This window comes from Sylvia atricapilla, chromosome 27 (assembly GCF_009819655.1).
Source record: "Sylvia atricapilla isolate bSylAtr1 chromosome 27, bSylAtr1.pri, whole genome shotgun sequence".
NCBI classification, from domain to species: Eukaryota; Metazoa; Chordata; class Aves; order Passeriformes; family Sylviidae; genus Sylvia; species Sylvia atricapilla.
The window spans coordinates 2277155-2381993 of NC_089166.1; the positions used below are offsets into that span (position 1 = coordinate 2277155).

The 104839-nt window shown below is 47.2% G+C and overlaps 5 protein-coding genes and 1 pseudogene across 7 annotated transcripts; 3 read left to right on the top strand and 3 right to left on the bottom strand.

Annotated features, from left to right (window-relative positions):
• Positions 1-442: 442 nt before the first annotated feature.
• On the bottom strand, positions 443-11742 carry DUSP3 (dual specificity phosphatase 3). Of its 3 annotated transcripts, none has more exons than XM_066336805.1 (4): positions 11586-11650; positions 8546-8711; positions 6167-6393; positions 443-1685 (listed from the first exon to the last, which is right to left on the bottom strand). In XM_066336805.1, the coding sequence occupies exons 2-4, from the start codon at positions 8626-8628 to the stop codon at positions 1480-1482; spliced, it is 516 nt and encodes a 171-aa protein (XP_066192902.1). In that variant the 5' UTR covers positions 8629-8711; positions 11586-11650; the 3' UTR covers positions 443-1479. The 3 variants fall into 3 exon arrangements, with proteins under 3 accessions (XP_066192902.1, XP_066192901.1, XP_066192899.1); XM_066336804.1 differs by having other exon boundaries at positions 11557-11644; XM_066336802.1 differs by lacking the exon at positions 8546-8711 and having other exon boundaries at positions 11557-11742.
• Positions 11743-11842: 100 nt separating this feature from the next.
• On the top strand, positions 11843-15891 carry LOC136372279 (ras-related protein Rab-18-B-like; annotated as a pseudogene).
• A 1179-nt stretch (positions 15892-17070) lies between these two features.
• Positions 17071-37330, bottom strand: MPP3 (MAGUK p55 scaffold protein 3). The gene is given in 19 exon segments (XM_066336777.1): positions 17071-18614; positions 18617-18638; positions 19542-19664; positions 20494-20602; positions 21323-21416; positions 21945-22025; positions 22710-22874; positions 23316-23357; positions 25026-25046; positions 26177-26241; positions 27821-28017; positions 29127-29201; positions 30672-30757; positions 31556-31637; positions 32566-32703; positions 33206-33286; positions 35288-35365; positions 35852-35970; positions 37215-37330. Coding segments are annotated over 19 exon segments (1758 nt in total). The 5' UTR covers positions 37240-37330; the 3' UTR covers positions 17071-18459.
• An 8361-nt stretch (positions 37331-45691) lies between these two features.
• LOC136372251 (G protein-activated inward rectifier potassium channel 1-like) lies at positions 45692-57222 on the top strand. The gene is made up of 3 exons (XM_066336781.1): positions 45692-46342; positions 52588-52804; positions 55143-57222. The coding sequence occupies exons 1-3, from the start codon at positions 45692-45694 to the stop codon at positions 55712-55714; spliced, it is 1440 nt and encodes a 479-aa protein (XP_066192878.1). The 3' UTR covers positions 55715-57222.
• A 3751-nt stretch (positions 57223-60973) lies between these two features.
• LOC136372112 (acrosin-like) lies at positions 60974-64026 on the bottom strand. Its single transcript, XM_066336581.1, is given in 7 exon segments — positions 60974-61195; positions 61597-61741; positions 62473-62731; positions 62734-62741; positions 63593-63659; positions 63662-63804; positions 63956-64026. Coding segments are annotated over 7 exon segments (915 nt in total).
• Positions 64027-97033: 33007 nt separating this feature from the next.
• Positions 97034-99651, top strand: LOC136372113 (ubiquitin carboxyl-terminal hydrolase 42-like). The gene is given in 10 exon segments (XM_066336582.1): positions 97034-97115; positions 97118-97219; positions 97584-97656; positions 97745-97877; positions 98020-98089; positions 98249-98280; positions 98282-98320; positions 98875-98957; positions 99198-99309; positions 99631-99651. Coding segments are annotated over 10 exon segments (747 nt in total).
• The last annotated feature ends 5188 nt before the right edge of the window (positions 99652-104839 follow it).

Sequence of the window (104839 nt, forward strand, 5' to 3'; positions counted from 1 at the left end):
ACAGCATGCCTGCAGCTCAAGCAGAATAATCACCTCTGCAGTGTAACTTCAAGAACATTACCTTGCTCCAAAGAGCCTCCATGCCACTCCCACCTCTCCAAACCACACCACCCCAACAAGAGGAGAACAGAAATGTGTGCATGTCCTCTGGCATTTCTGATCCTGAGCAGACAAACTACATCTGGGAGCACGTGTTACTAATACAGTGTTTCTACTTAAAACAGTGTTATGATTTTTCATTCTAGAGCTACATTAAAGCACATGTGAGAATGGAACAGTCACCCTGGTTTCTGATGGTTTAACCAACAATTCCAGTTTGCAGTGGGAGCTCATTTGCATTAATACAGTGCTGTAACTCACAAGTATATTTACACACTAAGTCAGGCAGAGTGCAAACAAAGCTCCCTCTCCCAACACTGCAATGACTCATTTCATCTGTAGGAAACAGAATCAAGACATAATTTATTTGAATAGAACATAAATATTTCCTATACAGCGTGGTACATTACAATGCTCATTTCTATTTAATGATACCATGCAAACAATCCAAGAAGCCAAGAGTGTTCTTCTGCAAACTGCTTTGTAAGCACACCTGTACTGGAAGTAAATGTGCACATGTGGTCATTCCATTCTGTGCTACTGAACAGTGACAGTAAAGAAGAGATAAACACTGTAATTCCATACAAGCTTTGAAAGCCATTATATTAGGATACTTAGGACTAATTATACATCCACCACAAGCACTTCTAAATATTAATATTGTTTCTTCATTGTTCAAGATCTTCCCCCCAGCATTTGCTCTTGACATTTTTTTCTAGCATGATTTCGAAATAAAAATAAAAGAGCATTTGATAACAGACTATTTCATGTCCATTGTAACAGCAAGAGATAAAAAATATTCTTGGAAACACAGTGTGCATCAAGCATGGGCTCTGAATGGCTTAACTACCACACTGTGTATTGCATAAATCCACACAAAACACTGTGAGCACTTCACTTTCCAAGTGAATGCCTCTGTGCATTTGTATATATGCTTCCATTCCTTGAAGCTCCTACATTCAATCTTTAGGCACCTGTGTGCATGAAAAAGAAGCTCTAGAAATTACAGTGCTTCTATTATGAGTGAGCGAAGACATGTGTTGGGTTTTTTGGGAACTGGTGCTCTGGTGAGATTAAAGACAAAGCTTAAATGAATCACATTCAATGTCAATGCAAACCACGTATGCTATGGAGTCTGCAGGGGCTCTGAAATACGTGAGAAGACAGCTGTTATCACTGGAGTTATCCCCCGAAAAACATCTCTTTATAACGACACAATTTTGTACCACCCTGAAAGACAGTCCCAGAGCTCAAGAAGGATCCTTTCACTCCACAAGCAGCAATTCTGTTTCGCTTTTAGCCCGGTGGTTGCAACGTGAGTCTCTAAAGCATCCTCTGAAGGCCTGAGCACCTTCAAAGCAAAGACCGCAGCGCCGTGGCCTAGGGCTTGAGCTTGCCCTCCTTGAGCAGGCGCTCGTTGAGCTGGCAGAGCTGCCGCAGGAAGCCGTCGTTGGGGCCGATCTCGCGGTTCTGCCGCACGGCGCAGAGCGCGGCGCGCACGCCCATCTGCTGCCGCAGCATCAGGTACGCGATCACCAGCGTGGGCGAGCGGCTGTAGCCCTCCCGGCAGTGCACCAGCACCTGGCCTGCAGGGACACACGGCACAGCGCGGGTTACGGGGCTGGAAAGCAGGACCAAACAGCTTGGGCATTGTCTCGGGCTGCAGTGCAAGAGGGAACCAAAGTTTGTGTTCTATTGCCAGCTGCTGAAAGTGGTAGGGGAGGTGTTTTCTTTATCTCTTGTGTAACCCACTCCTCATAACTCCCAGGGTGAGGGGTGGCTGTCTTCTGTTAATGGGCCAGTTTTCCTTATCTCTTCCACAAACTATCCCTCAGAACTGGGGGGATATCTTCTGTTAAAACCAGCTGGGGCTGTGTTCTTTATCTCTTCTAGGACCTATCCCTCATAACTCTAGGGGGTATCTTCTGTTAAAACCAGCTGGGGCAGGGGTCTTTATCCCTTCCAGGACCTGTCCCTCATAACTCTGGGGGGAATATCTTCTGTTAAAACCAGCTGGGGCCATGTTCTTTATCTCTTCCACAACCATCCTCTCTCCAGGGGATATCTGCTGTTCATGGGCCATCCAGGCTCACTGCAGGGCTGATACAATTCCATCATCCCTGGGAGAGGCTCCACCCAGAGAGAGGAGCCCAGCATTGCTACCTGGATAAAACCTGAGATTCAGAACACCAGCACAGCCTGTTTGCACTGGATTCCTGGAAGATTGGATCCATCTCACCACCACTGGGCCTTCAGAGAAAGCTAGACCCTTCTACAGGATCATCTCTGCTCCAACAGAACCACATCTGTCACTCCAGGAGGACTTGATTGGACTGACACCAACACCCAGACCAACAGTGTCAGATTGTATTCTGACTCAGTTTTTTTTTTTGTTTGTTTGTTTGTTTGCTTTTTTGTACTACTACATTTTTATTTTCAATATTCCTAGTAAAGAACTGTTATTCCTATTCCCATATCTTTGCCTGAAATCCACTTAATTTCAGAATTATAACAACTCAGAGGGAGGAGGTTTACATTCTCCATTCCAAGGGAAGCTCTGGCTTTCCCTGGCAGACACCTGTCTTACCAAACCAGGACAAGCATGAAAGTGTATTAATATTGGTCCTTTCACAGCTGGAGAACTGTGAATTCCAAATGCTACGTGTTGGGAGTTGGAAGAAAGGTGCTGTTCACTCTGTGTAGCTACAAGTCTGTGACCAAGGATAATGCAAAAGAAAAAAAAAAACAGGTTGCATGTCAAACAATCTCACTAAAACGTATACTGTATCACAAGAGTCAAACTGTGTCTGTTTACTGCACTTCTCCAGCCTCTGGTGGTTTTGACAAGCTTTGCCCCTAAAGATGACCAGTACCAGAGAGCAAAGAAATAAAGTTTAAAATTCACTGAAAAAATATGCTGTTTGCCATGTACTGCATCTCTTCAAAGACATCCAGCCTTGCTGCATTGCTGCCAACTGCTACACTTAACTCCATGCTGCAGGAGATTTCCCAGGAGATTTCCCTGGCTATTTATGAAGCCACATTAACACTGAAGTAGATGAAGCTGCCTACTCTGCAGAGACAAAAGGCAGAAATATCCAACCATGCTGTTTGTCAGCACAATAAAATGCTTCCAGCTGATTGATTAGGGAACTCATTCTACATATTAGGTGGGTTGATTGAGTTTGCACGGCAACATTTTGGTGGTGGTGGGCAGAGGGGTCTGTGAGGGTTCTGTGAGAAGATGCCAGAGAATTCCCCTATGTCCAAAAGAGCCAGAGCCAGCTGGATCCAAGAAGCACTGCCAAAGCCAAACCCAGCAGTGACAGTGGCAGCACCTCTGGGTAGCATCTTTAGGAAGGGGAGAAAAAACTGCTGCACAACAGCAGGTGAATGATAGGAGTGAGAATATGTGAAAAAAACTCTGCAGACACCCAGGTCAGTGAAGACAGAGGAGGAGAAGGTATTCCAGGCACAGGAGAGAAGATTCCCCTGCAGCCTGTGGGGAAGACCATGGTGAGGCAGGATATTCCCCTGCAATCCATGCAGGTACACAGCAGAGCAGACACCCCCCTGCAGCTCAGGGGGAGCCCCATGCCAGTGCCAGAGCCAGGGACATGCCCAAAGGAGGCCATGACCCCATGGGAAGCCATGGAGCAGGGTCCTGGCAGGACCTGTGGCTCCATGGATAGAGGAACATGTGCTGGAACAGGTTTTCAGGCAGGATTTGTGAACTGTGGAAGAGCTGCACTAAAGCAAACTGCTCCTGGAGGACTGTGCCCCATGAAGAAGGGATCCATTCTGGAGCAGGTAATACAAAGCTGCAGTCTCTGAAGGCCTCACACTGGAGAAGCCCTTGGATGTCTCCTGTGGGTGAGACTGGAGCAGGGGAAGAGAATGAAGAGGAAGCAGCAAAAACTGTGATGAACTGACTGCAATCTCCATTCCCTGTCCCCTTGTGCTGCTTGGCATGAGGAGAAGAGAAAATAAATAGGGAATGAAGCTGAACATGGAAAGAAAGGAGGGTAAAGGGAAGGCCTTTTAAGTTTTGGTTTTGTTACTCATTCCCCTACTCTGATTTGACTGGTATTAAGTGAAATTAATTTCCCCAAGTGGAGTGTCTTTTACCTGTGATGGTAATTGCTGGGTGATCTCTCTGTCCTCATCTTGACCCAGGAGCATTTTGTTTTATTTTTCCCCTGTCCAGCCGAGGAGGGGATGTGCTGGCACCTGGTATCCAGCCAAGGTTAACCCACCACATGGGTAATCCTACAGTGAGGTATCTAAAAATAAAAAAGCAGGCTACTGCTCCCTTTGAGAAATCTAATCTGATTTTATTGTTTCCCAGCTTCTTTCCCTTTGACCTGCTTTTCCAGACACAGAAATTCTCTCCTTCCCAAATGTACTGACACATGTGGCCCCAGTATACTCTACAGAGTAAACTGTTTTTTGAGACAAGAAACCAGCTGACCCATACACACACAATCTTTCCATAACCACAACCTGCTTTGAATCACACCAACAGAAATCCTGTTACCACATTTGCCTTAAACAGCAAAAGCTTCTCAGCTCAAGGTAAATCACTAGCATAGTAAAAGACTAAAACAATTAGTTCTCAACATTTCTTGAGAGTCTGTAGTCGTAAACTAGCAAAATTTAGAGATTCTTGATCATATACATGGAAGAGAATCGACTTTCCAGCAAATGGTCAGAAGTAAAAAGGCTTCTTGCCTTTTTCTGTGGAAGGCAGTGTCTGAAGGGCTGCCTTCCAGGTCTGCAGGATACCAGACCTGCCTTCCAGAACTTCATGCAGTGCAACACTACAATGAAACTGAAGGAGAATACTATCATATTCCTCTTCTCTTCACTATCCTTAATCTACACTTCAATGTCAAAAAAACTAACAATTTGCAGTAGCCAGTTAATTTTAAAACTGGCTCAAACATCACCCAGTACCAAAGCTCTTTGTTTACCATGTTAAAAAAGCACTGGTGGGTGTAGTAGACAACTACTAAGACTGAAAGAATCAGCAAATGGAAATGCTGCAAATTCAGACTGACTCTGAATTTACTGACCCTGAAACTACTGAGATTAAACTGAGCAGATAGAGTCATGGCACAGCAAACCCTTCTCTCCTCCTGCAGCCTGTTTCAGTGGGTCATAATGCTAACTGCATTTAATTTGTAGAATTTTTCAACCTCCATCAAACTGGATGTAGAATTTATTTCCATCTGGCAAAACCCACAGCTCCAGTTCCCCTTTGTCCATTTCAGAGAAGGAACTTCTAGAATTGTGGGAGTTCTCATTCCTCCTATTCAATGCTCAGTCACGAAGCAAGAAAGAAATTAAGCATATAGAAATAACTGGAATGTTGAAATAGTCAGACAACACAAACACCATCTGGCTCACTGCACTGTGTGCTAGGATTTCTGCTCTGAGGAAAGACACTACAGAGAAATGTGGCAGTAAACAACATTGCAAATATAACCTTCAACTTTCCTCCAATCCTAGGAAATAAAGAGGCAACCAACACATAAAATAGAGTAATGACTTAATAAAAACTGTAAGGTGACAGTCTTTATTCTTACATTTGGAAACCCCCCATGTAACAGGTTATGTAACTACTCTTCACTGCTTGTATTACTTGTATCACTTCTGCCTTTAAGTTGTAATTTCTAATGCCCTTTAACAACTTCTAGACCCTTATTTTTTTAAAAAAATACTTTTAATGTGATTTAACATTTCTAAGGAAAAATAAAAACATTTCTTCCCAGAAAGAAACTATAAGATGCAGCAGCTGTTTCCCATTTCAAAGTTACTCCTACAGTGACAGACTTCCCCTTTGCCATGTATTGGAGATTTACATGTATAAGTATGTACATGTATAAACACAAGACTAAGCTGCTTTATCGTGTATTCTTGTGCCTTCAATTCAGGGCCTTTATGTGAATTTTTCCCTTGGTTGTTCTGTTGAGAATATGAGCAGAGAACCATTTCAAACAGCAAACCACCAAGAAACACGCAGTGCACAGAAAACATGGTAGAAAGGTATTTCAGTTTGCCTTACCATCCTTCTGGGAAAGGGCTTTGTCAATAAAATCAGCTGCCTCCTCAAAATAGCGGCTGAGGTTAAACTCCTGTGTATCGTTAGCTTTAATGCCATGGTATCTGATGCCTGTGCCTTCATAGAACTCTGCATTAGTGTTCACATGCATGAATGATTTCCCCTCTGCTGCATTCAGAACATGGGTTATCCCCAGACGCTGCAGCCTCATAATGTTCTTGGCTATGAACCTGCATGACAAAAAGTGTCAAGAAAACGATTAGAATTTCGTGAATCAGCTCAGTATTTAGGTATTGATAACCAAACCCTTTGATGTTTCTGTTAGTAGATGCCAAATATACTGTGCCCAAAAGTGAATTAGCCACAGGTTATAAATTCACAAAAATATTCAGAGCCATGGTCACTACTTGTGGATGAGAGAATGCTGCTTTCTTGGACTGAGAAAAGCACACATGAAAGTGAATCTGCATCTGTTAGACCCTAACATGGCCTAAAACTGTAACTTTGATAACATAAAATTCAGACCCAAGTAGTAAAAACAGTGGAGATGATAACACATTAACTTCTAAGATTAACTTGTTATCCAAATAAAATAATTCAAGAACTATTTATAAAAAGCCTCTGCTGTCAGGTCCCAGTGTTGCAGAACTTGATAAGCAATACTTGCTACTTTAACAGGCAGTCCAGACAAACTGACCTTTTAGGGGACAATTTTAAGCACTGTGAAACAGCCCTGACTTCTTTTCAGGCCACAGGATGAAAGTAACTGAGTAAATGTTCCTGCATCTTCAAAAGACTCATCTGAGGGCTACTGAGAGGTGCAGTTCTATGCCCTGTGCTATTCAACACCTTGGAAGTCATGGAAAGATCAGTCAAGGCTGTCCAGAGGCCAGCAACACAGAGGTATCATTCCGTCTTTGAGACTCAGTGTTTTCAGCACAAGTGTTACAATTTTCAGTCTTAGCTGAAATCAGTATCTGAATGTGAAAGAATCCAGGTGAGTGATGTTTAAGATGCTAAAGTGCTTAAGAAAGCATCCAGAACTGGTCAGTTAAGCCCTTTCCAACTCCTCAATTTTTCCAATAATTGTAGAAAAGCTTCCATCTTTAGGTGGCTGAAAGAGAGACCTACCCTATTAGTGAACTTGAGCTGGATGCTACATAATAATCATGTCTTTCAGGCTTGATGATGACAATTAATGAGATCCAGCAACAATGCCACAAGCTTTGATAAAGCTCCAGGATGTACCATGGCAAACAACTCATCTGCTCAGTAACAACTGACCATACACAAGTCTCTGCCTGTGCCCTGGAATGCAATCTACAGTAAGAGGAGAAATACCATTAAGTAATATCACGAAAGCATTGACTCCTTTTTGCCATAAACCCACTACTTTTCATTCTCTGATTATTTCCTTATTACAGTTACAATTGGCCTCACTTTCCTGGGAAGAAAAAAACCCCACACATATGTTTTATCACACTCTGTGGTCTCCCAGTAAAATCCAAGCCCCACTGGTCAACATGAGCAGAATGTGACAGAAAACCTTAGCTGAAGGATAACTCAGCTCCTGCACACTTTGTGAAAAGAGGTAGCCTAGACAGGTTGTTTTTAAAAGCAGTTTTCAGTATGTGTCTAACTGGATATGGAACAGAAATATTATTGAAAAACTTCCTACAGCTCAACCCATAAATAGCAAATACAAGAAGCCTTAATATTAAGCTGAACTCCAGATAAGCATTTGTGCAGTATCATTCTGGACAAGTTTTTGTGACATGGCAATGCATCCAGGGCTTTTGGCTGGACACTTAAATTAAACACACAGATTAGCTGGTTTACATCTATATGCGTCTCTGAGTCCATTCACTCATAATTTTAATGTAATTCAAGGTCATGAACATCTTGAGAATTCCTTTCTTCCTGATGACTGCACGCCCCTTAAATTCTCGTGTAAGCAGATGAAGACTTATGCATGACTGAAGCTTTTACATTTTCTGCTGTCTGTGCCAAGCAACTATGGCAATGAGCCAATATTTGTAAGACTTCATTACCCAAACAAATGCTGACAGATTTTCCATCTGGCAGGACATCATCTGTGCCAGGGAAGAAGTTTCAGTGTCTGGAGAATTCTGTTTTCAACACAAAAATCCTACAGAGCAAGGCCAAACCAAGAGGTGTTAATTCAGCAGTGAGTTCCTATGCTTAGTAGGGTGAGAATATGGTTGAATTAATATTATATAGATCAGCATATATCTGACTGTTCAGCATCATAGGAACTCCCATCCTGAAATCATGGTTGAATCTGGCAACAGACTGGCTTCCCTGGAGGCAAACTCATTCCCACTGAATGATTTCTGCAGATTTAACAGACGATTTTCTTACACAGCTAGAGGTGAAAAAGAGAGAATTTGTATGCCATTTGTTTCTCCCCTTTCCAAACAGTCCTTGGATCTCATCCTTAACATTTCATTCCAGCTGCACCATGTTGGATGTTGAAATGCTAGCTCCTTCAAATAGCAGAGATGCTAACATCAGCTTCATCTGGTTCCTGAAAAAAAACCACAGAATCTTGTCCATTCTCAGTATGGAAGATTTAGAGCTCCTCATCCTGTGAGTAACACCAGTAAGAAGTGTTTCTTTTGAAGTGAAATGTATTATTCTACCAGCCACAAAACACAGGTTTTGGAGAACCATTCATCAGCAATTAAGGATACATGAGGCTATGAAGTATTGGCATATGGGATTAGAAGCAAATAAACCAAGTTTTTAATAGCAAAAAATCCCAGTCTATTAACACATTTTAATTTCACTGTCCTGTCCATGCAAAATTGTTTCCTTATCAACACTTCCCTTAAAGTCACTTAAAGATAACATTAATTTTGGGAGAATGCACTCCATACTCCTTACAGCACACCTGCACTTCTGGCACATTAAGAACCCAAATTGCTTCATGGGGTTAGCCACACACATTAAAGCAGACAGAAAAAGTAAGACTGGGCATTAAAAACCAGAACATTTTTAACCAAATACAGTTCTGGAACATGGCCAGAATTGTTACAAGTTTCAGGCATCTGGGAAAAAACCCACAAATAAATTCCCTGGGTCAGCAGTTCAGAAATCCAAGCCCGCTAATTTTCAGGCAAAAACCTGATTTTCACATGGGTGCTCTGGATAGAAAGCCTCCTACCCTCCAGTGTGCTAACTGCTCCCTCTTGTCCCCATTTTTATGTCACCTGCAACCCTGATAAAAATGAATTCTGTCCAACCCTTCTGCTCATGATGTTACACTGAAACACATCTCCACTTATACAGAAACACAAAACGCACTTGCAGTGCATCGCAAATTGTTCATTTTGTGATTGAAAATATATACTGTGCTAGTTTATCACCTATATAATTCGTGTTTTAGGAGCATAACATTTTTACTTGTCTTCACAAATTCGTCTAGTCTTCTTGAGAGGTCAGAATTGCCTATGGTAATGTGGAAACCCATAATTTTCAAAATATTTTATCATTTTACCTCTGCATTTTCATTAATTTTGACTTTCATGTATTGCCTGGAAGATCGATTACTTTGGCTCTGCTGGCAACTGCAGTCACTTGATGGATAAACTGTTATTCTACACTATGACCCAATTTAATCTCATCAGCCTGAATGTTTCCATGTTGTCATTTTTATCTAAAGATGAGGTACTCTTAAGGCGAGACAGCGCACTGCTGTGCAAAATATTTTAAAAGGTAGCCAACAAGTTTCTGAATTTCACTCAGAGGTTTGAATTTTTTCCTGTGAGTTCATGTTCAAATTCTAATTTTTATATTATATACTGGCATTCTAATGCCCCTACTCTGGCTGCTCTGTGAATTTTATTGTAATAAAATCTCTGTTGCTTGTTATCCAAAACGTGACCCTATATTGCACACAGCAAGATTACAAAAGCAGGACATGAAACTTGAAATGATGTTTGAGATTCACACTGTTTCAGAATGATTTTTGATTTACAAAAATCCTCTTAAGAATTAATATTATTTCCAATTTGAGAACATCGAAGTTCACCATGCAGTGACTAAATCTTAATGGAAATCCATCTGTTCAACTGGACCTCAGCATTCCCTTAACTCCCTGTGGATGCTTCAAAGATATTATTGCCTCTTAAGTCTTGATAAATTAAGAAGATTATCTGTTCCAACTGTGAAATAGTTTTTTCAGCTACAAAGTTATTTCTTCTAGCTGCCCTCCAGATTTTTTCAGCATTCTTTTAAAAACACTGACATACAACTGCATGTTTTCTGTTTGTCCAACTAGCAGCTGAACTGTTCCTATGCTACAAACTGCACTGGTGCTTCAGATATTTTTTGTCACTTATTACATAAAAAGTCCTTCTCAACGGTCAAGATTTCCACTAGACAGAGATTTTTCACTGTGCAACTTAGACATTCATTATCTGTTCCTAGACACTCCTGCATCTGAACATACTGAAGTCCATACTCTATAAATAAAATAAATCCCTGAACAATGAAAACGACTCTGTAGTAGCTAACTACCTTCGAAGTTATTTTAAAATTATTTACTGCACAAATCGGCTTGCAAGCTATGCCTTCTTTTTTTTTCCAGGTAACTGCTAGAAATAAATCTGAAGGAGATGTGGCTGTGAGACACCAGACTGGCTCCTGAAGGATTTAATTCCCATCTCTAGACCCGCATGTCCTGCACCAAGTGGCAGTAACAAACATAATTTGGATTGGTTGACGAGTAAGTTAGTGACAACCTATGATCTTGGCTTGTATTACTTTAGGAGGTGCAAGCCTAAAATAGGAGCAGGGATCCAGTATACTACACATGTATATAGAAAAAAAAATCCCCAATTTCACTGGGAAAAAGTGTACAAAGATGGACAAAAAGGGAAAGAGAATCTGGAACAGATAACTGAAAAAACGATGTAGTGCAAAAAATATGTAGTGCCACAGGGCCCGCAGAGATCCAGCAGATCCCGTCCTGCAGCCTGGCCCGAAGCGCCGGGAGCTGCTCGGCGACCGCCCTGCGCCCCGCGGCCCGGCCCCTGAGGGCACCGCACACAACCCGGCCCCTGAGGGCACCGCTCCCGGCCCGGGCCTGCCCCTCTGCCCGCCGGACACGGCTCCCGGCCCGGCCCCTCAGGGCACCGCTCCCGGCCCCTCAGGACCAGCTCCTGGCCCGGCCTTTCCGCCCGCTGGGCACCGCACCCCCCGGCCCCTCAGGGCACCGCACCCAGCCCCGTCCGGCCCCTCAGGGCACCGCTCCCGGCCCCTCCGGACACCGCTCCCGGCCCCTGAGGGCACCGCTCCCGGCCCCTGAGGGCACCGCTCCCGGCCCGGGCCTGCCCCGAGCCCCCCCGGCCCCGCTCCGGCGCACTCACGCGTTCCCCACGTGGATGCGCGGCACCACCTCGTTGCTGTGCGCGCTGGGCAGGCTGTAGCAGCCGCTGCTGTCAGACAGGAGGTCGTTCAGCTCCTCCACCGAGATCTGGTAATCGCCCATGGCCGAGCCTCCGCCAGCCGGAGCCCCTCGGCGCTGCGGCTGCAGCCGGGCCCGCTGCCGCCCCGCCCGGCGCCTCAGAGGCGGGGCCGCGTCAGCCGCCGGGGCCGGGCCGCCCAGAGCCGCGGGCGGCTTCGGGGAGCGCCCACAGCGGCCGCGGAGCTGCTCGGACACCGCACGGCGCGGGATGGAGCCCGCCGGCCTCACCCTGAAGCTGCTGATGGTCGGAGACAGCGGCGTGGGCAAGTCCAGGTGCTGGCCGGGCCGTGCGGGGCTGGGGGCCGCAGCCCCGGCCTGAGCCCGCGGTCTCTCTCCCTACAGCCTCCTGCGGAGGTTCACCGACGGCGCGTTTGAGCCGCGCCTGAAGCCCACCGTCGGTGAGGCCGGATCCGCCCGGGCTGGGCTCCGGAGTCGTGCGGGGGCGGCAGGAGGCCGCTGCCGGGGCAGGCATTCGGCAGCTCCTGCTGACCAGCCTCCCCTTCTTCTGCCTTAGGTATTGATTTCAGAGTGAAGAGGATGGTGCTGCAGGGCCGTGCGGTACAGCTGGCCATATGGGTAGGTCTTGTTCCAGATAAGATGGGGCGTGTTGGTTTTTGAGAGATGTACGAGCTTCAAGAGCTCCTTTTTGTGGTTTCGTGCCATGCATTCCTGCCACTCCTTAAGCGTTTTCTGCTGCTGCTTCCTCATTCTCACATCTTAGTATTTCGTGTATCCTTGCTGCTCGGGAAAATTTTAAACTTGCTCATATTGTTTAGTTTAAAATACCTTTGTTGTCGTTGTTCTAAATGTATTTGATGTTGTGTATTTGGGGATTTCCCCCTCTCTCCGTAGGATACAGCAGACAGGAGCGTTTCCGAGCACTGATTCCCAGTTACTACCGAGGAGCTCAAGGATTGTTTTAGGTATGAAATAAGTGGAAGAAAAGCATGATTACAGAAAGAGTGGTCTTTATTTCTCCTAAATGTCCTTGCAAAAGGAGGCTGTCTGAGATAAACAGAGGAAAAATTACAGTTTTTACAGCATTACTGCTCATTAGCTCAAACACCGAGTATGCAAAACCACTGGCAGGAAATACTGCTACCTGAAAGTATTTTAAATTGAAAAGAGATGTCGTGCTGCAAGCTGTTGAGTGGATGAATTATGAGCTTTGTAGGTATTACTTGGGTAATTTTTCTGGTAATAGGCTAATCAGGGGTTGTGTTGTGTTCTTTTCCCCGTGATGTTTTTACTTCTTTTTTTCCCCAGAAAGTATTGCTGTGATTATTGTGGTAAGACTTCAGGTTTGTACACAGTGAATGGATGGCTAGGTCCTTTCTGTGTGATAGCAGCAATTAGAAAACAAAGGGATTCTTCCTTTCAGACTTTGTGAAGGCTAACCTTAACTTTGCTGTACAAATATTCTTTCTGATTTTTAAACCTTAGTGATTTATGTAAATGCAGTTACTGAGTTACCAGTGCCCATGAGTAGCCTTTAACTCAGTCCATGTTTTTAGCAGCGGTGTGTGCATTTACTCATACATAAAATTAGGTGACAAAATACCTATTTTAAAATATTCTGTGTGGCCCAGTTCAGCACTACCAACAGGTAGAATATTTCTGTGGGTAAATGTGATTTTCACTGACAGAGGTGCTTGTGTTCTGTAATCCTGACTTTGGGTGAGCACAGCCCAGTGTGTTCCAGCTCTGGGAGGAATGTGTGGTTGATGCCACTTTCTGTAGTTCCCTGGTACCATTTGTTATTTCCAGGCAGTATTCAGGAATTGGGAACTAAGTTCTGTCACAATGAAGGAAGTGCTGTCCAAGGCTCTCCAGCTGTTAAGCTCCTTTTCCTCTGTTCTCAGTGTATGATGTTACAAGAAAAGACACTTTCACAAGGAGTAGGAAAATGGCTGCATGAAGGTGGAAGTGCACACCACCAACAGCAGCACTGTGAAGATGCTGGTTGGCAATAAAACCGATAAGGTCAGTTTGGGAATGTATTTACATTCCTTAAATGTGTTTACTTTTTCATTCTTCCCTGGATGATTTCTTCATCACAGGGTGTAAATGTGAGGTAAGTGCTGTAAGTAACAGCTGTTGTATCAGGAGGTAATTCCTCTGCAACTGAGTTGGGAAGGCTCCACTTCTGTCATTTTAGAAGCAGATATTGTTAAAGATTTTAACAAGAGCTTCCCTGGTGAGGTCCAACTGATGATATTCCATTAAGATGGTGCAAGGGTGTGCCCAAAAACTGCTGTGTAACACTGAACTTACCTGCAGCACAGCTGCTTTCTTTCTGAGCAGACTGTTGGCCAGGTGCTGGGGAGGAGGAGCTCAGCTCTTTGGATGGCTGCAGAGTGTGCATCCCTGTCTGTGGTTGTGAGGTGCACTGCTGGCTGTTTCTGGGCTGCTCTGGCACTTTTTAGATGCCTTTTGCATAGTGAGGTGCTTTGCTCTTGCCTTGCAATGAGACACTTTCAGTGTGGCCCTCCTGAGCTGGGTTCCATCCTCTGCCCCTTCCCAGTGTGCCCAGTTTCAGAACCTTGGATGGGGTTTTGACTGCTGGGCCTTTCTGGTGGGGATCTCGCTTCTGGTTGATTCAGAACACAGGCAGCACGTTCATTTCCTGCTGATTTGGCACACAGTGTGGTTCTTGGGGCTGTGTTGGACTTGGATGATTCTGGTGAGGATCATCATCCATCTTCCAGCTCAGGAGATTCTGTGATTCTGTGGTTTTGATGTTGCTGCTGTTCAGTTTGAGGCCCCTAACAGCCACCTGGCAGTGAGCTACAGAGTGGGAAAATCCAGTTGATAATACATATTACAGTCATTTTTTCCTTTCAGCAAAACCTCATTTCTGCAGTGGGGCTTTTCTGGGTACTTTTTTTAAAGTGGGCAAGTGTAGCTTATTTCAGTCATGTTCTTCATTTATCTCTGCAGCCTGACCGTGAAGTAGAGAGAAAAGAAGGGCTGCAGCTTGCTAGGAACACTCACTGCTTTTTATAGGTATGGGACAAAAACTTCTGTTTCCAATGTTTATTTTGGTATTGCCAAACATGAATGTCCAATTGCATTTCAGGTTGATGGCTTGCTACCTTTTTTTTTTTTTTTTTAACACCTAATTAATATGGGTTCCTTTGCTGTAATTCATATTCAGAGATGTAGGTTTTAGCTTCTGCATTGACTGCAACTAGAAGCACTTTTCTCTGAAACAGATTTACTGTATAGACTGTACAGGCACGAATTCTATATTCTCTTGAAACCAGCAGGTTTTTTAATTCAGAGGCCCAGAAGACTGAAATTTTCCTCCTTACTGATGTCCACAAGGGCATTGGCTTGATCTTTCATTTCCAAGTTTCTGGTTGCAGCTACATAAAAGACCAATATTCTTGGAGCAATAATAAAATGCACAATATGAAGATACAAAGGTGGGAAACAAACTGAGTTCTAAAGAGAAAGCTTCTTGAAAAGATTCCTGGGAAACTGAAATACAGAGGGACAACATGCAATTCCCTCTGTATTCTTGTTTCTTAGCTTTGTTATGGAATAATTACCTTCTAGATTTACTGTCACAATCTGAAAAACCATTTCTTTTTCTCCATTATGGAGAAAATGGGGAACTGTGGATTTCTTTTTAGGTGGAAAAATGTGATACTTCAGACTGGGATGTACTTCTGTTTATCCTATTCAACTTAAATGTACCTGTTAAGAGAGAATGGAGAGGAGTTCACATCATTAAAAAACCTCCCATGTTCTCTCTGGTCCCCAAATAAATTTTATAAGTGAAATATACTCCCTGCAAGTAAGATAAAATAATTTTTTCCTCCAGAAGACCAGTGCCAAGACAGAGGATGGAGTGCAGCAGGCCTTGAGGAGCTGGTGATAAAAAATCCTGCAGACTCCATATGTTTGGGAGAAGAGCACATTCAGGAAGCTCCAGCTCATGACTCTTCAGCACAGCAGAATAAAGGGTTATGTAGTGGCCACTGTCTACTTATTTAAATGTACAGGTGGCTGTTCTGCCTGACTGGAGGGGCCTTGGAAAAAGAAAGGGGTGGGATTCCAAGCACCAATCTGTGCTATGTCTGATGTTCCATCAGTTGTGCAGATCCAAACACAACTCATTAGCAAAATACATTTTTATTCATTAACAAAATACAGTTTCTCCTTCCCTTTTGCACAACTGCTGTCTGCAGGTATTTTTCTGGTAGCTCTCAGATTTTTCACTATTAATCAAAGTGCTGTTTAGAGTATGTTCTCTTGCTGTATGAACATTCAACAGGGACTTTTGCTGGAATTCCTGCCTTAGCATAAATAAGGTGGCATTCATTCTGGAGTATTATTGAGAAACTTCTCTTCCCTGGGATGGCATGGGAGGCTTTTAGGCACCCAAGTTACCTTAATGTAGTTACTCATCAGGAGTGACCCTGAGCAGGTGGACAAAGGTTCCTGATTTTGGATGGTTTAAAAAGTCGAAATTGCTCCATGTCCCCAGACAGTAAGCTGGGTCACTAATTCATTTCAGGGTTGAAGAGGATGTATCCTTGAAGACCTGTCAGGACACTGGTGACCTGTGCTGTTCTCTTTGCACTGAGGATCAGGGAGGAAATGCACTCATCATTTTGGGCTGCCCCACCCCCTGACTGTGGTTTTGCAGTCACTGTGGTTCTTTGCAAACCCACAGCCTCTTCAGCAACCACAGCAATAAAACTCCAGTTCATAGGAAATGTGCTGCCTGTGGGGACCTTGCACTGGGGCGAGTCTGTCACAAATCCCACTATGAAGCTGCCTTTTTGTCTTTTATATTTTTAATGGCAATATTGTATTTTGATAATTTACATTAAAATAACTGTAAATTTAAGGTGTGCCTTGCTTTTTCTTGCATGTTTCTACTATTGGACTATGTTAGATCATAAAGCAAACATACAGCTTTATTTACTGCTAGTCATTCAAAATATTTTAAGATGATATGATAGCAACCTTGCTTTAAATAAATTCTGACCCTTAGCTTTTTAATTTAAATCTGAATCTTCTAAATGTGTTTATGTCTTGCAGACTATAAAAAATCTGTTTGTAACCTGAATACAGACTTAGGGTGAGATCAATCTGGCCATTTATTATTTTCATAAAATGACTTCGTTTGAAATGCTGTTACTGAAATAGTTTTTAAAATATTTCACTCAGTTTTTCCTAGGCTCAAGTTACATCTGTCACAGATTGCCTCTCCAAGAAGCCAAATCCCTTTTGGTGGCTGTGTTGGCACGTGAGTGCAGAGCTGACAGCCCTGCACGTGGAGTCATCCTTGTGCATTTGCTGAGGCCACCAGGCTGCAGCACTGACAATGCAGAGACCTGACTGGGAAAAGTTCTTGTTTTTGTAACAGTGCAACAGAACCTCAATGCCCATGGGCAGGACCACACATGAAAGTTGCCATTTGGAAGGATGGATGAGGATGACACTTCCACACAACCTTTTGGGCTTGACATAATGTAGATACAGTAACACTGGTATGTAAGAATGTGCTTTTAATATGCAACTTCTGCTAAATGTCATGGAACAAGAATAACATTATACTGTTATGATATAAGGAACAAGACTGGTACACCAAAAGGTCTTGTTTAAAGGGCACAATACACAGGAAATATTAAACCTCAGCAGGCAAGTGAGAACAGGAACTAGTTACAGCTACATGCACCTGTACAATGCTCTCCCCTGAAATCCCCCAAGTATAAAGCACAGCTACTTCCAGAATCATCTCTGCATCTTCCTAAGACCCACTCAAAAATACTGTATAGCCAAGTCTCCTCAAATATATACAAAGTCATCTAACAGATTTCTTCTTCGGCCTATCAGATGCTCCAGAAATTTTTACCAGATTCGAACAGAAGTAGTCACAAATGCTGGAAGGATAATGATTTTGACCTGTAGCTCCTCCTTTTAGTGCTCTTTTTGGAGCTGTTCCATTGGTGTCAAGGCTGTGTCCCACCAGGTAGCACAGGCAGAGATGTTTTGCAGAAACAAAGCTGCTTAGCTGTCCTATTTTAGAACCCTATGCACTTGTCATGTACACCATAAAAATCTGTTTCATGAGCAGTCATACAGGTGCACTCACAGGTGGTTTTACATTTGTGACTGGGAAAGTGCATAAGCTGTGGATGAGCAGAGTAATACCTGTGACCAGTGCATGACAACCTGGAGTACTGAGAAATGTGATGGATATACAAAACCCTTTCTAGAGCTGGCCTAGTTTTTACTGCCCAACAGGAAAGGTTTTGCAATTAATGCTTCTGTGTGAAGGGAAGCATGTTTTGCTGGCCAGCCAGCCAGCTGAACTTCTGAGTCACTGGCATGGTGTGACCACTCTCCAGAGAACACTTCCCACCCAGCTGAAGGAACTTGTTCCCAACTTCATTCTGAGGTTTTAACTCCAGCCACAAAATTTGTGGCTAGAATTGTGGCCAAACCTTCCATCTTCTCAGTGTCTCAGCACAAAATGCTTTGGAAGTTTGAGGCCCTCTGGGAAACATCACTGTAATAAATGCATTATTTCCAGTCTAAAGATCAATGAAAGACTGGACTGGCTTATTTAGTCTGAGTATTGACTTTAAATGACAGCTGTTATTCAAAATTTGGACTCAGAAAGGCAGTGTCAGCTTGTGACTTTTAGTCTTTACTCATACAGTCTTTATTTATTGCCTTCTAGGTAAGACCTGCAGTTCTGAAGCAAATTAACGTTGTTCCCTTTTCTAATTCACTTATTTACAAAACATTTTTATACAGTCTTTCCCTTAAACATGGTAACAAGCTATGACCTAACCCAGCTGACTGGCACCCAAAATGAATCCTTGTTTAGTTTGTCTAACACAGTTTTCAGCTCATTACAGGCACTCTGAAGATCTTCTTTCACCAGTACAGTGTCAATTAAATGGCCATATTGCTCTTCAATGAATGCTGCTGAATTAATAATTCCTGCTGTTCTTCATCCTGCAGATCAACACAAGATGTTGGTATGAAATTTACAGCATGTCCTTCTGGTTACCAGCATTTTAAAGTATATTAGCACAATGAGTCATTCCTGTGAGAACATGTAACAAAAGCTGCTACATGAAGATATTAAAACTGAGCTCAAGGAGAAGAATGCTGCTGGCAGCTGTTCCAAAAAATGCAAGGAGCCTCAGGGAAGGGGGAAAATATGTTACAGGAGGGGCACAAAATGGTGATACTTCATTTTGTGTAGTTGGAGTTGCTGCCTAACCCAAGACATGGGAACCACACCCCTCAAAACCTGAAAAGGAATGCTGCATACGTACAACACTGTCCCAAGGTTCAGTATTTTTTGAGGGCTCACACAAAAACTTACCATGTGAACTAAGTTCTGTGACCTAAATTTAAATTCAGGTTACCCAAATTAATGACATTATGTACTCTGTTCAGAGTTACAAATCACCAATCTGCAGCTCATCTAGGTTTGATCCTCATAAGACATCCACATACTGTGTTTTGTGTGTACACCATTAAAACACTGGCTGACACTGGTGTGGGTGTCACTTTGGGGGGATCAGAAATAGCTGGCTGCCATTACCATTTGATGGGGCTGCTCATCAGAAATGTAAAATGATTGTTGGTTTATCTGAGTTCAGCAGCAGCTTTGATGATGTACCCAGATCCATATGGAAGACTGGCACTTGGCTTTATGTTACTTTAAAACTTGACTTCGTAAGGATTTAAAAATTCCATTCTGAAGTGCCATCTGAAAGGCTACAGGACCTCCTTAGTGCCCCACTTTAACTCTTGTTATAGAAGAGGAGCTCTTTCATGTAATAGAAGTGCTAGCTCAAATACTTCTTTTGTGTCTAAAATGAAGAGGTTAGAAGCTGGAATACTTACAAGAGGGGATGAGATTTCTTCTGACATGTGAGATTTTAAGACATGTTTTTTCTTTTCTGAAATAAGAGGCTTCACAAAGATAACATAAGGCTTAAACTCAGGAGTCCTCAAGTGCTTTACTGCCTGTGAACAGATGATTTTTGTTATCAGACTTCTTTTTGCTACATCTCAATGGCAGACTCAGACTGGTTTCAGTAGTTCCACTGGTACAGCTGACACACTGTGATGTGAAGTCCTGTGTCCTACACATCAGACCACAGCAAACTTCTGCTCTACAAACAAAGGCTCATGCCAGTGTCCTGCCCAGCATACAGGAGTGCCTAGAGCACAGCCTGAGCAGCACTGTGATTCCAAGGGGCAAGCACATAGCAAAAAATCCTGAGGAAAGTATAAATAACCCCTGACTTCATGGGCAAGTTATGGTTTGCTTTGCCTAAGCAGCCAAACACTACAAGTTTTAAACCTGAAATTCATCTGAGGTAGTACCACAGGCCTTTTCCTAGCCCAGTTACAAAATCTGGATCAAATTTTCATGTATTAACTCAGAGCATGAAGGTATTAAGAGCAGGTCTACTAGCACTGCTTACAATGCTCCTGTCCTGGGGTGATCCATGGTGTTACTGTATTCTGTATCTGCACCCCAAAATTGGTACTGTATCTCAGATCCTACAAATGACAGCCTTGGGTGGGTGTGCTATGGTCAGGGGTGTTAAAATCAGAACCAGAATGAAAAAAACCAACTTTGTTCTAAGTATTCTCTCTAGGACCTGAGCAGGCTGGGACAGGGATGCACATTAGTCCTACAGCAAGGGAGAAGTCCCACAGTGAGGACTCCTAAAGAGACATCCAGTCTGTACTAGCTGGACATGCAGGATGCCTGCCCAAGAGCCCTATTCTCCTCAGACAGCAGTAAATCATATTTCCATTCTTAAAAATAAGCTGCAGAACTTACTTCAGGTACCACATCCACCAAACAAACCTTCTTTTTGGCCATCACAGACCGGATTGCCTCCAGGCTCGTACCGTACAAGTTTTCTTTGTATTCTCCATGTTCCACAAATCTAAAAAGTCAATACATTTTTAAATACCATCTACAAAAAATATTAAGAATATTGAACTTAGAACATTTGATAGCTTTTGAAGTCACAGCAGTCAAAAAGGAAGGAGAGAGGCAGAAAACTGGGGGTGGGTGGGGAGGGATTTAATTTTTTCCACTTTTTTTCCCTTCCTTGCTTAGTAGCAATTCTTCATATATCATGAGTAGCTAATCAACACCACTGACAAAAAGGGGAAGAAAAAAAGATATTTTTCACAGAAAACAGAACAAAGCTAGCAAGGAAATGGGCTGCAATTCTCCCATCTTTTGGGAGACTAGTAAAGATGTGAACTTTGAGGAAACACGCTCAGGCTTACAGAAAGTCTGGTACTACCACAGGTTCACTCCAGCACACACTTTCAAGGAGACTTGTGAATAAAACTTCTTACTCATCATATTAAACAGAGTGAGCAGGCCCAACTAAGTATCTGTTACTTTCACTAAATTCAATTTAAATTGTATCTCAGGATCTTCCTAATAATGTTGCTCCTAAATTGCTTCCAGCTAAATGTTTGAGTTCACTCTAAGAGTTGAGGCTCAATAAAGAGCTTTTTACTTGGAAAGCTGAATCCTTCTAATACACCTTGTCCAACTTGTGACCTGATTTTGGCACTCATGTGACGTAAAACTGAACAAACAATATACTTAAATAGTCAATTATACCAGTATTTTAAAATTAACTCACTTGTTTTGCTGCACATCTGTCTCAAATGATTGCTTAGAAACAAAATTGTATTCCACTCCCTCTCTCTCATGACTTTTCCTTGACCTTGTTGTATCTAGAAGAGAAGGGAAGCAAGACATGGGAGACATATCAGCCTTTGCAAATGTTTTCTATACCTAGTCCCAGTCACATTTTCACAACATTTATTTTTAACTGCACCTGTAATGCTGTTCTCAAGAAAAATCACCCTCTTTTAAACACACCATGTTTTGGCTGACTTTTAAGATACTAGTTTATCACACCAGCTCTCTTTGCTAGTCACATTCCATTTTTTCTTCCTGTATTAAGTTTTTCTTTTAAGAGACCCTGAGAAAATGCAATCTGCTCACTCAGGAAAACACAATTAAAAAAACCACTGAGCTGACAGAATTCTAAAATGCAGATGTGCCAAGTTACATAATGATTTATTCACCCATTAATGGCAAACATAGCATATTACAATGAAAATTTGAAGTACTTCAGAAATATGCACATCATCAATTTGTATTCTGACTATTATCATTAGTGCAGATGGCACAACATTCATCAGACAGCATTTATGGAATAAAGATGCAACAAACACAAGTCAGTAAATTTTACTCACGTGGAACTGCAACACCATACTCCTGGGGGTTCTCTGACACAACTTTCTGCTTGAGCTCACTTAACTTGGCCCCCAAACAACCTAATAAAATAAAATAAAACTGACTGATAGATTCTGTGTGAAATGAAATACTGCAGAAAATAAATACATCAGTTTCACACAAATAGTATGATTCAGGAGTGTGCTTGAAGAAAGCTCTTCATGGGAGAACTCATGACCTGTTCTGCCACATTCTGCTTTGAAGATCATCAGGAACAAATTTAATTCTTTCAACAACTGTTGGACAATCACCTGGCAGATACTAAATCAGAAAATCTGTGATCTCAGCAGTCAGTTCTGTGAGATACCTGTGAATTTTAGGGCATCCTGAGAAACTGGCTTAGCACAAGGCTGATAAGCTGAATAAAAATTGCATGCAGAATCTTGTTAGATAATTCTAACATCTGCCTTTTCATCAATAGTTCTGATGGCCTAAGTAAACACTGGAATAAAATCCAAACAAAAGTGATTCAGAAAAATGAGAAATAGTCCTACATCATTATTTTTAGAAGGACTTGATCAGTTTGATTCTTTGTTCTACTTTTTTTTTTTTAAATGTAATTTAAAAAGGAAGAATGAGTTCTGACAAAACCCACAAAAACATTTTAAAAAACCCACCAGAACCACAAAACCCCACAAACCAAACACCTAAAGAAAGCCTCTGGAAGTGCAGGATAAGGGAAGAGAGAGAAATGTGAAAAATATTTAACCAACTGGGTACCTTACCAATCAAAACCACCAGCCTTTGCTGTTCACCAGGTTGTTGCTGGTATTTAGTGACTTCTTCATATGTCAGGAACTCTTCTCCATCTGCCTGCTCTGCTTGTTTGCCTTCATTCCCATTGTTCTCCTTCTCTTTACGACTTAACCTAAAGCTCCTGCGTAACCCAGCTGTGCAGAAAACAAATTACATTGACAGGGCCCCTCCTCTCCAGATTTTCAAGCTTGTTCAGCTACAAGTTATTGTCTTCAAATGCGAGTTATTCCCACAAATTTTGTTTATAGTCAAATCAGTGTATTTATGCTCAGATTATGGAAGTGTTTGTATATGGGATAGAAAATCTAACACCCATTCTGTAATAAAAATCCCCCTCACCTAACTTGAGCTGCCAAGTATTGGTTAGGTCAAAGTCAGGTAAGGCCTCTTCACAGAGATAATCTAGTTTATGAATGTATGGGAAATTATTTAAATAGTCCAATTTAATAATTTTTAATGTGGAGGTGGGTTTTGGGGGGGGGTGGATTTTATTTGGTGGGGGTGTTTTGTTTTCATTTTGGTTCTGGGTTTTCTGAGGGTTGGGTGTGCTAAGGAAAAGGGTTTTGGTTACTCACCTATGTAGTGTCCATTGAAATATCCTTCACAGTCACAGTCTTCTGTAAATTAAAAACAAGGAAGTGGGAGGAGGTCACAGGAGAAAGGAGAGTGAGAGGGAGGAAGGAAATATCTTAGACAATGTGTGTGATACAAGTCTGGCTCACTGGCAAGGAAAGAGGTTTTATAGCCTGCATTGTTTGCATGTACATAGTCATTGCTCATACCAAAAACACACTTGCCTTGGCTAGTAGTTTATATTTGAAAATATCCTTGACTTTGATATTGAACTAAAGAATTTAATATCCTGGTATTTACAGTTCCCAGAGTTTATGCTTTTCAACATTCATGACATTTGATTTGTGCTGCTGGTAAAAGTATGATACTCAGGCTTAAGTAAAAAACAGAAGACTCCACAAACACAGAGCTCTTTTTTTAAATGAATAACTTTATAAATGACTATGATTATGTAAGAAAATTGCCTCTTCTGATATTTCATAACCATTTGGGATTGAAAAGAGGGGATCAAAAATTACAATGTTGAACCCTAACCCCCTACATTTTGACCAAGTTAAATTATTCATTGCTTATTATTCTTTATTAAAAAAAAATGATGCTTTGGTCATATGTATGTATGTAAAATAACATGTTAAAACCCCCCAACCTGTCCCTCCTCAAATTACAACCAGCCCCAAGGCCCCTAAAAGTGTGCATAATAAATTAATGATACTTAGCTGCCAAAAACCACACTGCAATCCTAAGCCAAATACTGAGTTCTCCCTCTTCCTGAAAAAGGAGTGCCTACTTTGTTAACCTTTAGGCACCTGTGCCCTTGCAGTATTTACACAACTCTACACATTTTGAGGTGGTGGTGTATGGGATAAAACCCAACCACAAGCAAAAATATTTAACAAGTTAAACCTTTAACCAAAGGTGCCAGTCAGGACAGGGCTCTGTTTTTTAATGAACAGTTGCATGCAGGGATGCAATCAAACAATGCCAATGTGTACTCCCAAAATATTCTCCCTACATTAAAATACAAACAGCAAAAACATCAGTCCACAGCTAAGATCAGAGCTGTTTGGTTTCTTTCTGCTCTTTTAGACTCCTGCTTTGACAGCTGCCCATGACTGCTCCACTCTCATTACAGAATATGATTAGTACTTGCATCAAAGTTGATGGAATGCTAATACTTGGAATATGAATATCGACAAGCAACTGTAATGTGGAAAAAAAAATCACAGCATATGGAATACAACAGGAAATACCTGGTGTTTGGAAAGGCAGCTGGTACATGACATATAAACTGCATAAGGCCAACAGAGTTGCTCATAATGAAAATAACACAGAAAAGAGTCCAAATGAACAATGAAGACAAATCACTTAGGATATGGGTGCCCTAAAATATTAAACCCCAATATTTCTTTATTTTTTTAAACATACCAGATACAAAGACTGCATTTAACTTGCAAGTCTTTGAACCTCACTCAGAAACCTACAGAACATGTAAACACATCTCAGAAGAAAAATCTTTTCTCTTAAATCAGAAGCAAACCTGGAAGTTACCAATAATTAAGTCATCAATCTGAATTAGATTATTTTAAATAATAATTCACAAAGATGTCCCAGGAACAATAAATCTACTGTTCCCTTTGGAATCATAGCAAGTATTTTAAAAAATACATTGGTTGTGTATATTCAGACAGAAAGTGAGTTAGGAGAGCACCTACCTTTGTCAGAAGACTGATCATCTATAGTTAGCATGAAAGGCAGAGTTGGGATTATATTAAAAGATGGACAAATAATTGAGAAAATGGAAAGGAAGATTATTCTGGTTTAATTTGCTTAACAGGCTTTTCTATCTTAAAAAAAGTACTGCAATACAATACCCTTATCAACTGATAAAAGAATTTTGGGCTGAAGTGTCGTTATTATAATCAGTTACCAGCTTAATTGTCTCAAAAACATCTGAGATAAAGCTTAAGCAGCACTCCTCATTACATGCCTCCACTCCTAATTTGAGTGTAATGGAAACTAATTTGGAAAAGCTTTATTTAAATCAGTAATGCTATTTTATAACTTGATTGAGCATCTTCCCTCCTTGTAGCACAAGAATACCTGTATTTCATCATGCACCAAGGGCAGAAATTCACTCCTATGACTCAGAAGGGACCATTTCCAGAATCCTTGTCTACACAAGGGTGGCAGTCCCAGCACAATCCTGCCTGCACAGTCACAGTGCCTGTGCTCAAGTACCCAAGAGCAACAGAAACACATTTTGGGATAATCATAACATCTTTTGCTTTCCAGCACTTCCTAGCAATTTCCTCACAAGCAGAGGTTGTGTGAATAATTCAGTGACAGAGAACTCAAGAGCTGTAAACAACAATCACTCTGAAGTCTACTTAAGACCACCCCTGTAACATTAAGCCTGAAATACAAATTGTATTTCTAGCTCCAGTGTTTTTATCCTCCTTAAAGCTACACTTTATTTTCACACAAGTTTAGTTTCATGCATTCATATAAGAATTTGAGAAGTATGCATAAGGTTATTTTTGCAGCTTTCAAGTTTCAAACCAGAGAAAAAGTGTGAACACTAGCAAAATTTAAAGCATCTAAGTATGTAAGGCCTCATGTTCCTGAGAGCAGGAAGAGAGGGACAGCTCTGATTTTTGAAAACCACAGGTAGTAGCAACACTGGATAAAACTCAAATCCTCCCCTGTGGCAGCTTGTGTCCATGCATATCAAGCAGTGGCAGATTGTATACAAAATACCAATCAGTGGTGAAACTCACCCAAACACATCATTATTGAAACAACAGAAAAATACTGAGAACTTAGTATCAATTAAAACATCACTGAAAGAACAGAACAGACTTACATAATGGTTTCTTCAGAGTTCTGGCATTCTGCAGAGTGCCCGTTGTTCTCCTGTAAGTCAGTCGTCTGAATAGAAAATAATTCTATTTTAGATATGTAAACTCAGAATTATAAAGAATTTGTAGCATGTTATACACATAGCATGGAAAATAAGGACTGAAACAGTGTTTCTTCTTAAAAAATTTAAAATGTCTCTGATTCAACTATTTAAAAGGCTTTATTTAAAACTGTGACAGTCTCAGATTGTTACTGGTAAGAAATGAAAAGAAGACTCTAAAACATTTTATGCTTTCATATGTCAGAGCATAGAAATCAATAGTTTATCAATATTTTTTTTTCTATTTCCCTTTTGCCCACATGATCTTTTTTTGCAACATTAAGAAAAGTAGATAACCTGTCCAAAGAGTCAGTGCAGCTATGCATATGTAGAAATTATCCACCTTTTCCCAGATCAATTTGAAGTTTTCTGTTATTTACTAGTAAACAAACCAAGTTACTCAGCTTGTGTGAAAATTTAAGAACAGAGTATCAAATAAAATTTTCCTAAGTGTTAAAATCACAAACCAGATCACAACTCCTATTTGCTCAACACCTCCTGCCAAAACCCCAACACCAAAAGCACAAAAATCCAACCCTCAGGAAACCCCTCGATGTTGGCAATCGAAGCCTCAATTTCTTCCCAAGTGGTTTTTTGCAATATTTGTACCAGACAAAAGATGCTGCTCAGGAATTTATACAGTCATTCAGGGCAAACAGACACTGAAACAATTTTTATATCCCTATGTACATCTTTTTACACGTTTACAATGTCTAAAAAATTGGAAAGACTGCAGTGCAGCAGTGCAGCAGTGCTTTTTGATATATATGCATGTCCAGGGAGAAGGAAACAGCTTTTGAGACAGAATTTGCCTAAGATTTCAAAGGAGCTTTCATGTAGTGGAGCCAAGACCTCAATCAGAAACCTGATGGAAATCATGTAGGCCAGCAAGAGTATCAGACCTGTTCAATTGTTAGACACCTCCCTCTGTAACACCTACAATCCAAAGCAGACATTTACAGTCATTTGCTGCAAGAATCACAAAGTGAGACCAGTGGCTTAAAACAGATTCCTTCTCAAACACAGGAGTTCTGTACTGTAAAGACAAGAACTGAGGGATATTTTTTGCTTTAGAGGGTACGTGTATCTTGCTGTGAAAACAGAGAAACTTCAAGCTCTAGAAGGTATCCCAGTCCAAGCAAAATACTCTCTTAGGAGCCAGAAGAAAGATCAGATATTATATGCATAAATTCAAAATAATTAAAATTATTTGGAAGTACAAGACCCTGAAATACAGTGTCTCCATAAAGCAAGATGGTTAAGAGACTGATATTCCACATTTCATTTCAAACATGTTTGTTTAGCAAGTGCTTTTGTCCTCATGCTACAAAGCATTAAGACAGAATACCCAAATCAAGCTAGGAAGTTTTTTGTATCATTGGAGAAGCTGGAGCTTTTTAGCACTTTCCCCTGAGGAGCTTTATTTACCCTGGCATGACCGTGCCCTTCATTTTCTGTGAGAAAACCCAGCATAAAATCAATATATCAATATAGTGACACAATACACATGTGAAAGAAAAATAAAATCCATAATCACTGCTGACAAACCTCTCTTGGAACTGTTTGGAGGGGATCAAGCCTGCTCTGAGGTTGGTGTCCCCAACACGTTTGGCTTGCCACCACGTGGGATCATCTTGGCTGACAACCTCCAGCACGTGGCGTCGTTTAAAGGGCAGCCCGGCCTCCTGGCAGGGAATGGCTCTGTCTTCCTTGGGGTTATAGCAGAAAAGTGCCCTCATGAACACCTTTAAAACAAAGTTAACATGTCATTTCTGCTTGTTCTAGCTGGAATTTCAAGTATCTGCCTTTAAAAGGCCTTCCCCAATGCTAACATTGCTGACTACATATACGTGTTTTCCCTCCTTCAAGCACTCAAAAATACAGACATCTAGCTGCTTATGCAGAAAAATAAATTAACTTTCCAGGTTTTTTAATATATATATCCACAAAATATATAATATAATATAGATACACAATATACAATATATATTAAATATATATATATATATGTGTGTTTAACATATATTTTATATATCTATATATCTTTCCAGCACATACTCAGTAATTATATATCAGAACTGTGGAACACGAGACTCAAAAGACCAAAGTTCCAAGAAACACAGATCACAATCTACATTAAGTACAAAATGCAATAAAGGAAGGGCTGAACAAAAAATAAAGGAAGAGAGAAACAATAAAAATGTTTAAAAGTGAAAAGGATTTATGGCAAAGTTGCCCAGTTGTAAAGATGGTCCTTAAAATGTTCCTTTAATGCATCAAAATCTTCTATTCAACCTTGGATTTGCTTGGATTTGTATCTTAACACTATTTAACACATAACAGCAGAACCACTTCAGAAAGTGATTTGTGGGCTTCAAGGAAACGCTCAGGAATCAAAAGCAGGGAAGCAGAGAGACAGAGAGGAATCTTATGAGGGACCAGTTGAGCATTAAATTATTGCAGATCAGGTAGGGCAGATGAAGTGGGCTGATGGGGTCACATGGGGAATACAGCTCTGTAGAGAGGTCCATTTTCACTCAAGTGAGTGGCAAAATGCCCAGAGATAATGGACAGATTGCAGCTGCCATGGTGAGAGGAGACAGCAGAACACTAGATTTAATTACATGAACCAAAAAGAAGAGGCAGGATTTCAGAAATGCTATAAAAGAACATGTGCCGAGGTGGAGAGGAGAAGAGTCATGCAAGTAATCCTATTGAACAGAAGGGGACTGCACAAGAAAGCACTCTCCTATCTTTGCAGCTCAATTATGTGTCTGTGGCACTTCCCACTGAACAGCAGGGATGGTGCATTTACAGAGAGGTAAAGATGTGCTCCAGCTCTGCAGCTGCATACCTTGCTGTCTTTGAGACGATCTTCTTCTTTGATGGCTGGAATTATCTTTAATGTTATCGACCCTCGAGACTGAGCCTGAGGAAAACAGAAATGGTTTTTTACTTTGAAAGGATACAATGCAGACTGTTCAAGCTCCAGTTAAGCAACTAGCAGCTGTCTCCTTCTCAGAACTCTAACACGCCAAGCTAATCCACTATTGAACTGCAGTACAAAGAATATCAGGATGTTCCAGGACTCCACAACAGTGTCTTGCTCATCCACAGTAACTACTTGGCTAAAATATATTAAGACCTGAATAAAAATTCCTTAGTTTGCTTTTAGCAATTGCATTAATTTCTGGGCTACAGTTCACAAGGCATTAAATACTTCCTTTAGTAAAGAAGCTTTTAGTAAAACACTTCAATTTTTGCAGACTAATAATTTTAAAGTGCTGCTTTGAAAAATACTGTTGTGTTTTCTCCATATAGTGGCTAACTTGTTAAGAGTGAAATGTAAGCATCTACAAAATAAACACCTACTTTCACTTGAGAAATCTTTTCTAGAAAATTACAATTATTAGTTACAGTAAACTAAAAAGCACTTCTAGATCCTTCAGAAATCGAGAATGAGTTTATCTTATCTCTTTTAGATGCCTTATTTTGCATGAATGAACTGTCGTAGAAAAGCCTGCAATTCTGCACAGATTAAAAAGCAAACACAGACAAACATTTGTAGCTTTTCTAGAAAAAAAATTTGAAGCTTTTCTACATGATTTTTACATCATGAAAAGGAAAGCATTATACTTCAGGCCTTAGCTCACATGGGACATATGTAATTAGAAATTACACAGGACAGATAAACAGCAACCCAAGATCCCCATAAACAAAACTTTACACACTACTTCAAAGTGGTTTTGACACCCCCTCGCCCCCCAAGTTAAAAGCAGTCATTGGCATTACTTGGGATTATTTGAGCTAAATTGAAAATAGGTGATGGAAGTGATCCCAGGCTCCTTACTGTGTCCTTAACTCCACTCCACACCAAGACAAGGGGGAACCAAGCCACAAGAGGGAAATCAGGGATAAACTTTCTACCAAGATCTGTGGGTATTCATGTTAGAGAAGCCTGAAGCAAGGAATTGCTCATGTCACCAGGAATCTGCTGGTAAAGAACAGGCTGACAGCTCTACAAGCTCTACTTGTCCTCTACACAAGGACAAGACTCTCTTCAGCTTCCTAACACACCAGATTATGAATCATCTTCTAGGAACGCATTTATAATTTGCAGTTTGCTTGTCATAAACAAAGCATTAAAGGGAAGTTCTTGACAGAGCAACATGTTAACTTTGTATTTGTATCTTACTTGGTACCAATCCAGTTCGCAGAAGTTTCTGAAGTCAAAAGGAGAAGACTAATCCACTGGGAGAAGAAAAACTCTTAATGCAAAGACAAGCAGGGATTGCATCTTTTAGCTCTATATTTTAAAATCATGGTTAAATGTCATCATCTACTGTTATTACTAGATCACCAAACAGAAAAAGATCTTGAAATGAAAATCAGTGCAGACCAAAATCTGACTTATTTCTTCTGGTCGTTTGTGAAGCACAGTAATACCATTGACTTCTCTTAGTTCATCTCCAACATGGACAAGACCTGAAAAGATGGTAAGGAGATTAAAATAGGTCTGGAGACTGGAAAGCACCACTCCTCTGATGTCCAGCCTAAGTCATTAGCACATACTTCCTCTCCTCCCTCATCCAGACTGATGGATTTAGTACCAAAGCCAAATGCCTTTGTTGGAAATGTGCCTCAGAGCCTCCTGTCTTTATTCCTTATGGCACGTTTTTTCCATGCAGCACAGACTCAAAAGAGAGCAGCACACAGGCAGGCAACTTGGGTCAAGGTTGGGAAAACACTATTTGGATGAGTATTGAGTATGCAAAACCAAAATAATTTCATGAGTGTAACCAAATCTTATGCAGACAGGAGACACTCTGCTGACTATAAAGGCAGGAATTTGGATGTCTGTTAACTGACATCAAAACTCCATACTCACAGAAAGAATGCTAAACTAAATTTTTTAACAAGCCATAAAGAGGCTCTACAAGATTCAGGTTTGTTTACCCAGTTCAATAAGAAACGTTTTACTTGTCATATATATAGCTACTGTTAACTGACATAAAAGAATTTCTCAGCAAAGCAAACAGAAAAATCACATGATATACTGAATAAATTGTGCCACTAAATTAAAGGTAAAGAACATTCTTTGCTTTCTTCTAAAGCTCAAACATACCTCTTCAATCTCTGTTTTCATTTTTTCCTAATAGCCATTTTAATGAAAAGCATGTGTAACTAGATTAGCAGATTACTGATGAAATACAGAAATGCTACGAGCATGCTCAGGAAACTTCAGAGGTTTACAAATGTAGAAATGTGCTACTGCAATCATACCACTGCGATCAGCTGCACCACCCCTCATGATCCTTGCCACAATCACAGCTCCTGTATGTTCATCTCTTCTGATGGTGGCTCCCTGAAATAAAACATACCCCCCACGCCAATAAAATGTAAGAAATTTGCCCTGAATTCAGCAACCAGTGAAATAACTTGTATGCTATTATGTCTTTTAAATTGGAATTAATTTGTTCTATGGATTTCTTCTTTCTCCTTGATGATTTCCACTATTATTCAAGTTTTGCCCATGCCAAGTGATGATGGGAAGGTACATCCACTTTCCTTTCTGCTGACTTTGTTAAGTGTTTACACTTCCTGCATTATTGTGATCATCAAGTCATTCAAGTGTGCAAAACAGCTTATTGTAACAAATTCTTCCTCTTCTGAATCTTTATACAATACAGTCAGCACTTTTATATGTAAAAACAACAAAAGCCAAGTAATTAGATTTTTTTCCCTCCTCCTACCTCTGCTGCCAAGACAAAGCTTTAATCAGGAATTCAGTCACTGCTCTCTTCTACTACTGTGATACACAAAAAGCAGATTTCTTTCCCAATACAGCTGTTTTTCCTTAGGAAATCAATTCTTCCGTTTATACTTGTATAAATTTAGCACTTTGACAATATAATGCTTACATACAAGCATCAAAAATACTCTTACCATACATCACTGACTTTCATGCAAGTGAATACATTAAGTCATTGAATGCTAGCTACAGTATGAAAATAATTAATACCTATCATCAGCATAATTGCTTGAGCATATACAGTTTCTTCACTGTGTTTCCTGTGCTAACTGGCATTATAAACTATGCCCATAAAGCATCTAAATGCAAAATTGTAAAGATGCATTTATGATTTACCCAATTGTTTTTTATGTTACTTTACAAGCTTCAGAATACTCCAAGTTTCTAAAGGCTATTTGATGGCATCTTCAAGTTACTCACAATAATAACACTCTTTGCACTATCAAGTTTTATGACTAGAGATGGGTGATCTAATATGTACCAAAGGTTCTTTATTTTTCACTAGCCGAACAATTTTCACTGATTCCTCATCAAAATCATCATCAAAATTATCAGGTAGAGGTGGAAGAGCTGGGTCAAAGTTCTTCTGTGCTACAGTGTCATGTACTACAAGCATTGCCTGCATAAAGGAAATAAAAAACAGTAATCAAAAGGAGTAATACTACAAATCCCATTCTCATGTTTCCAGTATTACAGCAAAATTAACCTTCCCCTTTCTACCCTCACCATAAAGTCTTCAAAAAAGATTTAGCAATTACCTTCCAAATACTATACACTGGTATATGTCAATATTTAAAATAAATCCAAGCAACAACAAAGCTCAGCCTAAAAAACCTTAAGTGGACTAGGAAAAGCGAGAAGGAATCCTTTTCTCCTTTTCTTTTTGGGTCCCTCAGAAAACAGGAAGGAAGGGAGGAATGGAAGACAACATGGTGCATTATGCTGTCTCCTTTCAATTTCCTTCACATCTTAAAGTCTGTGCAAGAAATCCCAGTGGAACAGAAGTTTGGAGGAGATTTTCCCTTTCTCCTAGGGAGGCTTCTATGTAACTTGTTTGTTACGAAATGTTCTATTACAATTCTGCAAAGGCATTTTGTTATGGTCCCCAATGTGGTTTTTACCCTGAGATGTGGTGTTGACAACAGCTGAAGCAGCTCCTTTTCTTCATTATTCACTGGTGCTGTCTGCAACTCTTCTATTACCTTTAAAATAAAAATTTACAACCTCAAAATTAAAGGAGTCTGCCAAACAAGATTATGTATTTACACTTCTGTGGAGTGTTTGCTAACACCTGCAGAGATCAAAACTGATCCCAGTCCATAGTGCATGAAACCTGAAAGAAACCAAAGTTTCTTCAGCTATTTTTATTAGATAGTGCAGAAGACAGCATTAGGAATCAGAATCATAATCCCTAAATATACATTTTAAGAGTTTTTCCATCAGTAAAATTTCAGGAGCGAGTTCTCAAATTGTGAACTCTATATGGAAGATGTAAAGGATACCCAAAACAACACTCTTGTGCTTGTACTACTGAATAAAAGACTTTAAACCTTTCTGCAATTATTTAGTATTACCTGTGTGAAAGATGCAACATAATTTCCCTTGTTCCCCTGCAAAACCTGGCCACCAAAGTTTGCCCTGGAGTCTTAGGCCTTTTAAACAAAAGATTAGAGAAGTAATAGAGGCACTCCTGCACTGGGCTGATTGGGTGGGAGGAGAGATAAAGCAAGGGAGGGAGGGAGGAGGAAGGGAAAATGGGTTGAGACAAAAGAGATTTCCTTACCCTCTTAAGGGTTCTAAACAGGGAAGCCATGTAGTTCTATAAAAAACTTCTCTGCTGTTCTTTAGATGGAGATTTTGTATGACTTGACAGGTAGCAAGGCTGAAACTTTTGTGGAGGTGGTACAGTGTGTGTGGGAACAGGGAGAGGGGGTGTGCTGCAGGTTAAGGTGGGGGATCTCCTACTTTGAAAAGGGAGATATTCCAGCTCCCAGACCTTCCACTACCCCTTCCTACACTGTGGTAGAGAACAGGTGCATATAAAGAGCCAGCAAATGCAAAGGAAATTTCACTTCACAGGCACATGGCATCGTGTCACACACAAACCTAAGGCACAGCTCTGCTCTGTGACCAGACTGGGGGATGAACTGATTGAGAGCAGCCCTTAGGAGCACGACCTGAGGATCCTGGTAGATGAAACATCAGCTACGTGATGGCAATGTGTGGGTTGCAATGAGAAAGACAACTGTGTCCCAAGCTGCCTGAAGAGCAGCAGGGGCAGCAGGGCAGGGGAGGTGATCCTCTGCCTCCTCCTGCTCTCCTGAGACCCCTCACCTAAAGCAGTGTCCAGCTCCAGAGTGCCCAGTGCAAGACCTGTCCTAGTGCACTCACAGCAGGACCACGAAAATGCTCAGAAGGGCTGGAACACCTCTCCTGTGAGGAAAGGGTAAGACAGATGGGATTCTTCAGCTTGGAGAGGAGAGGGTTTGGGGGAGGCTTTACTGCTGTCATTCAGCACATAAAGGAAGCTTGAAGAGAGAGAAAAGCTCTTTACCAAGGCTTGTAGTGACAGGACACAGGGCAGCAATTTTGAATTGAAAGAGAGCAGATTTAGATTGCATATAAGGAAGAATTTTTTTTATGATGAAGGTGGTGAAATGCTAGAACATCTGCATGGTGAGATGCTGGAAACAAGGCTGCCAAGAGAAGTTTGGGATGCCCAACCATTGGGAATGTTCAAAATCAGGATAAACAGGGCTGTGAGCAATCTGGTCCAGGGAAAGGTGAGCCTGCCCATGGTGGTTAGATGAGATCACCTTTCAAGGTCCCTCCAACCCAAACCATGCTGTGTCAACAGCAAAGCTGCCTGGGTTGTAATGGTTTTAAGTCTGAATATAAGACTGAATGCTCAGCTGGGATAGCCTTTTGTCATGACAGGACTGAATGCTTTTTGCAGCCCCTCCCTTATGAAGATCATTAATAATATCCTTTCCTTCTACCTGAAAGCATCCATCTTCATTAAACATTTAATGACTTGGTATTTTTGAGCTCTCATTTCCTTGATTAATCATGGCCAACAGATTACAGAGACAGTTGGGGAAGATGAGAAATGTGTTCACATGCAGTACAATTGCAAAGCTTTGATCTGTTAGAAAAGCAGGCATAAATAATAGAAAAATTATGAGACAAGAATTTTTACTCACATCTTCAACTAATCCTGCTGCACTATGTAAAACAGGAGTTGGACTCTGTCTTTCATAATGACGGAGCTTTTCATGAATCTGAAAAAAGATTATTCAGGGATATTTCTACAGAGAGATACAAAACTTTCTAAACATACCTACACTGGAATACTTTTATATTTAAGAAACATAATTCATCTGAGATGTGTCAGAAAAATAACCACTCTTAGGGTTATTTTTGTTGTGTTTAGGAATTTTTTAGTTTTCTTTTTGCTCATGGTAGTTTCAGGCAGTCAGAAAATCTGTAAAGAATTTAGGAGCATAAGGGAAAAATGGAAGCCATTTCCCACTACTTTATAGCTATGGGGCACTGTATCTTCTTTTTAGCAAGACGAGTAGAAAAATTTATTTCTGAGCAAGAGATGCTAATTGTCAAATATTATTAATGTTTGTTCTTAAACACACATGCTTTGGTCAATACAGAGTTCTTTAAAAAGTCTGGCAAAGTAAATGATTGATAAATCAAGGGAACAGAGAAAAAGTAAACTGTAAGGAAAATGTACATAAATAAATATAAACTTTTACCTTCATCAGGTAGCTGAGACTCCTTTCACTGAAGACATCCCTAAGGAAACCCATTTCCTCTTTATGATTTGAATCGGGTCTTAGCTGAGATGTCAAAAGGGCCAAAGTTTCATGCAAGCCTAAATTTAGATTCAGGACAGAATAAAAACATTGTACACAGCATTTCTCAAGGGACCTTCTACTGCAGACTTAACAGTCACTACATTTACTTGGGTACCACATTGCTGATCATCAAGTTTGCAGAGAGAACTCATGTTTATCTTGTGTTTATCCACCACTCATTTTGCAACACTCCATAAGTGGCAAACACAGCATCATATCAAGGCAAAAGCTAACAAAGCAATATATAGATTTTTGTAAAAATATCTTTCACGTTTCCCACTTCATGTTGATTACACTTTGTTTCCAGAATCCTTTGTTTCCTTCTCACAAACTCTGACGTTTTAGTGCCACAGCAGACTCTCAAAAAGACTGAATGCCCTCCTTTGTTGCAGCTCTACTTCCCCAGCAACTTTGCCTACAAGTGTTATCCTGCCCTTCCAGCTCTGAGGCACATGTAAGAAGCCAGGTCTGACAGAGGAAGAAAGGACAGGTGGAGATTTCCATTGTGTTGGAATCAAAGCCTGTGGCTTCAGTTTTCTAAGAAGTGTTTACATCACCAATATCCCAACTTTCCACTACACAGGGCCAGACAAATGCCAGATTTCTCCTGGTGAACCACATTGGGGAAGACAAGACCAAAACAAACCATGAAAATTAAAAAAGAATAAAAAAAGGGAGGGGGTTAAAATCTATTCCTGTGGCTAGTCTCTCCATGAACCTTAGAGAGGATCTGGATCCAGAAGACTCAAACTCACTCCTGTTTAACACTAAGCATCATTCAGAATGCATGAGTTGCCCCTGGGCAGCATAATGGAGAAGCCAGTAAAGTAGCCTTGAACAAAGTCACTTCTTTTAAGTTAAAAGGAAGAATATTAACAAAGTTTACCAACCCCTGTTCAGAAAATATTAAGAAGTGACAGGAAGCAGCAGATATATATGGGCTGACCTTTAATAAACACATGTAGAAGGCACTGTTACACTGAGAGGCCCAACTCTACCTACAGAAGCCTTTCAGAATATATTCAGGTCTATCAGAACGTATTCAGGTGCTCTAGGGTTCTCAGGAAACTGTTTCCTGACAAACTTCATTAACTTTCACTTTTTACACTCCACCTCCCTCCTTGTAGGTAATTGCTAAAAAACTCCAGTTGAATTATCCTAATTCTATTACATTCTACTCCAATTAGAATTAATTTTATGTGTGAAGCACCTATAACAAGATTTCAGTCATTGTTGTGCTGAAAGCATGCATTTGAGTTACCTGAATCTTCTGAAAGCACTGGCATGGCTCTTACTCTGGGAGACAAATGTTCAATTTAAACCAACAGGATTGGTTCTTCCTTCTGGACTGTGATTCAGAGGCAGGCCTGAAACGAGCAAACATAATACCTAAGCTCAAGTATGCAAGAAAAATGTCAGGCATGTAAAAATAGGAATTTTTCAAGTCTTCAGTTTAACCTGAATCAAGCAGAATTCTGCAGTTATTGTGCTATTCCAGTAACAAAATGAAAAAGACAAGGTTATGTAATAACCATACTGTATCTTGGTAAAGCTGAGGCTAACAAGAGCATCTGTCAAGATAGATAGTTTTAACAGTCTGAATAACTGTCTGAAGTAACAGAAGGGATGCTTAATAGCACTGGAAAATACCACATGCAGAAATGGAGCATGCAGGAAGATGCCACATCAGAAGATGTTCTGGGGCTTCCTAAAAGCACATCTGAAAGAAATGTCCATGTCCTGGGATCCTGAGGAATCCCAAGTACAGCTCCATGCAGCTCATTACAGCTGCCAGCACTGTCACTCTACCAACCTTGGCCACAGGTATTACGGATGTAATAAAAAATAAAGCTACTTCCACTACTCAGAAACTGCTTTAGGTATTTATCTTGCAGATTTCTCTTGTCACTGAGAGCAAATTACTCCAGAGAAATTTTTTTTTTAATTTTTAAAAAAGTAAAATTGAATCAATGCATACAACTGCCAGTCCAAGAAGAAACATTGTGTTTCAGGGCACTTACAACCTTGTTCATATTTATAAAATCCATTGGACTAATATTTGCATAAAAATAAACTTCCATAACACCACACATACTCCAACTCTTTGCTGAATACAAAAAAGGGATGCTCCTCGTGTTTCTCTTTGTAGATAAGTCTGATATTTTGATTGTATGAAACAAGTTTGATAGTCTTCCAATTCAAAATTTCTTGACTAGCTGCCTGAAAATACTATTGTACTGCATGGCAAATTAGCATTTACTTATTTAGAATTTTCTAGATTCCTGAGTTTCTCTACACAACACAGTGAAATACTAAGCTCAACGGTCACCTGTGTTGTACACCCTGTTTTTTATACCACTACAATTAATTAATCCATCTGGGCATCAAAACATAACTGGAGCTCTCTAACTAAATGAACTAAGTGTTGAAATTTCACCCTAATCCATGGGTTGTACTCCAGTGCATTATGTATACTACAACTTTATTTAAACACTCTTATTACCTATTAGAAAAAATAAACATTTACTCACAAACACATACTTCATGCCAAAAGAAATTTATGGGCAATTAATTCAACTGCTTTGATTCCTTGGCTATGGCATTTCATTTGACACATAGTTAAATCTTCTGGAATTATTAAGAAAGAGAACTTTAATTGCATTCTTCATCTTTGCAACCATGTATACTTCTTACTGCCAAACCTATTTAGCACCAAACCCCATGAAAAGCCAAGTTATCTTCCAGATTCTTAGTGAATAAACAGCCCACACAGGAATCTGGAAAACACACATTTCAGCATCTTAAAAACCTGACAGCAAACTCAGGGGCATCAGAATTAGTCGAGTTAGGCACAGCAATCAAAATGGAGGCTTCCCCTAGAGGCATCTTCCAAGCTCTGTAAAAATCCCGTTAAACAGAACTGCCTGGAATGAATACTCCAAAGAATGAAAAGCATTCCATACCCAGGGCTGGCTCCCAGGGATATTAAAATCAGCTCCAGTACGTGATATTTTGCAAGATGATTCTCAAAATCATGAATATGTCCTCTCGTCATCACAGTATCAATGGGCTCAAATATTCTTTTCCTCTTTAAGAATATCAACCTAAACCTTAGTTCATTAATTTTTCACATATATTCTTGCCCAGCTGCTCCCAAGACTGAATGCCTGAAGCACCCTTCTGACCTAGAAAAAGGGCTGTTAATATTTGGAAAGGGCTAAAAAAACTGAACTGGTACTCGGCGTGGGGTCAAAGCAGGAGATAAAACAGAAGCTAATAGGAATTGGCATATCCCCATTAACTTGCAGAATAAACCTATTGTGGTTCACAGTCTTAACACGACATAAATGTTCTGTAATCCAGATCTTATCATTCAAAGCTATAGCTGCTTTCAGAAAGCAACTGCAGTCTAACATTTTACATCGCCCTGGCGATTCGGTCAGAAGACACATCACTAATCGGGCCATAGGTGAGAGCTGATGGCCACACACGATTTCTCCTCCTGTCTAAACCTGAGCGAAGCCCTTCCGCGGGGTACCGAACCTACCCTAGCAGGGAGAAAGACACCGCTCTGGTGGCTGACCGAGGGAAGCACAGACAGAACCGCTCATCGTTCCCTGCTGGGCACCACGGGGCCGGACAGCTCCCGGCCGGGCTCAGACCCCGCACACACAGAGCCGGGCTCGGGCCCCGCACACACCGAGCCGGGCTCAGACCCCGCACACACAGAGCCGGGCTCGGGCCCCGCACACACAGAGCCGGGCTCGGGCCCCGCACACACAGAGCCGGGCTCAGACCCCGCACACACAGAGCCGGGCTCAGACCCCGCACACACAGAGCTCTGCTCAGACCCCGCACACACACCGAGCCGGGCTCAGACCCCGCACACACAGAGCCGGGCTCGGACCCTGCACACACAGAGCCGGGCTCGGACCCTGCACACACAGAGCCGGGCTCGGACCCCGCACACACAGAGCTCTGCTCAGACCCCGCACACACACAGCCGGGCTCAGACTCCGCACACACAGAGCTCTGCTCAGACCCCGCACACACCGAGCCGGGCTCGGGCCCCGCACACACAGAGCAGGGCTCAGACCCCGCACACACAGAGCCGGGCTCAGACCCCGCACACACCGAGCCAGGCTCGGGCCCCGCACACACAGAGCCGGGCTCAGAACCCGCACACACCGAGCCGGGCTCAGAACCCGCACACACCGAGCCGGGCTCAGAACCCGCACACACACAGAGCCGGGCTCAGAACCCGCACACACACAGAGCCGGGCTCGGGCCCCGCACACACAGAGCTCTGCTCAGACCCCGCACACACACAGAGCCGGGCTCAGACCCCGCACACACACAGAGCCGGGCTCGGGCCCCGCACACACAGAGCTCTGCTCAGACCCCGCACACACACAGAGCCGGGCTCGGGCCCCGCACACACACAGAGCCGGGCTCGGCCCCGCACACACACAGAGCCGGGCTCGGCCCCGCACACACACAGAGCCGGGCTGGGGCCCCGCACACACACAGAGCCGGGCTGGGGCCCCGCACACACACAGAGCCGGGCTCAGAACCCGCACACACAGAGCCGGGCTCGGACCCCGCACACACAGAGCCGGGCAACTCTCGTACTCATGTGGGGGCCCGCCTGACACCCCCCGGGCAGAGCACCGGCAAGCCCGGCAAGGGCTGTTCTGCCCCGGAGAGAGCTTTATGTGAGCTCCAGCAAGCCCGGCTGCCCGTGATTCTGCCCGAAGAACTCGCGGGCCCAGACCTCCTCAGAGCTCCAGCGCGTACAGAGCGAGGTTCCGTGCCGGACCCCCGGCCCGCCAGCCGGCACACAGCCCTGCCTGACCTGCTTCCCGAGCCGCGCTCGGCGAGCCCACTCACTGCGGGCCCACACCCACCAGGGCCGGCCTGGAGCCCGGAGCTCGCACCGAGCCCTCAGGCACACCCAGCGCACCCGCGGGCTCCCTCACGCCGGGCCGAAGGCAGCACGGGAGCCCGGCCCCGTGTGCCGCAAAATGGCGGCGCCGCCCGCAGCCCCGTCCCCATAGCCAAGGCGCTGCCCCGGGCCCGCGTTACCTGCGGCAGCGGCCCGCGCTCGGCTCCGCGGCGCTGGAGGCTGCCCCGCCGGCCGCGGAGCTCCCGCAGCCCGCTGCGCACCGCGCTCATGCGCCCTCGGAGCCGCTCTACGCACGCCGCCCTCACTCCCGCCCCCGAGCTGCCGCGGCCTGCGCAGCGGCCGGCCTCGCTGGGTCCGCTGCACAGCGGCTGGATCGTCCCGGAGAGAAAACCGGGCGGTCAGCGCACCGCCGAGGTTAGCGCTGCCGGCTCCGCTCCGCGGTTTCGCCCCACAGCTGGCGGCTCCGGGCGCGGCTCTCCCGGGGCGGCTCCGGGGCGGTGGCGGAGCTGGGCGCTGCCTTGGCCCGGCCTCCAGAGACCCCTCACTGAAGTCACTCCTGGGGACTGCCAGGAAAATCCAAACCGCCAGAGGCTTATGTCCGAAAAGGACTCCAAAGAGTACTTCTACTTTATTCGAATAAAAGGACAGAGTCCACCGAAGCACACGCCCGCGGGGTTTTCTCTCTCGGGGTTTCAGAGGGCTCAGCCTCCCTTTATCCCAAACTCCGGCCAGACGTTCTCTCCCTTTCCCCCTTGCTGAGGTACCAGGGGGGTGCAGCCTTCCCGACCCCATATCCCCCTTTGAACCTGGCATTTTACCCCAAAGTTCAGATCAGCCTTCTGCTGACCCTTGTCTATCTCAAAAGCCAAGCTGTCTGGACCTGGTAACAAATCTGCTGCCCAAAGCTGGCAGAGACATTTAAGACCCATTTCAAAGACGTTAACACCCATCCCTTCATCACCCATCAGATTATTTGTAAAGACATTAGCACACATCTTTCCTCTCAGGGCAGAGTGTCGTTCGCAGCCTCTGGTGCCCTGGCTGGCAGTTTCCAGCTGTGGCATTGCAAGAATCGGAGGACACTGCACAGAGCTTCCAATGTTTTTTTAGGAGGATTCATCCCAAGAGGGCGCAGCCTTGAAGCGTGCACAGAAATACCGTGGGGCACATGGCGCTGGTGGATGTTTGGTGCTCAGGAATCGAGGGAGCAGAAGCTCACAGGCTGACAGCACAGGACATGCTCAAGAAGACATCCAGACCTTAAAGGTGGAGACAAAAATCTGCACTCAATGAAAGGGCTAACCAATAGACAGACAGAAAGTGAGGGTCACTAAAAATCACAGTGTGGCAGAAGATCTGCTAGACTCTACAGAGGTAGGTTGGGGGTTTTTTCCCAAGAAAAGAAATGGTATTATTTAGGAAACAGGCTAGGAACAGATGAGTTTTAGATTTCAGAATACTCCAGCTGTTTAAACCTTAAAAGTCCTCAGCAGTAAAGGACAATTATTCACTTATCAGATGCAATACAAAGTAATAATTTAAAAGTACAGCTACGTTGGACAGTCAAGCTCTTAGAAGTAAGCCATCCTTTAAAAATATATATGTATATCAAGACTAGTCTGCAGCACAGAATATTACTCTGAAAAGAATAACCAAGCTATTTATCAAAGTGTTCACTAAACATGATGATTTTGTGCTTAACAGAGTTTAATGTATAAGTAAATAATATTTTCTCACAAGTTATTCATAAGTGATGCATCACTATGGTGATAAATGTCATTATTAAAGACAGAGTAGAAATGGTCCCCAGTATTCTAAGGTTTACTTGAACAAAGAATAATGTGAAAGAAAATAATATTTTCCATCTTCCAAGCTATAAACAGAGGTGCTTTCATCTTCATCAATCACTCCTGTTGACTGTAAAAGTATAGGAAAACTGCTAAATATGTCAAAATAGAGTGACAAAGACATACAGAGATGTATCAGGCACCTCGGATCATTGCTAAATAACTTTTCATTTAATTTGTAAAAATTCATATATGAATACAATTTCTTTTAGTCAAGTCACAGTTACACAAGTAACTGCTATTTCTTCTTGGAGTTGCCAGTTCTACTTCTTGACATTGAAGTTCTTCACTGCAAATGGTTTAAGGTTTTATCATAGGTGGTTTTTCAGGTACAGTAGCTACAATATTACTAAATGCATACAGGATCAGCTGTTTCCTTTCAAATAAAAGTTGAGCATTACAAGAACAGCCAGTAATACTTTTCCAGTCTGCTGCAGTTACCAGAAGAAAATCTAGCAAGCTCTTTCTTGTAATCTTTGACTTTTTAAAATTATGGCAGCTTTCATGTACCATTTTACAAGTTAACAAAAAAGAAACGATGAAAAGAAGGAAAATACCATGAAACATAAAACCTACAAATCAGTTTTCACTTCTGTGCACTTGAGAGATTTAAATTTACACTCCTGTGCTCTGATGGCATCACTGAATGCAGATGCAGTCCTGTCACACTGCAGACCATTTTCATTGCATTGCAGTTGGAGGGTTGTTTAAAGAACCACCCTGAAACTGGGGTACTGCCTTTGTGATTTGTCTGTCATGCAGAATAACCCTATTTTCTTACAAAAATGGAGAACATAAAATTCTGTAGGTGAATGTGTTACCCTTTCAGAGGCTGCACTTTCTCATAACAACTACCCTTGCAAGCAGAAAGTGCACAAGTATTTCCCAGGAAAAAGCATGTCTTTTGTCTGAAAGTGGAAACCAATCCAGTTTCTGAAAGAAAGCCTGTCTAAAATCTAGGAGATAAAAGTCTATGAACCTATGATTGTGTTTTCCAGCTCTACCATCAGGCTGAAAAAGATCCAAAATTCACAATCAGGCAGATGAGAAGAGAAGGGAAGTTAGTTTCCAGCTAAATCACAATGCTATCAAGTACAGACTGCAGTGAGAGCAAGGCAAAATGCAGGAGTTCAAAGATTCAAGTTTTAGCTTTGGTACCCATGGCCTTTTAGGAATATAACCCTTAATCTCTCAGTAAACTCCATCAAGTTTGTTCAGCTTGTCTGAAGGGAGCCTAGTTAAACTGAGATTTATGCCACTGACAGAAAATAAACCCCCAAATAATACAACCCTCTCCATATGTGCTTAAAAATGCTTGTTTATACTTTAGCATTTGGTGAAAATACTGAAATTAAACTTCAGGCAGATGAATATTTTGTTCAGTTCCCAGTCTAAGACTCGATCAAAACACAGTTGCCATCTACTGCAGACTCATCTTCTAAAATCTCAGTAACTGCAGGCTATGGTTTTGTAATGAGAGTGCTCTGCTGAAAATCAGGAATTCAAATCACTGACCTCAATGATAACTGTTCATCTACAGCTAAGAATTAAAACACTAATTATTTTCGAGAGACATTAAAAATAATAAATGTGCTAGAGGGGAAAATTAACAGCATAGGCCCATTTTGAGCTTGTAATGCCTTGAAAATTTAACACTGCTTTTAATATGTCCACCAAAACCAGGAGAGCTGCATTGTAGTCGCTTAAGCTTCTAGGGAAGGGTCTTTGGAGCAGCTTCTGCGTGTTAAGTAGGAATGCCTCCGCATAATTAACAGCCCAAATCTGATGGACCAAGCTTTACTATGGTAAAGGCTATGGTTTACTCAGAGGCTATGGTTTACGGAAAACTCCGTATTTTATGTGAAATACGGACTGAGGATTAGCTTCTTTGCATTTCTTTGTGTAAGAGATGACCTGCCTCACGATTTCCCTTTCAAGTTCCTCCTCTCAGCGGAGGACTCGGTGCCCCGCACTGTCACTGTCACTGTCACTGTCACTCTCACTGTCACCTCCGGCAGCCCAAGTGCGCTGCCGGGGTCGGAGTGACCCGACCTGTGCACGGCGACCCTTCGGCCCCGCCCGGAGGGTCCCTGAGGCGGGACGAGGCGTTGGTGGCACACGGCTGGCAGCAAAAAGCCGCCTGCGATCCACCCCCGGGCCCACGGCTGTGCCTCCTCCGGACCCCGCCGCCCCGACCGCCAGAACCCGCGGGGCTCGGACAGACACCCCGGCTCATCCTCCGCCCCAGCCCGGCTCATCCTCCGCCCCAGCCCGGCTCATCCTCCGCCCCCAGCCCGGCTCTCCAGCTCCAGCCCAGCCCGGCTCATCCCCGCCCCAGCCCGGCTCATCCCCCGCCCCAGCCCGGCTCATCCTCCGCCCCAGCCCGGCTCATCCCCCGCCCCCAGCCCGGCTCATCCTCCGCCCCCAGCCCGGCTCTCCAGCTCCAGCCCAGCCCGGCTCATCCTCCGCCCCAGCCCAGCCCAGCCCAGTCCAGCCCGGCTCTCCCCGCCCCAGACCCTCTCTCCCCGCCCAGCCCAGCCCCTCTCTCCCCGCCCAGCCCAGCCCCTTTCTCCAGCCCCAGCCCCTCTCTCTCCGCCCCAGCCCAGCCCCTTTCTCCAGCCCCAGCCCCTCTCTCCCCGCCCCAGCCCGGCCCTGCTCTCCCCAGCGCAGCCCAGCCCATCCCGCCCCAGCCCAGCCCGGCTCAGCCCAGCCCAGCCCCGCTCTCCCCGCCCCAGCCCAGCCCGGCTCTCCCCGCCGACTGCGCGGTCCCGCTGCCGTCTCCCCGTTCAGGCCGCGGCTGCTCCGACCCTTCCCCTGCCCTACTGGCAATCGAGCAGCGCTGGCAGCGCCGCTCCGGCGGCATCCCGGTGCTCCCCGAGCCCTGGGGGCTGGCGGCGCGTCCGGCGGCTGCCGCGCTCCGGCAGCGAGGTGCGCTCACCGTCCCGCCCCGCCGCGTCCCCGCGGCTCCCCCGGGCAGCCGGCGGCATGTCAGCCGTGCGCAGGAAGTTTGGGGACGAGTACCAGGCCGTGGGCCTCGCTCGCTGCAGCGCCCGCAGAGAGCGGCAGCGCTTCGTGGACAAGAACGGGCGCTGCAACGTGCAGCACGGCAACCTGGGCGGCGAGAGCAGCCGCTACCTCTCCGACTTCTTCACCACGCTGGTGGACCTCAAATGGCGCTGGAACCTGCTCATCTTCCTGCTGACCTACACGGTGGCCTGGCTGGTGATGGCCTCGATGTGGTGGGGCATCGCCTACCTGCGCGGTGACCTGCACCAGGCGCACGGTGACACCTACAGCCCGTGTGTGGCCAACGTGTACAACTTCCCCTCCGCCTTCCTCTTCTTCATCGAGACCGAGGCCACCATCGGCTACGGGCACCGCTACATCACGGAGCGCTGCCCCGAGGGCATCGTGCTCTTCCTCTTCCAGTCGCTGCTGGGCTCCGTTGTGGACGCGTTCCTCATCGGCTGCATGTTCATCAAGATGTCCCAGCCCAAGAAGCGAGCCGAGACCCTCATGTTCAGCCGCGCCGCGGTCATCTCGCAGCGCGATGCCAAACTCTGCCTCATGTTTCGTGTGGGCAACCTCCGCAACAGCCACATGGTGTCTGCCCAGATCCGCTGCAAGCTGATCAAGGTGAGGCCAGTGCCAAGGTGGGTGACACGGGCAGGGGTGGGCACAGAGGGCAGGTAGCGTGGGGCTTCCCCTGTTGCCTGCTGGCAGCTCTGCCGTGCCCTGCCCCGGGGACAGCCGTGTGTCCCTTGGCCGCCGGGATGTGACTGGGGCGGGGAGAAGGGCTGCGGAAGATTCTGGGGGAGCTGTCCGCAGCAGGAGCCGTGGAAGAGCCAAGCAGGCTCAATGTCTCATCAGAGATCTCCCAGGGGCATTTCAGCGCATTGTGAGGCTGGCAGAAACCCAATTTGGTCGGGATGGATGGATGTGTCAGGACGCAGGAGAGCTGCAAGGAGGGGTACTGAGGCACGCTGCTTAGGAGATGATGGCTGGGAAAAAGGAATTGATTTGTGGTGGTATTAAACTAGGATAAAGATCAACCTTGTCCTCCTCTTCCTCTTGGGGAAACTTGGTGAGCTTTTTGCAGTCCCTTATCCCAGTGTTCCAGCTAGTGACCTCACAGCATTTCAGAGGGATGGTATAGATGCTTTAGTGGAAACACCTTTGTCACCAGTATCTGTTTATTAATCACTGACAATGGCCAGTATAATTCAGAATGCAAGAAAACTGGAATTCAAAGGAGATAATAACAAAAACAAAACTATAAATATCAGGACAGAAGAGTTTGGCAGTCACAAAAGTCCAGAAGATAAACTGGGCAAGAGAAGAATGGAAGAAAAACATTAAAAAAGACTAAGCAATGTAGCATCTCACAGCAGCTATGACTTGTCAGGGGAGCATGCTTGGTGAGGAGCTCTGTCCAAAGCTCCTCAGCTGTCAGAAGCTGGATTCCAGTGATGACATTAATTTCAGGTTATCATATTTGACTCTTATACATGTTCTGTACTCTGGTAATTCTCTCTGGCCTTTTTAATAATAAACAAGAAGCAGTAGGTGATGGGGTAGTGATAAATATGAAAAGCTGTTTTCTTTCTGTTCTGTGCCAAATGCTAGACTGAGCTGTTATTTTTTCTTGCTACAGAATACCGCTTAAAATGGAGAATGTGCTAAGATTTAAAAAGAAGTTGTGCATATATATTTATATGAGAACAAGCTGTGAGGAGTTACACTGGAGCAATTTTTGTAGGAATTGAAAAGCCAGCTGAATCATGGCTTTTGCTGCTTTCTAGCAGAAATTTCCTCTAAAGTATTTAATTCTATCATTCAAAATGGAATGCAGGTCGAAGTGGAATAAAAGTAGGGTCACATTGTGTTTCTGCAGAGAGGGCAACTCATTTTCTTTTGAAATAAGACACCGAATATACAACCTAATGTCCTTTCTGCTGACAATTCCATTTGCTACACAATGCTGGTAAGCAGATGACTGGGACAGAAAACTGAAGGACATTTGATGGACCTGCATGACCATTGTGTCTTAGGATAGCTGTTTCCTAGGTCAGACAACGAATCAGTGAGCAATTCTTTTTTTTTTTTTTTTTTTTTTTTATGATCATCATGCCCCATGTGTTTTCCTCAAGCTGCTTTGTGACCTCTGAGAAACACAAGCTATGAAGAGAAGAAGATTTAAAATTGAATGTGCAGTAGCTTCCCCCTCACTGAAAGGTGTGGTATTAGTTCCCAGGTCTTTCTGTAAATCCTTGTCACTGAACTGGACACACCATTCTAGGAGCCAGTGCTGCCTCTTCAGATCACCCTTGAATTTCTATCAGTTGCTTTGAAGTAGCTTTGTGTATCCTATAAGCTCATGGTGAATGTGTCAGAATTTGCTTGCTGTCTTCAGCAAATCCTTTCTGTGCTTTGAGCTCTGGCCTCTGTAGCTCCCTGCAGTGCTGCCAACAGCTGATCTTGTTCTGATCTACTTCTGCACCTGATCAGGGAGCCAGAATTTTCTTTTGTGCTGGTGTGACAGTGAAGGAATGTGAACAAACACATCACATTTTTGTACTTGAGCTAGGAGATATATTTAGTAGTGAATGTGGTGTTTTGCTCAGACCAATGGAGCTCTGAGGATTTACCTTTGTCACGTACACTGATCTAAGTTTGCCTGAATTAGCATTTACTGACAGTGTGATACATGCCCTGATACATTCAGTAGACTACAATGGTGCTGCCACACTGGGCTGGCTTTTCTTTGGCTCCAGGGGCTGTGCAGCAGCATGGCAAAGTGATACCATGCAAACATCTGAGGCTCTTTTTGGACTGAATTGTGGAGAATTTGGAAAACAGTGACAAGACTAATTGTGTGCATTTCAGCCAAAAACTTTTCTAGAAACCCAAGTCTTTCTAGTGTACATTGAGTGCTACAGAAGCTGGATAAAGCAAAATCCTGGGGCAAGAAATAGAAAAAAACAATTTGGAACTAGCTGCTAAAAATGTGCAGTTTCAGGTCCTGGACTTTTTAATGTCACAGTGAACTGAATTTTTCTGCCTGCTGATTCTTGGACCTTTCCAGTGTGCCTAAGGCAGCAGACACCAATATGGCAATCAGTATTGATTTTATAAAACTCAATCACAGTTAATATCTGTACCTTCTCTTGATGTCATTGATAAACATGATGGTGTTGGTGTGTAAAGTCATCTGTAGTGTTTCAGCTGGCATAGGACATTTTGATTCCGAAAGCTGAGGAATGCAAAATCATCATAGCCTGTTTTCAACATGTTTCAGCCTGGTTTCAACAAGTTTTAAAAATAGAGTTGTGAACCATGATAGCCACAGAGGTAGTGAGCTTTGGGTTAGAACCAGCAGGCATCTGTTCTTTAGGCTGGACTTTCTTTGAATAAGCTGAAAGCAAACAAAATTGTAACAGAAAGTTTGCAGACAGCAGGTGACAAGCATTAGAAGTAAGTAAGAAAATCCATTATTCTGTGATTTCAATAAGCTGATAAGTAGTACAGAAAGTGCAAAAAACTACATTTTTTAATATTACAGAACTGTTCAGATTGGAAGGAACTTGAGGAAGTTTGTGGTCCAACCTTCTGCTGAAGGTATGGTGAGCTAGGAGATCAGACCAGGTTACTCTGGGCTTTTTCCAGTATAGTTTTGGAAACCTCTAAGAAAATAAACTGCACAGCCTTGCTGGGAAAGCTTTTCCACTGTTTAACTCTCCTCATGACGAAAATGTTTTTCTTCAATCCAATCCAGACTTCCCTTGTTTAGGCTTACACCTGTTGTCTCTCATGTGAAAAGCCTGGCTCTGTCTTCTTGATCAAGTTACTGTCAGATTTTGGAATGTTTCTGTTTAGATCCCCCTAAGCTTTCTCTTCTCTGGTCTGAACAAGCCCAGGTCATATTTACAGCATGGGCCAAGTAGACTAAAATAAAAAGTAGCAGTGATCCAAGGTATTATCTATAGTGGAGCTCCAGGTATAGTGTCACAACCAAAAAACTCCACACAAATCTTCAACAATGACATCAAAGTAACAAGATCATATTATTCCAGTAATATAAAATCTAATATCACTCCTTGTAAGCTGATAGTCTGAGTGTGGGGGAGGAGCAATGAGCATGTACCAGTTTAGCATTTTCTAGATTTATACATTTTCTCTACAACATGCTGCAATATTAAGCTTGAAGGTGCTGCATCTTTTGAATACCACTTTTTTTTCTCCAGTGCTTAATTAGTCCACCTGGATATCAAAACATAATTATGTGAGCTCTCTAATGAGTGAACTGATGGAGGGTTAATAATAATAAAACTGCATCATGTCCAGTTAAAGGGAGATATGCATGTTTATGCATAAACAGGGTTTTAGAAAAGCAAGGATAATGAATAAAGGATAGGAGTGAAGATTTGAAGAGCATGATGTATTGTTGAGACACTAAAACAGATTAAGTGGTGATGCATGGAAGTCTGCCTTGTAATAAAACCCAAAACAAAGATCCAGTGGCAGAAAGTTAAAGACACAGGAGTCTTTTTTCTCTTTTTTTCTTTTTTTCCCCTTAGCTGTGAAGCAATTGACCTTTGGAGACATTCTTTGAGACCTTTAGATTATCCATCTCTGATCACATTTAAACTGCAAGCTAGGGCATTTCTAAGTAATTGTGTCCTTGTTCAACATGTATTAATCTGCAAAATTTACTTCTCTTTGTGTTATGTGGATGATCAAAATAAAGAATCACAAGTGTTCCCTCCAGACTTATTCCTGACATTTTATAGTCCTCTGTCTTGATCTGTGATCATTTGAGTAAAGCTGTATATGTAACACAAAGGTTAGGAGTCTGAATCTGTTAGGGCTATCAAGCTCTCTTCATTCAGGTTAACTTATTTTTATTCAACAAACAAGTTTCTTTTAAAAATCCTCCATGCCCTGTCTAAATCAGTCCTGTATGTAAGATACTGAATACCTCAAACACAACCTTCTGCTTTCTCCCAGATCTGTTCCCTCTAATCATCCTCACTGGATTTATTATTGAATGGATTTGATTGAAGACTCTTCCACAGAGAAAAATGGTGTGTAGATCAAACAGTTCTTAAGTCAGTCAGGCAACAGTTTGTGCAGAAGTGCACATTTTTGTCTAGGTAAATGTATTTGATGAAGCTTTGGGACAATTTGAGATTTAGATGTTGGTTATTACATGTTTGTTACCCTGGAGCAAAGATCATACCTGGGCAATCAATTTGTGCACACACTGTAAGAACAGCAGCCAGGCAACAAAAGCAGTTCCACAGTCTGCAGCTTAGCTCTGCAGGAAAAGAGAAAAGATGTTTTTGCAGTAGGCTGATTCCACCTTTGCATATGACAGAGACTGTCATGACTGGTATCTAGCAGCAGCGTTGATTGCTTTTATCTCACAGCACTTTTATGTTTCAAATAATAAATAATTTGTGAAAATGCTTTCACACGCAATCAGCTGAGATTTTCTCTGTAAAGGAGAGAGAGATTTCCATCAGTAAAGGAGAAAATTGACTCTTGTGCTCCTGTGCAGGGGGGAACTTTGTTACTTAGACAGGAAGAATGTTTCTTCCTCAGTGGCAAAACAAACAAGTAGCACATAGCTGAAATCATGGATTTGATTTAATAATGAGCTGCACTCCAGCTGCTGCCCAGGTTATGTAATCTCTAGTAAATACCAGGTACTTATAAAGGCAGCATTTTTAAGGTACACGTGAGGAGAGGAGACAATATGAAGATAGAGGATTTGCTTGGGGATCTTCTTTAAAGACAGAAACTTTCTTAAAAGAACACCAGTCAGATCTAAGTTGATGGCAAAACTGCTGCCTTTGGTTTGCTCTCAATGAACAGTGTTTCCAGGCAGGGGAACCAGTATGCTTGTCAATACAAATGCAACACAATTAAAACTATTTATTGATTCATTTATGATAGTATAACTTAAAATAATATTTATTTATTTATAATCAATAGTCATCTTCTTGAAGATTTAAGTGCTTTTCAATGAAACAATAAGCCAAAAAGATTTCAAATGGGATCTATACCAGCTATGCAAAGATTCTAATTTTGGTGGGCAATTTCCACCAGAGACCTTCAAAGCAATCTGTGGAGGAGCTGCCAGGCCAACTGATGTGATTTTTAGTTAGACTTTGAATACCAGGAAAATTTAGAGGGAGCCCTATGGGGTGGAGGGAAGCTACCAGATCAGTAATTTTGCTGGACCCATGAAATGATGGGAAGAAAAATGAGGCATTTAGCTTAATAAGTTCATTATTAAGGTAAACATGCAGTAGGTGCTACATACAAGGGATGACAGCATCATCAGTATCCATTCAGATGAGTTTGTGAAAATGCCACTTACCAGATGTACTGTGCAATTACTGTCGTGTTTACTTTTGAGTTAGTACATCACAGTGTCTGCCAAACAAAAGTTAGTAAAATACAAAAATAATGGAACGTGAATTCAAACAACAGAATAAAATGCACCCAGCTTGCAGATTTTTCTCTTGTTAACAGGAACTTTTGCCACAGGATATTCATGTTGAACATCCATTACAAGGCATCTGGTGTATGGTACATGACATTTTTGTCAAAGTGTCACACACACACATATATACATATATGTCACAGTAAAGTTTGTAGGTGCTGATGAGATCTACTGGCATAATAATAAAAGTCAAAATTGTTCTTGCACAGCAGCCTCAGAGTATTTAGCATTACTTACATCTCCTTTATGAAGCCCCCAGACCTAATACATGGAGCTGATAATGTCATGAAAGAGGCAGGTTTAAACTTGGTTGCACTGATTCTATGTTTTGCCTCACTCTGTGATTATTAAATCATCTTTTTATCTTTAGTCCAGACAGACGCCGGAGGGAGAATTTCTGCCACTAGACCAGTGTGAACTGGATGTTGGATTTGGAACTGGCGCTGACCAGCTGTTTTTAGTTTCCCCTTTAACCATCTGTCATGAAATTAACTCAGAGAGCCCCTTTTTCTGCCTCTCACAAAGATCACTGAGGAGTGAGCAGTTTGAAATAGTTGTCATCCTTGAAGGAATCGTTGAGACTACCGGTAAGATTTACAATAATCTGCATAATCTCTGATTTTCAGTCTTTGTTTTCAGTGCTGATATTTTTAGCAAGGCAGCTGTTAGTCCTGGATGCTCCAGCATCTCCTGCCATATGCTGCAGAGCTTCAGTGGCTCTCACCAGCCAATAGAGACCTCCCTTCCCCACAGGGCTCTGCACTGCCAATTCCCAAAGTGGCCAGTAAGACACACAGCCTGGCACTCTTTGTGGAACAGCTCAACACTCCTGTGAGGTTTCTGTTTTAAGGAGCACCACTCTGAAAGAAAGATGAACTTTAAAAGTTGCCAGTGCTGCAAAGTTCCTTTCAGCCTAGCTTGCACTGAATTGAATTCAGAATAAGATGTCCATTTTACAGCACAAATACAGACCTCATGGTCACAAAGATTGTAGGTGTATGTGGTTATTGACAAATATGAGAAGGATTTTGTTTCTTTTAAAAATTCGGGTGTGGTGTTGTCCAGATGATGGCTGATTTTGCGGCCTTTTGTTTTGAGGATTCAATTCTTTTATGAATCCCATGAAAATGGGTTCCGGTTGTATAAGGAGCTTTTCATCAACAATTCATGAGTACTGTTCAAGTCCAAATCATTCAGTACAGTCATCAGCATTTTGATCTTCTTCCTTCTTTGGAGCATTTCTTAAAATTTGATTAATCAGAGAGCTTTCTTGTCCTTTCCACAAGATTAGCAGCTGCCTCATTCCTGCTTTGGAAAAGTTGCAGTGCACCCCCACACTGGAGCAGGTGTTCCCATATTAGAAAAAGAGTTTCAGTTTCACTGCTGGAACTTTTAAGGAAGAAGAAGCAGAAATTTCCATGCTTTTCTCACCCAGTAATTGGCCCAGTACCAGGACAAAGGCACCAGTTGGATCCTTGAGATGTTTTCTATTGGGCAGGAAGCAAAAAATCCCTCCTAGGTCACTGAATATTTATGAGAGAGCATAGAGATTCTCGGGGCTTTTTGGGGTGCCTTAGCAGGTGCAAGGGACCTTCCTGCACTGGGCTTGTATTCTTTTGTTCTGTACAGTTTGTTATTTTCTTAATTAAACCTTTTTGCTTTTTTAAAACACTCCTAATCAGCCATTTTGCTAATTATTGTTAAGCCATTTCTGGGAGGTTGCTGGGCAACCCTCAGAGCTTGATACACCTTTGTGGAGCTCGTAACATGCTGGGCCCACGCAGAATGTGTCAGAAAAGTGATAAAAGTGTCCCTTTGGACACCAAAAGTGTCCCTTTGGTGCAGCCATGTGCAGTCATCTCTGCCTGACTGCTCTCTACTCACTGGCCCTAAACAGATACACAATCCACTGGGGCAGAATGCTCTTTCACACTGAGTAGGGCATCTTTAGATCCCTGCAGAGCCCTCATCTTACCCTGCAACTGAACCATTTATTTTAGATAAGCATGCATTCATAACCTTACTTAATGCAATTGCCTGTCTGGATATTTAAAGGGAGACATTTTACACTTGAGAATCCATGTGGCAGTAACCAGAGAGCAAATCAGAATTTGGGCTTACTGACTGCTAATTCTGCCTTTGGAGACTCATGACAGAAGTCTTCAAGTTCTGCTCACCTGGGATATTTGTTAAATAACTGTGAGTGTGGTTGTGGTGAGATGGTAGTGGATTTGCCAGCTTGGTTAAACACATTTTAGCTGTGAGTTCACACACGTAAACACTACCAATGATGTATTTTGCACTAAGTGGAACAAAATGAGTTTACACTCCTACCTTTGTCTGAGCATGAAGGAGCTTCAATGTGTCTGCACAGCTTTTGTCTTGACATTCTGTTTGGGAAAAAAGTAATACAGCCTACAGAAGAAATGCAAGGTTACATTTTTTATTTGGCATTGTCTCCCCCAACACCTGATCCTTGCCAAAGGACTCTGTAAGCCTCTGCCAAGCAATAGTGCTTTTTTCCAAGAAACAGTATTACTCTCTCAAGGCTGAATTGGGATTATTCAGCCTGGAAAAGGGAAGCTTTGGGATGACCTAATTACAGGCTTCCAGTACTAGACACAATGAATAAAATTAATTCTGTCCCAACTGAAACCAGCACACAAAGCTAATACTGTTTTAATTTTACATTTTGCTTTGGCTTGGTTGCAAGTCTGCAATTTGCATAAAAATCTAGTTGGTCAATTAGAGGCACTCCACTAACTGCCAGAAGATTGTCTAGGAACAACTGCCCCATTTCATCATCTATAAAATTGTTGGCTTGCTGGCTGCAACTGATTTTTATCTGTCATCCTTGTCATGTATTTTTTGTTGCATGTGCCAGTTTGCTTGCTCACATTGAAATGCTCTTGTCCATTTCCACAGGAATGACGTGCCAGGCCAGGACTTCCTACACAGAAGATGAAGTCCTTTGGGGGCACAGGTTCCTCCCAGTAATGTCTCTGGAGGATGGCTTCTTCCGTGTCGATTATTCTCAGTTTCATGCCACCTTTGAAGTCCCCACTCCTCCCTACAGTGTTAAAGAGCAAGAAGAAAACCTGGCCCAGTCATCACTCTTGAACAGTCCTATTGATAAGAAAACCAGAAGAGAACAGGTTGGTCCACTTGACTGTACTGACATTACAGGAGAGAAGAACAAGCTCCCTGCTAAACTTCAGAAGATCAGCTCGAGGAAGGAAGGCCTTCCACCAAGAGCCCCCAGAATGAGCTCCAATAACACAGAGAAGACCTTCAGTACTGGAGACCTCTTGAAAATTCAAGAAGTAACTCCCATCTCTGATGGTGAAGACAATGATAACAGGATGCAGCTGAAAGCATTAAAAATAAATGCCAAGGCTCTGACTCAGTCTACCAGTGAGCTGGAGTTACAGAAGGATTTTCCAGGTATGGGCACTCTGGAGGTGGAATTGGAAGATCATTTTCCTGCCAAACTTTGAAAAATGAACTCTGATCGCTTCTTTTAAGAGCTGAAGAAACAGGAGTTGTTGCAGATAAACTGCATTTGAGACTGTTGCTCTGAAAGAGTTGTTTCACAGGAAAGTCACAACTTGGCTTTGCTACTTTCAGGAAGAATGATCCTTTTTGTATAATTGTTCTGTACAGATCCAGTTTAGGTAGCATAACAGGACTTTGAGGGGCAGTAAGGCCACCCTGTCATGCCAAAGAGATTCCTGCCCTGATGATGTTTATCAGCATGCTCATTGCAAATCTACCCTGTCTTCCATGTGTGCAGATGCTTTTTCACAAAGCAAGGATCAGATCCTTAGTCACAGAGGTGGAACCAAGAAGGGTGTAACAGCAGCTGAAGCCTGGCTTTGTGCAGCTCAGCTCCTGAACTGCTCCTGATGTACAGAACAGCTGAACACAGGAGGAATATGTGACACTAGTCCAGTTCTCTCTGTGACCCCTTTGGAATGAGGCTTCCTGGTGCATCCCTCTTTCCCAGTGCCTGTGGAACTCTGTGCTCCCAGTGTCTCATCCATGAACATTCAGGTAGAGGAAGCAGTGTGCACAAGCCATTTGGGCCATTTGACCCACATGAGCTCTCGTAAACATGAGGATCATTTATCCTGTCCAAAACTGGACCTCAGCAGTTGATTTGGTGGATCACATGCTGAATTTTAATGACCATATCACCACTCACTGTGAAGGAAACATGAGATAGGTAGCTCAGCTTCATGGCATGTTTTATATTGCAACTAAATGAAATTTCAGTTTGGAGATATCCTGAGTAAATAAATAAAAGCAAAGTGCTAAATAATGCTCCATCATCACACATCTCAGAGTTTTACTAATGAATGGTAGTCCTTGATGTTGCTAATTTTCATTTTGTTACATTTGCCTTCTCCATTTATATATGAATCTCAGTAATTTGGTAGATTTGGTATTTATTGCTATTCACCTCAATCCACCTCTGTCTGTGAGAGAGGCTTTTTCTTTCCTGGTTGGTCGTAATTATAAATACACCCTGCTGTTTTCTAAGCAGTGCTCGGTAGCTCAGCATACAGGGTGCTCATCACCAGAGCACCAGCCAAGCAGTCTCCAGTAGAAGGATCAAATTCTGCTCTTGTTACATGGACAAATTCAGTCAGATTTTCAACGGGTGGCAGTGGCCATAATGTTTGGCAATGCATTCCTTGATGCTGAAGTGATGTATCCAAGCTAGGAATAGCTTGGCTTGCAGAACTCATGGTTTCTTCCTTTTGATCTGTCTGCAGTGTGAAACTGGAAAATGCTGTTTTATGCAGGGATAAGATGTGCTGCTTGTCATTGTTTATCTGTTCTCAACATGAAATTCAGCAATATATATGTGCTAAAATCTGTATTTTCATTTATCAACTGTATTTGTATGGAGTATTTAGGTGACAGCATGAAGTCTTCAATGATGATGACTCTCCCTACTCTCCAGAACTGCCAAAATTAGTATAAAATAAAATGACATCCACCTTGGGTCTCAAGCATTCTTTACTCAAATGTTGACAGCAGAGCAGCTCCAGGAGATGAGGCCCCATCCTTGGGCACACCCCCCCTCTGCTGTGGGGCAGGAACTTGGGGGGCTGCACCTACTTAGGGGCTTCCCTCCCTCTGTTGGGCTGGGGCATGTACAAATGTAAATGGCATTAGTAGATTGGATTATTGGATTATTAGATCAGCAAGATGCTGCCAAGGGCAGTTTCACTCATTTTGGGCTGCCTTTTGGGGATAAGTAAAAAGGTGGGCTGGGGAAACCTGGGAGGGTGATGGCAGCACCCCAATGTCAGTGGGACAGTGAAGATGTGGTGGGGAAGCAGGTGTTTGGGGTTAGTTAAAGGTTATGGTTTAGGGTTAGCATTAGACCTGGGGGGTTGATTTAGGGTTAGGGTAAATTACAGTATGGGTTTGTGAGCACTGAACCCATCCACAGTGACAGTGCTTGTGGGCACAGGGGAGCAGAGGGTGACAGACTCTGGCACTGCATGCTGGATTTGTCATTCCTGCAGGCATTCAATACTGGAGGTGGTACCCAGCTTTCTGTTGGTAACTTCCTGAAAGAGGGTGTCAGTGTTTTGTGAATAGGAAGGAAAGGAGCTGGCCCCAGTGTTTCAGCTACAGATAAGAAGGTGCCAAATGCCATATGGCAGCAGCAACTTTCTGTCCTGGTGTATTTGCTGTGGAAACATTTCCTTGACTTGTACACTTAGGAAGTTTGTATCCATCCTTTGAAGGTGCTCTCCTGGAACTGTCAATTTGGCAAGCAGTTTCTAATTTTCAGAGGTGGGCTTCTGAAGTTTTTGGCAGTACATTTATTTTGGGGCAAGGTCAGCAGCTGTGGTCAGTCAGAGTGCAGCTGATGTAGTGCCCAGGGGAGATGACACTCACAACTGTGTTCTGGTACCTTTCTATGGCATCAATTCCTGAATGTTTTCTATTGTTGAGGAGGGAATCTCATTTCTTTTGAGATGGGCTTATGGCTCCTCTCTTTGGCAAAGAAACCGATTTTGGATCCACACTTTGTGTTGTCTTGAAGCATTTAATTGTTTTCCTTGTATACAGTTCTATGGGCTACAGCTGCTGACCTGTTAGAGAGGCAATGAAAACCCCAGGCTGTTGAGCTTTTCCTCCTGATACTTTGTGTCTCAGCAAAAGAGACATTTTGGGGGGGCCATTCCATTTGGATTCCTGAGAATGAAGGATGATGGTAACCTGGAGCTGAGAAGGGGCAGTGCAGACACCGGTTCCATGGCTGCACCTGAAGCTGTAGCCAGTAGCAGCTTTCCCAGCTGGCACTTTTGTGGGCTGTGTTTTAGGTGGATGTTTTCAAGTTTGTGGCCGGACTCTACGAGTGAAAAAGTTTATTAGTGCAGAGCGGTTTGCATTGCTGTTTCAGTGTGGTGCAAATAGAGTTTTCACTTGGAAGATTAGTGAAATACTTGTGTCCTGACACAGTTGCTTTGAGAGCACGGACGTTTTCCACTTGGCTCTGCCCTCGGGATGGTTTCGAGCTGGGCTAGGTGCGTTTCCTTCTCATGCAAGCCCACACCCCCATCGTGTGGTTGTTTTGATGGGCGCTGACAGTGCCCAGGAAAAAGCCAAGAGCTTTTCTTCCCTGGCATCATTCGTGTGAGAGTAGTTAATGAAGAGGTTCAGTTTTGGATCTTGGCTCTTAGAGACTGAAAGAGTGTGATTCTGCAGAGAGCTGGGAACAAAGGTGAGTCGTTTGTTGGCTGTGCAGTTTATAGGCTGCAAAAGGAAAAGTGGATTCCAGCACAGCCCTTTCTTTTAGAACATTTTCTGTGGGACGACGTGCTGAATGTTCTTAATTTTGTAATGAACTCTGTGAGGCTGATGTGTGATGCAGTTTGTCAGCTGAAAGGGGAAAATGAAGGCCAATGCTTACTTTTTGTTCTAGGATCTTTGTTATGAGAGCAATTGCTCAAGGTATTAATTTTTGAATCTGGGCTCTGCAAGAGTGAATGGATGTATGTGATGGTTCATGCATCTGAGCAGGAAGGTGCATAACTCCATGGGGTGTCTGGCTTTCTGCAGGATGAGTTAAGGTGAAGACAGCAATGGCTTATTGAGAGGATACATTTATGACCAGTATTTACACTTGATACAGTTAATTTGGTTCTGAGACTTTCCTGCATGATTGAAAGAATGTGACAGTACATTGGAAGGAAAGCTCATAAATCTTTTGTTGTTGAAATCCTTTGATGTGAATGCGAAACCCAGCAACTGTTTTCTTCTCTTTTGTTTCCAGATAAAATTTTGTCTTGCTTTTCCTACCCATGCCTTGTCTGCCTTGCATATAGTTCCTTGTCTATCTTTGCCTTAAACCTCCCTTGCCTTGCCCACCCTTCACCTTCTCTTTCCTTGCCTTGCAGACCCATCTCTTACCTTGCCTTGCATATCCATGCCCCACTGTGACTGCCTGCCTTTTCTTGCCTGACTTTCTCCTGCTCTGCTCTGGGGAGCGCTTGGCTCTTGAACAGATGATGGTATGCAGTGCTTCTGGAATGGCTCACAGACCTTCTCTTCTCAGGGTGACAGAGATCTCAGCCCTGCATGTACAGCCTCAGAAGCACAAGGAGGAGAAGACGACTTTGAAAACACTTAACGACCTGAGGAGATTCTGATCCGTTTTAAACTTTACATGGAAGATAACCCAGTGTTTGCTCTCCAGCCTTAGCACAGAGATGTCTTCTCTCTTCTCAGAGAAGAGTGCTAAAAGATGCTCACTGCAGAGGAGCATGAGGCACCTTGCCAAAATATGCCTTGTGTGTTTGATAGATGTGGAGTCAGTCTGAGTGCCAGCAGTGTCTGCAGGGGAGCTGCAGACAGTTCATGTGTCACAATATGGGGGGTGGCACAATGCTCTTTCTGTCTCCCCACTGCTCAGAAACTCCCGGCTCCTGGCTGTGGAGCTCCTCCTCAGCCTGTGTCTGGCCAATCTTCAGCCTTGAGTCTTCCTGGAATGGTATCTCCTGAGTCATGAGAGAGTCCAGTTCAAGTCCCACACATGGGGATCCCACTGATCAGCATGAAACAGTGTTCCCAACTGCTGTCCCTCAAGAGCTGTAAGCCCCCTGTGACCTCTGTTCCCTTCTCCCATCATGGCTTTGTTTTCCTGGTGCCTGGCTTGGGACTCCTTGCCTTGCAGAGGAGACTGAATTGGACTGCAAACACATGCTAACAGTGGCATAGGCAACTTTATTTTCCACAACTAAATCAATTTCAGCATTTGTGTGCATGCAGAGGAGCAAGATGGACAGGGCAGAGGGACACCTTTGACCCTGAAAGTGCCTTTGGATCAGCAGACACTGCCCAGTATGAAATGGTCATAGTCCACTGCTGTCTGCACTGGATCCTGTTCATCCTGCTGCTCATGTCGTCCTTTTTCCCATGAGGTCCCTGCAGCATCTGGTGCAACCTGAGTTAGGAATTGCACCAGTATCTTGTATGGATGTGGAGTAGGCACAAGAGGTTGTGTTGGCATTGGCTGCTCAGAGGGGGATGAGGTCAAGTCCTGGCTCTGGCTCTGGCACTGTTGTCACACTTGGGTGATGAGGAGTGGGTGTAGAGCAGCCTGACTCTGTTGGTGTTGGCTCTGGCTGCTCAGGGGAGGTTGAGCTGAGGGTTGCTCTGCTGTTGGAGTTGTCTCTGAATATGGAGTGGGAGTAGAACATTCTGACTCTGTTGGCGTTGGCTCTGGCAGCTCAAAAGAGGTTGAGATGCAGGGTGGACTCTGGTGCTGCAGTGGCTGTTACAGGTGGGCACAGGCCCATCTGGAGCAAGATCCAGTTGTAGAAGTGCTGAGTAGAGGTGTAGACTCCGGGTCGTTTTGCTCTGGCACAGCCTTTTCCCCAGCTGGTCACTCCAACAAGCCAGAAGTAGCTGGCACTATTATCTTTGCACACCAGAGGCCCTCCAATGTCGCCCTGCAGCAGAGGAAAGAGGATTAGGGTGCTGTTGGGTGGCCGCTTCAGCACTAGAGGCTTGTTCTCTCTTGCAGCCCCTGCACAAAAAGGCTCTGCTCAGTTGCTGGAGTCTCCACAATCTAGCTGGAAAAGGGTGGGTTGTCTGTAAAGGGTCTCTTTTATCTGCACAGTGAGCCTGGATGGGCAGAGCATGGATGATCCAGAATCTGGACCTCTGGGCTGCTCAGAGCACTGGATGGGCCTCCTGTGCAGAGGGGCAGGCCTGGGGAACAGGGGCACTTGGCAAGGAAAACTCTACCAGGGGAGGGGGACCCAGGGGTGGAAAAGTGCTTTCCAGGCAAAGCAGATGGTGATGGGATGTACCTTTACAGCTGGGGGCTGGCTGGTTCCAGCACTCCTACCTGGCAGGTGTCCATGCCACCCCGAGGGTAGCCAGCACACAGGTTGTGGGTGTGGATGGTGCCAGCTTACCAGCGGCTGCTGTTGACCAGCTGGATGTCCAGCAGACTGACCTTGGCTTCCTGCAGGCATCACTGGGACCCTGAGCTGGGAGCAAAGCAAGGATCAGCATCTAGCAGCTCCTTCTCAGTTCCACTCCCCTTTGTCTGGGGGTCAAGTCCTTCCCTAGGGCTTGGCTTTGCCCCTGGAGCAGCTGTTGAAGAGCTGTGTCCTTTCTGTCTGCCTTTGGGGAGCGGGCCAGGTGGCAGATTATCCCTTTTCTGACCCAGAAATGGGGCTCCTCAGAGGTGTTTTAAAGACTTTTATTCCATTTCAGTCTCATGTGAAGGGTGAGATGGTACAGATGTTACAATTCATGCCATCACAAATCAGAAGCCAAACTGTTTCCTGATTAAAATACATTATGAGCGTTTTTTTGCCTATCAGCTTTACCACACAATGCTGCTAATGCTTTTACCTAAGCAGTCTAAAAATACTCCATGTGGGTCCTACTAGAATGCATCTTTGTAGTTTTATTTCTCCAAATATCTTGTCTATTTGCAAGGTCATATTTGAAACTTGTTTCTAATTCAATTTCGCTCTCACAATGTTGTCCTATTCCATGGCCTTTCTAAGTCAGCATATTTTATCTCAGAGTTGCATACAGATACATCCTATGCGAGCCTTCTGCCAGGCTTTGAGAATTCTCTACAAACCCATTTCCTACAGCCAGGCCATCCTTCCAGAGGCATACACCTTACAGCCTGACTTTGGTCTGTCCCTGTCAGGATCCCATTGCTCTGCTGCGTCCAGCTTTCCCTCAGGGCCCTTTTTGGAACTGACCTTTTGCACTGGCAGAGCCCCAGCCAGCGATGTAGCAGGCTTTCAGCTCTGACACCGTGAGGGAGGCGTTGGGCACACAGGCCAGCTGCACGTAGTCACTGCACTCCACGGGCTCGTCCAGCTCCAGCAGGGCGATGTCGTTCTGCTGCGAGTCTGCCGTGTACTCCTGGTGGGCCAGCAGCCGCTTGATGTGCCGCACTTGCGCCTCGGGGCCCAGGTGGGTCAGCTGGGTGGCCCCGATCAGCACCCGCCACGTGTGACGTTCCTGCCAGGCAGAGGGGTGACAGGGAGCTGAGCTCTCTGCTGGTGATGCCTCAGGGTTTGAGCTTTCTGGTTTTTGTGTATTTGTGATCCTGCAGGTTTTTACTGGATAACTCTAAACTTCATATAACCCGTTTTTTTATTTTTCATGTATTTGTCATCCTGCAGTTCTTTAGTGTAGAAACTCTAAACTCCACACTCCACACACAGTGTGAGCTGCTGCTTTCCCGTTTTGGTCAGACACAACAATTCCTCTCCAGGCTTGGCAATCAAGGACACCTCACTGCCTCAGGCCCTGAGAAATGTGAACTAACGTGAGCTGGGTGGAGTAAACTTGGGGTAAATGACTTCATTACCTGAAGATGGAATTGGAAGATAAACCCCAAGATGCAAATGGACAAAACTTATAAAAGTGTGAAAACCCATGACCCGCAGTCCATTTTGGGGTGTAGCCCCTGGTGGACTTCGTCTGCCCAAAATGTACCTAAAGGGCTTTCAAGAAATAGAGCAGCTTTTTATTCCCCAAATTTGTCTGGTCTCTGTTGTTAGGTAGACCCAAAAAGGCAGCACAGTGGCAGCTCAGCACTTCCCTGCCTTCTGCTTCCCAAGGCAGAGGGAAAGCAGAGCAGTGAGGAGTGTGACTACCCTAGCATGCCTTAGGCCCCAGGAATGCCAGGCTGGAGGCTGCTGGCAGTGTGGCACAAGCCCAGCCTTCTAAGCAGCCTCTCAGTTGGGCTCTGCAGTGCCAAGGCATTGGGCACACTGCAAGGAAACAGGAAGGGAGCAGCGTGTGGTGCTGCAGGCTGGGCAACTGTTTCTGTGGTGGGGATACCCTCACTCTTTGCTCCTCCTTACCTGGCCTGGAGGAAGCAGTGGGCTGCTGTGAGGACCCACTGTGGGCTGATGAGGGACCCTCCACAGTGTGGCCTGTGCCTATTTTCCTGGGGTCCTGGATGCTGACAATCCAGGGCCAGGCCCCTGGCAGGGCACCCATGCCAGCAACGATTCTGTAGTCAGCAGCCAGGGAGTCCAAGTCAGAAGCCAGGGGCCGGAGTCCACAGGACCCACTGCAAGCACAAAGTCATTACTGCCATGCCCAGCAGCTGCTCAGGACGGCTCCTTCTGCCCCAGAACCTGGGTGCTGCCAAGGAAGCTCCCAAATGGGGCTTGGGGTGTGACAGTGGAGGACAACCAACCCCCCAGAGCCGTTGGCTGTACCTGCAGGTGTCCCAGGTGCCATGTACAGGCCTGTACACAGCCAGTAGGATGAAGAGGTACAGCAGATTCATCACTGCCAGCAGCATCTGTCAGCTGAAAGAGACAAAAGCTTGTCTCTTCCAGTGCAGCCACTGACCTGAGTGCCTGCAGCAGCGACATTGCCCGTGGCAGCTGCAGCCCTGGGGGTGGTGTCACAGTAGGTGGTTCCAGGTTCTGGGCATGGTGTCAGAGGGTTGATGTCACAGAGTGGGTGGCTCCAGAATCTGGGCACGCTGTCCCTACCCTTGTCCATCAGATATTTGGGGGCTTTCTGAGATCCAGAGGTATGTTTCCACAACTGTTACTCTCTTTGACATTGCTTGGGCCCTTCTGTCTGCCTGTGCCTGACAGTTGGTCCTGGGACTGGTGGGACAAGGTACGATGCATAAATGGGCAATGCTGGCCAGCTGCCCACTGCTCAGCATTTGGATTTTTCCTTCCAGTCACCTGCTTCAACTGCAAAGCCATTTCTGACTCCTACGAGCCCTTCCTGGATGTGCCTTTGGATATCAAAGTAAGAGGCTCTGCAGTTGTGCTTCAGGACATCCCAAGGCCCCTGCAGCTTTCCAGAGTCAACACACTGCCCTTAAAATGCAGACTCTGAAGACAAGAGATCTGGGGGCTGGGTGGGAAGGGGGATGGATGGTGTCCTCCTGCAGCGGCCGTGGCACTGGTCTCTCTGTAGGTGCTGTTTTGAGCTGGACAAGCAGCATCATCCTCTCTGCGCCCTTGATATGTCCTCGTCCTTCTCCCGTTTACTCTCCCGTGACACCTGTTCTGGCTCCCAGGCTGACGGGTTGATTGTTTGCACCATGCTGCCCCTTGCACACTGTCGTTAGTTGAACTGAGCAGTGGTACAGGGAGGGAGCTCTTGGTGGCTCCAGGAGCTGCTGGGACACAGGGAAATGTTCAGCATCACTCCCTCTTACTGCCTCCTTCTGGACGGTTCCTGGTGCATCTCTTCAGCATCAGCTACAGGGGTTTTCTTGTCAGCTCCTGGGAAATGTTTTGGGGGAGGGCCTTTCCTGGAGCTCAGCCCTGCTCATTTCTCACTCCTCCAGGCCGTCTCGTCCCTCACTGCAGCCCTGGAGGACTTTGTGACACCGAGCACCTGGATGGTGAAAAACTGCTTTCAATGTAGCAAGTAAGATGCTTCCTAAGAACATATTAACACCAGATCCTGTGTCAGGGGGCTGCATATCGTTGAGCAATAAGTCATCCCCTCGAGCAGGTTTACTGCACACAGATGAGATGGAGCTTTGTTTTAACTATGGCAGTGAATAGCCTTAAGAGAACAAAAGCTGTGTGAGACAGGAGAGGTTGCCTGGCCACCTGGGGGAGGATTGGGTGCATTTCAGCACCGTCTCTGTGCTTGGTTTCAAGGTGTAAGAAGAATGTTGCTGCCTCCAAGAGGTTCACAGTCCACTGTGCGCCCAAGGTTCTCACGGTGTGCCTGAAAAGGTTGACTGTTTCACCGGCGGGAAGATCAACAAGGTGTGTAGACAACTGCTGGGCAGCTTTCTCTTCCTGGAGCAGATTTCCCAGACTTGGTCACAAGCCACCCGTGTGGGTTAGTCTTGTTCCCTTCTGGGGAGAGAAGAATTCCCTTGGGAAGAGAGGCAAGCACTCTTCTCCAGCAGAGCTGCTTTGGCCCAGAGCAGTTTCCTGCCACTCGAACCGTGACATGTTACTTTATGGAAAACCAGCTGTTCACGAGCCCCAGGGATGTGTTTACACCCTGTGGCGCCTGGATGTGGCAGGCTGTTCTGTGCCACGGATCAGGGTCACTTGTGAGCCCTCCTGGTGTCTCTGTAGATGGTGGAGTACCCCGAGTACCTGGACCTTCGGCCGTACGTGTCCCAGGCGGAGGGAGAAGCCCTCCGTTACTCCTTGTATGCTGTCCTGGTGCACAGTGGGGTCAGCTGCCATGAAGGACACTATTTCTGCTACACAAAGTAAACAGCGACTTCTTCCTCTTCCTTCCCAATGAGGAAAATGTGTGCTGGGGAGGATAACTTCGCTGTCAGTGCTACTGACAGCTGAGGTTTTGGGGCAGAAGGTCTCTTCTTTAGGGGCGGGACTGGATTTGTTTTGACATACTCTTTGTTGGGGAGTTTTCTGCCAGTGTTTTGGAGAGAAACCATGAGGAGATCCTTGCCTTTCTTTCACAGGCCAGCAACGGGCTGTGGTACCAGATGAATGATGAGTCTGTGGAGCTTCGTTGCCTTGACACAGCTCTCAGGCAGCAAGCCTACCTGCTCTTTTATGCCAGGTAAGAACCAGGATCAGATGTGTTCAGGAGGCATTTCCTTTTCCCTCTTTATTGTTTGGCTTCTCATACTCCAGAGTGTTTTTTCTCAGCAAATGCAATCACTACCTGCATCATTGAGTGCGGTGAAACCTCTCCTAGCCATGTGTCCTTCAGGCTGCTGCCCTGACGTAACTTGTCTGCTCTCATGCTGGACTATGTAGAGAAGCGAGAGAACTTGAAGGGGCCTTCCGGGGAAGATGGGGAGGGCCTCTTGATCAGGGAGGGTTGGAAAGGATGAAGGGGAGTTTTCAGCTGACCCAGAGCAGGTTTACATTGGATCTTAGGAGGAAATGCTTCAGTGTGAGGGTGGTAGGACAGTGGAAGAGGCTGCCAAAGAAGCTGTGGGTGCCTCATCCCTGGAGGTGTTCGAGGTCAGGTTGGACGGGGCTTGGAGAAACCTGGTCCCTTGTAAGGGATTCCTGCCCATGTCAGGGGGCTGGAAGAAAATGAGCCTTAATGTCTCTTCCAACCCAAGCAAGTCTGTGAATTTATGAAATGGAGGCTGTAGAAGGTATAAAGATGAGGTTTTGCTGCGACAGGAGCAGACTGGGTGTGAGGACTCTAGCTGAACTTTGCAGTAATGGTTGGTTACGTCTCTCTCTGTCCTAGAAAGCTCTCAAAGGAAATGACTGGACCCCAGAGGAGGCTGCAACAGCAGGCCTAAACTGAGATCACCCTTTTTTTTTCTCCAGGTGCTCTGATCTGAAGATCGTAGAAAAGGCTTCTTCCTCGCTGGCACGACCGTCTGCCCCTTCCTTCCTCAGCCACTGGGCACCCAGCAGCAAGCAGGTGGCTTCTACTGGCCCACAGGGGCTGCTGGACAGGACAGAGGTAACTCTGGGAAGGAGGGTCAGGGCACCAGAGGAGCATTGGATTTCTTACTAGGATCTCGGCATTTCTCCTTTCCCCCTCCCACCTTGCAGCATTCTTCACAGCCACAATGCTGCTTCCCCTCAAAGCATCCCACCTGGATCCATCCCATTTGGTGCCTTTGGCCCTTTGGCCTTGGCAGCCCTACAGAAGAGCCTTTGGGAGGATCTGAAACATCCCGTCCCAGAACTTCTGGGGGTTCCCTGCTGACTCTGGCCCTTTCAGGAAGGAAGGGCAGCAACTCTCCACTGCTCTCTTCCAGGACATGGTGGTGGCTGTGGAAGAGCCTGGCAAGGAGCAGGCCTGGAGCAGATCCCGCTGTGGGGTACGGACCGCTGCAGCTGCAATGTGGACAACGCGGACTATGAGCACAGTGCAGAGAGGAGAACGGACCCTCCAAGCTGTGAGCATGCTCCTGGAGATGGAGCAGCTTCAGTTAGACCTTCCAGCAGCAGCTTGCAGTGCGCTGGTGGCCCCAAGGCTGCTGAGGAGCCAACCCTGTTGCGGCACAGAGAGACGAGCGGATCGTGCTGGGCGGCTACGACCTCCGCAGCCGCTTCGTGCAGCACGCTGAGACCAGTCCCCGAGGAAGAGGAGGAGGCAGGCTACGAGTCCTCCACCTTGTGACCGATCCCTTGGGGATCCTGCAGTGCCAGCCTTGCAGCCGGCTCCAGTGCTCAGGGATGCTCGGGAGCAATCCCAGCCGAGGGGGAGAGGGCGGAGAACGCCCACGGCGGGGTGTGACCGCCGCGGCCGCTCTGTGCTGCGCAGGGACCACCAGCCCTCCCTGGCAGTAAGAGGGGCATAACAAGCCTTCCATGGTTTGACAAAGCCCCAGTGGAGAAGGCAGCTTCAGGGCCCTCCAGCAGCAGCTTGAAGCAGGCTCCCGTGCTCAGGGCTGCTCAGGAGCCATCCCGGGCCAGGCTGAGGGAGCTGGGCCATGACCGTCGCAGCCGCTTTGTGCAGGGCATGGCCCAGCGCCTCGCAGCGAGGAAGAGGAGGGTTTCCCTGGCCCCGAGATGTGTGCCAAAGTCAGGGCACCCTGGGCGTGCTGCAGTCAGATTGTGGCCCTGGCTGAAGCACCATGGAAAACTAGCATTCCAAGTTTTAGCAAAGGTCTCTGCTTTCAACAGGCCTTCTCCACCATGAGGGAGTTTTTTTTTTAAATGCACAGTGATGCAAATAGCTGAAGTCAAAGGCTTTAGCTAGAACTCTTTATTAAACAGGATGGGGGTTTTTATTGCTTCGATTATAGGGTGGCATTTGGAAGCAATATTGAAGCAATTATATTAAAGCTAGAAAAAGAAATGTTAAGTAGACACTGATATCGCCCACCCTGGCCACTGGCCCTTTTTTTCTCAATGAAATGCTTCTGCATGTCCTCACTCAAGGGCAGAATCTCCAGCCACACTCTGAGATGGCGGGTATTTGAAGTCCTGTTCAAGAGTGGCACAGGGCTTTTACAGGCTGAACTGACAGATTGTCAGTCAGGGCTGCTCACGGAGCTCTGCCTGAGTAGGGGCACAGCAGCTCCAGCTGCGCCCTCTTTACACCTTCCCAGGAATGATTTGAGCTAGGAGGTCTCCTGTTTTATTGTTGAGTTTTTAGTGTTCAGCTGTTTTTAGCTTTTAGCTGAGCTGGACCAAACTCTCACACCCATCCCTGTTATTGAAAACATCAGGATAAATAAGGTCTCTTAATGCTACTTTTAATATCAGAAAGCATCATCACGTTATTACAGTGCTGCTCTAAACACACACCTGCTCCTTTCAAACTTTCCTCTTTTTACACATTTTAGCAAACCAAGAAATGAATGTTCATCGGATGTTAATTGTGTAACTCTCTTCATTAATTCGTGTTCTGTCTTCCATTGGTTATTGGCTTCTTGCTTGTCATGGGAATTAGTCCACCTTTTCAGTCTTTTCATTCTCTTTTTCCCAGATAGAGGGAGGTGTTTCATTCTAAACCCAGATGGAAATTAAGCCCCACGCAGCTGTTTTCTCAACCACCTTTTCTTCCCCAACCACAGTCGTGGAATGGGGAGATTTGAAGTAAAACTTGTGTGTTGAATTAATTACATTTCATAATGGAAAAGATAGTAAAATCCCACAATAGTAGTAATTAATATTGATCTTGAAAAGGAACCAAATGAGTGATGCACAAGGCAATTGCACACCACCCTTTGACTGAGCCTTTATTGAGCCTGGTTACTGAGTCTTTCCCCAAACACAATGGGAATTTTCGTGGTAGTCGATAGGACTGCGTGACCTGATTGGTGCTGTGAAAGATGGTCTTACCACTTGGTGGGCACATCTCTCATATAGAGCTTACCCTAAGAAATAATTTGAATGCTAAATCCTTACTTGCTGCAGGAGATGTGGCAAAGAAAGTGCCTGATTTTTAGTTGGGTGGGGGGTTTTGTTTGTTTTTTTCTTTCTGATTAATGACAAAATACAGAATGACAAACCTTAGGAAGGAGAAGTCGGGGAACCCACATGCTCATTTGTGGGCAAGATGATCTTTTGGGGCAACTTTATCCCAGAGTCCATGTGAGGACTGTGTCAATGCACATTCCTTTGTGTCCTCTACAGCAGAGTCACACTGATGATATGACCCAGAAATGAAATATGGGTACAGACACCTGCGTGGTTTACAGTGGGAGTGTTTCAGCAGAGTGTAATACACAGTAGCAGAAGCAGGGGAAGTATCTGTCAGCAGAGGATCATAAAGCTAAAGCTGGTTATGTAGAGGATTAGCAGTGCCTTAGCAAAACCAAGAGTCTTCATACTTCTTCATGAAATCATAAAAGGGTCCTTCAAATCTGAGAGTGACCAGGGATCCCAGGAAACAGGTCAAGGCCCACTAATTTTTAATTGTGTTGAACTGGACATCCACAAGGAAAATCGTCTTCAGAGAAGGGCACCTGCACATTTGGTGAGCTTCACCTTAATTTCGTTGCTATCAGGTGACGAGACTGACGGTGATCTTTTTGGAGCACGTCCTGATCCCCTTGGTCATCGGGAGCTGTGCTCTCTGTTCCTGAAGAGGCAATGGCCACAACGGAGAACAATTCCTGTGAGTAACTGCTTCACCGGCAGGTTGGGACTTTGTGAATCCCCCAGACAACTGACCCGACTGGTGGTCGGATCCAGAGAGATGTGCTCGCAACCTCGAGTGAACTCTGGCATTTTCCTGAGAGCAGCCAGACTGACCCAGGCGCTTCTGATTAGGCACAGGAGGACACCTTTTGTCTCTCCTTTGTCACTATGTACAAGACTTAGAAGCCTCATTGCTCAGAGAGAACTCTGACATCCTGTAATTTCCTTTTGTGTTGAGTATTTTCTTGTTTTCAAGAAGTTTCAATCAGTCCCAGTCTGGGAAAGCTTGACCTGATAATCCAGCCAACAACTCTGGTGAGAAAGGAAGGTACCCTGAGCCCAGAAACCAGAGCCAGGGTTGTTGGCCTCTTGGCAAAATGAGCAGGGGAACAGACTTTTCCCAGCCAGTAGCTTTCCATGGCAGGGCTAGGCTTCCCCTCATTCTGAGCTTCAAGTAATGAAGTCACTTAGCCCCAGTCTGCGCCCCCGAACACCCTTTTGTTTCCATTTCTCAGCGCCTGAAGCAATGAGGTGTCTTTGCTTGGCAGGACTGGAGAGGAATTGTTGTGTCTGACCAAACTGTGGAGGCAGCAGCTCCCACTTTCTATGGAGTTTAGAGTTCTACACTAAAGAAGTGCAGGATAACAAATAGATGAAAAAGCTAAAATCCTAAGGCTCAGCAGGGGTGAAGAGCGAGCAGCTGCCTCCTTGGAGCAGGAGGAACACCAACGGCCTGCTGCATAGCCCAAATCCACGGGGGTCAAGTGCAGCAGGAACAAAAGTGCCCCCAGCCCCCGAGTGGGAATGTGGCTCAAGCTGTGTCTGACCAAACCCAGCCTAAGCAAGGCTGGAGAAAAGGAGTGATGGTGAAGCTGCTAAAAGGCTGTCCCCGGGAGAGGCAGCAGCTGGGTGTGGGCCTGGCAGCCAAGCTTCACCCAGCACAGCCTCTGGAGGTGCCAGTCCAGGGTCTGGCCGTGTACCTTGAGGGCAGATAAAATTCCCTGGGAATGACCTTGGGAGAGCTTGGGCGAGTCTCAGGGGAGCAGGAGTGTGCCTGGGACGAGTGGAAGAGAAATGCCCAGCAGCCTGTGTGCCAGACAGAGCTGTGATCAGCCTTGTGCCAGCTCTGGGCAGGCCTGCACGTTGTGGGCTCTGTGCTTTGGCGAAGGAATCACAGAATCGTTAGGCTGGAAGAGACCTCCAGGATCATCATTTCCAAACCAAGCCTAAGCCCAAGTAAACCGTGGCCCCAAAAGCCACATCCAGTCTTTTCTTCAACACGTGCAGAGATGGTGAACTGAGGCGGTGCCTGTATTGCCAATCTCGGCCAGCCCTGGCACCACGGCACCACAGCGGGTCTTGGCTTGACAGGAGCGAAGCGTGGCCACGGCACGGAGAGTAAACGAGGGGCTCTTGAGGGGTAAAACCAAGGCGAGTTTATTGAGCCTTCAGGCGTGGAGCCCTCTCCTCAGGGCAGCTGCCTCAGAGAGACCCTGAGGGCTTCAGTACAACAACCTTGAAAGGGGCGTGGTACACGGGGGGGGTTCAAGCAGGGGCCAATGGAGCAGGAAGGGTGTGGCTGGTAATACAACTGGCAGGTGCAATAACCATACAGAAAGCAGTGGGAGGGGAAGCCTGGATCCTGTCCAATCACTCGACGCTCTCCCTGGAACCTTCTGGACGCAGGCAGAGGTGCCAGAGTGACAGACAGGCCCAGAGGGTTCTATACCATATGACGGACAGATAACTGTCACTGGGGTAAAACCATATGGGGAGGAACATGGGGGGTTACACAGGACAAACCATTACAAGAACCAGTCAGAACAAGTTATGACTTAAAATGAATACAAACAAAACGCACCACCACAGTGAACCCACCACCTCCCTGGGCAGATCACTCTAATAGTTTATTACCCTTGGTGTAAAAAACTGTTTCCTAATATCCAACCTATATTTCCCTCGGCACAGCTTGAGACAGGCACCTGTCTTTGTGTTAGCTGCTGCCAGGAGAAAGAGACCAACCCTCACCTGACTACAGCCACCTTCAGAAATTGTAGAGAGTGATGAGGTCAACCCTGAGTCTCCTTTCCTCCAGGCTAAACAAGCCCAGCTCCCTCAGTCATTCCTCACAGGGTTTGTGTTCCAGGCCCCTCACCAGCCTCGCTGCCTCCTCTGGATGTGCTCAAGCGTCTCAACGTCCATCCTAAACTGAGGGGCCCAGAACTGGACACAATAACTCAAGGTGTGGCCTCACCAGTGCCAAGTGTAGGGAAGAATGACCTCCCTGCTCCTTCCTGGCTGGCCACACCATTCCTGATTCAGGCCAGGAGCCATTGGCCTTCTCGGCCACCTGGGCACACTGCTGGCTCAGGTGCAGTCGGCTGTCTAACCAGAAGCCCCAGGTCCCTTTCCTCCTGGGCGCTGTCCAGCCACACCGTGCCCAGGCTATAAAGTTGCCCAAAAGGGGGTTTTTGTGGCCAGAATGCAGGGCTCGGCACTCGGAGTTACTAAACTTCATCCTACTGTGTGAAGGAGTTTGCAATGCACTGCCAGGCAGTTAATGAAATTAATTCCCCCCTTCATCAGCAGTGTCCCAGTGACTTCCACCTGTTGACAGGAGCCATGGGAGTTCCTGTGCCCAGGAAGCACGTGGCTCTGTGGCCTCCACAGGACACATCCCTGTGTGGCCCTGTGTCACAGAGGGGCAGAGATGTGTCACCTGTCCAATGATTGTGACCTCACGTGCCCAATGACCCCACCTGAGCCCACTGACCTCAGTGCTGGCATCCTGAAAGCAGGCTAACACAAGAGCTGGCCTTCAGGATAACTCAGCTTCTGGTTTTGCTAGGTTTTCGGTTCAGGAGTGACTGTTTAGGTTTAGGTTTGAGGGGGACGATTGAGGTCTAGGTTTTAGGGGGGACTGTTTAGATCCAGGTTTAGGAGTGACTCTTTAGGTTTAGGTTTGAGGGGGACTGTTTAGATCTAAGTTTAGGAGTGACTGTATAGGTTTAGGTTTTAGGGTGACTGTAGTCTGAGGGGCTGGGCTCAGCCCAGAGTGGCAAAAAGCCTGCCTTGGCTGCTGCAGGAGCGAGACAGAACAGGCAGAAGAAGGAGAGCAAACGGCAGTCGTGCAGTTAGTGGCTGCAAGCTTGTCACTCCTGCAGAAGAAGTGGGAAAGCCAGAGACTCTGCTGTTGTTGCTGTGACAGCAGCAGCAGCAGCAGCAGGGCCTCTCCAGAGAAGGGCACCTGCACTTTTGGTGAGCTTCAGTAATTTTGTTGAAATCAGGTGACGAGAGTGACGCCGATCTCTTTCTGGAGCACATCCTGATCTCCTTGGTCATCGGGAGCTGTGGTGTCTGTCCCTGAGAGAAGCAATGGCCGCAACGGAGACCAATTCCTGTGAGTAACAGCTTCACCGGCAGGTTGGGACTTTGTGAATCCCCCAGACAACTGACACGACTGGTGGTCGGATCCCAGAGAGATGTGCTCGCAACCTCGAGTGAACACTGGCATGTTTCCTGAGAGCAGCCAGACTGACCCAGGCGCTTCTGATTAGGCACAGGAGGACACCTTTTGTCTCTCCTTTGTCACTGTGTACAAAACTTGGAAGCATCATTGCTCAGAGAGAACTCTGACAGTTAATCCTGGAGTTAACTTTTGTGTTGAGTACTTGCTGGTTTTCAGGAAGTTTCAATCAGTCCCAGTCTGGGAAAGCTTGACCTGATAATCCAGCCGACAACTCTGGTGAGAAAGGAAGGTACCCTGAGGCCCAGAAACCAGAGGCAGGGTGTGTTGGCCTCTTGGCAAAATGAGCAGGGGAACAGACTTTTCCCAATCAGTAGCTTTCCATGGCAGGGCTAGGCTTCCCCTGATTCTGAGTGGAAGGTTTGAGTTGGTTGCCCTGAGTGCTTGTGTAGAAAATTCAAAGTTTCAATGTGCTTTTGTCCCTCCTCTCATCTCTTTTCAAATGGCATTTCTCTGCAGTCCTTGCCGAGGGAATGGCTCCTCCAGAAAGGATCCTCTTTCCCCCGGAGAAGATTTGCATGGTGTGGCAGCAGAGGCAGAGTGCTGGAGCAGGGCTCTTCAATGTGGGCAACACGTGTTTCCTCAACGCTGTCCTGCAGTGCCTGACCTACACCCCGCCACTGGCCAACTACCTGCTGTCCCGAGAGCACAGCCAGGCCTGTGAGTGCTTTTGGAACATCTCCCAAAGTCCGTGAATCAAAGACCAAAGATTGCCAGCCCCATGAGTTTATGTTCTTTGAACACGCCAGCCTACAAGCCACTTGTCTTAGCCAGCTGTCTTGGCCTTCCTGAAGACACCTTTTCCAGCTCCAACTCTTTATTCTGCAAGTTGGATCATTGCTCAGAAAAGTGTCGGTTTAGCATCCCTCTCGAGAACATTTCCTGCGCGCTGAAATGCCCTGATCATGTTAGGACATTGGGAGGAGTGGAGTATTGCCCTGGAGAGGGAGTGGAAGAGGAGGAGTGTCCCCCTGGTCTGAAGATTTTGCTAACCTCAGGACCTTCCCTGTGTCCCTCTTCAGGTCGCCAGCAGGGTTTCTGCATGATGTGCATCATGGAAGCCCACGTGAACGAGGCCTTGCATTCCCCTGGCAGTACCGTCCTGCCTCTGGCTGTCCTCAAGGTTCTCAGATGTAAGTCATGCCAGCTGCTTGGACAGCTTTTCTTCCCTTCTTGGCTGAGAGAACCACAAAGGTCTTCTTTCTTAGGCATTGGAGAACATTTTCAGCCTGGCAGGCAGGAAGATGCCCATGACTTCTTGTGCTGTACTGTCGATGCCATGCAGAGAGCTTGTCTGAGTGCATGCAGCGAGTAAGCACAAGCAAATCACCCCCACAAAGTTCAGAGCCCTGTGGACTGCTTGATGTGCTCCCATCAAGGGAAACCTAAACCCTGGGCTTTCAGGCACAACAAAACTCTTTCGAGGAGATAATGCTCTGTCTTACTGCTTCTTTCCAGCTTCTTGGACCTCCCATCTCAATCCACTACCCTTGTCCATCAATATTTGGGGGCTTTCTGAGATCCAGAGGGTACGTTTCCACAACTGTTACTCTCTTTGACGTTGCTTGTGCCATTCTGTCTGGCCTGTGCCTGACAGTTGGTCCTGGGACTGGTGGGACAAGGTCGATGCGTAAAATGGGCAACGCCGGTCAGCTTGCCCCTGCTCAGCATTTGGATTTTTCCTTCCAGTCACCTGCTTCACTGCAAAAGCCATTTCTGACTCCTACGAGCCTTCCTGGATGTGCCTTTGGATATCAAGTAAGAGGCTCTGCAGTTGTGCTTCAGACTCCCAAGGCCCCTGCAGCTTTCCAGAGTCAACACACTGCCCTTAAAATGCAGACTCTGAAGACAAGAGATCTGGGGGCTGGGTGGGAAGGGGGATGGATGGTGTCCTCCTGCAGAGGCCGTTGCACTGGTCTCTCTGTAGGTGCTGTTTTTAAGCTGGACAAGGCAGTCATCATCCTCTCTGCGCCCTTGAGATGTCCTCGTCCTTCCTCCCGTTTACTCTCCCGTGACACCTGTCGGCGTCCAGGCTGACGGGTTGGATTGTTTGCACCAGTGCTGCCCCTTGCACACTGTCGTTAGTTATGAACTGAGCAGTGGTTACAGGGAGGGAGCTCTTGGTGGCTCCAGGAGCTGCTGGGACACAGGGAAATGTTCAGCATCAACTCCATCTTACTGCCTCCTTCTGGACGGGTTCCTGGTGCATCTCTTCAGCATCAGCTACAGGGCTTTTCTTGTCAGCTCCGGGGAAATGTTTGGGGAGGGGCATTTCCTGGAGCTCAGCCTGCTCATTTCTCACTCCTCCAGGTCCGTCTCGTCCCTCACTGCAGCCCTGGAGGACTTTGTGACACGCCGAGCACCCTGGATGGTGAAAACTGCTTTCAAGTAGCAAGTAGATGCTTCCTAAGAACATATTACCACCAGATCCTGTGTCAGGGGCTGCATATCGTTGGAGCAAAAGTCATCTCCTCGAGCAGGTTTTACTGCACACAGATGAGATGAGCTTTTTTAAACTATGGGCAGTGGAATAGCCTTAAGAGAACAAAAGCTGTGTGAGACAGAGGAGGTTGCCTGGCCACCTTGGGGGAGGATTGGGTGCATTTCAGCACCGGTCTCTGTGCTTGGTTTCAAGGTGTAAGAAGAATGTTGCTGCCTCCAAGAGGTTCACAGTCCACTGTGCGCCCAAGGTTCTCACGGTGTGCCTGAAAGGTTGACTGTTTCACCGCGGAGAGATCAACAAGGTGTGTAGACAACTGCTGGGCAGCTTTCTCTCCTGGAGCAGATTTCCCAGACTTGGTCACAAGCCACCGTGTTGGGTTATCTGGTTCCCTTCTGGGGAGAGAAGAATTCCCTTGGGAAGAGAGGCACACTCTTCTCCAGCAGAGGCTGCTTTGGCCCGAGCAGTTTCCTGCCACTCTCCAACCGTAGACATGTTACTTTATGGAAAACCAGCTGTTCACGAGCCCCAGGGATGTGTTTACACCCTGTGGCGCCTGGATGTGGCAGGCTGTTCTGTGCCAACGGATCAGGGTCACTTGTGAGCCCTCCTGGTGTCTCTGTAGAGGGTGGAGTACCCCGAGGACCTGGACCTTCGGCCTTGACATGTCCCAGGCGAGGGAGAAGCCCTCCGTTACTCCTTGTATGCTGTCCTGGTGCACAGGTGGGGGTCAGCTGCCATGGAGGACACTATTTCTGCTACACAAGGTAAACAGCGACTTCTTCCCGTCCTTCCCAATGAGGAAAATGTGTGCTGGGGAGGATAGAACTTCGCTGTCAGTGCTACTGACAGCTGAGTTTTGGGGCAGAAGGTCCTCTTCTTTAGGGGCGGGACTGGATTTGTTTTGACATACTCTTTGTTGGGGAGTTTTCTGCCAGTGTTTTTGAGAGAAACCATGAGGAGATCCTTGCCTTTCTTTCACAGGCCAGCAACGGGCTGTGGGTACCAGATGAATGATGAGTCTGTGGAGCTTCGTTGCTTGACACAGCTCTCAGGCAGCAAGCCTACCTGCTCTTTTATGCCAGGTAAGAACCAGGATCAGATGTGTTCAGGAGGCATTTCCTTTCCTCTTTATTGTTTGGCTTCTCATACTCCAGAGTTGTTTTTCTCACAAATGCAATCACTACCTGCATCATTGAGTGCGGGTGAACCTCTCCTAGCCATGTCTGTCCTTCAGGCTGCTGCCCTGACGTAACTTGTCTGCACTCTCATGCTGGACGTATGTAGATAAGGGCGAGAGAACTGAAGGGGGGCCTTCCCGGGGAAGATGGGGAGGGGCCTCTTGATCAGGGAGGGTTGGAAAGGATGAAGGGGATCAGTTTTCAGCTGACCCAGGGCAGGTTTACATGGATCGTAGGAGGAAATGCTTCAGTGTGAGGGTGGTAGGACAGTGGAAGGAGGCTGCCCAAGAACTGTGGGTGCCTCATCCCTGGAGGTGTTCGGGTCAGGTTGGACTGGGCTTGGAGAAACCTGGTCCCCTTGTAAGGTCGTCCTGCCCATGTCATGGGGGCTGGAAGAAAATGAGCCGTAATGTCTCTTCCAACCCAGCAAGTCTGTGAATTTATGAATGAGGCTGTAGAAGGTAGAAAGATGAGGTTTTGCTGCGACAGGAGCAGACTGGGTTTGAGGACTCTAGCTGAACTTTGCAGTAGTGGTTTTGGTTAACGTCTTCTCTCTGTCCTAGAAAGCTCTCAAAGGAAATGACTGGACCCAGAGGAGTGTGCAAACAGCAGGCCTAAACTGAGATCACCCTTTTTTTCTCCATGCTCTGATCTGCAGGTCGTAGAAAAGGCTTCTTCCTCGCTGGCACGACCGCTGCCCTTCCTTCCCTCAGCCACTGGGCACCCAGCAGCAAGCAGTGTGGCTTCTACTGCCCACAGGGGCTGCTGGACAGGACAAAGGTAACTCTGGGAAGGAGGGTCAGGCACCAGAGAGCATTTGGATTTCTTACTAGGATCTCGGCATTTCTTTCTCCTTTCCCCTCCACCTTGCAGCATTCGTCACAGCCACAATGCTGCTTCCCCTCAAAGCACCCACCTTGATCCATCCCTTTTTGGGCCTTTGGCCCTTTGGCCTTGGCAGCCCTACAGAAGAGCCTTTGGGAGGATCTGAAAACATCCCGTCCCAGAACTTCTGGGGGTTCCCTGCTGACTCTGGCCCTTTCAGGAAGGAAGGGCAGCAACTCTCCACTGCTCTCTTTCCAGGACATGGTGGTGGCTGTGGAAGAGCCTGGCAAGGAGCAGGGCCTGGAGCAGATCCCCGCTGTGGGGTCACGGACCGCCTGCAGCTGCACTGGGGACAGGCGGACTATGAGCACAGTGCAGGAGAGGAGAACTGGACCCTCCAAGCTGTGAGCAGGCTCCTGGAGATGGAGCAGCTTCAGTCTAGACCTTCACAGCAGCTTGCAGTGCGCTGGTGGCCCAAGGGCCTGCTGAGGAGCCAACCCTGCTGCGGCACAGAGAGACGTAGCGGATCTGTGCTGGGCGGCTACGACCTCCGCCGGCCGCTTCGTGCAGCACGCTGAGCACCAGTCCCCGCCGAGGAAGAGGAGGAGGCAGGCGACAGTCCTCCACCTTGTGACCGTCCCTTGGGGATCCTGCAGTGCCGCCTTGCAGCCGGCTCCAGTGCTCAGGGATGCTCGGGAGCAATCCCAGCCGAGGGGGAGAGGGCGGAGAAGACGCCCACAGGGCGGGGCTGTGACCGCCGCGGCCGCTCTGTGCAGCGCAGGGACCACCAGCCCTCCCTGGGCAAGGAGGACAGGGGGCATAACAAGCCTCCACTGGTTTGACAAGCCCCAGTGGAGAGGCAGCTTCAGTGGCCCTCCACCAGCAGCTTGAAGCAGGCTTCCCGTGCTCAGGGCTGCTCAGGAGCCATCCGGGCCAGGCTGAGGGAGCTGGGCATGACCGTCGCAGCCGCTTTGTGCAGGGCATGGCCCAGCGCCTCGCAGCGAGGAAGAGGAGGGATTCCATGTGCCCCGAGATGTGTGCCAAAGTCAGGGCACCCTGGCGTGCTGCAGTCAGATTGTGGCCCCTGCTGAAGCACATGGAAAACTAGCATTCCAAGTTTTAGCAAAGGTCTCTGCTTTCAACAGGCCTTCTCCACCATGAGGGAGCTATTTTTTTAAATGCACAGTGATGCAAATAGCTGAAGTCAAAGGGCTTTAGCATAGAACTCTTATTAAACAGATGGGGGGTTTTTTATTGCTGTCGATTATAGGGTGGCATTTGGAAGCAATAGTTGAGCATTATATTAAAGCTAGAAAAAAGAATGTTAAGTAGACACTGATATCGCCCACCCTGGCCACTGGCCCTTTTTTTCTCAATGAAATGCTTCTGCATGTCCTCACTCAAGGGAAGAATCTCCAGCCACACTCTGAATGGCGGGTATTTGAAGTCCTGTTCAAGGAGTGGCACAGGGCTTTTACAGGCTGAACTGACAGATTGTCAGTCAGGGCTGCTCACGGAGCTCTGGCCTGAGTAGGGGCACAGGCAGCTCCAGCTGCGCCCTCTTTAGCACCTTCCAGGAATGATTTGAGCTAGGAGTGTCCTCTGTTTTATTGTTGAGTTTTTAGTGTTCAGGCTGTTTTTAGCTTTTTAGCTGAGCTGGACCAAACTCTCACACCCATCCCTGTTATTGAAACATCAGGATAAAATAAAGGTCTCTTAAATGCTAGCTTTTAATATCAGAAAGCATCATCACGTTATTACAGTGCTGCTCTAAACACACACCTGCTCCTTTCAAACTTTCCTCTTTTTACACATTTAGGCAAACCAAGAAATGAATGTTCATTGATGTTAATTGTGTAACTCTCTTCATTAATTCGTGTTCTGTCTTCCATTGGGTTATTGCTTCTTGCTTGTCAGGGGAATATAGTCCACCTTTTCAGTCTTTTCATTCTCTTTTTCCCAGGAGAGGGAGGTGTTTCATTCTAAACCCAGATGGAAATGAAGCCCCACGCAGCTGTTTTCGTCAACCACCTTTTCTTCCCCCAACCACAGTCGTGGAATGGGGAGATTTGGAGTAAAACTTGTGTGGTGAATTAATTACATTTCAATAATGGAAAAGATAGTAAATCCCACAGTAGTAGTAATTAATATTGATCTTGAAAAGGAACCAAATGAGTGATGCACAAGGCAATTGCACACCACCCTTTGACTGAGCCTTTATTGAGCCTGGTACTGAGTCTTTCCCCAAACACAATGGGAATTTTTTCGTGGTAGTCGATAGGGACTGCGTGACCTGATTGGTGCTGTGAAAGATGGTCTTACCACTTGGTGGGCACATCTCTCATATAGAGCTTACCCTAAGAAATAATTTGAATGCTAAATCCTTACTTGCTGCAGGAGATGTGGCAAAGAAAGTGCCTGATTTTTAGTTGGGTGGGGGGTTTTGTGTTGTTTTTTTTCTTTCTGTTAATGACAAAATACAGAATGACAAACCTTAGGAAGGAGAAGTCGGGGAACCCACATGCTCATTTGTGGGCAAGAATGATCTTTTGGGGCAACTTTATCCCAGAGTCCATGTGAGGACTGTGTCAATGCACATTCCTTTGTGTCCTCTACAGCAGAGTCACACTGATGATATGACCCAGAAATGAAATATGGGTACAGACACCTGCGTGGTTTACAGTGGGAGTGTTTTCAGCAGAGTGTAATACACAGTAGCAGAAGCAGGGAAGTATCTGTCAGCAGAGATCATAAAGCTAAAGCTGGTTATGTAGAGGATTACAGTGCCTTAGCAAAACCAGAGTCTTCATACGTCTTCATGAAATCATAAAAAGGTCCTTCAAATCTGAGAGTGACCAGGGATCCCAGGAAACAGGTCAGGCCACTAATTTTTATTGTGTTGAACGGGACATCCACAAGGAAAATCGTCTTCAAGAAGGGCACCAGCCACATTGGTGAGCTTCACCTTAATTTCATTGCTATCAAGTGACGAGGACTGACGCTGATCTCTTTCTGGAGCACGTCCTGATCTCCTTGGTCATACGGAGCTGTGCTCTCTGTTCCTGAGAGAGGCAATGGGCACAACGGAGAACAATTCCTGTGAGTAACTGCTTCACCGGCAGGTTGGGACTTTGTGAATCCCCCAGACAACTGACCACGACTGGTGGTCGGATCCCAGAGAGATGTGCTCGCAACCTCGAGTGAACTCTGGCATGTTTCCTGAGAGCAGCCAGACTGACCCAGGCACTTCTGATTAGGCACAGGAGGACACCTTTTGTCTCTCCTTTGTCACTATGTACAAGACTTAGAAGCCTCACTGCTGGAGGAGATCCCCACTGTGGGACACGGACGGCCGCAGCTACTCTGTGGACAACGCGGACTTATGAGCACCGTGCAGAGAGGAGAACGGACCCTCCAAGCTGGTGAGCAACGCTCCTGGAGATGGGGCAGCTTCAGCCAGACCTTCCAGCGGGAGCTTGCAGTGCGCTGGTGGCCCAGGGCTGCTGAGGAGCCACCCTGCTGCGGCACAGAGAGACGAGGGGATCTGTGCTGGGCGGCTACGCCCTTAGCAGCCGCTTCGTGCAGCAGGCTGAGCACCAGTCCCCGCCGAGGAAGAGGAGGAGGCAGGCTACGAGTCCTCCACCTTGTGACCGATCCCCTGGTGATCCTGCAGTGCCGCCTTGCAGCCGGCTCCAGTGCTCAGGGATGCTCGGGAGCAATCCCAGCCGAGGGGGAGAGGGCAGAGAAGACGCCCACGGGCGGGGCTGTGAACCGCCGCGGCCGCTCTGTGCAGCGCAGGGACCACAGCCCTCCCTGGGCAGGAGAGATGGGGGCATAACAAGCCCTCCACGGTTTGACAAAGCCCCAGTGGAGAAGGCAGCTTCAGGGCCCTCCACCAGCAGCTTGAAGCAGGCTCCCGTGCCCAGGGCTGCTCAGGAGCCATCCCGGGCCAGGCTGAGGAGCTGGGCTATGACCGTCGCAGCCGCTTTGTGCAGTGCACTGCCCAGCACCCCGCAGCTGCTGCAGGAGCGAGACAGAAAAGGCAGAAGAAGGAGAGCAGCAAAGGCAGTCGTTCAGTTAGTGGCTGAAAGCTGGACCCTCCTGCAGAAGAAGTGGGAAAGCCAGAGACTCTGCCGTTGATACTGTGACAGCAGCAGCAGGGCCTCTTCAGAGAAGGGCACCTGCACATTTGGTGAGCTTCACCTTAATTTCGTTGCTATCAGGTGACTGAGACTGACGCTGATCTCTTTCTGGAGCACGTCCTGATCTCCTTGGTCATCGGGAGCTGTGCTCTCTGTTCCTGAGAGAGGCAATGGCACAACGGAGAACAATTCCTGTGAGTAACTGCTTCACCGGCAGGTTGGGACTTTGTGAATCCCCAGACAACTGACACGACTGGTGGTCGGATCCCAGAGAGATGTGCTCGCAACCTCGAGTGAACTCTGGCATGTTTCCTGAGAGCAGCCAGACTGACCCAGGCGCTTCTGATTAGGCACAGGAGGACACCTTTTGTCTCTCCTTTGTCACTATGTACAAGACTTAGAAGCCTCATTGCTCAGAGAGAACTCTGACATCCTGTAATTTCCTTTTGTGTTGAGTATTTTCTTGTTTTCAAGAAGTTTCAATCAGTCCCAGTCTGGGAAAGCTTGACCTGATAATCAGCCAACAACTCTGGTGAGAAAGGAAGGTACCCTGATGCCCAGAAACCAGAGCCAGGGTGTGTTGGCCTCTTGGCAAAATGAGCAGGGGAACAGACTTTTCCCAGCCAGTAGCTTTCCATGGCAGGGCTAGGCTTCCCCTCATTCTGAGCTTCAAGTAATGAAGTCACTTAGCCCCAGTCTGCGCCCCCGAACACCCTTTTGTTTCCATTTCTCAGCGCCTGAAGCAATGAGGTGTCTTTGCTTGGCAGGACTGGAGAGGAATTGTTGTGTCTGACCAAACTGTGGAGGCAGCAGCTCCCACTTCTATGGAGTTTAGAGTTCTACACTAAAGAAGTGCAGGATAACAAATAGATGAAAAAGCTAAAATCCTAAGGCGTCAGCAGGGGTGAAGAGCGAGCAGCTGCCTCCTGGAGCAGGAGGAACACCAACGGCCTGCTGCATAGCCCAAATCCACGGGGGTCAAGTGCAGCAGGAACAAAAGTGCCCCCAGCCCCCGAGTGGGAATGTGGCTCAAGCTGTGTCTGACCAAACCCAGCCTAAGCAAGGCTGGAGAAAAGGAGTGATGGTGAAGATGCTAAAAGGCTGCCCCCGGCAGAGGCAGCAGCTGGGTGTGGGCCTGGCAGCCAAGCTTCACCCAGCACAGCCTCTGGAGGTGCCAGTCCAGGGTCTGGCCGTGGGTGTACCTTGAGGGCAGATAAAATTCCCTGGGAATGACCTTGGGAGAGCTTGGGCGAGTCTCAGGGGAACAGGAGTGTGCTCTGGGACGAGTGGAAGAGAAAATGCCCAGCAGCCTGTGTGCCAGACAGAGCTGTGATCAGCCTTGTGCCAGCTCTGGGCAGGCCTGCACGTTGTGGCTCTGTGCTTTGGGGAAGGAATCACAGAATCATTAGGTTGGAAGAGACCCTCCAGGATCATCATTTCCAAACCAAGCCTAAGCCCAAGTAAACCGTGGCCCCAAGTGCCACATCCAGTCTTTTCTTCAACACGTGCAGAGATGGTGAACTGAGGCGGGTGCCTGTATTGGCAATCTCGGCCAGCCCTGGCACCATGGCACCCACAGCGGGTCTTGGCTTGACAGGAGCGAAGCGTGGCCACGGCACGGAGAGTAAACGAGGGACTCTTGAGGGGTAAAACCAAGGCGAGTTTATTGAGCCTTCAGGCGTGGAGCCCTCTCCTCAGGGCAGCCGCCTCAGAGAGACCCTGAGGGCTTCAGTACAACAACCTTGAAAGGGGCGTGGTACACGGGGGAGGGTTCAAGCAGGGGCCAATAGAGAGCAGGAAGGGTGTGGCTGGTAATACACTGGCAGGTGCAATAACCATACAGAAAGCAGTGGGAGGGGGAAGCCTGGATCCTGTCCAATCACTCGACGCTCTCCCTGGAACCTTCTGGACGCAGGCAGAGGTGCCAGAGTGACAGACAGGCCCAGAAGGCTCTGTACCATATGACGGACAGATAACTGTCACTGGGGTAAAAACCATATGGGGAGGAACATGGGGGTTACACAGGACAAACCATTACAAGAACCAGACAGAACAAGTTATGACCATAAAATGAATACAAACAAAACGCACCACCACAGTGAACCCACCACCTCCCTGGGCAGATCACTCTAATAGTTTATTACCCTTGGTGTAAAAAAACTGTTTCCTAATATCCAACCTATATTTCCCTCGGCACAGCTTGAGACAGGCTCCTGTCTTTGTGTTAGCTGCTGCCAGGAGAAAGAGACCAACCCTCACCTGACTACAGCCACCTTTCAGAAAATTGTAGAGAGTGATGAGGTCAACCCTGAGTCTCCTTTCCTCCAGGCTAAACAAGCCCAGCTCCTCAGTCATTCCTCACAGGGTTTGTGTTCCAGGCCCCTCACCAGCCTCGCTGCCTCCTCTGGATGTGCTCAAGCGTCTCACGTCCATCCTAAACTGAGGGCCCAGAACTGGACACAATAACTCAAGGTGTGGCCTCACCAGTGCCAAGTGTAGGGGAAGAATGACCTCCCTGCTCCTTCCTGGCTGGCCACACCATTCCTGATTCAGGCCAGGAGCCATTGGCCTTCTCGGCCACCTGGGCACACTGCTGGCTCAGGTGCAGTCGGCTGTCTAACCAGAAGCCCCAGGTCCCTTTCCTCCTGGGCGCTGTCCAGCCACACCGTGCCCAGGCTATAAAGTTGCCCAAAAGGGGGTTTTTGTGGCCAGAATGCAGGGCTCGGCACTCGGAGTTACTAAACGTCATCCTACTGTGTGAAGGAGTTTGCGAATGCACTGCCAGGCCGTTAATGAAATTAATTCCCCCCTTCATCAGCAGGTGTCCCAGTGACTTCCACCTGTTGACAGGAGCCATGGGAGTTCCTGTGCCCAGGAAGCACGTGGCTCTGTGGCCTCCACAGGACACATCCCTGTGTGGCCCTGTGTCACAGAGGGGCAGAGATGTGTCACCTGTCCAATGATTGTGACCTCACGTGCCCAATGACCCCACCTGAGCCCACTGACCTCAGTGCTGGCATCCTGAAAGCAGGCTAACACAAGAGCTGGCCTTCAGGATACTCAGCTTCTGGTTTTGCTAGGTTTTCGGATTCAGGAGTGACTGTTTAGGTTTAGGTTTGAGGGGGAAACGATTGAGGTCTAGGTTTTAGGGGGGACTGTTTAGATCCAGGTTTAGGAGTGACTCTTTAGGTTTAGGTTTGAGGGGGGACTGTTTAGATCTAAGTTTAGGAGTGACAGTATAGGTTTAGGTTTTAGGGGTGACTGTAGTCTGAGGGGCTGGGCTCAGCCCAGAGTGCAAAAAGCCTGCCTTGGCTGCTGCAGGAGCGAGACAGAACAGGAAGAAGAAGGAGAGCAGCAAAGGCAGTCGTGCAGTTAGTGCTGCAAGCTTGTCACTCCCTGCAGAATGAAGTGGGAAAGCCAGAGACTCTGCTGTTGTTGCTGTGACAGCAGCAGCAGCAGCAGCAGGGCCTCTCCAGAGAAGGGCACCTGCACTTTGGTGAGCTTCAGTAATTTTGTTGAAATCAGGTGACGAGAGTGACGCCGATCTCTTTCTGGAGCACGTCCTGATCTCCTTGGTCATCGGGAGCTGTGGTGTCTGCCCCTGAGAGAAGCAATGGCCGCAACGGAGACCAATTCCTGTGAGTAACAGCTTCACCGTCAGGTTGGGACTTTGTGAGTCCCCCAGACAACGACACGACTGGTGGTCGGATCCCAGAGAGATGTGCTCGCAACCTCGAGTGAACACTGGCATGTTTCCTGAGAGCAGCCAGACTGACCCAGGCGCTTCTGATTAGGCACAGGAGGACACCTTTTGTCTCTCCTTTGTCACTGTGTACAAAACTTGGAAGCCTCATTGCTCAGAGAGAACTCTGACAGTTAATCCTGGAGTTAACTTTTGTGTTGAGTACTTGCTGGTTTTCAGGAAGTTTCAATCAGTCCCCAGTCTGGGAAAGCTTGACCTGATAATCCAGCCGACAACTCTGGTGAGAAAGGAAGGTACCCTGATGCCCAGAAACCAGAGGCAGGGTGTGTTGGCCTCTTGGCAAAATGAGCAGGGAAACAGACTTTTCCCAACCAGTAGCTTTCCATGGCAGGCTAGGCTTCCCCTCATTCTGAGTGGAAGGTTTGAGTTGGTTGCCCTGAGTGCTTGTGTAGAAAATTCAAAGTTTCAATGTGCTTTTGTCCCTCCTCTCATCTCTTTTCAAATGGCATTTCTCTGCAGGTCCTTGCCGAGGGAATGGCTCCTCCAGAAAGGATCCTCTTTCCCCCGAGAAGATTTGCATGGTGTGGCAGCAGAGGCAGAGTGCTGGAGCAGGGCTCTTCAATGTGGGCAACACGTGCTTCCTCAACGCTGTCCTGCAGTGCCTGACCTACACCCCGCCACTGGCCAACTACCTCTGTCCCGAGAGCACAGCCAGGCCTGTGAGTGCTTTTGAACATCTCCCGAAAGTCCGTGAATCAAAGACCAAAGATTGCCAGCCCCATGAGTTATGTTCTTTGAACACGCCAGCCTAGAAGCCACTTGTCTTAGCCAGCTGTCTTGGCCTTCCTGAAGACACCTCTTTCCCAGCTCCAAGCTCTTTAGTTCTGCAAGTTGGATCGTTGCTCAGAAAAGTGTCGGTTTAGCATCCCTCTCGAGAACATTTCCTGCGCGCTGAAATGCCCTGGGATCATGTTAGGACATTGGGAGGAGTGGAGTATTGCCCTGGAGAGGGAGTGGAAGAGGAGGAGTGTCCCCCTGGTCTGAAGATTTTGCTAACCTCAGGACCTTCCCTGTGTCCCTCTTCAGGTCGCCAGCAGGGTTTCTGCATGATGTGCATCATGGAAGCCCACGTGAACGAGGCCTTGCATTCCCCTGCCAGTACCGTCCTGCCTCTGGCTGTCCTCAAGGTTCTCAGATGTAAGTCATGCCAGCTGCTTGGACAGCTTTTCTTCCCTTCTGGCTGAGAGAACCACAAAGGTCTTCTTCCTTAGGCATTGGAGAACATTTTCAGCCTGGCAGGCAGGAAGATGCCCATGACTTCTTGTGCTGTACTGTCGATGCCATGCAGAGAGCTTGTCTGAGTGCATGCAGCGAGTAAGCACAAGCAAATCACCCCCACAAAGCTCAGAGCCCTGTGGACTGCTTGATGTGCTCCCATCAAGGGAAACCTAAACCCTGGGCTTTCAGGCACAACAAAACTCTTTCGAGGAGATAATGCTCTGTCTTACTGCTTCTTTCCAGCTTCTTGGACCTCCATCTCAATCCACTACCCTTGTCCATCAGATATTTGGGGGCTTTCTGAGATCCAGAGGTACGTTTCCACAACTGTTACTCTCTTTGACGTTGCTTGTGCCCTTCTGTCTGCCTGTGCCTGACAGTTGGTCCTGGGACTGGTGGGACAAGGTACGATGCGTAAATGGGCAATGCCGGCCAGCTGCCCACTGCTCAGCATTTGGATTTTTCCTTCCAGTCACCTGCTTCAACTGCAAAGCCATTTCTGACTCCTACGAGCCCTTCCTGGATGTGCCTTTGGATATCAAAGTAAGAGGCTCTGCAGTTGTGCTTCAGTACATCCCAAGGCCCCTGCAGCTTTCCAGGGTCAACACACTGCCCTTAAAAATGCAGACTCCGAAGACACGAGATCTGGGGGCTGGGTGGGAAGGGGGATGGATGGTGTCCTCCTGCAGCGGCCGTGGCACTGGTCTCTCTGTAGGTGCTGTTTTAAGCTGGACAAGCAGCATCATCCTCTCTGCGCCCTTGATATGTCCTCGTCCTTCTCCTCCTTTACTCTCCCGTGACACCTGTCTGGCTCCCAGGCTGACGGGTTGGATTGTTTGCACCAGTGCTGCCCCTTGCACACTGTCGTTAGTTGAACTGAGCAGTGGTACAGGGAGGGAGCTCTTGGTGGCTCCAGGAGCTGCTGGGACACAGGGAAATGTTCAGCATCACTCCCTCTTACTGCCTCCTTCTGGACGGGTTCCTGGTGGATCTCTACAGCATCAGCTACAGGGGTTTTCTTGTCAGCTCCTGGGAAATGTTTGGGGGAGGGCATTTCCTGCAGCTCAGCCTGCTCATTTCTCACTCCTCCAGGCCGTCTCGTCCCTCACTGCAGCCCTGGAGGACTTTGTGATACCCGAGCACCCTGGATGGTGAAAACTGCTTTCAATGCAGCAAGTAAGATGCTTCCTAAGAACATATTAACACCAGATCCTGTGTCAGGGGGCTGCATATCGTTTTGCAAAAGTCATCTCCTCGAGCAGGTCTACTGCACACAGATGAGACGGAGCTTTTTTAAAACTATGGCACTGAATAGCCTTAAGAGAACAAAAGCTGTGTGAGACAGGAGAGGTTGCCTGGCCACCTTGGGGGAGGATTGGGTGCATTTCAGCACCGGTCTCTGTGCTTGGTTTCAAGGTGTAAGAAGAATGTTGCTGCCTCCAAGAGGTTCACAGTCCACTGTGCGCCCAAGGTTCTCACGGTGTGCCTGAAAAGGTTTGACTGTTTCACCGGCGGGAAGATCAACAAGGTACGTAGACAACTGCTGGGCAGCTTTCTCTTCCTGGAGCAGATTTCCCAGACTTGGTCACGAGCCACTCGTGTTGGGTTAGTCTGGTTCCCTATCTGGGGAGAGAAGAATTCCCTTGGGAAGACAGGCACGCACTCTTCTCCAGCAGAGCTGCTTTGGCCCAGAGCAGTTTCCTGCCACTCGAACCATGACATGTTACTTATGGAAACCAGCTGTTCACGAGCCCCAGGGATGTGTTTACACACCTGTGGCCCCTGGATGTGGCAGGCTGTTCTGTGCCACGGATCAGGGTCACTTGTGAGCCCTCCTGGTGTCTCTGTAGATGGTGGAGTACCCCGAGTACCTGGACCTTCGGCCGTACATGTCCCAGGCGGAGGGAGAAGCCCTCCGTTACTCCTTGTATGCTGTCCTGGTGCACAGTGGGGTCAGCTGCCATGGAGGACACTATTTCTGCTACACAAAGGTAAACAGCAACTTCCTTCCCTTCCTTCCAATGAGGAAAATGTGTGCTGGGGAGGATGAACTTCGCTGTCAGTGCTACTGACAGCTGAGGTTTTGGGGCAGAAGGTCTCTTCTTTAGGGGCGGGACTGGATTTGTTTTGACATACTCTTTGTTGGGGAGTTTTCTGCCAGTGTTTTTGGAGAGAAACCATGAGGAGATCCTTGCCTTTCTTGCACAGGCCAGCAACGGGCTGTGGTACCAGATGAATGATGAGTCTGTGGAGCTTCGTTGCCTTGACACAGCTCTCAGGCAGCAAGCCTACCTGCTCTTGTTATGCCAGGTAAGAACCAGGATCAGATGTGTTCAGGAGGCATTTCCTTTTCCCTCTTTATTGTTTGGCTTCTCATACTCCAGAGTGTTTTTCTCAGCAAATGCAATCACTACCTGCATCATTGAGTGCGGTGAAACCTCTCCTAGCCCATGTCTGTCCTTCAGGCTGCTGCCCTGACGTAACTTGTCTGCTCTCTCATGCTGGACGTATGTAGAGAAGAGCGAGAGAACTTGAAGGGGCGTTCCGGGGAAGATGGGGAGGGCCTCTTGATCAGGGAGGGTTGGAAAGGATGAAGGGGATCAGTTTTCAGCTGACCCAGGGCAGGTTTACATTGGATCTTAGGAGGAAATGCTTCAGTGTGAGGGTGGTATGACAGTGGAAGAGGCTGCCCAAAGAAGCTGTGGGTGCCTCATCCCTGGAGGTGTTCGAGGTCAGGTTGGACGGGGCTTGGAGAAACCTGGTCCCTTGTAAGGGATTCTTGCCCATGTCAGGGGGCTGGAAGAAAATGAGCCTTAATGTCTCTTCCAACCCAAGCAAGTCTGTGAATTTATGAAATGGAGGCTGTAGAAGGTATAAAGATGAGGTTTTGCTGCGACAGGAGCAGACTGGGTGTGAGGACTCTAGCTGAACTTTGCAGTAGTGGTTTGGTTACGTCTTCTCTCTGTCCTAGAAAGCTCTCAAAGGAAATGACTGGACCCCAGAGGAGTGTGCAACAGCAGGCCTAAGCTGAGATCACCCTTTTTTTTCTCCAGATGCTCTGATCTGCAGGTCGTAGAAAAGGCTTCTTCCTCGCTGGCACGACCGTCTGCCCCTTCTTCCTCAGCCACTGGGCACCCAGCAGCAAGCAGGTGGCTTCTACTGGCCCACAGGGGCTGCTGGACAGGACAAAGGTAACTCTGGGAAGGAGGGTCAGGGCACCAGAGAAGCGCTGGATTTCTTACTAGGATCTCGGCATTTCTCCTTTCCCACTCCCACCTTGCAGCATTCTTCACAGGCCACAATGCTGCTTCCCCTCAAAGCATCCCACCTGGATCCATCCCATTTGTGTGCCTTTGGCCCTTTGGCCTTGGCAGCCCTACAGAAGAGCCTTTGGGAGGCTCTGAAACATCCCGTCCCAAAACTTCTGGGGTTCCCTGCTGACTCTGGCCCTTTCAGGAGGGAAGGGCAGCAACTCTCCACCTGCTCTCTTTCCAGGACATGGTGGTGGCTGTGGAAGAGCCTGGCAAGGAGCAGGCCCTGGAGCAGATCCCCGCTGTGGGGTACGGACCGCTGCAGCTGCACTGTGGACACACGCGGACTATGAGCACAATGAGGAGAGGAGAATGGAACCCCGCCAAGCTGTGAGCAATGCTCCTGGGAGATGTGGCGGCTTCAGCCGGACCTTCCAGCGGGAGGTTGCAGTGCGCTGGTGGCCCCAGGGCTGCTGAGGAGCCAACCCTGCTGCAGCACAGAGGAGACGAGCGGATCTGTGCTGGGCAGCTTCGACCTTCGCAGCCGCCTCGTGCAGCACGCTGAGACCAGTCCCCGCCGAGGAAGAGGAGGAGGCAGGCTACGAGTCCTCCACCTTGTGACCGATCCCCTGGTGATCCTGCAGTGCCAGCCTTGCAGCCGGCTCCAGTGCTCAGGGATGCTCGGGAGCAATCCCAGCCGAGGGGGAGAGAGCAGAGAAGACGTCCACAGCGGGGATGTGACCGCCGCGGCCGCTCTGTGCAGCGCAGAGACCACCAGCCCTCTTTGGGCAAGAGGGAGCGGGCAGAACAAGCCCTCCACGTTTGACAAAGCCCCAGTGGAGAAGGCAGCTTCAGGGCCCTCCACCAGCAGCTTGAAGCAGGCTCCCATGCTCAGGGCTGCTCAGGAGCCATCCCGGGCCAGGCTGAGGGAGCTGGGCTATGACTTTCGCAGGCCGCTTTTGTGCAGGGCACGGCCCAGCACCCCGCAGTGAGGAAGAGAAGGGTTTCCATGGCCCGGAGATGTGTGCCAAAGTCAGGGCACCCTGGGGGTGCTGGCAGTCAGATTGTGGCCCTGGCTGAAGCAGCATGGAAGACTAGCATTCGAAATTTTAGCAAAGGTCTTTGCTTTTAACAGGCCTTCTCGAGCATGAGGGAGCTATTTTTTTAAATGCACGATGGTGCAAATAGGTGGAGTCAAAGGCTTTCGATCGAATTCTGTATTACACAGGATGGGTTTTTTATTGCCTCGATTATAGTGTGCATTTGGAAGCAATATTGAAGCAATTATATTAAAGCTAGAAAAAGAAATGTTAAGTAGACACTGATATCGCCCACCCAGGCCACTGGCCCTTTTTTTTTTTCAATGAAATGCTTCTGCATGTCCTCACTCAAGGGCAGAATCTCCAGCCACACTCTGAGATGGCGGGTATTTGACGTCTGTCCTTTCAAGAGTGCCACAAGGTTTTTACAGTTTGAAATGATAGACTGTCACTCAGGGCTGCTCAGGGAGCTCTGCCTGAGCAGGGACACAGCAGCTCCAGCTGTGCCCTCTTTACACCTTCCCAGGAACGGCTTGAGCTAGGAGGGTCTCCTGTTTTTAGTGTTTAGCTGAGTTTTTAAGTGTTCAGCTATTTACTTTTAGCCGAGACCACTTGACCAAACTGTCACACCCATCCCTGGCACTGGAAAACATCAGGATAATAAAGTTCTCTAATGCTACTTTTAGGATCTGGAAACATCATCACCTCATTACAGTGCTCCTCTAAACACACACCTGCTCCTTCAAAACTTTGCACTCTTTGCACCTTTAGCAAACCATAAATCAATGCTCATGGGCTATAAATTGCATAACTCTCTTCACGAATTCGTGTTCTGTCTTCTCTTGGTTGTTGACTTCTTGCTTCTCAGACTAATTAGTCCACATTCTCAGTCTTTTCATTCTCTTTTTCCCAGATCGAGAGAGAGATGGTGTTTAAACCCTGATGGAAATTAAAGCCCACGCAGCTGCTTGCACAACCACCTTTTCTTCCCCCCACCACAGTGGTGGAATGAGGAGATTTGAAGTAAAACTCGTGTGCTGAATGAAGAATTTCTAGCAATTTCTTAGGATTTTCTAATTGTAAAGTCCTTCTTCTTCGACGCTTGAGCCTCCATTCCCCAGAGCAGCGCCAGTTGCCCAGAGCAGCCCGGCGCTCCTGCAGCAGTCTGCCTGGGCAAGGTCCAAGGCACAGCAAGGAATGGCTCGGCCCGGGACGGGAGCACCACCCGGCCCCGCTGCACGCAGAGCCCCAGGGCCAGCTGTGGGAGCCCGCGGGCTGCGGAGGGAAGAGGGCACGGAGAGAAGGAAAACTGGCAGCGCTTTGGCTCTGGAGCAGCCGGGGGAACTCCAAGGCCTCCCTAGCCTCCCTCCAAGTGACCAAAGCGCCCCCAAGCCGCCCCCAAAGCCCTCCCGGCCGGCGCCTTCCCGGGGCGCGCCGACCTCAGCGAGGCATCCTCAGCAGGGCGGCGGGGCTGCCCGGGCAGCGCCTGACCGCAGCGGCGCACAGCGGCCCTCTCCGCGGGGCTCCGGGCGCGTCCCCCCTCAGCGACAGCCATCCACCAGCGCCGGAGCTTTGTGTCCGAACAGCACACAGAGCGGTCCTCTGACTTCAGTCCCATCAAGGGAGAGGCCGTGGGGCGTCGCCCCTGCGGTCTCTCGGATTTGGGAGGACGCAAGCTCCTGCTGATCCCCATTTCCCGGGCACGTTTCCCTCCCTCTTTCCCCACTGGCTGAGGTACTTGAGAGTTACAGCCTTCCCGGAGGGCCTCTTGGGGTTAATCTTCCAGTTCCAGCTTCAGGTAATGAAGTCATTACCCCCAGTCTGCTCCCCCCAACACCCTTTTGTTTCCATTTCTCAGCGCCTGAAGCAATGAGGTGTCCTTTGCTTGCAGGACTGGAGAGGAATTGTTGTGTCTGACCAAACTGTGGAGGGCAGCAGCTCACACTTTCTATGGAGTTTAGAGGTCTACACTAAGATGTGCAGGATTACAAACAGATGAAAAAGCTAAAATCCTAAGGCGTCAGCAGGGGTGAAGAGCGAGCAGCTGCCTCCTTGGAGCAGGAGGAACACCAACGGCCTGCTGCAATATCCCAAAATCCACGGGGTCAGTGCAGCAGGAACAAAAGTGCCCCCAGGCCCCAAGTGGGAATGCGGCTAAAGCTGTGTCTGATCAAACCCAGCCTAAGCAAAGCTGGGGAAAAGGAGTGATGGTGAAGCTGCTAAAAGGCTGCCACCGGGCGAGGCAGCAGCTGCGTGTGGGCCTGGCAGCCAAGCTTCACCCAGCACAGCCTCTGGAGGTGCCAGTCCAGGGTCTGGCCGTGGTGTACCTTGAGGGCAGATGAAATGCACTGAGAATGACCCTGGGAGAGCTTGGGCGAGTCTCAGGGGAGCAGGACTGTGCCTGGGATGAGTGGAACAGAAATGCCCAGCAGCCTGTGTGCCAGACAGAGCTGTGATCAGCCTTGTGCCAGCTCTGGGCAGGCCTGCACGTTTTGGGCTCTGTGCTTTGGCGAAGGAATCACAGAATCGTTAGGCTGGAAGAGACCTCCAGGATCATCATTTCCAAACCAAGCCTAAGCCCAAGTAAACCCTGGCCCCAAGTGCCACATCCAGTCTTTCTTCAACACGTGCACTGATGGTGAACTGAGGCGTGCCAATCTCAGCCAGCCCTGGCACCACGGCACCACAGCGGGTCTTGGCTTGACAGGAGCGAAGTGTGGCGATGGCAGGGAGGGTAACGAGGGGCTCTTGAGGGGTAAAACCAAGGCGAGTTTATTGAGCCTTCATGCGTGGAGCCCTCTCCTCAGGGCAGCCACCTCAGAGAGACTCTGAGGGCTTCAGTACAACAACGTTGAAAGGGGCGTGGTACACGGGGGGGGGGGGGTTCAAGCAGGGGCCAATGGGGAGCAGGAAGGGTGTGGCTGGTAATACAACTGACAGGTGCATAACCATACAGAAAGCAGTGGGAGGGGAAGCCTGGATCCTGTCCAATCACTCGACGCTCTCCCTGGAACCTTCTGGACGCAGGCAGAGGTGCCAGAGTGACAGACAGGCCCAGAGGGCTCTGTACCATATGACGGACAGATAACTGTCACTGGGGTAAAAACCATATGGGAGGAACATGGGGGGTTACACAGGACAAACCATTACAAGAACCAGTCAGAACAAGTTATGAACTTAAAATGAATACAAACAAAACGCACCACCACAGTGAACCCACCAGCTCCCTGGGAGATCACTCTAATAGTTTATTGCCCTCGGTGTCAAAAACTGTTTCCTAATATCCAACCTATATTTCCCTCGGCAAAGCTTGAGACAGGCTCCTGTCTTTGTGTTAGCTGCTGCCAGGAGAAAGAGACCAACCCTCACCTGACTACAGCCACCTGTCAGGAAATTGTACAGAGTGATGAGGTCAACCCTGAGTCTCCTTTCCTCCAGGCTAAACAAGCCCAGCTCCCTCAGTCATTCCTCACAGGTTTGTGTTCCAGGCCCCTCACCAGCCCTCGCTGCCTCCTCTGGATGTGCTCAAGCGTCTCAACGTCCATCCTAAACTGAGGGGCCCAGAACTGGACACAATAACTCAAGGTGTGGCCTCACCAGTGCCAAGTGTAGGGGAAGAATGACCTCCCTGCTCCTTCCTGGCTGGCCACACCATTCCCGATTCAGGCCAGGAGCCATTGGCCTTCTCGGCCACCTGGGCACACTGCTGGCTCAGGTGCAGTCGCTGTCTAACCAGAAGCCCCAGGTCCCTTCCTCCTGGGCGCTGTCCAGCCACACCGTGCCCAGCCTATAAAGTTGCCCAAAAGGGCGTTCTTGTGGCCAGAATGCAGGGCTCGGCACTCGGAGTTACTAAACTTCATCCTACTGTGTGAAGGAGTTTGCAAAGGCCCTGCCAGGCAGTTAATGAAATTAACTCCCCCCTTCATCAGCAGGTGTCCCAGTGACTTCCACCTGTTGACAGGAGCCATGGGAGTTCCTGTGCCCAGGAAGCACGTGGGCTCTGTGGCCTCCACAGGACACATCCCTGTGTGGCCCTGTGTCACAGAGGGGCAGAGATGTGTCACCTGTCCAATGATTGTGACCTCACGTGCCCAATGACCCCACCTGAGCCCACTGACCTCAGTGCTGGCATCCTGAAAGCAGGCTAACACAAGAGCTGGCCTTCAGGATAACTCAGCTTGTGGTTTTGCTAGGTTTTCGGTTTCAGGAGTGACTGTTTAGGTTTAGTTTGAGGGGGGACGATTGAGGTTTAGGGTTTTAGGGGGGACTGTTTAGATTTAGGTTTAGGAGTGACTCTTTAGGTTTAGGTTTGAGGGGGGACTGTTTAGGCTTAGGTTTTAGGGGGGACTGTTTATAGCTAGGTTTCGGAGTGACTGTGTAGGTTTAGGTTTTAGTGGTGACTGTAGTCTGAGGGGCTGGGCTCAGCCCAGAGTGGCAAAAAGCCTGCCTTGGCTGCTGCAGGAGCGAGACAGAACAGGCAGAAGAAGGAGAGCAGCAAAGGCAGTCGTGCAGTTAGTGGCTGCAAGCTTGTCACTCCTGCAGAAGAAGTGGGAAAGCCAGAGACTCTGCTGTTGTTGCTGTGACAGCAGCAGCAGCAGCAGCAGGGCCTCTCCAGAGAAGGGCACCTGCACTTTTGGTGAGCTTCAGTAATTTTGTTGAAATCAGGTGACGAGAGTGACGCCGATCTCTTTCTGGAGCACGTCCTGATCCCCTTGGTCATCGGGAGCTGTGGTGTCTGTCCCTGAGAGAAGCAATGGCCGCAACGGAGACCAATTCCTGTGAGTAACAGCTTCACCGGCAGGTTTGGACTTTGTGAATCCCCAGACAACTGACACGACTGGTGGTCGGATCCCAGAGAGATGTGCTCGCAACCTCGAGTGAACACTGGCATGTTTCCTGAGAGCAGCCAGACTGACCCAGGCGCTTCTGATTAGGCACAGGAGGACACCTTTTGTCTCTCCTTTGTCACTGTGTACAAAACTTGGAAGCATCATTGCTCAGAGAGAACTCTGACAGTTAATCCTGGAGTTAACTTTTGTGTTGAGTACTTGCTGGTTTCAGGAAGTTTCAATCAGTCCCAGTCTGGGAAAGCTTGACCTGATAATCCAGCCTACAACTCTGGTCAGAAAGGAAGGTACCACCTGAGGCCCAGAAACCAAAGCCAGGGTGTGTTGGCCTCTTGGCAAAATGAGCAGGGGAACAGACTTCCCAACCCGTAGCTTTCCATGGCAGGGCTAGGCTTCCCCTGATTCTGAGTGGAAGGTTTGAGTTGATTGCCCTGAGTGCTTTGTGTAGAAAATGCAAAGTTTCAATGTGCTTTTGTCCCTCCTCTCATCTCTTTCAAATGGCATTTCTCTGCAGTCCTTGCCGAGGGATGGCTCCTCCAGAAAGGATCCTCTTTCCCCCGGAGAAGATTTGCATGGTGTGGCAGCAGAGGCAGAGTGCTGGAGCAGGGCTCTTCATGTGGGCAACACGTGTTTCCTCAACACTGTCCTGCAGTGCCTGACCTACACCCCGCCACTGGCCAACTACCTGCTGTCCCGAGAGCACAGCCAGGCCTGTGAGTGCTTTGGAACATCTCCCGAAAGTCCGTGAATCAAAGACCAAAGATTGCCAGCCCCATGAGTTTATGTTCTTTGAACACGCCAGCCTAGAAGCCACTTGTCTTAGCCAGCTGTCTTGGCCTTCCTGAAGACACCTTTTTCCAGCTCCAACTCTTATTTCTGCAAGTTGGATCGTTGCTCAGAAAAGTGTCGGTTTAGCATCCCTCTCGAGAACATTCCTGCGCGCTGAAATGCCCTGGGATCATGTTAGGACATTGGGAGGAGTGGAGTATTGCCCTGGAGAGGGAGTGGAAGAGGAGGAGTGTCCCCCTGGTCTGAAGATTTTGCTAACCTCAGGACCTTCCCTGTGTCCCTCTTCAGGTCGCCAGCAGGGTTTCTGCATGATGTGCATCATGGAAGCCCACGTGAACGAGGCCTTGCATTCCCCTGGCAGGTACCGTCCTGCCTCTGGCTGTCCTCAAGGTTCTCAGATGTAAGTCATGCCAGCTGCTTGGACAGCTTTTCTTCCCTTCTTGGCTGAGAGAACCACAAAGGTCTTCTTTCTTAGGCATTGGAGAACATTTTCAGCCTGGCAGGCAGGAAGATGCCCATGACTTCTTGTGCTGTACTGTCGATGCCATGCAGAGAGCTTGTCTGAGTGCATGCAGCGAGTAAGCACAAGCAAATCACCCCCACAAAGTTCAGAGCCTGTGGACTGCTTGATGTGCTCCCATCAAGGGAAACCTAAACCCTGGGCTTTCAGGCACAACAAAACTCTTTCGAGGAGATAATGCTCTGTCTTACTGCTTCTTTCCAGCTTCTTGGACCTCCCATCTCATCCACTACCCTTGTCCATCAGATATTTGGGGGCTTTCTGAGATCCAGAGGTACGTTTCCACAACTGTTACTCTCTTTGACGTTGCTTGTGCCCTTCTGTCTGCCTGTGCCTGACAGTTGGTCCTGGGACTGGTGGGACAAGGTACGATGCATAAATGGGCAACGCCGGTCAGCTGCCCACTGCTCAGCATTTGGATTTTTCCTTCCAGTCACCTGCTTCAACTGCAAAGCCATTTCTGACCTCCTACTAGCCCTTCCTGGATGTGCCTTTGGATATCAAAGTAAGAGGCTCTGCAGTTGTGCTTCAGGACTCCCAAGGCCCCTGCAGCTTTCCAGAGTCAACACACTGGCCCTTAAAAATGCAGACTCTGAAGACAAGAGATCTGGGGGCTGGGTGGGAAGGGGGGATGGATGGTGTCCTCCTGCAGCGGCCGTGGCACTGGTCTCTCTGTAGGTGCTGTTTTTAAGCTGGACAAGCAGCATCATCCTCTCCTCTGCGCCCTTGATATGTCCTCGTCCTTCTCCCGTTTACTCTCCCGTGACACCTGTCTGGCTCCGAGGCTGATGGGTTGGATTGTTTGCACCAGTGCTTGCCCCTTGCACACTGTCGTTATTGAACTGAGCAGTGGTACAGGGAGGGAGCTCTTGGTGGCTCCAGGAGCTGCTGGGACACAGGGAAATGTTCAGCATCACTCCCTCTTACTGCCTCCTTCTGGACGGGTTCCTGGTGCATCTCTTCAGCATCAGCTACAGGGGTTTTCCTTGTCAGCTCCTGGAAATGTTTGGGGGAGGGCATTTCCTGCAGCTCAGCCTGCTCATTTCTCACATCCTCCAGGCGGCCTTGTCCCTCACTGCAGCCCTGGAGGACTGTGTGACACCCGAGCACCTGGATGGTGAAAACTGCTTTCAATGCAGCAAGTAAGATGCTTCCTAAGAACATATTAACACCAGATCCTGTGTCAGGGGGCTGCATATCGTTGAACAGAAGTCATCTCCTCGGGCAGGTTTACTGCAGACAGATGAGGTGCAGCTTTTTTGAAACTATGGCAGTGAATATCCTTAAGAGAACAAAAGCTGTGTGAGACAGGAGAGGTTGCCTGGCCACCTTGGGGGAGGATTGGGTGCATTTCAGCACCGGTCTCTGTGCTTGGTTTCAAGGTGTAAGAAGAATGTTGCTGCCTCCAAGAGGTTCACAGTCCACTGTGCGCCCAAGGTTCTCACGGTGTGCCTGAAAAGGTTTGACTGTTTCACCGGCGGGAAGATCAACAAGGTAACGTAGACAACTGCTGGGCAGCTTTCTCTTCCTGGAGCAGATTTCCCAGACTTGGTCACGAGCCACTCGTGTTGGGTTAGTCTGGTTCCCTTCTGGGGAGAGAAGAATTCCCTTGGGAAGACAGCACGCACTCTTCTCCAGCAGAGCTGCTTTGGCCCAGAGCAGTTTCCTGCCACTCCAACCGTGACATGTTACTTTATGGAAAACCAGCTGTTCACGAGCCCAGGGATGTGTTTACACACCTGTGGCGCTGGATGTGGCAGCTGTTCTGTGCCACGGATCAGGGTCACTTGTGAGCCCTCCTGGTGGTCTCTGTAGATGGTGGAGTACCCCGAGTAACCTGGACCTTCGGCCGTACATGTCCCAGGCGGAGGGAGAAGCCCTCCGTTACTCCTTGTATGCTGTCCTGGTGCACAGTGGGGTCAGCTGCCATGAAGGACACTATTTCTGCTACACAAAGGTAAACAGCAACTTCCTTCCCTTCCATCCCAATGAGGAAAATGTGTGCTGGGGAGGATGAACTTCGCTGTCAGTGCTACTGACAGCTGAGGTTTTGGGGCAGAAGGTCTCTTCTTTAGGGGCGGGACTGGATTTGTTTTGACATACTCTTTGTTGGGGAGTTTTCCTGCCAGTGTTTTGGAGGAGAAACCATGAGGAGATCCTTGCCTTTCTTTCACAGGCCAGCAACGGGCTGTGGTACCAGATGAATGAGAGTCTGTGGAGCTTCGTTGCCTTGACACAGCTCTCAGGCAGCAAGCCTACCTGCTCTTTTATGCCAGGTAAGAACCAGGATCAGATGTGTTCAGGAGGCATTTCCTTTTCTCTCTTTATTGTTTGGCTTCTCATACTCCAGAGTGTTTTTCCTCAGCAAATGCAATCACTACCTGCATCATTGAGTGCGGTAGAACCTCTCCTAGCCCATGTCTGTCCTTCAGGCTGCTGCCCTGACGTAACTTGTCTGCTCTCTCATGCTGGACGTATGTAGAGAAGAGCGAGAGAACTTGAAGGGGCCTTCCGGGGAAGATGGGGAGGGGCCTCTTGATCAGGGAGGTTGGAAAGGATGAAGGGGATCAGTTTTCCAGCTGACCCAGGGCAGGTTACATTGGATCTTAGGAGGAAATGCTTCAGTGTGAGGGTGTTATGACAGTGGAAGAGGCTGCCCAAAGAAGCTGTGGGTGCCTCATCCCTGGAGGTGTTCGAGGTCAGGGTTGGACGGGGCTTGGAGAAAACCTGGTCCCTTGTAAGGGATTCCTGCCCATGTCAGGGGGCTGGAAGAAAATGAGCCTTAATGTCTCTTCCAACCCAAGCAAGTCTGTGAATTTATGAAATGGAGGCTGTAGAAGGTATAAAGATGAGGTTTTGCTGCGACAGGTGCAGACTGGGTGGAGGACTCTAGCTGAACTTTGCAGTAGTGGTTTGGTTACGTCTTCTCTCTGTCCTAGAAAGCTCTCAAAGGAAATGACTGGACCCCAGAGGAGTGTGCAACAGCAGGCCTAAACTGAGATCACCCTTTTTTTTCTTCAGATGCTCTGATCTGCAGGTCGTAGAAAAGGCTTCTTCTCCTCGCTGGCACGACCGTCTGCCCCTTCCTTCCTCAGCCACTGGGCACCCAGCAGCAAGCAGGTGGCTTCTACTGGCCCACAGGGGCTGCTGGACAGGACAAAGGTAACTCTGGGAAGGAGGGTCAGGGCACCAGAGAAGCGCTGGATTTCTTACTAGGATCTCGGCATTTCTCCTTTCCCACTCCCACCTTGCAGCATTCTTCACAGCCACAATGCTGCTTCCCTCAAAGCATCCCACCTGGATCCATCCCATTTTGGGCCTTTGGCCTTGGCAGCCCTACAGAAGAGCCTTTGGGAGGCTCTGAAACATCCCGTCCCAAACTTCTGGGGTTCCCTGCTGACGCTGGCCCTTTCAGGAGGGAAGGGCAGCAACTCTCCACTGCTCTCTTTCCAGGACATGGTGGTGGCTGTGGAAGAGCCTGGCAAGGAGCAGGCCTGGAGCAGATCCCCGCTGTGGGGTACGGACCGCTGCAGCTGCACTGTGGACACCGCGGACTATGAGCACAATGAGGAGAGGAGAATGGACCCGCCAAGCTGTGAGCATGCTCCTGGAGATGGGGCGGCTTCAGCCGGACCTTCCAGCGGGAGCTTGCAGTGCGCTGGTGGCCCCAGGGCTACTGAGGAGCCAACCCTGCTGCAGCACAGAGAGACGAGCGGATCTGTGCTGGGCGGCTTCGACCTTCGCAGCCGCCTCGTGCAGCACGCTGAGGACCAGTCCCCGCCGAGGAAGAGGAGGAGGCAGGCTACGAGTCCTCCACCTTGTGACCGATCCCCTGGTGATCCTGCAGTGCCAGCCTTGCAGCCGGCTCCAGTGCTCAGGGATGCTCGGGAGCAATCCCAGCCGAGGGGGAGAGAGCAGAGAAGACGTCCACAGCGGGGATGTGACCGCCGCGGCCGCTCTGTGCAGCGCAGAGACCACCAGCCCTCCCTGGGCAAGAGGGACAGGGGCATAACAAGCCATCCATGGTGTGACAAAGCCCCAGTGGAGAAGGCAGCTTCAGGGCCCTCCACCAGCAGCTTGAAGCAGGCTCCCGTGCTCAGGGCTGCTCAGGAGCCATCCCGGGCCAGGCTGAGGGAGCTGGGCTATGACTTTCGCAGCCGCTTTGTGCAGGGCATGGCCCAGCGCCTCGCAGTGAGGAAGAGGAGGGTTTCCATGGCCCGGAGATGTGTGCCAAAGTCAGGGCACCCTGGGGGTGCTGCAGTCAGATTGTGGCCCTGGCTGAAGCAGCATGGAAGACTAGCATTCGAAATTTTAGCAAAGGTCTTTGCTTTTAACAGGCCTTCTCGAGCATGAGGGAGCTATTTTTTTAAATGCACGATGGTGCAAATCGGTGGAGTCAAAGGCTTTCGATCGAATTCTGTATTACACAGGATGGGTTTTTTATTGCCTCGATTATAGTGTGGCTTTTGGAAGCAATATTGAAGCAATTATATTAAAGCTAGAAAAAGAAATGTTAAGTAGACACTGATATCGCCCACCCAGGCCACTGGCCCTTTTTTTTTTTCAATGAAATGCTTCTGCATGTCCTCACTCAAGGGCAGAATCTCCAGCCACACTCTGAGATGGCGGGTATTTGAAGTCTGTCCTGTTCAAGAGTGCCACAGGGCTTTTACAGGTTGAACTGACAGATTGTCAGTCAGGGCTGCTCACGGAGCTCTGCCTGAGCAGGGGCACAGCAGCTCCAGCTGCGCCCTCTTTACACACTTCCCAGGAATGATTTGAGCTAGGAGGGTCTCCTGTTTTATTGTTGAGTTTTTAGTGTTCAGCTGTTTTTAGCTTTTAGCTGAGCTGGACCAAACTCTCACACCCATCCCTGTTATTGAAAACATCAGGATAAATAAAGGTCTCTTAATGCTACTTTTAATATCAGAAAGCATCATCACGTTATTACAGTGCTGCTCTAAACACACACCTGCTCCTTTCAAACTTTCCCTCTTTTACACATTTTAGCAAACCAAGAAATGAATGTTCATTGGATGTTAATTGTGTAACTCTCTTCATTAATTCGTGTTCTGTCTTCCATTGGTTATTGGCTTCTTGCTTGTCCTGGAATTAGTCCACCTTTTCAGTCTTTTCATTCTCTTTTTCCCAGACAGAGGGAGGTGATTTCATTCTAAACCCAGATGGAAATGAGCCCCACGCAGCTGTTTTCTCAACCACCTTTTCTTCCCCCTAACCACAGTCGTGGAATGGGGAGATTTGGAGTAAAACTTGTGTGTTGAATTAATTACATTTTAATAATGGAAAAGATAGTAAAATCCCACAGTAGTAGTAATTAATATTGATCTTGAAAAGGAACCAAATGAGTGATGCACAAGGCAATTGCACACCACCCTTTGACTGAGCCTTTATTGAGCCTGGTTACTGAGTCTTTCCCCAAACACAATGGGAATTTGTGTGGTAGTCGATAGGACTGCGTGACCTGATTGGTGCTGTGAAAGATGGTCTTACCACTTGGTGGGCACATCTCTCATATAGAGCTTACCCTAGAAATAAGTTGAATGCTAAATCCTTACTTGCTGCAGGAGATGTGGCAAAGAAAGTGCCTGATTTTTAGGTTGGGTGGGGGGTTTTGTGTTGTTTTTTCTTTCTGTTTAATGACAAAATACAGAATGACAAACCTTAGGAAGGAGAAGTCGGGGAACCCCATGCTCATTTGTGGGCAAGAATGATCTTTTGGGGCAACTTTATCCCAGAGTCCATGTGAGGACTGTGTCAATGCACATTCCTTTGTGTCTCTACAGCAGAGTCACACTGATGATATGACCCAGAAATGAAATATGGGTACAGACACCTGCGTGGTTTACAGTGGGAGTGTTTCAGCAGAGTGTAATACACAGTAGCAGAAGCAGGGGAAGTATCTGTCACAGAGGATCATAAAGCTAAAGCTGGTTATGTAGAGGATTAGCAGTGCCTTAGCAAAACCAAGAGTCTTCATACTTCTTCATGAAATCATAAAAAGGGGTCCTTCAAATCTGAGAGTGACCAGGGATCCCAGGAAACAGGTCAAGGCCCACTAATTTTTAATTGTGTTGAACTGGACATCCACAAGGAAATCGTCTTCAGAGAAGGGCACCTGCACATTTGGTGAGCTTCACCTTAATTTCATTGCTATCAGGTGACGAGACTGACGCTGATCTTTTTTGGAGCACGTCCTGATCTCCTTGGTCATCGGGAGCTGTGCTCTCTGTTCCTGAGAGAGGCAATGGCCACAACGGAGAACAATTCCTGTGAGTAACTGCTTCACCGGCAGGTGTGGGACTTTGTGAATCCCCCAGACAACTGACACGACTGGTGGTCGGATCCCAGAGAGATGTGCTCGCAACCTCGAGTGAACTCTGGCATGTTTCCTGAGAGCAGCCAGACTGACCCAGGCGCTTCTGATTAGGCACAGGAGGACACCTTTTGTCTCTCCTTTGTCACTATGTACAAGACTTAGAAGCCTCATTGCTGGAGGAGATCCCCACTGTGGGGCACGGACGGCCGCAGCTACTCTGTGGACAACGCGGACTATGAGCACCGTGCAGAGAGGAGAACGGACCCTCCAAGCTGTGAGCACGCTCCTGGAGATGGGGCAGCTTCAGCCAGACCTTCCAGCGGGAGCTTGCAGTGCGCTGGTGGCCCCAGGGCTGCTGAGGAGCCAACCCTGCTGTGGCACAGAGAGACGAGGGGATCCGTGCTGGGCGGCTACGCCTCCGCAGCCGCTTCGTGCAGCACGCTGAGGACCAGTCCCGCCGAGGAAGAGGAGGAGGCAGGCTACGAGTCCTCCACCTTGTGACCGATCCCCTGGTGATCCTGCAGTGCCAGCCTTGCAGCCGGCTCCAGTGCTCAGGGATGCTCGGGAGCAATCCCAGCCGAGGGGGAGAGGGCAGAGAAGACGCCACACGGGGCTGTGACCGCCGCGGCCGCTCTGTGCAGCGCAGGGACCACCAGCCCTCCCTGGGCAGAGGAGGGGCATAACAAG

What these genes read in the sequence shown, in the direction of transcription:
- DUSP3 (XM_066336802.1), bottom strand. Translation starts at nt 11,678, where the DNA reads ATGGGCGATTACCAGATCTCGGTGGAGGAGCTGAACGACCTCCTGTCT. An exon ending in CGCATCCACGTGGGGAACGC is followed by an intron (nt 6,394 to 11,556) that starts GTGAGTGCGCCG and finishes TTTGTCATGCAG; the next exon opens with GTTCATAGCCAAGAACATTA. An exon ending in AGCCCTTTCCCAGAAGGATG is followed by an intron (nt 1,686 to 6,166) that starts GTAAGGCAAACT and finishes GTGTCCCTGCAG; the next exon opens with GCCAGGTGCTGGTGCACTGC.
- LOC136372251 (XM_066336781.1), top strand. Translation starts at nt 45,692, where the DNA reads ATGTCAGCCGTGCGCAGGAAGTTTGGGGACGAGTACCAGGCCGTGGGC. An exon ending in TCCGCTGCAAGCTGATCAAG is followed by an intron (nt 46,343 to 52,587) that starts GTGAGGCCAGTG and finishes TTTTATCTTTAG; the next exon opens with TCCAGACAGACGCCGGAGGG. An exon ending in AGGAATCGTTGAGACTACCG is followed by an intron (nt 52,805 to 55,142) that starts GTAAGATTTACA and finishes CCATTTCCACAG; the next exon opens with GAATGACGTGCCAGGCCAGG.